General features: G+C 34.9%; 1 protein-coding gene across 1 annotated transcript; it reads right to left on the minus strand.

The window, feature by feature from the left end:
* Window positions 1-49,433: 49,433 nt before the first annotated feature.
* LOC149571062 (NADH dehydrogenase [ubiquinone] 1 beta subcomplex subunit 10-B-like) lies at window positions 49,434-112,934 on the minus strand. Its single transcript, XM_089812633.1, has 2 exons — window positions 112,569-112,934; window positions 49,434-49,680 (listed from the first exon to the last, which is right to left on the minus strand). The coding sequence occupies exon 1, from the start codon at window positions 112,876-112,878 to the stop codon at window positions 112,570-112,572; it is 309 nt and encodes a 102-aa protein (XP_089668759.1). The 5' UTR covers window positions 112,879-112,934; the 3' UTR covers window positions 49,434-49,680; window position 112,569.
* Window positions 112,935-144,179: the final 31,245 nt, after the last annotated feature.

Genomic DNA, 144,179 nt, shown 5'->3' on the forward strand with positions numbered 1-144,179 from the left:
TATTGAATTTCCTTTGTTAACCTTGAAAGCTTGGTAACAACTGTCTGCACAAGGTAAAATTTGAAAATGCTCGATAGACACTGTAAACCTTCTTGCAAACCTTATGAGCTTGGTAGACTCTGACTAATAACTGATATGACATTTGTGTAACATCAAAGATAACACATAATTGAACAATTGTATCCAACAATCTCCCTCTTTGGCATTGATGTCAACACAACATGTCATAGCAGAATAAAATTTGAAAATAAGTCTTTTCTGTCAGAATGCTTCTCCCTTTTACATTTCATTACACAAAATTCCTCAAATACAGTAATTTCTATCTTTCATAGTAGTCTCTCCCTCTTGCATACACTCTCTTTTTCTTGCAAATTTTAAAAAGATATGACAGTAAAATCTCCCTCTTTGACAACACATGCCAAAGATAATACAACTCAAAATGAATTTCATTGTACCTTAAGTATTGATTCATATGCAATGTCTTCATTACTTTGTTGCATCAACCGATAGATCTTCAATTTTGTTCTTGTTGACGCATCACTAAAACTATATTTTAGAGAGCTTCTGATAGGGGAATGATCCCTAACTTACCTCTTAGATACAAGAATGCATCCTTAGGTAAAGGCTTTGTGAATATGTCAGCAATTTGTTCCTTTGTATGGACATATTACAATCTGGTCTCCTTATCTTGCACCAATTCTCTGACAAAGTGATACTTTAGAGCAATATGCTTGGTTTTTGAATGCATCATTAGATTCTTGGATATGTTAATTGCACTTGTATTATAACAAAGCATAACAACAGGTTATTTGATTTCTTCCTTCATACCTTCCAATAACTGTTTGAACCAAACAATGTTTGAATAGTTTACTGCTACTACAACATATTTAGCCTCTATTGTGGACTGTGATGTACAATTTTACTTTTTACGTATCCAAGAAACCAACCTTTTTCCAAGAAAGAAAGCTCCTCCACTTGTACTCTTTTTGTCATCAATGTTTCATGCCCAATCTACATCAGTAAACACTTTTAAATCCAGATTTCCTCCAAGTTTATACCATAATCCATAATCTTTAGTTCCTTTCAAATATCTCATGATCCTTTTGATTTCCATCATGTGATTTTTCTTGGTTTTGCTAAGAATACTACTACAATATCTACTGCAAGGGTAATATCTAGTCTTATATGTACTAAATACTGCAACTTTCCAATCATAGACTATACAATGTCCGATCCACTTCCTTTGATTCATCATCCTTGGTAAGTTTTAATCTAGTACACATAGGAGTCCCAACTAGTTTGCAGTCTTCCATAACAAACTTTTTCAGTATCTCCTTGATGTATTTAGATTGAGTGATGTAGATGCCATTCTTATTCTGCTGAATTTGAAGACCAACAGAGAATTTGATCTCACCAAACATTGACATTTCAAATTCCTTGTTCATTTGTTCTAAAAATTATTTGCAAAGATCATCATTTCCTATGAACAAAGTATCATCTACAAATATTTCTACCAAAACAATCTTATGATATGATCCTTCCTTGATATACAAGCTACTATTATCATTAGTTCTTTGAAAACCAATCTAAATAAGATAGTTGTGCAGTCTTTCATACCATACTCTAGGTGAGTTCTTCAAACCATACAATTCTTTGTGTAATTTGCAAACCATGTCCTTTTTGTCTGAATCAACAAAACCTTTAGGTTGTTCAATGTAAACCTCTTCATCCAGTATACCATTGAGAAATGTTGACTTGACATCCATCTGATAAAATTTGAATCCTTTGTAGGTAGCATATGCAAGTAAGGTTCTAACACCTTCCAATCTTGCAACAGGAGCAAAAGTCTATTGATAGTCTACACCTTCTTCTTTAGAGTATCCTTTGCATACTAGTCTAGCTTTGTTCCTTGACACCTTCCCATCTTCATTTAACTTGTTTCTGAATACTCACTTAGTTCTAATCACATTTTTTTCTTTAGGCCTATATACAAGAGTCCATGCTTTGTTTTTCTCTATATGCTCTATCTCTTCATTCATAGCTTCAATCCAACTTTCATTTTCTAATGTGTCTTTGACATTTCTAGGTTCAAAATCAGCAAACAAACAAGTTCCTTTCAACTTACTTCTTGTCATAGTTCCTTCAAATTTATCTCCAATGATCTGATCTGGTGCATGATGCCTCCTGACATACTTGGCTAGCATAGGCTTCTTGCCTTTTGAATGACTTGCATTGTTATCTTCTTGTGTTTTAATTTCTTGTTCTAGTTGCTTCTGTTTGCAACCTGGGTCCTTGCAGCTTGCTAGGTATTAGCTTGGTTTGAACTTCCTACAACTTGGTTACTAAAGACTCTAGAGTAGAAGATTGTTGATTGATAGATGTATATGGCACTGTATCAGGTTCAATGAAAATAAATCTCTTGTAGTCTTTTGGTTCCCTTTTGTTTTCTTCTTTAGTTCTTTTTGCAAACTCATCAACTTTCAATGTGCACTTTCTATGACTTTATGAGTAGACAAATTTAAACATCTATATGCTTTACTCTTGTAGGAATATCCCAAAAATATTCCTTCGTCACACTTCACATCAAATTTACATTTTCTAGATTCTTTCAAAATGTAACATTTTCTTCAAAATATTTTTAGGTAACTTACATTGGGTTTGTAGCCATACCATAACTCATAGGGGGTTTTGAATGAGTCCTTCTTTAGTTGTAGTCAGTTTAAGGTATGAACTATAGTGCTGATAGCTTCCTTCTAGTATTTGATAGCAATGCTCTTTTCAATCATTAAGTTTCTTGCACAGTCCATGATAGATCTATTCCTTCTTTCATCTATTCCATTTTGTTTAGGAAATTCACGTGTTGAAACCTACCTTTTGATTCCCCTTTCAATGCAAAAGTTATTGAACTCATTTGAAATGAATTCACCACCTATGTTTGACCTCAAGCATTTTAGACTTTTGCATGTTTCCTTCTCTACTCTAGCCAAATACCATTTGAACTTCTCAAATGCTTGTGATTTTTTTCTTAAGTACATGACAGTCATCATTCTTGAGTAATCATCAACAAAAATAATGAGAAATTTTCACCAGTATAACTTTCAATTCCAATAGGTCCACACAAATTAGTATGCACAATTTTTAAAAGTTCTTCAAACTGATAGTTTTTACTTTTAAAGCTAGTCTTTCCCATCTTGCCAATTTGACAATTCTTGCATAAACCAACCTCAAGTTTCTTGATGTTAGGAATGCCTCTTACTTTCCTAAATTTACTTATTTTCACCAAGTTATCAAAGTTCACATGACACAACCTCCTATGCCATAACCAACTTTCTTCAACTTGGGCAATAAAGCATGAACATTCACCAAGTTCAAGATAAAACAAGTTACCTTTTGTTTGAGTACTTGATCCAATTAGCTTTCTTTTTCCATCTAGTAGTCTTTCTTTTCCATGCATGAATGCCACTTTGAATCCATTATTGAGTAGTTGTGCCACACTTAAGAGTTTTTATTTTAGTCCTTCTACCCAATATGCATTATTACATACAAGTTCTTTGGTTAGTGAGGTTATTCCTTTTCCTTTTATGCAACAAGGTTCATTATTACTAAACCTCACATTGCCACCATCATAGTCTTCAAAATGTTCAAACTTAGTTTATCACCAGTCATGTGATGAGAAAAACCACTATCTATAATCCATGTATCATTTTTGCTCACATAAGAAATAAGTGTCATTTCCTCATCATTATCAGACTCATCCTTTACAACAATGTAAACAATTTCATCTTATTCTTCTTCATCAAAATCATTAGAATCCTTAGGCATAAAACATGTTTTCTTACCTTTGTCCTTGAATGATTTGAAGTCTTTCTTGCCATTGCACTTGTGACCTTTCTTCTCATCCTTGTTCTACTTATTTGGGCACCTAGTAGAAATATGTCCAATTTCTTAACAAGAAAAATAGATTAGAGGAACCTTACCTTTTTATTTCCCTTTTCCTCTTGAATATTTCCTTGCTAGCAGAGCTTCAACCACCTCAAGATCACTATTTGAACTTTGTTCTAATTCTTCATCACTATCTAACTGAGAATCCTTTATCTTCTTGTCTTTTTCCTTGAGTGAAAACTTGGCTTCAAATGTTGATTCAATGTTCTTGGCAGCTAGAACATAATTATCATAGTTGTCTAGCTTGAATGCAGTCAATCTCCCAACTATGGCCTCTAAATTTATCTTATGATTTGCTTCACATCTTCTTTTTTGAATTACAAAAACTCTGATTGCATAAATGGGAAGTAGTGTTCTAAGAACTTTACTTATAATTATTTCCTCCTTGATATCTCCTCCAAATGCTTTGATTGCACTAGCACTTGCTTTAACTCTTTCAACATATTTTGCAATGTTTTCATCTTCTCTCATCCTCATTTGATCAAACTAACCTCTCAAACTTTCTACTTTGGTTGTTCTCACATTATCATCACCTCCATAGATCTCTTTCAGCTTGTTCCACATTTCAAAGGTAGTTTTGCAATCCTTGATGTCATCAAATTCTTCATAACTTAGGCTAGATGCAATATCTATCATCATGTTGTTGTGAGTCTTCTTTCAACAATATCATTAACAGATAATGTGTCAGTAGGTTCTACATATTTTTTATCAAGGTACTTCAGCCCTGTATCACCAATAGAAGCAAGATGAAGTCTCATCAATCCCTTCCATGCTTAGAAGTTGTCCCTGTTAAGTCTTGGAATTTTCCTCTTGTAAGACATCATGATCTTTAGCTTAGATCCTTCAAATCTTTCCCTGCAAGCACCAAAAGCTCTGATACCAATTTTTGGAATTATAGATGAAGTAACTAAGAGGCTGGGTGAATTAGTTGCTACAAAAACAAATACAGATCCCTTAGATGTCTTAAATAACTAGTTGCAGGTGATACTCGGTAAACACTTCACAAAAATGTTGTAACTTGGTAGATTAACTTGTTACTAATCTTTAAGCATTCATAATTATTAACATGCATGCATAAGTAAATAACATGAACATAAGAGACACCAGATTCAATGTGGAAACCCAATATGGAAAAAACTACCAAGTAACTAGCTACCAATTTTCACTCTTCTGAAGTGAGCCATGTTAGGAGCCAACCCTATTAAATGTTACAAAACACACTATTAGGTGTGACCCTGTTAGAGGATTTAATTACCCTATTAAGAGTGGCCTTGCTAGAGGTCTTTAGAATAATTTAACTGAACTATCACCTTGTTAGAGGATTTACAAAATGGCTATTAAACCAACTCTATTAACATATTTTGAAATCACTGCTACAGTGGTTAGAAAGTAACAATAAATTGACTTGAATAAGATGCAACTGAATTTGCTAAGTACAGATCTCTATTCTACACCATTAGATCCTCCTTGATTAAATATAGCTTTGTTGCTCCTCAATGATCTCTGGTCATCCTTCAAAATTCACTCTTACAATAATTAGTCCTCCTTCACATTCATATCACATCAAATCCATCACATACTTAGAATTCACAACTTGACCTTTTATATATACCATTCATATTACCAAGTCAGTTCATTCACAAGTTACATTTACCAATAAACTATACATCAATCAGCTACAAGTATTACATTAAACAAATAAACTTTATTTCCCAAAATAATGAAATCCTTCATTGGTCGACCCAGCTCGGTAAACATTTCTCTAGAAATAATTTCCTGAGTTAACCATCTCAATTCAGTTAACACTACAAATTCTGTGAAATCCTTTGGCTACCAAGTTAACCCAGTAAGAACTGAATCTCCTTTGTTGGCCATGAGAGCTCGGTAAGAACTATTCTTTGCCATATTTCCTTTGATGACCGAGCAAGCTTGGTAGATACTAAATTTCCTTTGTTAACTTTGAAAGCTCGGTAAGAACTATTCTCTACCATATTTTCTTTGATGACCAAGTAAGCTCGGTAGACACTAAATTTCCTTTGTTAACCTTGAAAGCTTGGTAACAACTATCTGCACAAGGTAAAATCAAAGAACACTCGGTAGACATTGTAAACCTTCTTGCAAACCTTCTGAGCTCGGTAGACTCTGACTGATAACTGATATGACATTTTTGTAACATCAAAGACAACACACAATTGAACAATTGTATCCAACAATAGATCCCTACATTGTGTGTTTAACGATCAAGCTAAAGAGGCAAAACATGGAGTCATCTAGAAAACTCTTTATGGAAATCTTTATATATTGATGATATTAAACTAGATCATATACATGCTAGGAGAGAAGGAGATGAAAGAGTTCATGTGGGAAAAGGATTGAGATCAGATAAGAAGTCATTGAAGGGTTCTATTATCATCTAACAAACTTAGTGACCTAGTTATTGCAATGAAGTGAAAGGGAAAGACAAGCATATTAGATTAGAGGAGAGGATCAATTAGCAAGGAGGAGACTCAAAATTAACTCATAGAGAAAACTAAGAGTTCGGTACTAAATCAATTTTAACATACTTGAATCAAGGTAAATCTCTTAATAGAGTGGTCTTAATAGATCTTTTTAAATCTCCTAATAGAGTCCTTACTTTTTTGTAAGTGTTAAATCCTCTAACAAGGTGAGACCTAGCAGTCTCTTAAGTTTTTAATAGTGTAGATCCCTCATAGGGTAGATCATATTTTATGGTCAAACATTGTAACCTAGGGTATTTTTAAGTGGTGAATATTCATAATTTTGTGAACTTTAGAATTTTTTTGCTAGTATATTTGGCTAATAATTTAAGATTTAATGCAACCTAAATCACCATATCTTTATTAAATTTAGTTCTAAAATATTGAAAACCTCTTAGTAATTTATTTTATTAAAAGATTTAAACTCAAAGATTTTCCACAATATTCGATACATGATTAGATTTGATTCATCTAATTATTATATATTATCAAAAAAATTAAAATTAATTCACCAATAATTATCATAATTATTAGTTACTTTAGGGATATATTGCCAATATTTAGTTTTCACTATTGATTTAAAATATAATGTAATTATCCTCATAATTTCCATGAGATAAAACATGTTCAATTTTGATTTGTAATATTCCAAGATGATTAGCAAACTTCCTATTATTATTGAGATTCGTCAATATTTTCTACTCAAAAATTATGATTCCAAAATAATCACCATTGTAAATAATATTTAAAATTAAAAAGTTGAGACATTCACCAGTAAAAAAAAATTGGTTTTTCAACATAATGAAAGATTTACCAATAATGTATATCTTTTCTAGAGGGGGGTTTCTTAAAGTTTACCCTATTATAACCTTAACTAGATAACTTTGTTACTGTAGTAGTGAATATTTGTGGGTGTCATCCCCACCCCATTCTTACCTTCACCTTAGAGGGTTTTTGGGTAAAAAATATTGTGTTATGTGTTTTACTTTAATGCATGTGATTATCAAACTTATAAGCTACAACAGATTTGTATTACAAGACAAGATCTAAAGGATTCCCTAAAAAGGAGAAACGAAATCACCATTTGGATAAAGAAATACTCTTACAAAGAAGTTGAAACTAAAGGACTATTTGAACCAATCAATTGAAATGACAAAGCATCTACAAATCCACTTGAGAGGAAAAAACTCTCGAATAAAGAAATAAGAGGACTGAAAAGAGAACATGAAATCCAATCAGTAAGACTATGTGAAGTGAATGAAGAGAAGAATAAAGTTGAAGAAGACAAGAATATCACTGAAGAAGACAAAAGGGTAAAGGCTACCAGACTTAAAGAAAGGATATCATATGTACAAAAGCTCACAGGCACTCAATAAGACATGAGGAATAAACTCATGGTTGCAAATTAGGAATTGAATCACAAGTATGTGGAAATTGAAAATCTGAAATCACAAAATGACACACTGAAGAATGAATTGAGAAATGAGAAAGAATCCATGGAGAGATTCAATGAACCAAACCAAGAAATAAAGTACTTTGAAGAACTAATGAGGTCATCAAGATATTCTAATGGGTCAAGATATTCTTGCATTGAGAAAGAAGAATCATCCAAGAATGGAGAAATGAGAAATGCAAAAACAAAGGTTAAGCCAACATGCTATCACTATAGAAAATTTGGAAATACTACAAATATTTTTAGAAAAAAACATGGTGTGCAAAATTATAATGTAAGTGTACTAGTTACTCTTGTTATTGCAAGAAACAAGGGCATCAGATACAAGAGTGTAGGTCAAGACCGAGGAATACACCTACTACACCTAGATTTGAAGGTTACTACTATAACTATTAGAAATAATGGCATAGAGTATATGTATTCATATTAGACACAAAATCCTACTAGCTAAATTAGAGGAAGAAAAATTATGCACCTATCAATACATGTAACAAGTTTCAAAAGTTTGGACATCAAAGAAAGAATTATAGGAATCAAGTACATTCAAAAAATCAGACAAAGAATAAAGGCAAAGGCAAAGTGGACATTTAGCAAGTGAGGAATGAAATGAACAAGAAATAGAAAAAGAAAATAGAAGATGAAAATAGTGGAGCTAATGGAGTTGAGATCACCCAATCCAATAGAGAAGGTGATCATGTCATCTCAAACTAAGAAAAAGAGGTATACATGTAATTGTATACTTATTTGATATATCCTACATCAGTTCTTTACATAAAAATGTGCCAAAAGTTCATATTTTCATATGCAATATGTTGAAATCTGATTGAAAAGATCATTATTGAAGAAGGGAGATTGTTACAAAGAAGGAGATTGTTGATAAAGAATGTTGTCAATCATTGTTTTGTCACTGATGTCAAACCTATTATTTACTAGAATGATAATTGCTTATAAGATCCGAGCACTATCACTTAGATTGATTGATGAAGAGGATTTAATCAATAAGATATAACAAAATCACCTAAAGGAAAGGTTGAGTTATGGTTTTGTAATGAAGTATAAGGATCAATTAAGACAATGGTAAAATTATGTATTGATAATACACTTGAAGATACAGAGGTTGGCTAAACTTAGAAACTCTAGAAGAATAAGTTGTAAGAAAGTTGTCTGCAAAGCTTGACTAAATTCATTAGTAGGTGTCGAACAAGTTAGTTCATGCCGAGCAGATTATTAGTAAGTGTCGAGAAAATGAAAAATCTAGTGTCTATCGAGTGAAACTAATTGAGCCGAGAAAGTTCAAGTGTCGAGCAAGTAATAGGTGTCAAGAATCAAAAAAACTTACTTGATGCCAAGTGAATCCATAGTAGGTGTCGAGCATTAGTAAAACACAATAGGTGTTGAGTAACACAATATGTTTTGAGCATCAAAAATTCAATAGTGTCGAGCTGCTACATTATTTAAAAAGTCAAAGATTCACCAGATCTAAGCCAACAAAGTTTGTTACCTTGACTTTTGTGAACCAGATGGAAGATAAGGATGATGAGCTAGTGACATAGAATTTTAGGTTAACCTTTTTTGGGTGAATACAGGATGATTCTTCTCAATGTTTCTAGAAGAAACAAGATAAGGGGAAGATTCATTGAATCTTACCTAATCCATTCAAACTAAAAAGAGAGTGGGAAGACCAAGATTGAAAAAAGTATTCCAAACTTCTATTTAAGGAGTTACAAGTCAAGAAGTAAGAGTTGTTGAGAGGTTGGTTGGATGTCAAGGCATCAAGAGGGAAGAAAAAAGTAAAGAGACTCTACTTCAATAGGTGACCAAAGAGGTGATTGCACTAGCACAACGAGCATGGAGACTCAAGCATACGAAGCTTGAAAGGAGGACAAGCTATCAGAATTGTAGAGACTAAAAACCAAGAAAATTTGTGAGCTGAATTGAGATCTAAAATCTACAAGTTATGTTGTGAGTTGTATCAGATCAAAAGCCCTTATTGTTACTCTCTAGCAATTGTATCTATTAGGGTAAATTTCTATGGACTTAGGTTGGTTTAATAGCCATTTGTAAATCCTTTAACAAGGTGGCATTCCAAGTGAATGTTCTAAAGTCTTTTAACTAGGCCCACTTCTAATAGGGTGGTTGAAATCCTTTAACCAGGTCACATTTAATAGTTTGTTGCAGCCTTTAACAAGGCAAGCCTTTCACAGGGCATCACTTCAGAAGAGTGAGAATTGAGTAGCATGTTACTGGTGGTTTACCCAAATTGGTTTTGAATGTAAGTCATTGTGTTATGTGTTGATCTTTTATGTCTTATTCCTACATGTTTATTTATCAGTAACTTGCTAAGAAATATGTTTAGTTTGGATGCATGGTTAGTTTAAATGGCTCACTACATTTTGACCTTGAATAACTAATTCACCCCCCCCTCTCAGTTATTCTAAAGTATTTCTAACAATTGGTATCAAAGCCATCTACTGATTTGGTTTAAAGGTACCAGAAGCCAGAATATCAAGATGTCCAAGAGAGAAGTTCCCAAGATCAATAGAGATAACTTTGCTGCATGGAAAAGTTTAATGAAGTTTCACCTTGGATCAATAAGTGATCATGCATAAACCTCAATTAAAGAGGAACATGTTGATCTAGTTGTTCCCACTACAGAAGATATGAAGAAAAAGAAGGAGCACAATCAAGCAATGTTGGAGATTGCCTCTGCCCTCAACTATGCTAAATTTTATGACATCAAGGGATGTGACTCTACATTCAAGATGTGGAAAGCCTTAACAAATATTTATGGAGGAGGCCATAATGTCCAAAGAGAAAAAAGAGAAAGTCTCAGAGGATAGTTTGATGACATGAGAATGGGGGAAGGTGAGAATATTGCTCAATATGCCTCTAGAATACAAGAAGTAGTAAGTGCAATAAGAAGTTTGGGTGGTCATTTAGATGATGAAACTATTAATAGAAAATTCTTAAGAACCTTTCTTCCCATCTATGCTATTAGATTTTCAGCCATCCAAGAGTTAAGATGTGTACCAGGAAACAAGTTAACTTTTGAAGGTATAGTTAGAAGACTCACTACATTTGAGTTATCCAACTTTGATAACTACAGACTTGAGAATCTTGAATCTACTTCCAAGGCCAAGCTGATGTTGAAAGACACCAAAGAGGTGAAACCAAAGAAGAAGAAGAAAAAGATAAAATATGCATCTAGTGACAATAGCATAGATGAAGATGTGAAACAATTGGAAGCATTGTTGGCTAGAAGATTTAATAGAGGAAAAAGTAAATTTAAAGGTAAGCTTCCTATCATTTGTTTTAATTGCAATGAAGTAGGACATATTGTTGCAAGATGCACATAGAAAAAGAGCTAAAGAGAAGGTAATAAGAACAAGAATAGAAGAGAAGATGATAGCAGAGATTACAAAGACAAAGGAAAAAGTGTTACATTGTAGAAGAAGAGGATTCTGATGAAAATGATTATGAGGTAGTCTATGTAGCCATAAAGGATGATTCAGATGAAGAAGAGGCAACAACACTAATAACCTGATGAATAAAAATGATAGATTGATCATAGACAGTGGATGTTCACATCACATGACAAGAGACAAAAGTAAGTTTGTTACCTTTACTCAGTATGATGGAAATAGTGTTAGATATGGAAATGATGCTCCGTGTCTAATCAAAGGAAAATTTTCTATTAAACTTACAGAGAAATTTTTATGTGATAATGCATACTATGTTGAAGGATTAAATTACAATCTGTTGAGTGTGTCATAGTTAGGCAATGTAGGATGCAAAGTAGAATTTGGAAATAAAACTACCAAAATCTATGATACTAATGGAAATCTAATAGGAAAAGGAGAAAAAACTAGGAGTAATATTTTTTACCTAGATATAGAAGATGCATCCCATTTTTTTGTTAGATTTGATGATGTGTGGCTATGGCATAAAAGGCTATGTCATGTCAACTTTGATAATCTGATTAACATCAGCAAAATGAAGAAAGTTAGAGGTTTGCCTAAACTGAAGAAGCCTGACAATACAATGTGCAAATAGTGTGAACTAGGAAAGATGACCAAGTCAAGTTTCAAAAGAAAAAACTACACTTCCAAAGAAGTACTAGAGTTAGTCCATACAGATTTATGTGGCCCAATTGAAGTGAAAAGCTACAAAGGAGATAGATATATAATGTTGTTTGTTAATGACTATTCTAGGATGATGACTGTCATGTTCTTAAAGAAAAAATTTGATGCATTTCAAATATTTAAGTGGTATTTGGCCAAGGTTGAGAAAGAAACCAGAAAGAGTTTGAAGTGCCTAAGATCAGATAGAGGAGGAGAGTTCACATCAAAAGAGTTTCAGACATTTTGCAATGACAAAGGAATCAAGAGACAAACATCAACACCAAGAACTCCCCCATAGAATGGCATTGCAAAGAGAAGGAATAGATCGGTGATAGACTGCCCCAGAACATTAATGATGGAGAAAAATGTTTCTCTAAAGTACTGGAGAGAAGCTATAAGTACAGTTGTCTACACCTTGAATCAAGTACAAGTCAACAAAGGTACAAATGCAACACCTTTTCAATTATGGTATGGTCACTCACCGAATATAAAACATTTTAAAGTGTTTGGTTGTAAATGCTATATTCCTAAAAATTCTAGAAATGGAAAGTTTGATGCAAAGAGTAATGAAGGCATATTCCTTGGATACTCCACTGGAAGCAAAGCATATAAGTGTTTGAATACTAACACTAACAAGATTATGAAGAGTTAAAATGTAAATTTTGATGAGCATGCAGAAGTTCAAGCTGAAAAAACTAAGAAACTAGAAGAATATAGATCCTTTGTATACTTCTATGAAGGAATGCCTACTAAAGAAGAAGTTGCTAATCAAGTTGGGAATCAGTAACAAGTTTAAGTATCAGCCCAATCACAACCAATGAATGCCAAGTTTCATTCCAAAGGTGAGTTGTAGAATGAAGATAATGCACATTCTGATTTTGAAATCAGCACACATGGAAGAGATGATGAAATACCAGAAAGAGATGTGCATAGTGACTCTGAAGTTGAAAGACCAAACTTGGAAATGAGGAAAGAACCAAGATTATCCAAGTATGTGAGAAGACATCACCCTATAGAAAAAATCATTAGTGACAAGGAAACTAGACCAATGACAAGGAACATACTAAGGAATGAATCATGTCTGTTGAGCAAGATTGAACTCAAAATAGTGAAAGATGCACTACAAGATGATAATTGGCATAAAGCAATGGAAGAAGAGATAGATCAATTAGAGAAGAACAAAACCTAGACCTTAGTTCCAAGACCAGCTGATAAAAATGTGATTGGTACCAAATGGGTATTTAGGAACAAGCTAGATGAGAATGGTGAGATCATAAGAAATAAGGCTAGACTAGTTTGCAAAGGTTATGCACAAGAAGAAAGATTGGACTATAGGGAAACATTTTCCCCTATTGCAAGAATGGAAGGAGTAAGAACACTAATTTCATATGTTGCCTACAAAATTTTTAAAGTCTACCAAAGGGATGTAAATTCTACTTTTATAAATCATATACTGGAATAGGAAGTCTACATAGAACAACCAGAGGGATTTGTTGATGACAACAACAAAGATATAGTTTGCAAACTACACAAAGCATTCTATGGTTTAAAATAAGTGCCTAGAGCATGGTATGAGAAACCACAAATATCTTGTGAAGATAGGATTTGAAACAATAGATGACAACAGAAACCTATATATCAAGGCAGAAAAAGGTAAAGACATTTTGATATCTGAAATATTTGTTGATGATATAATATTTGGAGGAAAAGATGCACTGTGAAAAGATTTTGCTAATCAAATGAAACATGAGTTTGAGATGTGAATGTTTGGAGACATCAAATTCTTTCTTGGATTACAAGTACATCAACTAAAACATGGAATATTTGTGACCTAATCAAAATATATCAAGGAGATACTCAAGACATTTGGCCTAGAAAATTCAAAACCAAACAGTACACCAATGGTAATAGGACATAAGTTATCCAAGAATGATGAGTCAGCTGGGGTAAATTAGACAATGTACAAATCAATGATTAGAAATTTATAGTATGTTTTGCATAGTAGGCTAGACATTGCATTAATTGTTGGAATAGTGGCAAGATTTTCTGCAAATCCAAGAGAAAATCATCTTATGGTGGTAAAAATAATATTGAGGTACCTAAAAGGAACTGATGATTATGGATTATACTACAAGTGGACTGAAAAGTTTGAATTGAAAGCCTACACTGATGCAGATTAGGGAGGCAATATTGATGATAGAAAAAGCACCAATAGAGGAGCACTTTTCTTAGGTAAAAGATTAGTCACTTGGACTAGGAAAAATCAACGTTGTACCTCACCATCCACTACAAAAGCTGAGTATGTTGCTACTGCTATCAACTCCACCAATATTGTATAGATCAAGCACTTGTTGAAAGGTATGTAAGAAGAGGTAACTAAACCTTTGACACTCTATTGTGATAACACAAGTGCCATCAACATATCAAAAAATCATGTGATGCATGCCAAAACAAAGCACATTGTAATTAAATATCACTATGTAAGAGAATTGGTGGAAGACAAGCAAGTGAAGATGGAATATGTCAACTCAAAGGAACAAATTGTTGACATCTTCACAAAAGCATTACCTAAAGATGCATTTCAATATCTTAGAGGTAAGTTAGGGGTGATACCCCTATTCAAGGTTGTTTAAGCAACAACAGGACTACCCTGCATCAAATGAGTTGATTGTTGAAATGTTATAAATTGATGTAGAGGATACTTACTTCAGGTTTTTGCCTAAAGTAATCAAAGTATTGAAATTCCAAATAAGTCACAAACAAGGTGACAGAGGGAGAAATTGGAGTTCCTGCAAATACTACACTAGCATGATACAATGTTGAAATAGTATTTTTTGGCATTGTTGTCAAAGAGGAAGGAGTAGCTAAACTGATCAAAAGAAAGAGATGATACCAAAATAGCAGAAATTGATCAATGCATGTAGAAGGAGAAGAAAAAAATAGAGGGAGAAGTAGCAAATTTAAAAGATCTAAATGTAAGAGGGAGAAATAGTAGAAAGATCAGAGATGTAGAGGAAGAAATGGTAGAGAATTAGCAGAAGAAAAAAAAAGGGAAACAGTAGCTCAAAAGGAGAAAATAGTGCAAATAAGAATCAATCAAAGAGAGAGTAGAAAAAAATGGAGAAGATAGTGTATCAACAAAAGAGATGTCCCTAATACTTTGAAAGAGGGAGTTATAGAATTTAGAGGGAGCTATAAGAAATTCAAATTTTGCTGATAGAATGAATAGTTTTGTATAAAGTTTTCTTTTTGGCATCTGATTTATTGTTTTAACCTAGTTAGCATTTTGATAACTTGGTTGATCAGTTTGGTTTTCCATCAATGCCAAAGAGGGAGATTGTTGGAATCTGATTGAAAAGATCACTATTGAAGAAGAGAGATTGTTGATAAGGAATGTTTTCAATCATTGTTTTGTCACTGATGTCAAACCTACTATTTGCTAGAATGATATTTTCTTATAAGATACAAGTACTATCACTTAGTTGATTGATGAAGAGGATTTAATCAATAAGATGTAACAAAAGTACCTAAGTGAAAGGTTGAGTTATGGTTTTGTAATGAAGTGCAAGGATCAATTAAGACAATGATAAAATGATGTATTGATAATATACTTGAAGATATAGAGGTTGGCTACACTTAGAAACTCTAGAAGAAAAATTTGTAACAAAGTTGTCTACAAAGCTTGACTAAGTTCATTAGTGGATGTCAAGCAAGCTAGTTCATGCTGAGTAGATTATCAGTAAGTGTCGAGCAAATGAAAAATCTAGTGGGAGCCAAGTGAAATAGAAGGAGCTGAGAAAGCTTAGCACATAATAGATGTTGAGCATCAGTAAAAACTTAATTGATGTGGAGTGAATCCACAGTAGGTGTTGAGCGTCAATAAAACATAGTTGGTGTTGAGTAACACAGTATGTGTTGAGCATCAAAAGTTTAATAGTGTCGAGCTACTGCATTATTTGAAAATTCAAAGATTTGCCAGATCTGAGCTGACAAGTTTGTTACCTTGAATTTTGTGAACCAGATGGAGGATAAGGATGATGAGCTAGTGGCACAAAATTTTAGATAAACTATTTTTGGGTGAATATAGGAGGATTCTTCATGATGTTTCTAGAAGAAACAAGATATGGGGTAGATTCATTGAATCTTACCTAATCCATTTGTACTAAAATTAAAAGTGGGAAGATTAAGAGTGGAAAAAGTATTTTTGACATCTATTGAAGGAGTTACAAGTCAAGAAGCAAGAGTTTTTGAGTTTCCAAGTTGTTGGAGTGGTTGGTAGGATGTCAAGGTGAAGGCATTGAGAGAGAGGAAAAATAGAGTATAGAGACTCTGCTTTGATAGGTGACCACAAAGGAGATTACACTAGTACATTGAGCATGGAGAATCAAGGAGATGAAGCTTGAAAGGAGGAAAAGCTATCAAAGCTATAGAGACTAAAAGCTAGGCAAAATTGTGAAGCTGAATCGAGATCTAAAATCTGCAAGTTATGTTGTCAGTTGTATCAGATTGAAAGCCCTTATTGTTACTCTCTAACAATTGTATTAGCTAGGGTAAAATCCTATGGACTTAGGTTGGTTTAATAGCCATTTGTAAATCTTTTAATAGGGTGGCATTCCAAGTGAATGTTCTAAAGTCCTCTAACTAAGCTCACTTCTAACTAGGTGGTTGAAATTCTTTAACCAAGTCACATTTGATAGTGTGTTGCAGCCTTTAACAGGGTAGGCCCTTCACAGGGCATCACTTTAGAAGAGTGAGAATTAGGTAGCATGTTACTGGTGGTTTTTCCCAAATTGAGTTTCCATGTAAATCCCTATGTTATGTGTTGATTCGTCATGTGTTATTCTTGCATGCTGATTTTACAGTAACTTGCTAAGTAGGAAAGTTTAAGCTTGGATGCAAGAATAGTTTAATGGGCTCACTTTACTTGGTGAAAAAGGTTTTATTAGGACATTTGGACCTTGAATAACTGATTCACCCCCTCTTAGTTATTCTAAAGCATTTCTAACAAGTAAAACATCACATAATAATCACACACAACACAATGAGTTTGGTATCTTAGAAACCCTTGTTAGAGGGTGAAAAGCATAGTGGGGAAGATCGCCACAAGATCACTACTACAATAAATTAAAAAAGTCCCTATTAGGAGCATAAAATTACCCTTTTGAGGTTTTTCCCTATTAGGAGTGATTTGTACCTTGTTAGAAGTACAAATAGATCTTATATACAAATAATTCTTCTATGATCTACTTAAAGGATTTCAATTACTCTTTTAAGAGATTTCCCAATTAAGAGATTTACAATTAGAAACTCTTAGGGTTCACCTGATTCAGGGATATTTCTGTTGTAACTATTAGGAACAACTAAATCTCTAATTTGGATATGGAATTCCTTTCTTGTTAGATCCAATTAGTTATATTCTCTTCCAAAATTTCTCTCTACTCAATATTTTGATTGCACTATTCATACACTTTGCAATCTTTTATTTTCTCTATCATTCCTTTCATTATTGCAAAATCTATTTTAAGAATTATTTGATTAGGCATAACTTTTTCCTCTTAATCCTAATCATTAATTAAAATCTTAGGTTTTTCACTCATCTCCTTAAGAATTTCATATATCTCAATATGACTTATTCTAATCGTGTCAACCTTCAACTAGATTTTCATGTTGATTGTTAAATTAGCCAAAATGTATTACATTTCCCAATGCACCACTTTAATATTGCCTTATGCTAATCCAATAACCTAATTCATGTCATCATCTCATTTCCTTCCTCTTTATCATCATGCCATCTAATAACATTGCACATACTGTACCTCTCAATGACCTTGAATCTTCTAATTGTCTTCAAGTGTCTTGCCTTCACTTGACATCTAGAATAATTAAAACTATTTACACTAGTAGACCAATTAGGTTGTGGTCATAAATATGCATTGAGATAATCACTAAAATTCTATACACATGATGGCATCTCTTGATTCCTCTTCTGCCTCAATCATTGTAAAGGTTCTATATATACTTTCAGCTTCTCTATTGTAGTTACCTATAATAGGCTTATTCATCAAACATTATACCTTCACCAATCACGTTCATTCCTTCACCAATCAAGTGTATGTCCTAACATTTCTACCATAGTTGTCATCACAGTTGATCATAGTTTCCATCAATGATAACCATACATCTTCATTGTGCTTTACCCATGTCTTCCATCATAATGCCAACAAATACAAAAACCCAAACCCTAATACAAATTTTAAAGTTAAAAAGTGAGAAAATCAAATTTGGCTTCAGATAAATCTTTGTGTGCCTCATAAATTTATTGATGATAATAAATTTAGATCTAAAGAGAGAACTCAAACACCTTTCCAACACCTATTCATTTTCAAAAAATGAAGCTAGGACATGGAAGTTATGCCTCCCATAGTGTACATTTTGTTTCTATCTTTATTTGTGTAGAAGGGCCTACAAATAGTAAAACATAGAAATGAGACTAGTGCTATCAGGATGAACTCAAAAATAGATTTTTTAGGATATCTAGTTTCCCCAATATTGGTATTATATGAGAAAATTATGATCCAAAAACTACAAGCCAAAATTTATAATAAAAATTTTGAATTAGTTGAAAGGTTGATGGCCATCAAATTTAGACTTGTGGATGTTGACATTAGTACCTAAACATGGAGTCGTACTTGTTGGAAACTACAATTGGAATAATTGTTATGTTGTCATTGATGTCAAACCCTACTAGTAATACATTTACTAATAGTGTATAGTGTCATATCAGTTTATTGATGAAGAGGATTTGAAAAGAGAGATAGCTAGATGAACTAGTGAAGTTGTTGAGTAAGGAGAAGCAAGTATGTTAGAACTACAATGGGAACTTGATCAGTTAGTATTTGACAAGATAATGTGTTGTTTAACAATTATATGAAGTGAAGAATATATTTGAGTTGATGAATAGAAGAAAAGGTAAGCAATTGAGTAAAACACTAAGCTTAGTCCAGTGATAGTTTTACTAGGCCTATGAAGCAGAAGATTAAGGAACTTAAAGAAAATTGAGTAAATAGTATTAGTCAAGTGATAGGTATGGCCAAGAAAGATGAAGAATAAAAATGTAATAATGACCAAGCGTTGTGAAGACTGAGCAAGTCAGTAAAATCTGAGTAAGATAGAATAGTAGAGATCAAGCTACTTAGTGTTGACTAGGAAAAAGAGCATAGTGATGATTGACTCTCAGAAAATAAAAGATTGTGAAAGAATCAAAGTTTGAGACTAACATAGTTGAATTTTTGGACTATTCAAAATGCATGGATGATAAGGATTGATGAGTTGTCATATTTAATACATGAATTGATTTTTGTATGTGATCAAAGGAAAGGATTTAAAGAGAAGTTTATAGAGGTATCAAGAAAGGAGTAGAAGGAAAAAATTATGGATAGATTCATTGAATATGATTAAACCCTAAGATCTATGATGATGTTTAAGAGGAAAAATATCAAAGCTACCTATTTAAGGAGGCATAAGAGATGTTTTCTAAGTTTGGTTCATTGTTGATTGATAGTTTTATAGAGAACCTATGAAGAAAAGAGTAGCATAAGAAAAATGAAATGTTAGTGAAGTTTGATTGCTTAAAGGGCTGCCAAGAAGATTAGATATGGAGATCATAGTGGAGTTCAGTCAATGAACTAGAAAATGAGTTGAATAGAGATTTGAATTCACAAAGTAAGTTGTATCTCAACATATTAAACCTAGCTATTACTTTCTAACCATTGTAGAAGTAAAAATACTTTAATCAAGGTTGACCTAATAGTCATTTTGTAAATCCTTTAATCAATGTTGACCTAATAGTCATTTTGTAAATCCTTTAATCAAGGTGGCATTCTAATGGAATGATCCAAAGTCCTCTAACTAGACTACTCCTAATAGAGTGATTAAATATTGTAACAAGGTCACACCTAACAATGTGTTTTGTAACCTTTAACAAGGTTGGCTCTTTTAGGAGCTCACTCCAGAAGAGTGAAAAGTGGTAGCTTGTTACTTGGTAGTTTTTCCCAAATTGAGTTCCCATGTTAAACCCTAGTATCAAACATTTGTGAATATTATGTGTGATGCATGCTATTTATTATTGTTTTATTTACTGTTATCCATCATATACTAAATAGAGAGCTAATTGATCAATGAATATATTAAGTTGTTGAGGATATGCTATATGGAATGATTAGTTTTATGAGTTTGTATAAGTTTTTTAAAGTTGGTAAAATTGAATCAGTACATCTAGACCAAAGAATAACATATTCATCTCCCACCTCAATTATTCTAAGTATTCTAAAAATTAGTATCAAAGTATAGGTGCTTGTATGGAAAGTTTGAAGGACTTAAGGTAAAGATCAAGATGTACAAGAGAAAGGTGCCTAAGATGAACAAGGAAAACTTCCCAGCATGGAAATGACTAATGAAATTTTATCTATCTAGAGTTGAATATTATGCATTATACTACCTGGAGAATAAATACATTGAAGTTCCCAAACCCATGATTGTTGAATAAATGAAGGAGAAGGAGGAGTGTAATCAAATAATGATAGATTTGACATCTTCTCTGAGTTATGATGAATTTGATAATGTGAAGGAATACACTACTGCAAAGAAAATTTGGGACAAGTTGGCACAAATCCATGGAGGATAAAAAAATGTGTTGAGGGCTAAAGAAGAAAGCTTGAGAGGAAAGTTTGATGACATTAGAATGAAATAATGAGAAACTATTGTATGGTATTGTGGCTAAATCATGGAGGTTGTTAATACAATTAGAGGTGTTGGAGAACTCATATCTAATGAGATAGTGATAAGTAAAATATTGAGGACTTTACTTCCTATCTATGCAATTAGAGTATCTATAATTCAAGAACAGAGATGTACACCTAGTAATGATCTGACCTTGGATAGTCCAATTGGTAGACTCGCTGCATTTGAATTGTAAAATTTTGATAATTGTACGCCTTCCAATATTGAATGTGCTTTCAAGTCTCAACTAACTCCTAATGGATCTAAAAGGGAAAAGAAAAGTAAGCATGAGGAAAGTGATAGTGAATTAAATAATGATCTTGAGGAGTTAGAAGCATTTCTAGAAAGGATGCTACCAAGAGGGAAAGGAAAATGCAAAGGTAAACTTCCTATTATTTGTTTTACATGTAGCAAAGTTGGTCATATTATTGCAAGAAGTCCTAGCAGAGATGAGAAGGAAGAAAGGGATGATGAAAAATATTGATGAAGGAGAAACAAATGAGACAATTGAGGTAATAAATTTTAATCTCATATTGCTTTTGACATATGAGTGTCTATACACATAAGTCATTTACAAGTTAGAACTTAGTTAATGTCAAACAAGTAATGCATGTCAAGCATAACATGTCAAATAGTACATGTCGAGTGAGATATTTAGTATGTGTCGAGTACTTAGTTAGTGTCAATTCACTCAAGTGTCGAGCAGACATATGATACTGAGTGATTCAGATGTTGAGTGATCAATGGATGTTGACTCATTTAGATGTCAAGTTACAGCATTGAAGTTATAGTTGATGTCGAGCATTAGGGACTTCAATTGTTGAGTAATAAAGTTTTGAAATAGTTGTTTGTGTGTGTGAAAAATGTGGACAAATATGAAAATACACTTCTATGAATCCTTATACTTGAAATCCTTCAAAATAACACCATGAAAGTGCAAGATCTCAAGAATCGACCCATAGCTTCCTATCATCAATGTGCAAAGACCTTGAAAGGTTTGAAGTGGTGGCTCTCATATAAGCATTAGCCTTGGTCTTCACAAGTAAATCCCATGAACGAAAGATTCAAATGATCATGAACATGCAAGATATCTCCAAGTCTCGAGGAAAGCTTCAAAAAATGTCTATCATAACAGTAGCATAAGAAGCTATGATCTTCTCATAAGAATGCTCCAAGTCCTCAAGGATATCACATGAAAGCTCCAAATAATGGTGATAATAAAATTGCCTCTTCCAAAATGAAGGAGGTCTCCTTATATACCAAAGCCAAGAGGCATTGCCAAATTGGAGGGAAAATGAAAATTAAATGAAAAGGTGTGGCCCACATAAGAGAATGTGCAATTAGCATTTAATTAAGAGATGTGGAGTGTAAAACTCCATAAAAATTATAAGATGAGGGGTGTTTTTATTTAATTTAAATGTAAAATAATCCCTTTTCTTATAAAATAAAGTCTATGACATTTATTTAATTATTTCTTTTAAAATAATAATTGTTGCACATAAAATTAAGTGAGGATAGGTTTTATTTAATTAAAAGGGAGAAAAATTCTTTAATTAAATAATACAAAAATCAAAATGATCCAACCATTTATTTAAAATTAATTAAATAAATTAACCCTGATTTAATCAAGGTAATTGATGTAAAATAATAATGATTAATTAAAAAATTCAAATAAATTGAATAATTCAAATAATTTAATTTGATCAAAGGAAATGGTGATGTAAATATCAATTCAAGTTTGAGATAAATTATGAAATTGGGGCACATAGTCAAGGTGACCATTTTAGGGTGCATATAGTTTGTAATGGTACAAACTACTATGTAAACCATTTTGGAGCTGACTTAAGGATTGTTTTGTGAGCTTAGATGACAAGAACTAATCTTAATTATGGATCCCTATGCAATACATGCAACCAATTAAAAAAAGTGAAGGATTAAATAGCAATATGGGTGAATCAAAATTGTTGATTCATACCTAACCCTATGTCACAAAGATCTTCATAAGGAGGGTAAACCCTAATATAGAAAGTAGAAGGAGATGAGAAAAGAGAGAAGTTTGTGCATGCAAACAGAGCATTTCATGGTGGCTAAGGTGTTTTGAATTGAGATACATTACAAAATGAGTTAGAGGAGAACAAAGGAAAGGAGTTAGAGGAAAAAAGAGATACATCTAATCAAAGAAGGATTAAGGATACATGTAAAGAGGTGATTTTTTATCTAGTAGTAGAGTGCTAACCATAGGATCATTGTTGAGATATTCTAATAGGTGAATCAGTTAAATCTCTTAATAGAGTAGTCCTAACAAGCTGTGATAAATCCTTTAATAGGGTGCTTACTTCATTATAAGTTGAAGTCCTTTTACCAAGAACACTTCTAACAGGGTGTTGAAATCCTATAAAGAGATAAGATCTAACAATCTTGTAAGCCTTTAATAAGATAGATCATGTTTCAAGATCAAACATTGTAACCTTCATTGGATACACTTTACAACTACAGTAGTGAAGATTTGTGGGTGTCATTCTCACCCCAATTTTACCTTCTAATTGGAGGGTTTTTGGGTAATCATATCTTGTGTCATATGTGTGAATGTTTATTTGTTTTCATGCTATGGATGTATATGGTTAATTTAGTATTTCAGTTTACATGCAAATTGTGAGATGGGTGTGTGATGAATGAATTTATGGTTAAAGTTTTGAGTTTACTTTACTATATTGTATTTCCAACAATTGGTATCAGAGACTTTTTCTCTAGAAAGTAAAGCTTTGCAACTTTTAGGAAAGATCTTGGAGATGGAAGTTTACAATTTGGGAAAGACTAAGAATCAGAAGATTGAAATATAGCTTTGTTGGCATTATATTGTATTTGTCATTAGTGATAACACTTACTCGATTCTGAATGATTACTGAGTTCATCACTCAATCTATAGTGTGTACCAAGCATTCAGTGGTTACCTTGCAGGTTCATCACTTAAGTAGTTCATACCAAGCATTCCTGAAGCTACTGAGTGAGTGTACAGTCAAGCAATTCATACCAAGCATTCATGAAGCTACCGAGTGGGTGTGCAGCCTAGTAGTATCTATCAAGCATATAGTGTTCACTGAGCTTCATAGTGTTTACTGAGTGATGGAAGTCTAGTGTTTACCAAGTAATGAAAGTGTAGTGCTTATCGAGTGAAAGCAAGGTAAACGAAGGATTCAGTTTTTACCGGGTGATACTATATCTGTCGAGTCTCCAATGGCCAAGCTACATTGTGTGATTAGTATGAACTGAGCCTCTACTTCTACCAAGTGCATGATGATGCCAAGTAATATAGTGGATGCCGAGTATCAGAAGGTTACCAAGTCAACTTGAAGAACTCGAGTTTTCTAATATTTGGCCAACTAAGTAATATTTTGTTCACTTGTGTTTTGGCCAACCTTGCAATTGTAATTATTGGAATGGTATATATGTAATGTATTATATCATTTAAAATGTATGCATGAGAGTATTAAGATAGACATGTAATGTTTTGAGAAGAATGAAAGAAAATCAGCAGCAAAGCAAAGTATTCAGCAAGGTCTACAAGGAGCAATTAAGATTCATCAGTCACAAGAGGTGATCTATACTTCAAGGATCTAATTAGCAATCAAGTTGTAAGTAGATCAACTATCTCATCCTAACAAGTGAATCAGTGTTGTAAATCCTTTAACAGGGTAGACTTAATAGTCTTTGTATAAATCTCCTAACAGAGTGCATACTTCATTGTATGTTTGTAAATCCTCTAACAAGGTGGACCTAGCAGTCCTTTGTGCTCCTAACAGGGCAGATCACCAGAAGTGGTCAATGTAAGCCTTAACAGGCTAACTTCATACTACAGTGATGAAGTTTTGTGGGTATCATCCCCACCCTAGTTTTACTTTCTATTTGGAAGGTTTCTGGGTTACCAAATTGTAGGGCCCATTTATCATTGCACCAAAAGCCATGACTGTTAGTGAACATGGAACACCACATAATTAACCACCTATGGATAGGGGAGTGCTTCGCATCACCCAAAAATCTCCCCCTCGATGTGCATACCAGGTGCTTATGTTGGTTGGGAAGGCACTGGGGAGATTTGAACCCATGACCAGGCCAAAATCAGGCTCTGATACCACTTGTAGGGCCCATTTACCATTGCACCAAAAGCCATGACTGTTAGTGAACATGAAACACCACATAATTAACCACCTGTGGGTAGGGGAGCGCGTCGCATCACCCAATACAAATCACTGTGTACATGTGTTATAAATGTTTGATCTCTCATATATGCAGTAGATTAGATGAATGAATGGTGAATAGTATATATGGTTAAAGTGTTGAATTATTTAAAAGTTTTGAGGTTACTGATTCACCCCTCCCCTCTCAATAACCTGTCATATCTTGAATATTTCCAACAAGCTTGTCCTATATCAGTTGAATGAAGCAAGAGATGAGTTGAAGTGTTCATTGAAGAGAAGGAAAGAGATAGCTATTGAAGTGAATGAGAAACAATACCAAGAGATTAACACTACTAAACTATTTGCAAAAACAAAACTCAAGTGAATTTGATGTTGCAGTTGTAGATATGATGGAAAAGAATGGAACCCTAACTAAAGAGGTCAAAAATCTTAAGATAGAACAAGAAGTCCAATCAATATTGTTGTGTGAGGTGACCAAGTAGAAAAAGAAAGTTGAAGAGAACAAATTCATGATTGAAGATGATAAAAGGATACTAGACAATAGACTGGAAGCAAAGACATTAGAGGTGAATAGGATTTCTCACATGCAACTAGAAACAATGAATCAAGTCATGATTACCAATCATGAATTGAAAGGAAAATATATTGAAATCACAACATTGAAGTTGCAGAATGAACAACTAAGAAATAATCTAAAAATAGAAAAAAGAGTTTGCTAAAAGTTTTAACAAACCAAGTGAAGCCATCAAGTACTTTGAATAAATGATGAGATCCCTTGGATCCAATAAGGATTCTACTAGATTAGGATACACCAGCACTAAAGAAGGAGAATAATCTAAAAGTGGTGAGGAAAGAAGTAACAAAGGTAAGAACTCCAAACCTACTTGTCATAATTGTGAAAAATTGGGACATACTGCTAATGTTTGTAGGAGAAAGACTACAAATCAAAATCCTAAGTAGAAGTTCATGGGTCACTACCACAAGTGCAACAAATAAGGACATCATGCACATGAATGTAGAACCAAGACCATGAGCACACAAAGATTTAAAGGATACTACTATAATTTTTAGAAGTACGGACATGGAGCATATGAGTGTAGACCCAAGCCCAAGTGGTCATCAAATAAGTAGACAAAGGTAAAGCACAATGGAAACTCTTATAATTGGGATTATAATACTAGGAATAGTTGTCACAATTGTCAAGAGTATGGGCATATTCTTAAGAATTGCATAAGAACACATTTCAAAAGTAATTACAGTAGATGGTTAAGTCAGACCACATGTTTTAGTTTCTTAAGGATTGGTCATATAAGAAGACATTGTCCATTGAGAAGTGAGTTCAACAAAGGAAAAGGAAAGGCAAATATTGAAGAAGTCAAAATGAAAATGAACAAAACATGGAAGAAGAAGGAAGATTGCAGTACATCAAGTTCAGATGGGATCACTTCACCCAATGGGTCTAGTGATCACACCACCCCCAATGAAGCAATCAAGAGGTATGTGTGGGACTAATATTCAAATAATATACCATTCATTAGTTCCAAGGATTTAGTTTTAAAAAGATTATATATGCATGAAGCAAGATGTAAAGTTTTTTTAGAACCTGGTAGAAATCTTTAAGTTTTGTCAATTTTCATGTTGTTGCCAAGCATGAAAAGTTTCACTAAAGTTATCGAGTGAAATCTACTTGATGCTAAGATATCATAGGTGATAGTGTTAGCCAAGCTCATAGTGGTTTCTAAATGTGAAGAAAATTAGATGAAATCCAAGTTTGAATTTCTATTGAAGTTGAGCTTATAGTTGTGTAAGCATTAAGCATTAATTGTGAAGTTTTAAGGGCTATATGATCAATTTTTTATTCATTTGACATCATTCAAATTTAGAGAGAGCACAAAGATCTTAAGGTGAATTGGAGAGATTTTTCTAAGCATTTATAGACTAAATTCAACCATTTTTTGACACCATTCATTAGATTTGTGAAGGTATTTATCATGTTTCAAGCTACATTGTTTAAATTTGTGCAAACCCTAGGTATTGAATATTGTGTCTAGCTCTTCTGATACTAAGGTTAAAGAAGGAATTTTTAAATTTTCAATTGATTAGTAATGAGATCAGACAACCAAACTTTAAAGTAATTCCTTACATTGCATACAAACAAGACCCATCTAGTGCATTGTCCATGATACCACCACAAGTCTTAATGATTCAAGATGTAAGATTTTGTTGCACATGTAAGGTGGGTAGCATAGGCGACATGGAGATTAGAGACCTTTAAGGAAAATTATGTGAAAATGGAATATTGAAGGATGAATATAATATTGTAGAAAGAGAAGGGTTAACTCGAGCCCTATATTTCCCCAACATTTTCAAGATAGAGTACATTAAAAAAAAATTCAGTACAATTCATGAAAACTCTATGTGGTCAAAGGATGGACGTCTCAAGATTACTAAGAAGATTATACAGATGGTAGTAGGGTATCCAACCCTAGACAAACCTAAAACCATGAGAAGTGATGCAAGAGAGGTTATTGTGAAAAACATAGGGGTGGTGTACAATAAGAGAGGAATGACAATTAACACCAGCACAAATCCTCTAATTACTTTTGTAGTAAGGATAATTGCACACAAATTATTTCAATTTAGTAGGTTGAATAGCATACCTTGTATTGTTGTTTATGTAGGCTACAAGATAGTAAAGAAGGATCATTCGTATGATCTTGTCGAGTTGCAATTACAACAGTTATCAGAAAACTTGGGAGCCATAAGGAAAACCAAGAGTGCACAGTGTGACTTTGGTTCAATACTTGTATATATTTTTTTCTATGTGAACAACATATTTCTTTCTTTTGGTAAAGTTGCATGGAAGACAAATAGATCTATTGTAGTGCAGATAGTTGAATACATTGAGCAACTTGGAGAAAATTTTGAGTCTATATTAACTAGCTACTTTCAAGACTTTATGAAGTCAATGAAACAAAGACATAGGATTCTAGTGTTACTAGTTGAGAAGCATTTCAATGATGTTTTCTTTATAGTTGATACTGACTTCACATTTGTACAAGTTGTTGTTCCAAGGGTGAGATGGCTAAGGCCTCTAGATTTTAAGATAAATGTATATGAGGCATCCGCATAAATTATAGCTTTGCTTGCAAAAGAAGTATATAAGAAGGCTACTACCTTTGGTAATTATGATTTAGCCAAGTCAAAGATAACTATGGAATTGAAGACAGCCTCTATAATAAGGAAGAAGAACAAAATTGTTAAGAAGCTCCAAGAAAAATTTAGCGATGAGGTAGAGGAAGATGAAGAAGAGGAAGATAATGAAGATAAAGGTGAAGATGTACCTACCCAAGCACCATTGACCATTACTCAAGGTCAAGGAGAAGACCAAGGTGAAGAGGAAGTTGAGCTTGATGAAGGTGTCGAGGGAGAAGAAGCCAATGAAGTCCCTACAACCACAAAGAAGAAGAAGAGAAAATATAAAGCTCCAATAGTAATCAAACCAAAGAAGGTTGTGAAATCTTCACAACCAAAGGCTACAGTTCCTTCTATCAAGATTAGTACAAGAGCTACTACTAAGAAGGTTCAAGAAGTGGAAAATCCAAAAGTAAAGCAAACCAGGATAGCTACACAAGAAGATGAGTCTAAGAAGAGTCAAAGGAGAAAATACATTACTCCAACTGAATCAGATGAGGAAAGGAAAAAATCTAATGAATAGCAAATTCAAAGTGGTAACTTATAGTCCTTCTTCTAATTTGAACATGTTGAGTTTGACAAACTTGGAAAGATTGAGATAAACCAAGTAGAAGAGTCAATATATGCCATGATGAAAACATTCAAGAAGACTCCGATTGAGATTTCCAAATCTATACCTAAAAGTCTATATGACAGAGTTGAGCAAAAATGGCAATATAGTCTCACTATAGAAAGGAAAATTAGAGAAACTACACTTGCTCAAGTTATTCTAGAATTGGATAATTCCACAATATCAAAGGCCATTAAAAAATACAATGAGAGATTTGCTCCAAAATATAGAGCATTTAGTATTTTTCAAAAGGACATCGAGGGTATTATTCAAAAGTCCACTCAGATATGAAAGTTAATATATGGACTAACAACACCTAAGGCAATTGAGAAAACACCTATTGAGGTAAGTGAGGAAAAAGGTGAACAAGAAGTAACTAAGGTTATTAAAGATGAAACTAAGAAAAAATGCATGTGTGGAAGGCACTAAGATAAATGCAGGTACACAGGCAATAGTTGAAGATGAGTAGCAAACATAATAGAGTATGCCAGATATATAAATGTTGAGTGCTAATCTACAACATGTGACAAATTCAAACATAGATACAGTAAAGATCAAGGATGTTATTGATATTGTAGCTTAGAACATCAATCCCCTAAGAAAGGATGACATGAAAAACATATTACTAGACACCACCACCAAGGCACAACTATGTAGTCATCCTATATTGGTGAGTGTAGATGAAATTAAGAAGGAAGAAAAGACATCTACAAAGGAGGAAACACAAGACATATCTAAGACCCCTCAATTTACTATGGTAGAGCCTACAATTCCCATTGTAGTGTACCAAAGGAAAGAGACAACAATGGAAAATATCCACACAATGGTGCAAAATGTGTCAGTACAAAAAGTTGCTATAGAAGCACAAGATGGGACACTAGTTTAAATAGGTTGGTAAGATACTCCTATACCTACTACACAAACTCAAGGTAAAAGTGGCATTGAAAAGCAAGAAAAGGATAGGACTGAAGAGTCAGTATTGACTACCAAGCTTGAGGAGCAACTAGCAATACAAGCACTGGTTACTTTTCCAAAAACTACTACTCCTCCTAGTCAAGCTCTTCATAGGCCAAGTGTAGAAGCTACACTACACTACTACAATTATCAAGGCCAAGTCCTAGTACATCCAAGGTAGATGAAGTTACATCATTTAGTGATGTTAACTTGGATGAGGTGATTGTGTTGCCAACATTTTATCTTGCAACAATCGCTATTGAATAGATGATCATACTTGAGGATGCTCTTGTAAGGAACAAGCACCAAGAACTTCTTAGAAGGGGGCATAGGTAGAAGAAAGCATTTTAAGATATCATGGATATATTTCTTGATGCATTCAACCTACCAGCATCTGAAAAAGGCAAGCCTATTATGGAACGGTTGGTAAACATAATAGAGATGATTAATGATGCAGACTAGACTCAAATGTAAAACTACTTGAATGGTCTAAAAGGAAATTTCAAAGCAAAGTCAATGAAAATATATCAAGTGTCATTGCACTTAGTCAAGTTGATTTAGCAACCAAGATTGAAAGTGTAAAAAAAGTATTAGAGAATATTTTCTCACTTTACACCAAGTTGCGTGATACAACTCTATTCACAAAAAGAAGTGTGTTGGTGTAAATAAGTATTTACTATTTACACTTACTTAAGTTTACTTAGGTTAATACATATTTTTTAATATTTATTTATTAGCCACCTAGGAGTATGCGTACTCTTGTGATTTTTCATGTTGACAACATAGGAGTCTGCACCTCTTTTATGCACATGATGTCTACAACATAGGAGTTAGCACACTAATTAAGCACATGGTGTCTACAACCTTCTCATTCTTATCCACTCATCTAGAATGTTGGATAAGGTGTGTGCTTAGTTGTCAATGCTTATCTTATCTCCTAGTTATCTCTAGAGACATTGTAGGTGCTTCCTGAGAGGTCTTTATATACAAGCACTCTTAGTGTGTACAAATACCACATATTGAACAGACTAATGTATTAAGACATACTCTGATTAATTGATCATATCTATTTTTTGTCTACAATTGTGCTTGTGTTTGAGTTCTTAGTTCCTGGTTGAATTTTTCCCTCAAGAAAATTCTTACATGGTATCAAAGCTCTTGGAGATTTTCTCATCACATAGCCATTCGAGACCATTGTTGCTTCAGCACCTCGATCCAAATCTAGAGTATCACATTAATTGGGAGTGTCTAGAGCTAGATCTGACCTTACCATCATGTTTAGAACACTGATTTGGTGAAGATCGACTATAAACTTAGATACCTTGGCCCAAAGTCAATTGTGAGGGAATTTTTTTGCAAACTGGCACCCGAAGGACCAATTTTCAAAATTGGTATGATCAATTCAGATCTGTACATTCAATTTTTAGATCTGTATTTTTTTCATCTGCATCTCTACTATTTGTTTCAGATCTGCATTATTTTTTGGAAATTTTTTGGCCATTGGGCCATAGGAGAGGTTTTTTTTGTAGGTGAAAATTGAAGCTTGCTAGTGCAAATCTGATATTTGCATCACATTCAAAAGGTCCAAAAACCCCTAGATTAGATTTTGTTTCATCCAAATCGGATATTTGAGGCAAAATCTAGAGCCATTTGATTATTGGAGGCACAGCGGTGATTCAGAAAAAATAACAGCAATGGTGATTTTCAAACAGCAATATCTTCTTCAAATGGACTCCTTTTTGTGAGCAACTTTTTGTTTTGGGATAGAATTTCATGATCTACACATTGATGCAACTAGTTTGATATCTATATTCTTGAATTTTTGTACAACTCCAAAATCTCAATTTTTGCCACTTAAAATGCTTAGTACGGGCTCATCTGGACTCCAAATTAGATTCCATTTTTTTTTGAAAGTGCATTTTTTTTGTCTACTTTCTAGATTTTTAATTAGATTATAGGTTCTGTAGATAGAAATACTACTTTTAGAAATAGGCCCTAAATTGGCAAGTGGCTATCAAGTGCCTAAATCATACATTTAGGGGGGTGGGGAGGGGCAGGGGTTCATTGATTGATCTCATGGAGTGTTGTCAAATTTTTTAGTCTCGTATTAGACCACAGTTGACAACAAGGAACAATCACAAATGGAGTGCTTTGATACTTGACCATCTAAGAGACCATCTAGAATTGCTTCCTTATCTCTATACATTACCACCACATTTTAATTGGACATATGTTGTAAACCTTCGTCGCTTTTTGTCTAACAGTATGAGTAAGGAATATTTTGCTCCTCTTAGATTGGCACATTTTCCTTTTGATATTTGGATGTCTATTTGGTAAGCATATGGAGATCCTTGTGTTCTTCCATATCCAAAGGACATTTTACATCTAGTTACTCCAGCTATGGTTTCTTCAACTTCAGATAAGATCACATCTCCAGTTCTTGTCGCTCCTACTGATCCTATTTCAACCATAGATGCTTACGATTTAGTGCAGTAGGATACTTTATGTCTTCCTACACTACCTTCATGCGAAGACTTCCTTCCTACCATTGCAGGCCTATTCATGGAGTCTCACATTGAAGACGTGGGAGACATTATTGATGAAATTCATCTTCTTTTCAAGATGAATTCTTTTTCCATAGTGACAAATTCATGTACTTCAGTACTGTAGGGTACACATGGTCTTCCAAGTGATGATTTCTTGCCAGACATTTCAGCTCTATTCTTGGAGTCACACATAGCAGATATGGGAGACTTTTATGATGATGTATTGCTTCTCTTTGCTAAGGAAGATTCTTCTACAATTATTGTGAGGGCCCACTCTAACCCTCAAGTCCATTCTCTACATGATCAATTGTTACAGGTTGGCGTAATTGTGGATTCTCATGTACAGCATCTGCAAGAGGTCTCTTTCACATTTGAGAAGACAATTAGTTTCTTGAGACAAGTTCTACCACATTCCTTGTTCAATTTGCACTTCTCTTCAGTAGTTTTGGAGGAATCCATCATCAGCATCAACACAAGGGCATTTAAACAGGTTTCAGTGACATCAGTCATCATAGAGATTCCTTCTCCATCTAGGGGACACATCTCACAGGTACTCTTTCCCTTGTTTGTTCCAAAGGGGAGGAACATCATACAGAGGTCATGGATCAGCTTCTTCATTGGAGCATTTCTCACTGATCGGCACACTACTTTTAAGGGGGGGACTACGTTGTCTCCTTCTTCTCCTTTTTGGGGGGGACTTTTTCCTCTTAAGGGGTTTTGTCCTTCTCACATTTCTTTCTTGTATATACTAGATGTATATCATAATGGGGGGGTCTTGATTACTCCATCCATCCATACATCCTCTTTCATCTCTCTTTCTGAGGGAGGGTTTTTCCCATGAGGTTTTCCCTCTTTCCTTTCTTTATGAGAGCTTTGCATCCTCATTATGTACATGGGTACCTAACATGGCCTAGTAGTTAGGACCCATCCTACATATCATCCTAGTTTTAGTAAGCTTAAGGGCATTCCGCTAAGTTGCACTTAAGGGGGGGTGTTGGTGTAAATAAGTATTTACTATTTACACTTACTTAATTTTACTTAGGTTAATGCATATTTTTTAATATTTATTTATTAGCCACCTAGGAGTATGCATACTCTTGTGAGTTGTCATGTTGACAACATAGGAGTTTGCACCTCTTTTATGCACATGGTGTCTACAACATAGGAGTTAGCACACTAATTAAGCACATGGTGTCTACGACCTTCTCATTCTTATCCACTCATCTAGAATGTTGGATAAGGTATGTGCTTAGTTGTCAATGCTTGTCTTATCTCCTGGTTGTTTCTAGAGACATTCTAGGTTCTTCCTGAGAGGCCTTTATATACAGGCACTCCTAGTGTGTACAAACATCGCATACTGAACAGAGCAATGTATTAGGACATACTCTGATTAATTGATCATATCCATTTTTTGTCTACAGTTGTGCTGTGTTTGAGTTCTTAGTTCCTCGGTGAATTTTTCCCTTAAGAAAATTCTTACAAAGTGCAGTGCCATATTGATAATCTGGTAAGAGATATGAAGAAAACAAGTACTACCCTACCCATTTCTCCAACTCAGAGTCAAAAGCACTTCAGAAATTTGATGAATTTCCAAGGTTAGTTGGCAGCCCTACATGCTCAAGATGCAAATATTTGGGCTACACTGGTAAGAATCCAGTCCATGCTAACCCTACATGTAGACATATTACATAAGGAACTAGCCTTTGTAGAAACATTAATGTAGAAAGATTCCCATATTTCTACACATGAAGCCTTAGTTCACCTTGCTACCAAGTTAGCAATCCAAATCAAATCATTGGAGGTAGCATGTGATAACTGGGACGCAGCTTTGAAGATCATACTTGAGGTCCATAAAAATTTCTTGGACAAACACACTATACATGTATAACCCTTTGACATAAGTGTCAAAAAGGGGGAGAAATAAGAAAGGAGGAGAAACAAAGTTTAGGGGAGAAATAAGTTTTTGAGAAAGACAATGACTCCAAGGAAAGAAGGAATATAGTTTTGGAGGAGACCAAACAAAGGGGGAGTAAAAGATAGAAATAGAGTTCAGCATATGCATATTTACTCAGCCAAGAGTATTGATTCAAATTCATAATAGCACAATCAACTCAGGGGGAGTTATAACATTTTGAGCTATGATTGTTAAGTCAAGTTTTGCAAAATTATAAAATTTTGAAATTTTGTACCTGTGTCAAACAAAAGATAGTGAGTATTTGAGTTACACTTATAAGTTAAGGACATGCATACATGACCAAGTTTTTTTTCCACTCATGTCAAAGGGCGAGATTATTAGTCTCATATTGGTTTTGACATATGAGTGTATATACACTTAAGTCATTTACAAGTTAGAACTTAGTTCATGTCGAACAAGTAATGCATGTTGAGCATAACATGTCAAATAGTACATGTCAAGTGAGATACTTAGTATGTGTCAAGTACTTAGTTAATTCCAAGTCCCTCAAGTGTCAAGCAGACAGATGATACCAAGTGATTCAGATGTTGAGTGATCAATGGATTATGAGTCATTCATATGTCGAGTCATAGTATTGAAGTTGCAATTGATGTTGAGCATCAAGGACTTCAAGTGTTGAGTAATACAGTTATGACATAGTAATTTGTAATGGCACAAACTACTATGTAAACCATTTTGGAGCTGACTTAAGGATTATTTTTTGATCCTAGGTGATAAGGATGAACCTTAATTATGTATCTCTATGCAGTACATGCAACCAATCAGAAAAGGCGAAAGATTAAATGGCAATATAGGTGAATCACAATCATTGATTCATACCTAACTCTAAGCCACAAAGATCTTCATAAGGAGGGTAAACCCTAATACATAAAGTAGAAGGAGGTGAGTAGAGAGAGAAGTTTGCACATGCAAATAGAGCATTTCATGGTGGTTGAGGTTTTGTCAATTGAGATACATTAGAAAATTAGTTAGAGGAGAATAGAGGACAAAAGAGATACATCTGATCAAAGAAGGCTTAAGGATACATGAAAAGAGGTTATTTGTCATCCAGCAACAAAGTGCTAACTGGAGGATCATTACTGAGACATTCTAATAGGTGAATCAGTTAAATCTCTTAATAGGGTAGTCCTAATAGGCTATGATAAATCCTTTAACAAGGGGCTTACTTTATTGTAAGTTGAAGTCCTTTTACTAGGCATACTTCTAATAGGGTGTTGAAATCCTTTAACAGGAAAAGATCTAACAATCTTGTAAGCCTTTAACAGGGAAGATCTTTCATAGGGTAGATCATGTTTCATGATCAAACATTGTAAACTTCATTGGATACACTTTACAACTGCAGTAATGAAGATTTGTGGGTGTTATCCCCACCCTGATTTTACCTTCTCATTGGAGGATTTTTGGGTAATCATATCTTGTGTCATATGTGTGAATGTTCTTTTGTTTTCATGATATGGATGTATATGCTTAATTTGGTATTTTAGTTTACATGAAAATTGTGAGATGGATGTGTGGTGAATAAATTTATGGTTAAAGTTTTGAAGTGTTGATTCACCACCCGCCCTCTTAGAGTTTACTTTTCCATATTGTATCTCCAACAATAAGACTACAATGGAAAAGGTAAGGAACCTTGTGACATTGTTGAAGAACATGGTTCTAATGAAAATGATGAAGTTGTTTATGTTGCAATGAAACATGAATCTGATGAAGATGAGAAAATTGCATTGATTTTACATGTAAATAAAAATTACATATGGATAATTAGTTGTGGTTGTTCACATCATATGACTGGTGATACAAGTAAGTCTAAAAAATTAGAACATTATAATGGAAGTAGTGTTAAGTTTGGAAATGATGCACGATGTTATATGAAAGGTCAAGGATCAATTATATTGAATGATAAGATCAAATGTGACAATGCATATTGGGTTTATGGTTATAAATATAACTTGTTGAGTATAGAACAATTGATCAATTCAAGCTATTAAATTAAATTTCAAAATAGAAAGGCAAAGATCTATGGTGCTACTGGTGAACTAATTGGAATCAATGATCAAACAACAGGTAGCTTGTTCTATCTAGACCTATTTGAAGATACTTGTCTATTTCCACAATTTGAAGATATTTTCTTATGGCATAAGAGGCTATGTCATGTGAACTTTGATAATTTCGTAAACGTTAGTAAGATGAAAAGAGTAAGAGGATTACAAAGATTGAGAAAACCTAATAAGGTGATGTGCAAACAATGTCAAATGGGAAAAATGACACGGTCTAGTCTCAAAAGCAAGACATATTCTTCTGATGATATTTTGGAATTGATTCATAATTATTTATGTGGTCCTATTGGAGTGCAAAGCTATTATGGTGACAAACATTTTATTCTATTTGTTGATAAATTTTCTATAATGATGGTTATGATGTTTCTTAAGGTAAAATCTAATGCATTTCAAATGTTTAATTGGCATTTGTCTAGAGTTGAAAAGCAAACAGGAAGGAGTTTGAAATGTTTGAGATCGGATAGAGGAGGTGAATTCATATCAGATGAGCTCAACATATTCTACAATGACAAAGGAATCAAGAGACAAATGAGTGCACCTAGGAATACACCACAGAATGGAATAGCTGAGATAAGGAATAGATCAATCATAGATTGTCAAGGAAACTAATGATGAAAAAGAATGTTTCACAAAAGTATTGGAGAGAAGTTCTAAGTACTACAGTCTATACTTTGATTGAGTTCAAATAAAGAAAGGTACAAACAAAACCCTTTTTGAGCTTTGATATGGCTATGCACCTAATGTCAATTATTTCAAAGTTTTTGGAAGAAAGTGTTACGTATTGAAAGATTCAAGGAAAGGAAAACTTGATGCAAAGAGTGATGAAAGCATATTCCTAGGATATTCCACTAAAATCAAGGCATATAAGTGTTTGAATTCTAATACTAAAAAAATTGTGAAAACTAAAAATGTTAGAGTTGATGAATATGCAAAAAAGAAAGAAAAGAAATTTAAGAAAGAACCTGAAGATTATAGAAACATTTTCTAAATCTAAGAAGGAGAACCAAGTACCTTACCTAAACTAGAGAAAAATGCTAACAATCATCAGCAACTAGGAACTATCAAGGTTTAGCAGAAAAGCTCTGTCGAGCATCAGGTTGTAGGAGCCAAGTCACAGAATGAAGAAACTGAACATCAAAGCCAGGAAGTTGAACATCAGATAGACAATGTTGGGTTGTAGCCAGAGATACCTGATGAAGATGACTATGCAGAACTGAATGAATTACAACAAGAAGAAAGGAGACATCAACTTATCTTAGCAAAGTATGTATAAAAGAACTATACACCATACCAAATCATTGGAAGAAAATATTTAGGAGTCTTGACAAGAAGTAATTTGAAGAATGATACATGTTCATTATGTGAGGTAGAACCTAAATCTTTTAAGACTCCTTGGAGAATAAAGATTGGATAAAGGAAATGAATTAGGAAATTGATCAAATAGAAAAGAAAATGACATGGAAATTGGTACCGAGGCCAAAAGAAATGAATTTGATTGGAACTAAGTGGGTACTTAGAAACAATTTGAATGAGAAAGGTGAAGTCACAAGGAAAAAAAAAAAGACTAGTTTGTAAGGGATATGCATAAGAGGATGGAATTGACTATGGAGAGACATTTTCCCCAGTTGGAAGGTTGGAAGGAGTGAGAAATTTTCTTGCATATGATGCTTACAAAGGTTTCAAGGTATACCAAATGGATGTCAAATATGCATTTTTGAATGGAATCTTAGAAGAAGTCTACATTGATCAACCTAAAGTATTTGTTGACCCTAGCAAGAGGACTATGGTAGTAAGTTGTAAAAAGCATTATATGGTCTGAAAGAAGCCCCTAGAGGATGGTATAAAAGGTTACACACTTATTTGGTGAATATTGGTTTTGCAAGAACTAGTGACAATAGAAATTTGTATTTGAAAAGTCAATCTAAGAACAAGATATTGCTAGCTAAATTTTTTGTTCATGATATCATATTTGGAGGACAAAATATGTTGTGTAAATCATTTGTTAATGAGATGAAGAAAGAATTCAAGATTTCAATGTTTGGAGAGATTAAGTTCTTTGTTGGTTTGCAAGTTTATCAAATGAACAAAGGTATTTACATTACACAATCAAAGTATATCTAGGAGATATCGAAGACTTTTGGAATGAAAAACTCTAAGACCAATTGGAACACCTATGATTACTAGTCACAAACTTTCAAAAAATGATGATTCTGATGAAGTGAATCAAACATTATATAGATCAATGATTGGAAAATTGTAATATGTTGTACATAGTAGACATGACATTGCATTAGTAGTTGGTATTGTTGCTAGATTTTCTGCTGATCCTAGAGAAAATCACATGATGGCTTTGAAAAGAATATTGAGATATCTTAAAGGAATAGAAGACTGGATTATGGACAAGACTAGTGACAAGATTGAATTCAAGGTTTATACAGATGTTGATTTGGAAGGAAACATTGATGATAGAAAGAGTACACATGGAGGCACTTTCTTTCTAAGAAGGAGACTAATTTCATGGACAAGCAAGAAGCAAAATTGTATTTTTGAATGCACGGGAGAGGCTAAGTATGTTGTTGCAGCAATTAATTGTTCTAATAGTGTCGATCAAGTAATTTTTGAAAGGTATGAAGGAAGAGATTATTGAACCTATTGTAATATATTGCAATAACACAAGTGCTATAAAAATATCCAAGAATCCTATGATACAAACAAAGACCAAACACATTTCTATGAAGTATTATTACTTGAGAGAGTTGGTACATGACAAAGAAGTGAGACTAGAGTATGTGAACACAAAGGAGAATATAGTTGATATACACTAATGAATTACCTAAGGATTATTTTGAGTATCTAAGACGTAGTTTAGGGGTAAATCCCCTATCTAAAGCAGGTTGAGAAGAGATACAGCATTGCATAAATTGTTATGAATAGAATATCTTACACATTGATGCAGGAGGTCACACTTTAAGAGATACCTAAAGATTGTGAAAAGATGGACAGAAGCATGAGCATATGATACTAGAAGGAGACAAGTTAAACATGATAGAGGAATTTTTATTTCAATCAAATAGTAATCAGTCAAACAGTGAAAAGAAGATGATATGTATGATGAAACCAAAGAAAGATGATGGATTATGTCTTTCGCATTGTTTTCAAAGAGGGAAAATATGCGAAGTTACCATTCATATCTAGATGGAGAATATGTGCTAAGATATAAGAGAGAGATATGACAGGTACGATCCATCCAATGAAAGACGAAGAGATGTGAAAGAGGGAGCTAATATAATTGGTGTCAACATTGAAGAGTATGCAGTTGATATCATAGAGGGAGAAGTATAAGAGGCTATATGGATGAGAATCAAAATCAAAATAAGGGTATTAATTAAGATCTATATCAAATCATAAGGATATGATAATGATAAATCCTGAGAATTTCTTTTTCATTTGCATTGTAACTAGAGGTGTTAGCGTCAATGCGAAAGAGAGAGATTGTTGGAAACTACAATTGGAACAATTTTTATCTTGTCATTGATGTCAAACTCTATTGGTAAGATATTTACTAACACTATAGAGTTCCATATCAGTTGATTGATGAAGAGGATTTGAAAAGAGAGGTAACTAGATGAACTAGTGAAGTTGTTGAGTGAAGAGGAGCAATTATGTTGGAATTACAATGGACACTTGAGCAGTTAGTCTTTGACAAGATAAGGTGTTTTTTAACCATTATATGAAGTGAAAGAGATAGTTGAGTTGATGTATAGAAGAGAAGACAAGAAACTGAGTAAAAAACTAAGCTTAATCGAGTGATAGTTTTAGTAGGCTAATGAAGTAGAAGATTAAGGAACTTAAAGATAGTCGAGTAAAGAGTATCAGTCGAGTGATAGTTATGGCTGAGGAAGATGAAGAAGAAAAATGTAATCATGACTAAGTGTAGTGAAGACCGAGAAAGTGAAAGCCAAGCGAGACAGAACAATAGAGACCAAGCTACACAGCGTTGACCAGGTAGAAGAACACGGTGATGACTAAGTGTCAGCAAATAATTGTTTGTAAAACAATCAAGTTTGAGGTTGACATAGTTGAATTTTTGGATTAGTAAAAATGTGTGGATGATATAGATTGATGAGCTGACATATTTAATGCACAAATTGAGTTTGTTATGCGATCAAAGGAAAGGATTTAAAGAGAATTTTCTAGAAGTATCAAGAAAGGAGTAGAAGGACAAAATAATGGATAGATTCATTGAATCTGATCAAACCCTAAGATCTATGGTGATAATTAAGTGGAAAAAGATCAAAGCCACCTATGTAAGGACCCATTAGAAATGTTTTCTAAGGTTTTTCTATTGTTGATTAGCAATTTTGTGGAGAACATGTGAAGAACAAAGTAGCAGAAGAAAAGTGAGAAGATTGGTGAAGTCTGATTGCTTGAAGGGTTGTCGAGTAGATTAGAGATGGAGATCATAATGGAGTCCACTCAATGAACCAACAAATGAGCCGAGTGGAGATCTAAATTTGCAAAGTGAGTTGTATCTTAACAAATCAAACCTAGTTGTTACTTTCTAATCATTATGAAAATAAAAATCCTTTAATCAAGATTGACCTAACCATCATTTTGTAAATCCTTTAATCAAGGTGACATTCTAATGGAATGATCCAAAGTCCTCTAACCAGACCACTCTTAATAGGGTGATTAAATCATTTAATGGGGTCACACCTAACCATATGTTTTGTAACATTTCACAGGATTGGCTCTTAACCGAGCTCACTTCAAAAGGGTGAAAAGTTATAGCATGTAACTATTGGAAACTACAATTGGAACAATTATTATGGTTTCATTGATGTCAAACCTTATTGGTAAGATAGTTTTCTATATGATCCGAGTGCCATATCTAGATTATTGGTGAAGAGGATTTGAGAGGTTGGACAAAACAATAGCACCTAGAGGAAAGGTTGAGTTATACAATAGGCACTTAATTACTTAGACATTGACAGGATAAAGTGATTGTTCAAATCATGCTACAAGTGTAGAAGACAGTTGTATTGAAGCCTTCAAGAAGTGATCAAAGAATGACCAAATACATAGGCTTGACCGAGCAACAAAGTAGAAGATCAAGGAACTTAAACTTTATGCCGAGTGACGCTAGTGTCGATCAAGCGCCAGTATGTGCCAAGAAGAAGTAGTGTCGACTAAGCATCTATATTGATCAAGCGCCACTATGTGTTGAACAAAAATTGATAGTAGTGACTGAGTAACCCAATGATGACCGACAATCATAACATAGTGTTGGTCAAAGGACAACATTTTGACATTTTATGAGCAAATCGTGATTTCCAGTCGACACAATTGATTTCTTGGAATAAAGTGTGTTGAAGATAAGGATGGGTGACCTGGAACATTTAAATCAAGGGAAATCATGTTTGGGTGTTTCTATGCAAGGATTCAAGGAGAAGTTTGGAAGAGTTTCTAGAAGAGAAAAGAGGAGGCAAAATGTTGGAAGGATTCGATAGTCTGACCTAACCCTAAGATCTATGGTGATGTTTAAGAAGAAAAAGATCAGAACTACTTATTTAATGAGGTACAAGGACTAATCTATGGGGTTGTTGAGGTTAGCAATGCCAGTGAAGACCTAGCAAGGTTGGAGCAATTGTTGATGCTATTGATTGGCGAACTTAAGCAGGAGGTTGAGAAGAGTTGAGAAGAAGTGAAGAGTGATTGCTTGAAGGGTTGCCAAGCAAATCTGAGATTGAGATGACAATGAAGGTCGGTAAGTGGATCGGTATGTGAGCCAAACTGTGATCTGTATTTGCAAAGTGAGTTGTATTTGTCAGATCAAAACTTGTTGTTACTTTCTAACCATTGTATTAGTTGAAGTCCTTTAATCAAGGTTGACCTAACAACCATATGCAAATCCTTTAATCAAGGTGGCATTCTAACATAATGTTCTAAAGTCCTCTAACAAGGCCACTCCTAATAGGGTGATTGAATCCCTTAACAAGGTCACATTTAACGATGTGTTTTGTAACCTTTAACACAGCTTGCTCTGAACAAAGCTCACTTCAAAAGAGTGAAAATATTGGTGACATGTTACTAGTGGTTTTTTCCAAATTGGGTTTCCATGTTAAATCCTAGTGTCAAACATGTGTGGATATTATTTGTGATGATTTACTATTGATATTATTAATATTAGGACAATGGACTACTAGTCGATGTTAATAATAATCTACTATAGAGGTCGAGCTAATGGATGTTCAGATCTAAAGTAGTTTAAGTGTTTGTTTGTTCAATTGGTACATATGGACCTTGGATAACTTGTTCACACACCCCCCCAGCCCCAACTCTCTCGATTATTCTAAGCATTCTAACAGTTGGTAGATTTTCCCAAATTGGGTTTCCACCGTAAATCCTAGTATCAAACATGTGTATATTATATGTGTGATGCATGTTATTTACTGCTAGTTAGCATATACTAAACAGAGAGCTAAGTGATGAATGAATATGTTAAGTTGTCAATGATATGCTATATGGACCGAGTATTCTTATGAGTTTGTATAAGTTGTTTGAAGTTACTAAAAGTTGAATTGGTACATCTAGACCTAAGAATAAGTGATCAATCCTTATAAAAGGATATTGAACATGTTTGAATCCCATGCTTGAAGTTGGGATTGGCGAGGAGGGTTTGCAAGGTGTGTGGCCTTGATCTCCTAGTGATGTGTAGTGTCACACTCAAATTTTCAACATGGCTTAACCACCTCTTGTGTTCTATAAGTCTAGTGGTTGTATCATTCATTAACAGATCAATCTTTTAGTGTAACAAAAACCAAAATTTGGTTTCAAAGCCTTGGGTCACAAGTTCAAGTATCCCTTCAATTGGTGTTGAAGGCTTGGTTAGTGTTGAGGGGAGGATTGTTGACTTCATGATTAGTACCTCCTTGAGGACTTGTGACATGGCTTAACCACCTCTCATAAATTGGGTAAATTCTAGCATTTGTATTGAGTGTTAATAATTTGAGCTTTAGGCACAATAGAAAAGGACTCCAACACAACTCTACTAGCATAACGATGTCTAAAATATACTTCAAACTATCATACGAAATACTCTAATGCACTTGTATTTTATGGATATGGCAATTGAATAGTAGCCACACATTATTTCCAAAACCATATATAAAATAGGTGTTGTTAGGTGGTAAGGTAATGCCAAATCAACAAGTTGTCATAAATAAGACATGTTACACATAGTAATTTCCAAAATGAACACTTGCCTTTTCATCAATGGTCAACTTAACACAGGCAAGGTACCTTCTACATAGCAAGTGTTGAACTCAAGAATAGAAGTGTATCATCTTGAATTGTAAGTGCCCATAATTAGATGCTTAATTAGGCCTCATTTTTTTGCTCTTGAGATTTCATGTGTATTACGCTTGATTCAACTACTTACCACCTTCATTCTTGAATTCATGTCCTCCTTCCTAACTTTCAATTTTAATTTGGGCTTCTTCTTGTGGGAAGAAGACACAATCGACATCCTCTACTCATGAAGTGGACGTCTTGGGTGACCTCTTCTCAAGCAGAGGACCTGATGTTTCGACCCAATTTGGACATAGGGTTTGTCTTGTGGTTTTAACAAGATTTATCTATGTTGGCCTCCTCCAAATTTTGATCTCCAAAATATTGTGAGGTGTATAAAAGCGACCTATCTCTCCTCATTTTTGTAACCATAATCATGATTTGAAGACAAGCATTCAAGATCAAGTTTTCAAGCATTTGTCAAACATTCCAAGGCACTCTGAAGTCAGTCTTCTCCATTGTATAGAACCTATCTCATGATAGCCAAGTAGAAGATACCTCAATCAAGCAAGAAGATCAATTGTCCAACTACATGCATTTATTCATCTATTTTTCAAGGAAAGAGTCCATTAAGCATAACAAAATTGAAGATCTTTGAGGAGTATTTATAGACAGATTGCAATTATAATGGGCATTCTTGATTCCAAGGTTCAAAGTCAATATACAACAATATTCAAGTATCTTCATATACATCATAATCTAAATACTAGTTTGTGAAGGTGTATACAATTACAAGGTGGGTCTAATATTTACATTACATTTACATGCTTTTCTTTCATGCAATTTCATCTACATTCCATGGTTGATTCCAAGGTAAACCCCTTTCAACCCAACATTTTTTTCCATTTTTCTATGCAAAAATAGATGGGGAATTTATTGGGACTATATTGAGGAAGTACAAGATCTGACATACATACTACAACTAGGTTTGGTTAAAAGTGTTGGTGACGAGATGCCTTTTTCACCCTCTTCTCAGGAGAAGGATGACCTGGGCAAGCTCTGCCCTAGCAACCAACTTCAAACTGAAATCACAAGTCAATGTTATGTGGTTACCATTTTTTATGCATGTAGGTTTTTGTATATTATCTGTCAATCCGTGTATTCAATTATTTTCCCCATGATTCAAACATTACAAAAAATAACAAAGAATCATTATCAAGTGTTGCACTAGGGAACCATTCAAGAATCCCATGTTTTTTGTTTAACCCAATTCTTTTTCTTATTGTACAAATTGTTTCCCTTTACACATAGTTGCCTGTCAAACAAGAGCTCTTACACATTTCTAACATGAGTTAGAAACCTCCACAATTTACTGCTAAGTCTCTAATATTGTCATAGCAACTTGTCGCAATTTATCATAGTTCTAACATAGCAATTTATGCCAATTGTCACCTAGAATATAGCTCCTCTAAGGTGAGCACCAAATTCATAGAAAATAGAAACATTATCATAGTCATCACACACCATGTAGGATATCACCTCACCAAGAGGTCCAACAAAATGACATTACAAAATAGAAGTAACCTAGGATAGAATGTATATGCATCACATAATTTATAAATCTTCCTTAGGACTCCGAGACACCTTAATCCTAAAATTATCTCACGAATGAAAACCATGACAAGAGTTAACTTATCAAGGTTTTAAGCACATCCAAATTTATTTATGCTTATTAGATTTATCAATTCATACGCAACATTCACCAAAGTATCGACATTCTCTAACTTCATCTTTTCATCTTCTACAATACCATGAAAAAAAAATGAATTGTGAAAGTTCACAACAATATTCATTGCTTTGGTATGGAAAACAAGATTTTATGCTAAACAAATGGCAGTCTAATATACTAATGTCTTCTACTGTGAAGAAGGGAATTCGCCACCTCAAGATTTATATTACTCCAAAGAGGGAATCAACCCTTGTGCCACCTTATGACTAGCACTCTACTGAGTTAGAGATATCAATTAATTAACCAAGATTGAACTTTAACTGGAATGCAAAGTAAATAGAACATAAATAACATATTTCCATGAAATGATAAAAATATTGAAGGTATTGGAAATGGAAGTGTTGTTGATCAAGACTGTCTCGTGAATTATATTAACTCGTTGTCTTGGATGTTTGTATAAGTCTAGAACACGTACCCTATATGGACGAGGTAGAGAAACTGAGACTAGTATGGAACAAGCCCAACAACTAGACCAACAAAACTGATGCAGAAGCATTTAAAGTATAACAACAAACTTGCATTGCCTAAAAACATACTCGTTAGTTGTTAATAAGGGCCATTTTTTGGAGTTACTATTTTGGCAATATAACTATTTGTAACAATTCATTAGTTTCTCACGAGATCTTTCAAAGACGTCCTGAACAATGAAATGGAGCTGATTTGGGGAAGAAAAAAAATTTGTGAACTTTCTTAAATTAAATCTTCAAATGCATTTTTGAGGGCATTTGAAGCCTCCAAATTGAGTAAAAAAGTTGGATCTTATAAATTTGACGAAAGCATGGTGTAGATCTCTTTTCAAACTTTCCAATGATTTCAACAATTGAATATCCTACAATCAGATTAAAAGATATGGTCTCCAGAAGTTGTGCTACTTTAGAAGAATATTAATATAAAAGTGGTCATACTCAAAAAAGGTAATGTTACATTTTCTTAAACATTTTAGGGTGATTAAATATCTCACTACAGAGAAGATAACCGGGGGCTACAAGGGACTGATATGAATGTGCATAGCTCTTGCTTGTAGATTATTGTGATGAAAAGTTCCATGTGGTTGGAACATATTATTTTGAGTATTGCAATGTCATTTTATTGAAGGATTTAGAAAGTAAGTGGTTTTGTTCTTGCAAATTTTTTTGTTTGTTTCTCTATTGGGTTTTTGGTGTTTGGATAAGGAGAGTACCCCTCGTCAAAAACTAAAAAGCCAATGAAATTAAATAAAATGAAGAAAGTGGTAAAATGGAAGTGACCATTCTAAAGCAAAGAAAGAAAGAAACTTACAACATAGAGGTATCAAAATCTCAAACAATCACATAATTCTCTCCTTTGATCATGAACATAGTAAGGGAAAGTGTTGGGTTGTTAGTTATAGAGAAAAGTGTTGTTTTGTTACTTAGAGACTTTTCGAAGTCATGCCCCCATTTTTGTATTTCCACCTTCACAAACAGCCAAGATTGATGAATATGATAGTAGATAAATCAATAAAGAACAAATGATAACAATAAAAATAGAGATGTTCATAAAACTACAATATGCAAATTGAACAAAAATAAATGGATGCAATATCACTCTTGTTTCAAGCCAAGAAGCTGAGGCTTGGTAGATGGAAGGCAAAAACAACTGGATGTGCAATAGAGAGTGCTAGAGCAATGATGAGAAATGGTCAACAAGTTGTTAAAACTATCTGACAATGGTGAAGAGAACTCCAAAGAGTGGTGTGAGTAACCAAGAATGATCAAGAGAATGATTCAAATGGCTAAGAGGGAAAATGAGGCAAAAATGACAATTTAAACAAAGCAGAACAATTCTTGACATCATTAGACTGTACAAAGAGGTGTATACACTCCAAAAAAAACAGTTTTAACATCCCAACAGCCACCTTCAATCTCCAGATTTATGGGACAAGTATGCATTGCACTATCATCTTCACAGAGCATGCATGTCCCAAACTGAACACTCTTTTTACACTGCTTCTTGTTACTAAGTGGTGAATTGACAATTTGAGTTGTTGACGAGATAATCCATGCATGCCATGTTGATTTCAACTTAGGCATGCCTTGTGTATTGTGGCATGAATTCACATCGATAGTTACAAGGAAGTGAAATAGTGGAGGTCAGCACTTGGTATTACAGGAATATAGTTACCTATCAACTACTACAAAACACCTACACATAATGGTTGCAAATTGAGGCCATAAGAAATGTGCCCCCATCCACTTAGCCCCTCATTATGTAATTACACTTGTGTGCATTAAATATGAAGGAAAGTAAAGGATTTCCATAAACGTTTCTAGTATTCTTTGCCAAAAAGATCTCACAGCACGAAAAATTACTATACAAATGGATTTATCTGCATGCAGATCATGTAGGTCCATCATATGTAGCCAAACATACAACTCAAGTGATATTTCTGCTCTATATAAAAACCTTAAATAATCACAAGTTTCAAAGGGTCAAAACAAATCAATACAACATCAAAGTTCTTTTCATATGACCAATATTTGTCAACGTGTGAAATAAATCAGTGTGCATTGATAAGTGAATTGGCATGCAAATCAATAGTTGAAACCTTGGGTAAAAATTATAATTAATAAGTTTTTTCCATATCAATAATTATTCTGAATACTAGTGCCAATTTCCTGGAATGAGAAGTCGAAGGTTGGCATTTTGTGAGTTAACACTAGCGGTCAAACATATACAGATCACCAATAGTGTTATAATTGTGATGATTGTGGCATCATTTGGACATTACTTTGAATTATTTAGGAGTATCTTCTAAACTGAAACCATGAAATCCTGTCATGGAGACATACATGACCAAGCACTAGCTAGACAAAGAGGAGTTTGATAAAATCACTATGACCATCCACACAACCACAATGTTGGTACTTGGCAAGGATCCAATACATTCAATTCATCCTTTGCACATCGAGTCCTTCATGTATCATATGCCAAACATTGTCTATATGTAGCTGAACATACAGAGTATAGGGATGTGCAGATGCCAAGCACCTTACAATGTCTTGGGTACAACATTATGAAGCAAAAAAAAAAGTCAACATCAAACAAACTAGTATCAACTCCAAGACTCAACAATATATAAGAATGAATATTGGATATGCACCAAATGATTCTTGAGATATTCAATTTAGAGATTGTTCATAATTATCGGAGAGTCAAAAGACCAACTTGAAGCTAAGATAGCTGCATAAAAGAAAAAAGAACAAAACAGGTGATAAGAAGAAATATCAGAATTGGATCAATTGACGTCAAGCTATCTATAATTGGAATGGTCAAATTTAGGAATTCCACACCAGAACAAGAGAAGCAGCTGACTTAATATTCGAGTCATAACCACTATTCAACAGAGGTGGTACCTGCAAATATCATTGTTTCAAAAGAAATAGTGCATCCAGTTTTTTGTTTCTAGTGTGTTGGATGTGTGAATCCTTGTCACCCAAACATATTATGATCAGCATTTGCAATCTAAAGAAAGATTGCAAAGAACCAGATGTTTTGGAGGTTTGCAACCATTACAGTAAACTTAGGAAAGAAGGCATATAGCATGAAATCAGAAAATCTCCCTCATTTGATATTTGGTTATAATATCACAATCAATGATGCACTATAATGATATTGACTATTTAATGCCAATGATAGCATTCCTTCTTTTAAAAGAAAACAATATGAGCCATGGGAACCGAAATTCAAAGGTTGGAATATAACAAAGGGACAACAGATGACTTCTTCCCACCCCACAATTCTCAACAGACAATTGAAAAACTAGATACACTTATTGACATGGATCTGCATATAGCTACTAATCATGAGATGAATTAGAATTTTCCTTAAAATTATAAGCCAGGATGAAAAACATTTCAAAGACTAATATTACAAGACTTCTTTAACATTTACAGGGGTATTTTATTTTTCCAAACCACGAAACCAAACCAACATCAAATAATACAGATGATGTCATTCATAGCGCACACACAAATGGCATTACTTATAAGATAATCTTAAAACTGACCATAATACCAAGTAACTGCTATTTTATCCATCCAAGCAAAAGTAACAATGACATCAAGGATGTCAGATGTATCTTCTTATTTTCAACAAATTAAATAACATGGCATGTTGAGAACTGTGAGTTCAATTGTCAAAAACTGCAGGTTCACAGATTTGAAATGTAGATTTCAGGTTTGCCAACAATGTAATATAGCTAATAGCCATGCTTCACTTTCAGTTCTCCCAATACCAGTACATCCTAATGAAATGCCTGCAAGAAACGTGAAAACAAATCATAAGTTAAATGAAAATCCTTCAAAACCTTAATGAGATATGAAAACAAAGAAAGAGAGATAGAATAGGATACTATCAGTTCACCCAACATATGGACATTTCTCTAGCTCAAAGGCATTCAAAGTTTGTGAATAATATAAACTGTCAAAAGACACTATGTTAAAGTCCCTGTTACACCAATTGCCCCATACATGTTAATCCTATTGATTATATATTTATTAATCTAGACAAAATAGTACCTATTCCTTCAAAATAAAGAAAAATTCTACAACCACAACTCAACTGTAAAAAGGTTAATTAAGTGTTGAAAGCACCAAAGACACTTGAACAAACAACTTTCTGTCACAAACACTTATCAACTATCTTTATCTATCAAACCAACAATAAAAGATATTGCAATGTGTACACAAACACATGAACATCAGATATTTCCATAGAAAACCCAATTGTGGGAAAAACCACAGTGAAAATCACTCACTATATGAACAGAATTGAATACAATGTCAAAGTCAAAGAAGCTCACTGCTCCTGATTTGGATTTGCAGGCTAAGCCACACAACATTTGGCACCAGACAAAGGACTCGCAAGACAAAGACACAGGATCCCAGTAGCAAGATACAAGACTGTATATACTGCCAAATGAAAACATTGTCTTCTAGCAGGCACAGAAAATTGATGTACTGAAAAGATGTAGAATCTACTCATCATGCCAAACACTCATGGCCACAAACTCTGTCAACTCTAAAAGATATTATCAATTAACTCTCTTCTGCATTCGCATCATACTGGCATCACATCCAATCCATACTCACATCCAATCCATACTCAATTCAACCATCCACTCACATATGTATCATTGAATTCGGTAGGCCAATGTACACACATTTGGCCACCATGAATGTGTGCACTCAATGTGGTCCATCCCAACAGATAAAGGGGGCCTAAATATATAATAACATGCCTCTCACAATTGGATGAACCAGAGTTACACCGCCCTAGGGAATGGGGGGATGTCGAGACAGGGGGACAGATTTCCGGGAAGGTGGGGCAGATGGGGCTTAATTATGCTATAATTATACATGTGATATACTATATATTATACAAACAACAGTGGGAGTCAAGAGAAGGGGGAGGTGTATATACTATATATATTACATGTGATACTTAAAATACTATGAAAATATGTATAAAAATATAAGACATAAAGACAAAGTTAAAAATACTAATTTACTAAAATTTAAATACTTGAATATTGCATTGAATATTGAACATGAAAGTGGAACATTGAACATTGAACAAAAAATATTAAACTTTTAAATACTTGAATCAGCAAATAATAAGTCATAGATATCAAAACTATGAGTATCTCATTGTAAAGATGATTAAATTGAGCAACATGATATGATATTTAATGTTCATAGATCAAAAAAAATACAGACTACAAAATCAAAATGTCAAGGCCCAAAATGTAGTGAAGGAAGAAGGAAGCCTCTAATCATCGAAATTATCAAACTCTCAAAGGTCAAGAGCTACGAAAAGAATACCAACCAACCCTGCATCTAAAGTATCCTCATCATCGTAGATTTACGATAGCTCCTTTGGCTCTACATCCCATCGTGTTGTGAGGCTCTCCTCATACACACGTGTCCTACGATCAGTGATACACAAAACACTATGTTCAACCACTAGCTTATGTACTCTCTGAGAGGTAAGCATGTTCCTCTTCAGAGAGTGGATGAAGCTATATGTAGACCAGTTACTCTTGGAAGCTGAAAAACTAGATACCTGACATAGCAATCAAATGACTAGTGTGAGAAAAGTTAAAAAGTAAAACTCTCAAGGTCCCTTAAAGTTAAAACATTTCATGAATACATAATAAATAGGTTCTAAAGTTGATTAACTAGATACCTAAGACAACAAATGAATGGCTTGTGTGGTAGTTGTTCATTTCGATCCATGATAAATCCACCACAAAATTGAAACCTCTTCTCTCATAGTTTTTAGGCCCGCTTTTGTCATAGTCCTATAACCCCTAAGAGTAGCAAATTCGGTCCACTCAATGCAAACCTTCCCAGTAGTCTCAAAGTCATGCATCCTATCAATGCACTTGAAGAACCCTTCATTCACCTAAAAAATTAAAATTCAACTTTTCAAATTATTGGCAAGTAGATGATGCTACATATTAAAAGATTCAAGGATCAAGATGTATAAGATATAAAGATAATTAAATAAGTAGCATGAGATGAATCACCTCTTCACCCTAAATCAGTGTACTCTACCAGGCCTAGGCATATACCACTTTGGATTTATTGCATAAGCAACCATGTTTAGGAGAGTGTTTAGGTTGTCCCATCTGCATTGAATGATAGGTCAAGTGTGTTTATTGTAGAACGCTAAACTAGGGCCCCTCTCTCATACAACTGCACTCATTTAGCCAACCATGGAATCAATGCACTCCAACATCTCTCCAAGGCTACGTGCATCCCCATCCCCATCCCCATATTTGATGACCTGGAAAATTGGAGTGATGATAGAGACTGTGTATTTTGCATCATGAAGCTCGTGAAGAATGCATGTAAAGTGTGGTGGTTACAGATATACATCTACACATCTCTAGCATTGTTCACCACTCCCTTAATCCAATCAATACAGATATACATCTACACATCTCTAGCATCGTTCACCATTCCCTTAATCCAATCAATTTTCCCCACTTTCATGAAGTGCATTGTTCATGGCATGCACACAACATGGAGTCCACCAAATATGTCTATATGCTGCCTCAATAAGCCTCCTTGCAGCCTCAACATAGATGCTACAAGTCACCATTCAAAGCACATTTTGTGCCCCAACCTCCTTTGTAGTTGTTTGAAGGATGTCAAATTGAAAATCAGCATCATTTCAACGCCCTAAACAATCAACCGCCCTAAAAAGAATGGGCCATCTGAGCATGTAACTATGATATTGATGAGTGGATGGTTCCTAATGTCCGTCCACACATCCATGAAAATGTTGCATCCTGACTCCTCCCAAACTGCCCTCATGATCTCCATCATTTTACCAATCTCAGCATACTCATTGAAGATTGTGGTCCTCAATTTGTCTTCACCTGGTTGCACAAATGATGGTCCTCCCCCCTCTGCAACCATTTGCATCATCTCCTTATAATAAGGAGATCCAACTACATGAAGTGGCGTGCCATTGGAAAAAAGAAACACTAATGAATTCCTCTATCTCCTATTTCAAGCATGCATTAAATAAATCTGTCATGCAATTACTTTCAGTTCTCACCTTCCATTTCCTCTTGCTTGGTTTTGCTTCAGCTATAGCATTAAAAGTCGAAGGAGGTCTCAAGGATGCCCCTATAATTGTTGTTGCTCTCAACTGCGATCTAGGAGTAGCAATATGCGGCTGCTCCTGTAATTGTTGCTCATGTGACAGCAAAATACACTGAATTTGTTGCCTACCAGATAAGGTAGTAGGCATTTCAATCCCCTAGTCATCTAGAATGCCCCAAAGTTTGTTGAATTCAATAATATAATGCAAAATATTAGTGAGCTGCAAAAACTAACATGCTCCCACACCTTTTCTTGTCCAAAAGAGGGAGTTTGCATTCACTCTAGTGACACAAGGGATGGCGAGGTATTGTGAACCAAGGAACACTCACCAACCACCCTACTAGAATACACACATGGAAGCCAACACAAAATATGGAAGATGACGCAATGCAAGGTAGGAGAATCCCCAAAGGAGATGTCCTAGCACCCAGCAAATAACCACACAGCGGAAACACAACAGCAAGAAACAATAATGCAAGATCTGATACCAAATCACAACTCTTTATTCATAGATATAACTGATTGCATGCAATATGCCCGGCTGTAAGGCCTTTTGGGTTAGGGCCAAATACAAACAACAATTACAAAATCAATATTGCAAGATCCAATGAGATCCAACTTACAAACTCAATCCCAGCTAATCCAAATACACAACTAGATAAGAACACCAAGAAGAATCCACAATTGTACACTCGGGTCCACCAAGCAATCCTCTGGTTTCTAAGCCGCAGCCCTAGCTCTTCTCAAACTTTGCATCTGTACTTCATTCTCTTCCCAAGCTCGAATATCATTCCGTCAATAATGAATGCCTAAAAGACTCCACAAGACCCCCTATTTATAATTGCCAAAATGGCTTACAGAACATTCTAGGACATTACAAAACAGAAAGGTCAACCCTAAGATGGTCTGTACATATCCCAAGACAAGATCTAATCAAAAACGTCGCAATCGAAATAAATCCCGCAAGTTGGCTCGCACCAAAAACGCAAAAAACATGTCCAAAATGCTGACACTCGGCATTAATAAGAAAACTCGGCACATGAAGAATAGCTCAGCACACACTGTGGAACTCGGCACACACTGCAGCATGAGATGGGATGACATGCTAACCCAAGTGTTAACATGACGTGGGATAACTTCAACTAGGCTTAAACTACAAAACTACTGGCACTCGGCAATTGCTGCAACTCGGGAATGACTGTAACTCAACAACTGATAGAATGAACACAAATGAGTAGGATAACACGTCAACCCAAGATGCTCCCGCATCAGAAGAACAACAAATTTTATAGATTCTAATGCAAATAATCTTCGTACAATGTGCCAAGCATAAGGCCTACCTGGTTGCAGCCATATACAATCCAATTCTAATCAACGAGATTAGAAGCTCGGGCTTGTAGAGCCAAACTCATGTTATCTTCCTTCTAATCTTAATGCTACCTAATCACTATCCTAGATCTCAAAGATATAGCCATCGAGACCATAGGTCAGCTTGACATATACAATTATTACAAAATATAGGTCCTGCCCCAAAGGGAAATCAGCAACCACACAATTAAGCAAACTAACATCCGCGGGATCAAAAATAGGTCCACGAGTGATCTTAGAAGAGATCCCCAAGACGGTAAAAAGCTTTGATATCACAAAAACATTGCATAAGCAAATAACTACATGTTACTCGACATGCCAAGAAATGAACACGCTACAAGTAAAGAGAAAGGATAACTCTTTGGTGAGATCAAATGAAGTTTTGCGAACATAAGAGGATGATCCAGGACAGGTCCACATCAAGTAACCAACTACACTGAAAGAAATAACACAAACAACAAGGGTCATTCCTAGAACAACAAACAGGAACAATCAACAGGAAATATTTTTGGTTGATGCAAGATTGCCAAAGAGCCCAAGATGCTCCTGCACCATCTAGTGATGCTACCAAACCATTATGTACCACATATGTTGCATTTCGACTTCCTTGTGCCACCACCAGTTTGTGTTGGGGCATCTATCCTCATTGCAAATTCTCTAAGAGGTGACTTAGGATCCTCGTTGCAAACTGTCTGAGAGGTGATTTAGGATCATATTAACCCCTAGTCCACTCTGTCAAAAGTGCGAAGGGGATGGTGGACCAGGTGGCCACTTCTCTGTGAACTGAAATTCAGTTTGCTCATCCCCCTCATTCGCCTCATCATCATGGTCAAGTTCATATTTTTGGCTACTATGAGAATGAGTTTCCCATTCCATCTCATCATCATTGTGACTTGTTTCATGACTGTGAAGCTCGTTTTGACACTGCATTTCACCAAATGATTAAAAAAAAAAAATACATGGTTTCAGCCTATGCCCTTCTATAAAACAACAAAATTTTAAATCAAAGTTTAAGCAGCAAGAATTTAAAATTTAAAAAACAAAAATCTACTTCAATCTAGAAATGAAATTCAAATGACTATAACAAAATGAAACAAGAAGAAATGCAAAACTAAAACCAATGAACATTCATTTGAAAATAAAAATCTCTTCAACAAAGTGAAGAATCTTCCTCCTCTTCTTCTTGCTCCTTTTCACTCCTCTTTGACTTGCAATCACTCTTTCACTCTTACAAGCACCTTTTTCTCAGCTCTCCACTCTTCTTCTTCTTCTTGCAAATGATAAGAAACCCAAATTGAATGCATATGAAGCCACATAGTGAATGCAAGCAATATAACACAAGTAATGGGCCCCACATGGCCTGGATTTTAAAAAGACCAATATTAGACTATAAGAAAAATGTTTTTTTAAACAAACTTTATTTTTTTCACTAGATAGGAGACACCCAACCATCCCCTAGAAGGGTCAAGGAATGTGTTCTTGTCCTCTTGTTCCCTCAGAGAATGTCGGGACATCCCCCTGTTTCTGCCAAAATAGTGGTGGACAAGTAACACAGCTGGAGATACCAGAATGGTGTCCCCCTGTCCCTAGTGCATCCCTGTCTTAGAGACATGGGGGTATTTTGGGGGAGACGTGTCCTCGTATTACATTGGAATTAACCTAAGTGCATGCAACTTAACATCCTCCATTAATGACTTCAAACATAATATGTAGCAAAATATTAGAACACATTAACCAGTTAGCCCAAATACATTCTCCAATGCACATAACATAATAAAGATCTAACCAAGACACGAAGCATTCCATATCAACCTTTTAGCACTTCCTCCAAAGCATATTTAGAACAAAAAAATATAATTCAATCAACATAATAGACAACAATGTCCAACACAAAACAACATATCTTCGCATGCAAAGAAAACCAACAAAAGATATCTGAAGTAGAACATTGCATGAACCTTATAAACATGTCCACCAAACCACACACCCCAAAACACCATTCCAGAGCATTATTCAAACCAAACTTGACCAGTCCTGACAACCAAACTCATTGTCTACAAACAAAAAATCACAACTCCAACCTCAAAACTAATGGGGACTTGAAAAACATGATACTATGACATTCGTAGACTATACGATGTCCAAAACAAAACAAGATATCTTCACATGCAGAGAAAACCAACAGAGATATCTGAAGTAGAAAATTGCATGAACCTTATAAACATGTCCACTGAACCGCACACCCCAAAACACCATTGTAGAGCATTCTTTAAACCAAACTTGACCAGTCCTAACAACCAACCTAATTGTCTACAAACAAAAAATCAAAACTCCTACGTCAAAACTAATGGGGACTCGAAAAACATAGTAGTCCGACATTCGCAGGCTATGCTCATTAACTACAAAACTGGAAGCCACCAACTTCTTATGCAAAGCATCCTTCCATATGGACTTCAAATACTCTCTCCTACATATTTCAACTTCCTATACTGTCTCCTTCCAAATACACCACATAATAACTTGATATTATCACTGGTCATCTAAACAACATCTGAAACACTTAATATTGAACATCTATCAATATTGACCCACCAAGTAGCACATCACTTCATTGTTGTGACATCAATGCAAACAACAAGTTGACATCAATGACAACACAGGCCAAAATATGATTATTCCTATTGTTCATGCCTTGGGATGATGAAACCCTAGCACAGGCTTTGCAACGAATGAAGAAGGAAAGGGTCAAATGGACTCCTGCCAGGAAGGCAACTTTTAGGGACAAACTTATCTAAGCATGGAATGCCCGACAAACTAATTCCCTTATGATCTTTAATAAAACTTGGATAGTGCGGGATAAGCACAGAATTGAAACTAAACAAAAGACCCCAGAATAGGGCATCAAAATATTCAAATTAGTATTTCATTGTAGTACCCTCAAAAGAGGGGCTTTTTGTAAATAAAATCTATTGCAAATCGAGCTGAGAAATTGATCAAATCAATAAAATGAGCAATTAGCAGAATTTGTCTATTCTTGTATGTTCTTTTTTAAATATGGACATGAAATTGATTTAAGAATTGTATTTAGTTTACAGGCCAATTAAAATAAGAAACATGAATGGCAACGGGAATACTGCTAAAAATGAAGCGACTAATGAAATCAACCAATCAATTCCCTCAGATCTGTTGCTTCAAGTTTTGCAAGACACGCAAACGAAGCTAGAAAATATGGAAAAGAAAATGAATGATCTAGTAGCCTAGATAGGGCGAGGTCAAGAGGAGATGCAATCCTCGCCTCCACCTAAAACTGAACATGAAAATTCTGGCTACCGTGAAAGGAATACTCAAGCCTCACCCACATAAACCGAGAACCAAAAGAAACTCGAAATAGTTAATGATTTATCCTCAAATATTAAAAAGATCAAACCACCTAAAGTTCTTTGGTTCCGAATACGAAGAGGATGCAAATGCTTGGTTAACTGAGATGGAACAATATTTTGAAATTAGGATTTTTTTTGAAACTTCAAAAAGCAGTATGGAGAATATATCATCTTCCAGGTGAAGTAGCTACTTGGTGGGGAAATACCCAAATACAACTCAATATCAAGACAACTAAGATTACATGGGGCAAGTTCGTAACTATCTTTAAAAACCAATGGTTACCCCAAACTTTCAACGACCAAAAGCTATTAGATTTTCAAAACCTCAAGCAAGGGGATATGTCTATACACAAGTACTGGGGAAAATTCACTCGGTTGTTGAAGTATGTACCCCCGTATCAACAAGACAAGAACCTAAAGGTTAGAAAGTTCATTATGGGATTAAACAATAGGATCAAGAGAGCACTAGATGTCCTCACTCCCCGAACCATGGAGGAAGCCCTCAAGAAGGTCGTTCGTCAGGAACACAAAGTGAAAAGGGATGACTCTATTTGAAATAACAAAAGGAAAACTAGCTGGAACACAGACGAAGCAGATTCAGGATCCCACAAAAAGCATTTCAAGAATTTCAAATCCATTAAACAAGAATCTAGAGGAAAAGGTAGTAAAGAATTCAAGGGTAACTTTAACACGATAGAAAACAGTAAAGGAAATGAAAAGAAGGGACCACCATCAAGATGTTATAATTCTGATGGGGATCATTATGCCAACAAGTGCCTTGGCAAGTTAAACACCAACCAGCCACCTCGACCCCCATTACCGCCACAGCGGAACGTTTACCAGTAGAGTATTCACGCAGCATGCAGCACTAGACAATCGGCAGGCAGAACAGCAAATGGGTCCAATAGAAACTCCGAACAAGATTTATAGAAACCCAATTTCTATATTAATAGATACCTGAGCTACAGAATGTTTTATATCCCCAAAGTAGATTTCCTAGGTCTAGTTTTATGGCAAATCCATGGAAGCTAGAGCAGTGTCTGTTTGAGGTTCGGGCTAACTTTCCAAATTTCTCTACGGAATTAAATTTGTATGTAGCACCTCTTGGGTCCTATGACATCATCATAGGTATCAATTGGCTTAGTGAACATAAAGCTAAGGTCGATTGCCTTGCCAAGGCAGTAAAATGTTAAGATTACCAAGGCAATCCTGTGAGCATCAAGGGAATTATGCACAAGATCAAATCACGTCAGATATCTGCCATGCAACTTAAAAGGTGCGGAAGGAAGGGATGTGAAATTTTCGCAATGAAAATTGAAGACTTGAGAGAAACTATAAATGATTTTGAAGATGGAGAAATTTGGGAAAATTTGGGAAAATGATTTGAGGAGAAGTATCCATATCTCATGAAGTTTCAAGATGTGTTTCCAAAAGAACTTCCAAGACTTACCCCATCTAGTGTGTTTAATTTCACCAGACTTGGTACCTAGGGCAGAACCTATATCCAGAGCACCTTATCGAATGACCACCACTGAGCTAACGGAACTACAAGTGCAGTTGCAAGATTTGCTAGATAAGAAACTTATCTGACCCAATGTCTCACCCTGGGGAGCCCCGATGTTGCTTGTTAGGAAAAAAGATGGAACTATGAGACTCTGTATAGATTATAGGATGCTTAACAAGGTTACCATTAAGAACTGGTATCCGCTTCCTAGAATTGATGATTTATTTGATCAGATGAGAGGTGCGACTGTATTTTCTAAGATTGACCTAAGGTCGAGATACCATCAACTCCGCATTAAAGACAAAGACATTCACAAGACTACTTTCATAACTAGATATGGACATTATGAATTTATTGTACTACCCTTCAGGTTAACCAACACTCCAACAGCCTTCATGAACCTTATGAATAGCATTTTCCAAGATTGTTTGGATAAATTTGTGTTGGTCTTTATCGATGATATTCTCATCTACTCTCAAAACGAAAGGAAACATCAAAAGCATTTAGAGATAGTCCTACATAGGCTACAAGAACATAAACTATACAAAAAACTGTCCAAGTGTTCATTTTATCAAAAGGAGATCCAGTACTTAGGGCATATTATATCAGCTCAAGGGGATAGTCGTAGATCCTATAAAAATCAAGGCAATCAGAGAGTGGCCTATACTTAGGAATGTGACAAAGCTCAGGAATTTCATGGGCCTAGTAGGATTCTATAGAAAATTTATTAGAGGATTTTCTAGGATTCCTACCCCATCACCGCACTTCAAAAGAAAGGAAAGAGGTTCATTTGGAATAAAAAATGTCAAGCAACTTTTGAATATCTAAAGGAGAAGTCAACTATAACTCTGTTACTTAGAGTACCTGATCCCCAAGGAAAATTTGTTGTTATAATGGATGCATCTGGGGAAGGGTTAGGAGGTGTATTAAAGTAGGAAGATCAAGTTATTGCATATGAGTCAAAGAAGCTGAAAAATTATGAACAAAATTAAGCTCCGCATGATCTAGAATTAGCCGCCATTGTCCATGCCCTCCAAATGTGAAGACACTATTTAATAGGAAAACCTTTTGAACTCCAATCAGATCACCACAGCCTGAAATATATATTTACTCAGCCCAACTTTAACGCCCGACAAAGGAGATGGCTGGAATTTTTAGCAAATTATGATCTTGAGATCAACTACAATAAGGGCAAGGAAAAAAAGGTAGTAGATGCTTTAAGCCGGCGAAGACATATCTCCGCTATGGCAGTTATAATTATCAAGCTTAGAGATCAAGTGTTATAGCATCTAACACGGAATGATTTCTATACTAAGATCAGCCAAGCACTCCTCAAAGACCCAAGGGATCCCAAGTATAAAGATTATAAGTTAGAAGAGGACAGATTGTTGAGATACAGAGGTAGGATGTAAATAGTCGAAGTTTCGGAAGTCCGGAGAATGATTTTAGAAGAATTTCACACGACTTATTTCGGACACCTTGGAGTGACCAAGATGATGGCAGATATAAAACCTTTGTATTTTTCGAAAGGAATGAAAAGAGAAATAACAGATTATGTACCTGGATGCCTAGAGTGCCAGAGAGTCAAGGCAAAGCACCATTACCCAGCAGGCCTACTACACCCGAACGAGGTTCCCAAATGGAAGTGGCAAATAATTACCATGGATTTCATACAAGGGTTACCCATGACCCAAAACAAACACAATACCATTTTAGTATTAGTAGACAGATTAACTAAAATGGCTCACTTCATACTTGGTAACTCAACAAATGGAGCACCTGAGATTGCTAACAAGTTTGTGCAAGAAATTTTTAGACTCTGTGGAATTTTAGAAAAAAATTATATTTGACAGGGATGCTAAGATAACCTCGAAGTTCTGGCAAACTTTAGTTTCAGCCTTGGGAACTATTGATGTGTGTTTTATGACCCACCAAAACAGTAGAACAAAATACCGAAATATCTTATCCTCTCTTGAATAAAGTCTCGTGTATGCTAAGATTGCAAGAAGATCATATGATGACTTCAAGATTCCTTTAATGCCAAGTCTTGACTGTGGATAAGATCGGTGGTTGATGTGATTTGCTAATGATCACAAGGGGCCTTACGTGTTTATTCAAATTCATTTCAAGCCACACTGGATGTGGGAGCTATCTTAAGGTTTTACAATTAAGTACTTTTGGAGTTTTCACAAAATATGCAGAATTTAAATAGGATAGGGTTCACGAATTCTATTCTAATCCTAAGGGTAGCGATGACAATAAATAGTACTCTATTGGACAAATTCCACAAATTACCGAGCTCCACTTTGCCAAGTTATACTATAACTACACATGAACTAGTGCAATCTTCAAGGGTTATACCAAAGATTTTCATACCACAGCATACGCTATCATAAATAACAAAGTATACGAATGATAGAAGTTAAGCATATGCATGAAAGGGGTTTAGGCTCTTTGCACAACGAGTTAGGATCACTAAAATGTCAAAAGTATGAACCAAAGGAATTTATCAATACACCATCATATTCTTCATTGTAATCACCACATATTAACTAGGCTACACTTAATCTAATTGAAGGAATTTAAGTGAACAAGCAAGCACTAAGACACATTAAGTATTCACCAAGCTCCAATGAAAACTTTATTATCTCAGTAGCTCATAGCAGCAATCTCATAAAAATCCCCCCTTTTACAAATGAGAAGCGAGGCCTTTATATAGGTCCTTGACTACAACACGTGGCTCGAATGATCACAATAACTGATGCCCCAAATTATGCCATATCAGCCCTAATTAGGATTAGGTCAAAGAAAAGGAATCTACATTAATACAACAAGGGATCCACTGCTGTAGTGGGTAATAAATGCCCTATATGCATGCTAGTTTAGGAAGGCAGTGGGGTGTAATAAATGACCACTAAGAACACCCACTACACATTAAATACATCTATCCTTGATTCCCCTACTTGAAGGCGTAAAATCGATCCAACACTGTTTCCAACTCCTCTGTACTAATGCTTGGTGCAGATTCTTTCTTGAATTCTAGAATTGCAATTGCTCTTTCTACTTTTCCCAAGCTTTCATCCCAATCTAATAACAAGTCTTGAGTAGTGTGCATTGTATTCGAGAAGATAGAGAAGTTCTCAAAATCATCTCTTTCATAGACATTTAGTTGAAAGAATTCCTCTAACTTGACTTTCAGATTATCAGTTGTCATTTCTTCTTCCACCAATCTCCTCAATAACAAGGATGCAATTGCGTTGGATATTCCCTACTTGATGTTGTGATGCAGGAGCATCCTGAGGGTAAGAGGAATCTTGCATCACCCAAAAAATATTTTCATTTCAGTCTTTTCTATTTTAATAAGGACTAGTAGACAGGGTGGTTACTATTTATGGAAACTTGCTATTTTTAGTAAGTTTGTCATACGAGCTCAAAATGTTCTCATTTTCTACAAAGTTCATTTTAAAGTTGTAAGCCTACCATAAAAATCTCATTGCTATAGCTTAAGTATCAAAGAAGTTATTGTGGATTTTTGATGGAAAAATTTGCAGAAAAAATCTTAAGGCTCATCGTTGGAGGCCTTAGAGTGCCCGGATGAGGTCTGCAAACTCGATAGAAGGGTGCTTGCACAATTTCGAGCCTGTAGATCAAGAGTTGGCGTTTCTGAAAAGTGGTTATAATAGCCAATCGAAGCAATGGTTCGTGAGTTATGGTCTTTCAAAGTTGGGCTACCCGAAATATCTAAAATAATTGTCAAGGATGTGTTTGGCCAACTCTATATGTATTGTTAGGGTCTATCAGCCCTAACTATTGAGTTTCAACATCTAGAACCTTCTCGGGTGGCATAAAATTGCCTATTTAAGAAAGGCCCAAATATTGTCTAGGACAGCTCGGGGTGATAGTTTGCAGCTTGTCTTGCAGATTATTGAATGAAGGCGCCCATGTCGGTTAGCATATTGTACTTGTGAATTCTGTAATTCTGCATTTGCAGTGCAAATAGAAAGTCCATATTTTGTTCTCACATTTTCTGTTGTTTCTTTGTTTTATGTTATGGTTTATGGTATTAAGGGGAGCACCCTTCATCATGTTGTCAACAATCTTCTTCCATCAAGCAGATTCCTCGGTGAAGCTCTCAAACATTTTCTTAGCTATGATCACTGCACTGTACCATCGAATAAAATCATAGACATCCCCCTCGTTTGCTTAGCTACGATCACTGCATTGTACCATCGAATAAAATCATAGACATCCCCCTCGTTGATAACTTGACCATCAATCAATTCTTGATTTGGGGTCTCCAACAAATTTGAATGTCGGCAATCACCTCATCTTGGTAAATATGCTCATCCACCCATGATTCCTCCATGCACTAGATCCTAAAGAGTGCAGCTAATGCCCTACTATGTACTTGCACTAATTCTTCTACATGTTTGAAGGATTCCTTCTGAATTCCTTCGACCCAAACCTTTGAAGCTTGAGCAGTCCACTTGATTTTGTCAATGTCACCTACCACTTCAATGGAAACACCTATTCGAAGTACAAATGATGGACCTTCTTCTCTTACTGGATGAGGCAAGTCATTGATGTACTAACATAAGGCCCTAATTTCTCTTTTTTGTTTTTTGTACCCTTCTTCCACTTTCTTCAGCCTATCCTTCAAAGCCTATGTAGACTCATCAAATTCTTTTAATATTTGCTCTCGAGAGGCCAACCAAGATTTATTTCCGTAACATGGTATTCATCTAGAGCAATCTGATTTTTGCCTTGTCAACCATGGGAGTCGCAATCTGCAAGATTCTAGACCCCAATTCTTCTCTGATGAATTTAGTATATCTTCTTGCTTTCCCTTGCTCTTCCGATCGGTTTTCTCGGTCCAAAATTTTCTGTAATTCAATTGCTGGATCAACCTCCTTTTGATGACTCAATTGAATTCGTTGCCTCAACCATTCTGGAATGGGTATACTTTGGTTCCCTAGAATCACCAATTGCTCTTTCCTTTGGACTGCTCAAATGTTGATCTCCTCTTCACCTCTTGGACTATCCACCATTACTTCAGGAACTATGGCTTCAACATTTGGAAGATGTATTGCTCCTAGTGGAGCCTCTTCCTCTAGTGGACCATCTCCATCGTTAATCATTTCTCGCTCTAAGATTGTAGCGAGACTTTCCTCTGTAGCGATATCCTGATCTCTCCCTCTTTCTTGCATAGATTTTTCATAGACATTTATACTTAGTCTATCATGAATTGGCCTATCCAAATTTCTTCTCACTCAAATCTCCTTATGCATGTCCCTACATCCTGCCTTTCAAATGTTTCCATCTCTTGAACACTTGAAGTGCGACTCGGAGAAGAGGGAGCATTTCCATGTTTTCGCTTCTTATTTTGAGGTTCTTGGATGACTTCCTCAATCCTGGGATGCTTATCTCAAGATACCTCTTTCCCTTTCTTGGTTCCTACATCCTCAAATGGAGTTCCTCGTTCCTCAACAGTCCTTTCAGATATTTGTTCTGATCTTTAATCCTTAAGTGTTTTGTGGCCAAGCAACCTATATGTGAATCCATTTGCTGGTGCAACTAATTTTTCAAGCTTACGATCAATCCACCACTTTGTAAAATCCAAGACTGGCTTTGAAAGAGCTTCCAGATCTATTACCTCTTTCCTCTTCCAATCATATGGTTGAGCTATCATTTCTAGATTGAATCCCTTTCACATCACATTTGGATCCTCCTCCATTTGATCAGGAACCCAGAATATGTTGCATGTTTTGATAATGTTCAACGGTAATCTTGAATCCGTCTTCCTTCTAATCTCATTCTCATCTACCACATTTGCCCAAAAGTCTTCAAAGTGAACTTTGTGTTGATACTTTGATCCTCCTACCAATGAGATCTTGTTGTAAGGATCAAAATCATTCATTTTCAGATAAAATGGAAGACGGAAGAAGTGGAGCTCATCTAATGATCTCTCTGCAGCCTTTAGACATGGGCATACCTCAATTTTTCCTTCTCCTATGGAAATTGGGAACTGTAATCCCAACTTCTTCTTCCCTTTATGAATCTTGTTATAGGTTGTAAGTTGTCTAGTAAGCTCTAACAAGACCATCTTGTCCGTTGGGTACCTGGGAAGTTTGTATGGCTCCATGGTGAATCCCTAAACTGGGATGTATGAAAAGGTGGGAAACTAAATGAACTAGGTGTCATAATATCCGACCAACTTCATCGCGCCCATTGACAATGTCATATGTAGCCTCTTCTGTAGTGTTCTAACTATGCGCATGGCAAATGTATCATTAACCCTCGTGTAATCATCCTTTGAATATAAATGCAATTGCGGGTAGCATTCATGAACTTTGAGGTGTTGGGTTCCGCTTCCAAACAGTCCTTTGCATTGTAGTCCATCATAATTCATTCTTCGTGCTAGCATGTAGATGACATAAGAGCTCATGTCAAATTTCCTTGTATGCTCTAAATTCATCAGCTGTTCATTTAGATTGTCACTTATGAGCCCAACCCAATCTATTCTGTCGCCTTCCTCCATCACCTACTCAACAAAATACCACATCCAAGATTCAAATCTATAAGAATGAGGCATGCCAAATACGCAACTCAACATCATGATCATGTCACTGTATTGCCTTTGCAAGTCGATCCATACTATTTCCTTAGGAATCTTGGAATGATGTGATCTATTCTTTTTCAACCATCTTTTGTTGATTATTTCTTCACAGAAATGGACTCCAGACGTGTAGATTCTGAGTGTTTGCTCCTGTGTTTTTGTAACCATCCTTGGGTGATAAGGAATCCCAAATGTTTCAGAAATGGATGCCAGAGAAAAATCTGCCAGAATATTTCTTTCAGAATCCCTGATGGTTTTGTCCCTAGCACTGTAGTATTTGGTACATTCCACAATTAACTTTGGATGTTGAAAAGGAGGGAAACCAGCCGTAGCAACAATTCCACTTCTCACAACTCTTGTGGCTAGGTGTGTTGGATGATGGTCATTATATCCAAGCATTCTCCGGTTAAAATCTTTCAAATCAAGGCCGTCAAGGCTTGTATCTCTGATTTTTGCCCACTTTGACATAATTTTGGATTCAGGATAGAATCCTCTCCTTTCATTCTTTATCAATTGTCCATGTGTTTCTCATGTTCCCCTGGGTTCTACCATTCTTCTTTCCTGCAAAATAGAAAATGTCCACACATAGGACTATGCAAAGAAAGCATAAAAAACATATATTCTTCTTTCCTGCAAAATAGAAAATGTCCACACATAGGACTATGCAAAGAAAGCATAAAAAACATATACTTGTTCAAAAGACAAAGATTTTGGATTTTTGCCAAAATTTCCATATTCCTCTCAAGATTCACTTTTCAATATTTCCACAAGAAACATGCAATTTTCCAGTAACTCATTGAAAAGGTTCCTTTCTGATAAAGTTCATAACCCTCTGTCGCGAATTCCTAGAAAACTCCTCAACAATTTCAGAAATTTTCCCAAAAATTTTCTTTCCAAACTCGTTGAATTTCACTCCTATTCTCAATTTGCTCTTCAAATTTTTGTGTGAGAAGGAATGAATGAGAGGGTTTCTTATATAAATCATCCCTCAAAAAAGATGCCTTTAAAGCTATAGGCTAAAATTAGGTAGTTGCTTTACTTAGCCACCAAGGTTACCATCTTTTTGTGCCACTTGTCACTTTTTTTTGTTTGTTTCAAGAAGTTGCCATTATTGATGTTTTTAGCTTCAGGATGAAGCTAAGTCTTCATTTATCCCATTTTGATTTTTTGAATTTTCTATTAATTAAATATCAATTAAAATCAATATTTAATTAATTTTCATGTTTTAAGGAAAAAATCAAATTTCTTTCCAACTTTTCTCCAATATTTATTTTTTGGATTATATTTTAAAACAACCAAATTAAATATCAATAAAATTAATATATAATTTTCCATGTAAATCCAAAAAATCTCCTTGAAAGAAAATCATTTTTATTTTTTTTGAATCCAACTTTTCCATTTATGAAGAATTTTTCATTCTTCTATTTTTTTATTTCAATCGATTTTCTTTTTAATTTTAAAATTTGGGATTTTTCTCAAATTTCCCAAATGTTTTAACTTTTTATGATTTTTCACACTTTTAGGATTTTTCGCGAGATTTTGGATTTTCATCCTCGAGAATTTTTTGAATTTTAAAACTTTTCCCAAACCTTTATCATTTGGATTCCAAATTTCTTTTTTCTTCCCTTTGGAATTTTTAGGACATCTTGGATTTTTCACAATTTCCAAATTTCACAATTTTTTCACCCTTTTCAATTCTTTGAACTTTTCAGAAACTTGGGTGATTTTTGGAAATTTTTTATTTTTCACATAACTCAAAAACAATTTGGATATTTCAGATTTTTTATCATGAAAAATCCATGAAGTGACTTGGTATGCGTGAGGAAAAAAAGGTTTCTTGGAAAGAATGTCCCGGATTCCTATGATTTGGACAAAATCCCTCATAACAAGAAAAATGCACTCTGGAAAATGTTGAGAGCCCAAGTTGAAGTGTGCTGAGGATTTTGTCCACGGCAAGAAAATTCCTCCACTTCTCCAAAAATGTGCTCCAAGAACTTGGGAGAGCAGAGTTTCAAGGGAGTTGCAGACAAAAACAGTTTTGACTATCCTTGCCATGTGTTGAATTGTACTCCGCCTTTATCGGGAATCCATGCTATTTAATGCACGACCACTGCATGCGGGTGGGAAAGGCTCCACGGAGGATTGTTTACAAAAGAAAAGGGGGTCCTAGGCATGGGCGATTGGTGACTTTTGGTCACAACAGGAACCAAACTAAATATTAGTTCTCCTTATTACCCAGAAACCAATGGTCAAGCTAAAAGAGTAAACCAAGTTTTGGAGGATTTTCTAAGAGTGTATTGCATGGATCGACAATATCAATGGGAGATGTACCCACCTTTGGTAGAATTTTCTTATAATAACTCTTATCAATCCGCTATCAAGATGAGACCCTTTTAGGCCATGTATGGTCGTAAATACAAAACTCTCGTAAGTTGGAATTGTATTGAAGACAAAATTATCATTGGGCCAAGAAATGCTAAAAGAGATGGAAGAACAAGTAATTCAAATCTGTTAGAGACTGAAGGAAGCAAATGATAGGTAGAAGAGCTATGAAGATGCTAAAAGAATACCTAGAGAATTCTCCGTAGGAGAAAAGGTTCTATTAAAGGTTAAACCACAAAAAAGTACTATCAAATTTGGAAAGAATGCCAAACTAGCACCAAGATATGTGGGACCCTTTGAGGTGTGAGAGGTTGTAAACCCAATAGCCTACAAGATCGTACTACCTCCAGCCCTTGCATGATGTGAAAAATATTCCATGTGTCATATCTTAAGAAATATATCACTCATCATGAACATGTAATTGATTGGAATCTTTTGCAAGTACGAGACCAAGGGGTGGTGGACATAAAACCACTCAAAATACTAGAGGTGCATAAGCTCCGCTTACAAAATCGAGACATAACTCAGTGCAAGGTCCAATGGGATCAATATACTGAGGAGAACACCACTTGGGAAGACTATGATGAGATATTCCAAAAATTTCCTCATCTTTTCTCTAGGACCGGAGCATAAATATTCTCTTGTTATGATTGTAAAAATAAACATTATGTTTGTTACCTAAGTAGTATTGATTGATTTATATTGTAAAGTTCATCGGGGACAATGAAACACAAGGGGGAGGGTATATTACATCCCAAATTTTGACCTATTTAAAAATAATCTTATAGTCGTTGCAATGGTTAGTTAAAACTTTTGAATGTCATGATCTTGTAAAATGGAAGTTATAGTTAACCGTTTATTTCATGTGAAAAGGACTTGCTAGTTTGATTCATGGAAATATGATTAACTATTATTTCATGTGAACATTATTTGTCAATTGATTCATTATATCTACTTATTTACTTGTTAATGGTAGTTGGTCGTTATTACAATTATCAGTTATTATGTTCTTAATATTTCGATTTAAATGGAGGAACATGTTATTATTGTCGAAATGTTGCAATTGTGGTTGCAAGAGCAGACGAAGGGGAGAAAGCATTGCTAAACGGGATTCAAGGAATGGGGCATTACTTTAGTCCATTGTCAAACCACTAGGTATGGACTCTAACTACCTTGATGAAGGATTTAACAACTAGGCAACAAAGTACACCTTGGACAGTCATGAGCTAGTTGGTCGATCTTTTATAACATTAAACATTTAATAATCATGATATGAACAACTACCCCTCTCTTGTTTTGAGACCTCGGAAGTGATTAACATTATGAATTTTCATATATATATATATATATATGATGTCACCATGATACTTTGATGATATCTATGGATTACATATATATAAATATATGATGTCACCATGATACTCTGATGATATCTATGGATTACACTTTTATATATATATATATATATATATATATATATATATATATATATATATATATATATATATATATATATATATATATATATATATATATATATATATATATATGCACGTGTGTGTATAGAGAGATTAAGATGTTAGAAATAAATCATATTTACTCTCTAAATCGCACACATATAGAGATATATGTATACATATAGGTACAAATATAGATATAACAAAATAGCATGATGATATAATATATAAACCATGGAAATATAATCTTTTTAACTCCACATCAATGAGCAGTGGCCACCTCAATAACGGCACCATCTTTTAAAAACTCTCAAATTTGCGAAGCCATCTTGTAACCACACACGGAAGACAATATAATATCTTGCGGCCGCAGAAGGAGGGGATTCAAATCAAAGCACAATCACCATGTTACGAGCGTAATTCCTGAACCGCTGAATCGATTGGCACCAACCAACCAGTATCATTACAAGTCATGGATCTTCATGATCAAATCTTCTTTCCATTCTTTGTTCTTATCAATACCATAAGCATCTATTCTATTGGGTATGAAGATAGTCATGTTGAAGTTGCATATACCAATGAAAACGCAGCCATATTTCAGTATCGAAACAATTCAAATATGTTTCAAGCTCTATTATTTTAGTTATATCTGAATCTCAGCTCTCTATATGCTGATCGCATAACCATAGGGACGGCTTATAGTTCCCTTAACACATATTCTTGGTTATATTTTGCATAAGTATTCTTGTTTAGAATTTGAATCCAAAGTTATGGCATTCTAACTTACAGACTGGTATTTGTTGTATACCATTTGTGGTAAGAATCAAAAAGGTGCTCAGAGAAACCATATGATGAAGATCTCATTATTAATAGCAGTCTCCCGAGATGCACCCAAGGCGAGTGAAGTTAGTGTGAATGGGTGAAGAGGAGAGGAATCCTGCAAGGGAAAAACAACTATGATCAAAATTCAAATGCATGAACATCTTAAAAAGAAGTTACTAAATCCAAGTCAGCTCATGATTGTCCAGATTATACTTTGTTGTCAAGTTGAGCAGCGGTGATCGGATTGTTCAATTGCCCATCTAAATCCTTGGCCAAGGCAGATTAAGGCATGCTTGCCTAAATAGATCACAAAGAGGTCAGTGGTGTTAGCTGATAGAGAGAAGATTGGTGGAGGTATATCCTCAACCTTGTCTGCTACTGAGCGGACACTCTAACACCGGTATGCTTGAATGGTTGGACCATAGTACCCCAAGCCTAACCTGGGGTAGGAAGGGCCTTTCTCGTAAGAGGTTGTGTGGGGATACGATAAGGTCCATGGTTGGGAAGTAAAGCCGATGTCAATGATTCTCCTATTCTCCGAATGCCAAGGCTTTCACAACACGTCAACAGTTAGTCCAGAAACATGTATGAATTCTTAGTTCTTATTTACTTTTACGATATATGAGGTGTGTACTTGTCAATGTAGATTTCATTACTAGTGCTTATTTAAGTGTATGATAGAAGTTAGTTATGAACATTAATCTATTATCTTTCATATGAATTAGAAATAGTCGTTGTTTTAATTATGAATACTATGAAGGTTGTAGCTTCTGTCGGATTGATTTTAACATGAGATACCTTGTTGATGGTAAATCATCTTTAAGATAAATATCTCATATATAATATAATATTATATATATATATATATATATATATATATATATATATCATACATTATATATTATTATATAATAATATATTACGTATATGGTTAACATATTAATATTACATATATGCTTATGATGAGTTACATATATGGTTATTTGTATTACTATTATATTAATATGTTAAATAGTGATGTTTAACCATAGAGAGATGTCTCTTCATGAGACATGTCTCCTCTCATAGTTATAAGTCTTCATTTGCATTTGGAACACAATCAATACAATGGCAATTGTTAGTGCATTTGCAATGATCCTAAAAATAACATGGTATCAGAGCCTACTGCAGATGTACAAAAGCCAAAAAGGAATAACAAGATTACTCATAGAGGGATCCTATAACAAAAATCAAAGGTAGCAAAGCATTTTATATGGACAAAACTAAAGCAGAGATGAAGACCCTACAATGAGGATCCTATGTCAGGATCAGTCCTATGTCAGTATTAGTCTCGACGGTAAAATACTATCAAAGATACTTTGTTGACAGATAATATACAGTAGAATGAAGATAAATCGAGGGTCTTAGAAGAAATAGATAAGACAAAGAACCCATATCCAGTAGGGGTGATAGTTATTAGAACTTCTCCACAAATGGGAAGAATTATGAGGGAACATACGAAGACATAGGGAAGAAGCAGTTTGACATCAAAAGGGAATATATCTGCAGAAGTTTCCAATTACATACCAGGTTGGCATGCAGATCACCCACACATCTATCTAACGTAGTAGAAAATAATCCCAACTGTGATGACCCCACTAAAATAATATTTAATAATTATTGAGATACAAAAAAATAATAATATATATGAATAATATAATATTATTAATATGAAAATATAAATTATTATAGATCATAATAATATAAATACCACTATATAATTATATATATATATAGTAATTAGATATTAAATATATACTATTGAATATATATATATATATATATATATATATATATATATATCACTAATACTATTAAGAATGATATCTCTATACATATAATATATGTTATGTATAATTGTTAATATTATATATGTTAATATACTTCTATTATTAATATAAATATTATATTATAAAAAGACACAACTCTTACCATTGAAATATATAAAATGGGAATAAAAACGTTGGTAAGGGGGGAATGAAGAACAAAAAAGCATAAAATATATGCACAGTTGTGATTTAAAATATAATGGCCCTAAAATGGGTCATTACAAATGGTATCAGAGCTGTGCATCCTGCCACCCTGTGATGTTTCACAAGAATCAGAAAAAAAAAAGATATTTGCAGTTCTGGAAAATCTTATTTTTAAACACACAGAGAAATAAGAAAAAGTCTTTGAAAGGGCGTAGATCGCACACATGCATCAGATTTCTTGAAATTATTCACCTCGAATCACTTTCTTGATGTCCGTCTTTGATGAATAAAACAAGTGATAGCAAAAGTTATTGAGTTTATAAGAACACATTCCAAACATGTGCATAAATATGAATAAAAAAATAAAATCTCTTCCATCCTTTCGTTTTCCTCTCGCAGTTCTGGATCTGTGTTGTATTATTTTTTGTTAATAAGCTTTGCAATGTGTCCAGCAAGCCAAAGATTGAGTTTGAATGATGGATAGAGTAAAATTCGTTGATGCATCAAAATATTTGTTGCCTAGTTAAGGGGTGTGCATCTGTTCGAAGGAATGCATGAAGTTCCAAAAGTGTAAATGCCACCCAACTATAAGGAGTGCTCACTTGTGAAGTCTAGCATGAAGGAAAAATCTACATCTCGGTAGCAAAGCACATGTCCTATAGAAGAGGAAAGATAACTTTGTCAAAGTAGAAAGACTGCTTCCATAGAACAGTGGAAGCATATGAGAAAGGAAAAATTTGGTAGCATGAAGAGGAGCATATGCTGCATAACAATTGAATATTTTTTTTATGAAGGCGAAAAAAAAATGTAATGCCCATCAAGTGTGCAGCTTTATAAAAGCGAATGAGGTTGTTAAGAGCAGAAATTGCAGCTGTTTAGACAAATGTGTATTGGTAAGGTAAAAACTAGAAATTCAAACTAAAATATTGTCTCAATGAAGAGGTGCATGTCCTAGTGAAGGTGAACCATATTACAGAGTGATGGATTTTCATAAACAATAATTGCAATACTACTCTGAAGAGTGCTTGTATACAGAGCCCAACTGGATTTTAGTTTGAAGTTTATGCATGCTTTTATATTAGTGTGCACTGCACACTCATGAAAAGATAGAGATGTTTTTGAACCAAAAGAATAGATTCTCCACCTGTAATCAGCACATCCAGCATGTATTGTTGATTATTTTAACATAAGCAAGGGGTTTCAACCACCAATTCAGCTTTGGAACAATATGTGGCATTGATAACAAGTATTCCGTCCGCTAGGGCAAAGGGAGAAAACTTAATTTTTTAAAGAGACAACCCCTCAGTGAATGATATTTCCACCACGTGGAAGTGGCAAGGGATAAGGATCAATTTACTGAGAAATGGAAATCATTAAGGGATGATACAAATAAACAATCAAATAGAAAAACATTGCCGCCGAAAGGAAAAGGGTGAAGACCCTTGTGGTATATGCCATGTCTGAAAGTACATGGTGTGAGAGGTCAAACCATCACAACCAATAACACAAAACTTCATTTCCATATGAAGTAGGGACCCACTACAAATACGTCAACCAATTGTTATATAAGGAAGATTTAAAAGAGGTTCATCCAATTGGTTCAAAGAATTGGTTGAAAGATTGACCCCGCCAACTCACATGAAAGAAGTGATATATATAATTGAGTAAAGAGAATCTCAAAGGAAATTGTTTCACATTTATAAAGTATTAAAAGTGGTGGAATAATTATTTTGAGGAAAAGTATACTTCAAACTGAAAGTATCCAATTATGAACTTAAGTCAAAGATAAGTTTATCCTTTAATTTGTTTTAGAATTTTACGATGGATCTTATGAAATTTGGCTATTTTAAATATATTATTTAAGGTAAAGAGATTCTCATCTTAAGGTTTGTTATTATGTGTAGGATCAAATTAAAAGAAGATCCCAATTGAAACAAATACAAAGAAGAGGACGAGAGTTCAAAGAAAATTGAAAATGAAGTTTACAAGTTGTAATCTTAAGAAACAAACTATGATTCAAATTTGGAATTATATAGAAAATTAATTAAGTTCTTAGAAGGGGACATTACTTATCATTTTTTGTTTAAATTTATACTGGATAGGGAGTGTGCATAGGGGGACAAGTAAATCGGTCGCGTTGGGGCATAAGAATCCCAATATGGATTTTAAGATTTTAGGGAACCCCATGCTGAGTGTGTCCAAACTCGAGCGGCAGTAAACCTTCCATCCATAATTAAATTAAACATGTTCCTAGTGGGTAGGGAGTGTGCACAGGGGGAGGAGTAAATTGGTCGCGTTGGGGCAAAATGAATCCCAATATGGACTAAGGTCTGAAGGAGTCCCAAGCTGAGCGTGTCCAAACTCAGATCTGCAATAAATCTACCATCCACTATGGAATTATACACCCTATTACGGTACTAGCTATAGAAAATATGCATCTTCAATCTACCTTTTTATTTCAAGACAGGGGAAAGGAGTACGACATTCACGATCAAAGTGGTAAAACATTTCCTTACCCTTTTCTTATTTCAATTTGTAAGCTAGATTCTAACATGTATACTATGTGTCTACATCGTGTTTTCATGCATCAATATGTTTGCTTTGTGTCTTCATGCATTCGTGTCTACCTCGTGTTTGCATCATGCCTTCATGCATTAATGTGTCTACTTTGTGTCTTCATTCATATGTTCTTGTACATGCTATCATATACTAACGTGTCCACTTTGCAAGTGCCTAACACATATGCAGGAAAGAAAATAAATCAGGACTATGAATTAATGAGGATCAAATCAATTGCTTGAGGAGCAAATTCAAGAGGGGAGGACTGTGATGACCCCACTAAAATTATATTTAATAACTATTATGATACAAAAAAATAAATAATATATATGAATAATATAATATTATTAATATGAAAATATAAATTATTATAGATCATAATAATATAAATACTACTATATAATTATATATATATAGTAATTAGATATTAAATAATATACTATTGAATATATATTTTATATCTATATATATATATATATATATATATATATATATAATGATATAAATAAATAATATTTATATCACTAATACTATTAAGAATGATATCACTATACATATAATATATTTTATGTATAATTGTTAATATAATATATGTTAATATACTTCTATTATTTATATAAATATTATATTATAAAAAGACACAACTCTTACCATTGAAATATATAAAATGGGAATAAAAACGTTGGTAAGGGGGGAATGAAGAAGAAAAAAAGCATAAAATATATGCACAATTATGATTTAAAATCTAATGGCCCTAAAACGAGTCATTACACCAACTCACATCATGAAAGGGAATCCACCAGAGTGTTCTTCCATCTGAGAATGAACAGAGCAATGGAGAATGATGACTAAGCACAACAAAAGTTCATGCAACATTTAGTAAATCGTATATGTGACTCGAAAGAGAGATATGGCCTTGTAGCAAATATTCTATGCCTAACAAATGTAAGCAAAAAAGAATTACAAAACAAGATTATCAAATAACTGAGACAACGAAAGAGATCTGGCCATAGCAAATGACAAAACATTCCAAGGAGAGTGTATGACTTGAAGGCGTCAACTTTATGATCGAACTCAACTCATCATGTCCAAGAAACCAAATACTTTCAAGCTTATCATCGCAAGAGTTGGAAATTAAAATTGGGGAATACAAAAGACTTAAGCAGACAAACAAATCTAGCATAATATCTCGAGCATAAGAATATTGACAGTAGCGGACATGAATATTTACGAAATTCCAAATAGTGTTTCTTTTAAAATGACAGGGAGCAAGCACAAAGAATAAGAACCAGAATCAAATTTGGAAACACATAAAACATGAGCGACTAGAGAGGGACCACAGTGATAGGAGAAGCAAATGTTTGCCAAGGGTTATTGGTAAAAGGCATGTACTCTAACACTCTTGCAGGCCCTTTTTTTTCTTGAATAGGCTCAAGGTATTTAATTGGGAGGCCTTGTTGGACTATGCAATTTGTTATGGATGGGTAATTGAAATTAATTGGGCTTATCTGGTGCTAGCGGCTTTGTTCCTCTCTATGGCAATTGCATTATTGCTTCAACATGACTCATATAGTGTTCCTAAGTGTCACATAAGTGGCCTCAACGTGTATTATATCCATACATCTCGCCCATGTAATGGATATGAAGCAATCAAGATGGAGTATCTCTAACAAAATTTATCCCAATGTAGTCCATTCACATATGTGCAAACTCATACCCTACACCTGTCAATCAAAAAGGAGCAAATGCATATTGAAAGTGATCAAATGTGACTCACTCGATTAGAGTAGTTGACACATGATAAAGGAAAATGAGAGGTAAGTATAAGAGTATATTATTATTTTAAGTCTTCCATACACATCATTTTTATATACATTTATAAGGAGAATATCTTAAGTTAAGAATGATAAATCAGTGTTCAATTAATATATTTTTATATATACTACGTATAAGAGATAAAAAGATATGTTCAATAAGATTACAATTTATTTGTATTAAATGGGAATTATCAATATTATTTAAGAACATTAAGTACATTTAATTGATTATAAATTAAGTATAGAATCTAATTTCTAATATACTTATAATAATATTGAGAATAATTATTATATGCGATTTTTATTTTTTATAAGAGTTATATGCCTTGATCTTTTCTTTACAGAATGTTATCACATTACAGGGAACTTGACATTTCATTTGAGGCAATCTTCTAGAGCAAGGAGAAATTTGGAAGGGGAGCAGTGTGATAGAATGTAGTAAATGAGCCTCGTTGAGTTCCAAGAGAATTGGTTGATGGAGTCATCACACATGCTACAGAATATGGTGAAGGGTCTTCTTCTGAAACACCCACGTATGGAGGAATATAATGACAAAATTAGTTCTATTTTAGTCATTGTGGATGGATTGATTGAATACGTGCTTCTTACCAAAGTTTGCAGGGGACTGTCTTCTAGTGTGTTGGAAAATATCTTATGAAACTAAGGGTATAATGTCTAGAAATTAATGATGCTTAATTTGACTACATTTTTTAGAGGGAGATTGTTGGCTTGCCCTTGCACAATTCCTATTATATAGTCACCATATTGAAGGGGGACAGTAGAAAATATAAAATTAAGTCGAGGCTCCTAATGTTTAATATTCTTTGGGAGAAAGAGAAATTATATGGGCATCACCAAATATGAAGGAAAGACAAGAAATTATTGCATTAGATACTTATTGGAAATAGGAAAAGTTAAATAAGAAGTTAATCATCCTACTAAAGAAATTAATATAATTGATAAAATAAGTACCCTTGAATTAGTGAGTGGCATTATGCAGTGTTAAGAGCACAAAGAAGAATTCTCAAAGTATAGGGATATGGATCATGATGAGGAAAGATTCAAGAAGTTTGCGGAGGAGGGCGCTTTAAGTTTTTCCAAAGTTATTGGGGAAGATTAATATGTTGTATGGTATTCTTATTGTTGACGATGGGTATAGAACCCAAGCAGGAACACAAAGACCATCCCAAGTAAATTGAATAAAAATATAATTATGGATATTCATCTATAAGTAGAAGCAATGTTCTTTTCAAAGCTATTGAACTAGACCATTTGATGGTTCAAATTGATTAAGTATGTGGAAATTTTACATTGTGGGGGGGAATAATAAACATTGCTTCATTCCCACTTGAACCATCTTTAGAAAGGAAATGTTACATTCTCTAATATCTATAGACCCTCATGTGCAGATAACTTTTCTCATCTTTTACATTTATCTACTCATTGTATCTCTCTCTTATTTGAAATTCTATACATACTATAAGAGCTATTTTCTTTGATCTTTTCCATTGTATCTAAAGATGATCTTGCAAGAAAAGAAGAATGGTACATTAGGCATATTGTCTAGACTCAATCTCATAACGATAGCTCTATGGAAGTTGTGATCTAGAATTTATTAGTCATCTAATGATCTAACTAGTTAAAGTGAGGCTCAAGAAGCAAATATCTTCGATGATTGAGATTATGAGTATCCTTTCATATCAAGAGGAAGTTCAATAATTCATCAGAGACAACCTTATACAAGGAGTTTAGACGATTGATACTTAGACGAAGTCTAACATACTTGTGTATGACTACATGATTATGATGAGGCCTACTCATGCGTACATCACGAGGAAGTAATAACTTGTCACCTAAATGTTGAAAGTTTAATATCAGATTCAAAGAGAGTTTGATAGGCATCCTTGGGCGAAGAGAGCCTCTAAGGGAGTAACTACTAGACCTGACTTCCCAGGATCATTGTTCAAAGGGAGAATTTTCTGAGGTGCAATCTTTTGTATCTTCTCTACGAGGATAAGTTCTAAGTGAAACTCCTTGTAATGCATTCTTCTCTGTAAGAGAAAATTAAGGTGAAAACCTTTGTACCACCCTCTGACTAGGTTCATGGTGGTTACTATTTCACATATGTAATGAAACGTGACGATCTTTCATTGACATATATAAACAGAAGGTAATCATTATAAGATGACGATCTTATAAATGGTAGACCTGTTATCCTAATAGACTTCATTAAATTGTTGTCCCAGAGTGCTGAAAATCATGATAACAAACAAATAGAAGGTAACCATTGTAAGGTGGCTATCTTATAATGGTAGACCTGTTATCATGGTTCTTTGGGCCAGATTTTGCTGGACACCGTGATAACCAACTTGTTATGGTTCTTTGGGCCAGATCTTGTTGGACACCATGATATAGTTACTATTATAGACCACACTTAAGGTGGTGTTTAAGCTTATATTAAAGTTAGGGAAATTGCTTCAATTGTGTGTTATGAAAGGTGAGAAATTTAGCCTCATAGTGAATTGAATATCATAATAAGATGATATCTCTTCATATTCTTGAGAGCAAAATGTGGTCTATTAATCCTCCCTAGCTAATAGGGAGTGTTAAGGTTGTAGCTTCTGTCGAATTGATTTTAACATGAGATAACTTCTTGATGGTAAATCATCTTTAAGATAAATATCTTATATATATATATATATATATATATATATATATATATATATAAAATAATGAAATAATATATATTATATATTATTATATAATAATATATTACATATATGATTAACATATTAATATTACATATATGCTTGAGATGAGTTACATATATGGTTAACTAGTGATGTTTAACCGTAGAGACATGTCTTTTCACGAGACATGTCTCCCCCTCTCATATTTATAAGCCTTCATTTGCATTTGGAACACAATCAATACAATGGCAATTGTTAGTACATTCGCAGTGATCCTAAAAATAACAAATACTTGCAAATCTCAATTCTTGCTCATTTCAAAATGTTGTTACTTTATGTCATTTCGTGGTTATAGCCCTAGGGCATGTTAACTATTTTTTGATGGGGAAAAATGATATGTTAGCTAACCCTAGGGCATGTTATCTATTTTCAGCTTAGTAAAATTGGTCTGTTACAAGAAGATTGTTTCAGGATTGACAATTCAAATGTAGCGATCTGATATGAAGATTGTTTCATAAAGATTGTTTTAGTACTGAAAACTCAACTTAATAGGCTGATAAGGAGATCATTAGATCAAATATACATCCATCGTACACACAACAATGTACAACTTTGTGGTAACGTAAACATGTTTGCAAACTAGGGATCAAAACAATTTCAAATACTACGTAAAACAGCCATGTTTACTGAGCAATGCATTCATGATTAATTGCCCCTAATTTGAATGAAATGACAGCAAGTGATGTTGGTGTTATTACCAGCCATATTATTAAATGGTACAATTGTACATAATGCAAACATATTCCAAAAGAAAGTGTGAGAACAAAGAATACTCATCAGTGTAACAACTCAATCTAATAAGAAAATTGGATCACAAAGAAGACTAGAGCCATTGGAATGTGTCCAGAATCTTGTCACTGGCTACTTAATATATGCGAAGTGCAAAAATTCATTTTTATGTTTATTTTTGGTTTCTAAACTCTACTCGGGTTCTTCGACCTACTTGTTCATATACAAGATGAGCCAGCACTGTTTTTGTTACATGTCCTACCAAGTATAATATTAATTATACCAACTAAAGCATCTCCACCCAACTGCTATAGACAAAAGAAAAATGTCGCTTTATTTTATTTTCAGCAATACTCCAAGAATATAAATTAAGAAATTTTACATTAACCAACCCATCTTGGAGACTTCAACAAGCCAAATGAAACTCAAGGACTAGCATTTATGTTTAATTTTTGTTTGTTATTATTGCTTTGGGCAATATACTATCCAATTCTCAGATATGCATGGTTGCACTCAATCCAGCTGGTTAAGGACAAGCATCATGATAGGTATTTGAACAAAAATTGATAGAGTGTTTCCTCTCCTCTGTCAAGGTTAGTCCTCTAAGATTGCTACAGTCCAGCTTAAAGCCCCTAGTTGCATAACCAACATCTACACAAATTATGACAAGGGAGACGATAGTCAACCATTAAGATATGGCACTCCTTTGTCAAACAAGTTCAAGCTACACATAATGGATGCTCGGTATCCACTATTTGTTTAGATGCATGCTACCAATAACACATTATGTATATCACGGATGAATAACCTTAATGTCAGACATGTTCAATTTCAACAAAATCTCAACCTATCAATTCTCTTCCTTCATATCAATAAAGGTCTTTTAGACCAAAAAATATAGTCTTTGGCACTTGTCCATAACAATGAGATCTTTCCTTGCTGGAACCAACATCATCCACTACCACTCTTGGCTAACCAACAGTTGCACTATCATGAGCCTTTGCTTACCATGGCCAAATCTTCTCCTTCTCCCCAAAATGCTTCTCCTCTTCTTTCCTCTCTTTGCAAGTTTTGACCCACCATTAGCCATCTACCTCCACTTCTATTTTTCCCCACTCACCATCTTATATTACAATGATTTGGATAACCCTACCTTTCACTGTCACTATAATGATCTTACAACTGACCAAACTAGAGGCAATTTTGTTGTGTTACACTTGATATGGTTGGTTTAGTCCCCACAACATACATTTAGGGGACTATGTTGCCTCCTAAGGTTATCATCCTAGGTGCATGAGTTTAATTCCCACTATTAGCCATCTACCTCCACTTTTATTTTTGTCCCCTCATCATCTTATATTACAATGATTTGGATAACCATACCTTTCACTATCACTATCGTGATCTTACAACAGAGCAGACAAGAGGCAATTTTGTTGTGTTACACTTGATATGCTTGGTTTAGTTCCCACAACATACATTTAGGGCACTATGTTGCCTCCCGAGGTTATCGTCCAAATTTTCATGCATTTGTGTGTGTATTTCTTTTGATTTATTGTTTAACATTAATCCACTACGCATATAATTCATCGTCATCATGGTTTGTTCAATGTACTATCCTGATGTGTAATGCTTATGCAAAATGTGAGACATTGTTCAAAAACATTGGAATATCTTCATATGTTATAGCATGTAACCTGTGTTCTAATACTTTAAGAGAATATCATATTACATTTTCATTTCTAGCGTCATAAGCCACAATAAAACAGCCTCACATTTACAAACATCTAATAAATCCATCATCCCAACCCATTTCATCCATATCAATCACCCCGCGCATTATAATTTCAAATTTTCAATTTCAATCACCAATCCTATCATGCACCCCCTAGTGCTCATCTTCATCTCATCCTCTCCATCTTTATCAATTTCTCTTCAACATTAATCCTTTTATTTCCTTTGCCATTTTCAAATTCCTCACCTATCATTCAACATCACAATTATTAATTCCCTTAATAATATTACTTTCAGGCAATTCAAGAGCAAACTTGTTCAAACCCACATATCCTCATGCATCCCCTAGTGCTCATCTCCATCTCATTGTTTCCTTTTTTTCCTTTCTTTGTTATTTTGAAATTCCTACCATATCACTCAAAAACAAAACTATTCATTCCTTTAATAATATTACTTTTATCCAATTCGAGAGCATACTAGTGTTGTTCATAGTCAAACCCACTTATCCTCTTGATGAGGACATCCCATCATCCATTTTATGCTCAAATCCATTCAATTCTGAATTAACCAAGCATCATCCTTAGTTTCCAATCTTAATCAATCCCAATCAATTAATCAAATCAATCCTTAGATTACACTAAAGGCATCAGCTATCACTAATGTCATATGACCAAGTGTTTGTATTATTTTCTTTAAAACAAAATTACTTCTTGCAATCACAACATCTCTTATAACCCTCCAAACCACTGTCCCCATTCAACACCTAACAACATAATTATTTATGCACTAAATAATTTATTTTGAATAGTACACTTTGCCAAAACCAAATTGATGTAATAATATATTACTATTTAAATCGTTTCCCAAAAATCCTATGTCCCCCGAGTTTATGGGAAGGGGACAGCGGGACAGGTTTCTAGGATGGCAAAAAAAATTGCCGACTTTGGGTACGGGGCACAGGGTACTGCAAACGGGGATGGCTATATAAATTTATGGAAAATATTAAATATATACGGAAGTTTGCATATATACATTACATTCATATGAAGACATGGATAAACCATGTCATTTAAACAGCATAGAACCTTAACATACAACCTTTCAATAATCAAACTTAATGCTCAATATGCTATAGCCTATAATGCATTCATAAATTGGAATTATTGTCAATGTAAGTAATATTATTAAAGGAATTAATATTATTACTTTAATAATAATATTAAAGAAATTAATTGTTAAGTAACATGGATTTTTCTGTAAATGTAATAATATTTTCGAAGAAAGAAGATCAAGGCAGACAATACTTATAATTCAAAGAGGAATATTAGTAGTTTAACTCATGTCTGTTACTAATAGCAACATAAATATATTTCTCATGATTCACATTATAATTCTCAATTATATTGATATAGATTCATATCCAATAATCTACAATTGTGAGAAAATAATTTCTCATATAGAAAATGAAAATTCATAATGCTCTAATTATATAACATATTAATCTTTATATAATTTCCAATTAATATAGATCAAATAAATATCTAATTTAAATATATACATAGATTGAATATATGTATATTTAATCTATACTTTCATTATATTATTTCTTCATTTTATTATCAAGTATAACCATATCATATTGAACATATAAATAAATCTTTATACAATATTCATTATCAATAAATCATATCTTATGTTCTTTGATATACTATTTCCAAGGTTATTATGTCTCCCCTTATTACATATTAATAATGCAAAGAACTTATTGCAAGAAGAGGAAGATTGAGATTTAGAGAGACCCTGGCATTTCATTTGAGACAAACCTGAAAGAGAAGGAGCAGATAGAAAATATGATTCAGTCAAATTTCAGTGATCTTGGTCTTATTGATTCACATTGTGATGGATTCATCAATGATAAAAATTTGGACTACACAGATTGTAAGATGTGTGTAATATAGGTTTAATCAAAAGATCAAACAAATACCTTTGTATGAACAAAGGAAAATTGAGTTGTTGTGATACGTTAATGAACCTTTTAAGAATTCATTTGACCATCTACAAGTCTCTCTCTGATGAATGAAACTCAACGTATGAGTTGTAGATTCATTCATGTGGCACAATCATACTGAATCAAGATATTGGTATATTGTGGACAAGTTTGAGAAAATATAAGGACATGTTCGATTCCACTGTTAAGCTAAAATGAATGTTTGGGCCTTCAATGATCGAAAAGAGCAAGTTGGAACTTAGAAAGCAATTGTCATATTTCATACAAAATTGTTCAACAATATAAGAATGAGCGAAAATTTTAGATTGTGGGGGGAATAATAGTCAATGTTCCATTCCCACTTGAACCATATTTAGAGAGGAGATGTTCCATTCTCAAATAATCTAAGACAATTTCTGAATCTTCATGTGCAGTTAAGTGTTCTTATCTTTTACATTTACCTACTCTTTGTAGCCTCTCTTATTTGTAATTCTATACATACTATAAGGGTTATTTTCCTTGAATTTTTCCTTTATGGTTGAGGATATTCTTACAGGAAAAGAAGGTTGGTACTAATGGAACCCAAAATTCTAGAATCAATTTGTACACATTGCCTAATTATTTTCTTGGTTGTGAGACAAACTATTCAGATTTGGAGTCTTTTCATTTCAGTAAAATATATGGATGTGATCCTAGAATCGAGTACAAATAACAAATGTCAATATAAGAGATTGATCCCATTGTTGGTTGTTTTATTGAGATTAGGATCAAACAACAAAGGCTTTATTATGCAGGGTTGTGTATTCATATATGTTTTATCCAGATCAGATTGAACTAACAATAGCGATTCCAGATTTTACAAGAAGAGTTCCAACACACAGCATATGCTACAAATGCATATCTAACCCTTGGATCGTTGTCAAAACAATTGCTACAAGGACAAATGGTGATCAATTTTAAAATAGGCTACAGGAATGAGGTTCTAAGCATAAAATAATTATGGTAGAGGTCAATATGGACCATTCAAGATACCAGCAAAACTTTCAGATATGAAGACAGCAAAGGACATTTGACAGTGGCGGGGATTCCATATCACCTTGAAGAAGCGCAGTCTGCTATTAAGGCAAAGATATGGGAGTAAAAACAGTGTGAGCAGAATTGACGCCTATGACAGTTTCAGCGATTATATGATAACATGGTGACAATATTCACAAGTCAACTTCATTTTCGAGAGTTTGCCCAAGCCACCATAATAGGTATCGAGATAAATTGCAGAGTTATTTAATGTCTAGTCAACTATATCAAACCAGAAAGCAATTCAGAATAAGAAAGAGAAAACTATGATTTACCACAAAATACGGACTCAGAGCACGAGAGCAATCTGCAGAAACATATGAACAGTACCGTGCAAGTGAAGGAAGTGAATATATTTGTCTATGACATTTCACGATGGCATGGACCCTGGCCTTAATAAAAGGGTTTACGGATTGCAATTCCTGAGATTCAGCTTTATTTATTTCATCTGTGATTGTGATGGGAGGCTGTATCAATTTGATCTGCAACAATATCATTTTAAACTTTTTTGATGATTCAGCTATCGAGAACAAACGGGAGTTTCATACTGTCATTGATCTGCACAGAGATAATTTTCTTAGGGTTTGATGAAACAATTAAGAGACGAGCAGCTTCAAAAGAAGAAGAGGAAGAATTAAGAGATTTGATTGGGGAAAATGGTTCAGTTAGTTGTCCAAGCAAAGGATATCTGGAAGTCTTTGAAGCGCAGCCAAGGGACAACAGTGAAGATACGACAGAAAGGAAAAGTAAAAAGAAAAAGATGAAAGATCTGAGAGCTGAAAATGGCGTAGATAAGAAACTGGAAGAGGAAAACCGTGATCTAGGATTTAGGGAGGTTTCTGAAATACTGGATAGGCACAGTCAGGAAACCAAGTATGGAAGAATGAAGGAAAATAAATATTTGAAGGCAGAAAATGGGTTTGATAAGGAATTGGAAGGGGCAGGAATAACTAAGAAAAAGAAGAAATATGTGAAGTGTGAGGATTTTAACGAAAATGGATATGAAGAGATTCTGCGGAGGAAGGAGAAGAATGATGCCGAAATTCAGACAGCATTGTCAAAGAAAAGCTGTGAGACAAGAGAAAGCAAGGTTTTTTTTAGATGACAAAATTGACAAGAGACCTTTGAGATATCATGGAGGAAATAAAGATCAGTTTCTTGACAATTCCGTGGAGGAAAACCCGTCAGAATATATTAGCATTGAAAATGATTCATTAAGAAAGAAAAACATCAAAAATAAAGAATCAACATCCAGTAGTGGTAAAAAGGCAGGACCCATAGGCGAGTCTGTTGCAAACCAGTCCATCTAAGGAAGTCAAATTACAAAGGAGAAGGAAAAATAGGAATAAAAATAAAGGGTTAAGCCAATGGATTTCTTTTTTTAAAAACGGAATAGACAGCAAGAAAGGATATGGTCGAATCACCATCTGTGTGCCTGCGAGAATAATTTGAAAACAACAGAACAATACTATATACCTTCACAAATGCAATACACATGCGGTTACGTATGGATGTACTCAGTCGAAGTGGAGTCAAAGACAATTCTCTGAAGCAAGGAGATCTACATCGATGATTTAGGAGTTTTGATTAACGTAATACATGTCTAACGGTGTTCTGTTTTAATTGCAGGTTTGTGTGTTGTGCAATGAAGGAGAACGATTGAAACAAGGAGATTCAAGGCATATTTCGAATCAATATGATTTCTAAAAGGGGAGACACATCATCATTATCTCCATCGTAGTATGGAAGGCTCCGCAATTTTTCTATAGTTTCGGTTGCCTATTGAATTTATTTAATCCTGAAGTGGTTGGGATTATTAGATGAGTAAAATTTGTTATCCTATAAAATTATATGATTAGGTGCCGATTGGGTGTGTCTATTCACTCACGCACCTCTTCATTGTTTATAAATATATGAGGGAAAATCAAACCAGGACAATTGAGGCATTTTAACAAAACACATTTTTCTCTACATTCCTAAGACATAGATTTTTAGAATTCCTTTGCTGGAAGAAATCAAATTTGATCTAAGCTCCAGGACATTGAGATTATTGGGCATATTTTCAATATTGTGTAATGTAAAATCGTGTTGAGTGGAGCATCTATGATTGAGTGTCTTCAACACAGATTTTTCAGCAGTATAATCAGTAAGGCTTTTCATTGATTTTAGAGTTGAATGTTATATAGTTCGTCCTTTATGATTTATTCATTTTCTATTAATAATTTACTATTGGGATAAGTGGATTAAGTTATTTGTTGCTGTTTAGACCTGATAAATATAAATATTGTGGAATATCATGATTGTCTCCTTATTTGTATCCATTTTGTCCTTTTAAAGGTTAAAACATTATAGACTGGTTTTAATATGCGTAAGATGACATAATTTGACGTATCCCAATAATTAAATTGTTCATAGATTTAATTTTATAATATCATAAAGTTGTATGTGAAAACTTATAAATTTGACTCTATCACCCATCTGAATTTCAGCACTAATCTTTAATCGCTCATTTTTCTCTATCTATTTGCTGGCAATATTTTGATCTTTTCATGTTAGGGGTTTAATATCTGTTTGTTTTTAGTAATTCATTATAATTTTATTTCAGCATTCACAACCCTATTAAACAAATCATATTTTGAAGAATAATATTAACCAGTTGAAATCCAGAAGCTTTCCTTAAAATCTTGCCAACTGAGGAAGTTGTCTTTGCATTTTATCTATTCGCTATAAAATATCTTTGATCCAAGTTTTGTCATCCAGGATTAGGTGTATAGGCCTTGGTTTTGCGAAGCCAAAAGCGCAGAGGATCTAGATTGACTTGATCATCCTGTCAAGTTGGCCAAAACTGATTAAATATCCCAGCATTGAGCAAGCAAGGCTCGTAGGTTTCTAATCAATGATTTTGATAACCAACAGGTACTTTACATAATGCTACCTAATATTGTGCGGACTCAACCTAATCATAGTAGCTCCAAAGACCTTGATGATCAAAATGGATAAAATAAGGCTCTTGAAGCAAACATCTTTGATGATCGAAATTATGAGATTCTTCTACATTAAGAGGGAGTATGACACTTCTTCTAAAGCAATGAAGGAGCTTAGAAGATTGATACTCAAAGGGAGTCCAAAAATACATGTATGTGACTGCATCATTTTGATGGGCCTACCCCTATATACATCACGAGGAAATAACAACTTATCATTGAAGGTTGAAAGATTAATATCGATATCAAAGAGAGTACGAGAGGCATCCTTGGGTGAAGAGAGTCTTGAAGGGAGTAACTATAGGACCTGACTTCCCAGGATCATTGTTCAGAGGGAGAAATTTTAAGATGCAATCCTTTGTGGATGATATCTTCTCTATGAGGAGAAGCTCTAAGTGAAATTCTTTGTAATGTGCTCTCCTCTATGAGAGAGAAGTCTGAGGCTAAAACCTGTGTTCCACCCTCTAGTAGCAACTATGGTGGGTCCACCCTATGACTTGGTTCATGGTGGATATCATGTGAGTTAGTACATGATGTTGTTGTGATTATGTCATGAAAGGTGACAATCTTTCATTTATGTATATATTTAGAGGGGAGATATTGAAAGTTGATGATCTTATCAATAGTTGGACCTGTTATCATAACATACTACATTAAGTTGTTGTCCCGCAGTGCCGGAAGGTATGATAGCGAGCAAAAGGTAACTATCGTAAGGTGGCGATCTTATCAATAGATGACCTGTCTCCTAACACCAAAATGTGTTGGAGCAAGTGTTACTTGGTTCTTCGGGCCGAATTTTTCTGGACACCTTAATAACCAACTTATCATGGTTCTTCGGGCCAGATTTTGTTGGACATCTTGATAACCAACTTATCACGGTTCTTCGGGCCAGATTTCACCGGACACCTTGATAATCTACTTATCATGGTTCTTCGGGCCGGATTTTGCAAGACACCATGAAAATCAATTTGTTATGGTCCTTTGGGCCGAATCTTGCCGAACACCATAACTTAAATCTATCATAGACCACACTTAAGGTGGTATTCAAATCTTGTATTATAATTGCTGAAATTCTCTCCTTGCTAAAGAGGGAGTGCTGAGAAATTTAGCCTCATAGTGAATTGAAGCGAATTCCATATGTAATATATGTTAATATATATATTTGTGTTGATGGATTTATGTTGATATCCTTATATATGTCATTCCAAGAATATCATACTAAGACGATATCTCTTCATATACTTGAGAGCACAAGGTGTTCTACAAATCCTCCCTAGCTAAGAGGGAGTGTTAAAGTTGTAGCTTCAGTCAAATAAATTTGATCTGAGATACATTGTTATTATTGGTAAATCATCATTTTCTATATATATGCGTATTCATGTAATAATAATATATATTATAGTATATAATATACATATTATAGTATATATATATATATATATATATAATACAAATATATATATTATACATATACATATATTAATATATATATATATACGTATGTATATACATATATATTATACTAATTATTATTATGAAATATATGTATTAATTAAATGATAATTAAACCTTGGAGATGTGTCTCTTTCAAGAGACATGTCTCCTCCTCTCATATTTATATGAGATCCAAATCTGCATTTGGAACATATCAACCACAATACGCATATTATTTCATTTGCAAAAAAGATCCATGTTACTTAACATTAATAATATTACTATAATAATGCTAAAGGAATTAATAATATTACTAAAGTAATATTACTTTCATGCTATATACAATTATGATCATGATGTAGGTTTGTTACAGTAAGAAAATATTTTGATGCAACTTCCAATATTCACCATATCTTCCACAAAGGAGCCAGATCAACCCAAGGCCAACCAAGCACTGATGTATTGCCAGAAAATGACATAAGGATGCATGTTCTAGGTCTATAATGCACTTTTCAGACTTTTCCAGCGCCTTGCAAACAGTCTGCTCTATAATTCTGAGTGTGTAGCATGACTGTAACAGCAATCTTAATTCCATGATTAACGTAATGTTGTCAAATACTAATCAAAGGGGAGCCCAAATAGCAGGAACTAAGTACCAAACAGTAATAAGCATGTTAGGGTGAACTTGGAAGGAGGGGCCCACTTTCAAATTAAAAAAGAAAATATTTTATAAAAGAAAAATGATTTACAAGTGCTGATGTTGTCTATAAAATCGAAGACGCCCCTCCATCCTAGGGACTTCCAAAGCATCCCCAATCATCCCCGGAATGTACGAACATCCCAAAAAAAAATCTCAAAGCCCCCAAGTTTCTGGGATGTTTCCTGGGAATTTTCAGAAAAGGGGGACGGGGTGGGGACGTCCCCAAAACGTTTTTAGTACGGGGACGCGTCCCTGGGTAACACAACTAAATATCAAACCAATAAGATTGACAAAATCCTAAGGGACTTCCTCTGGTTTGATGACTTGGGGCACAAGAAAAGACATTGTGTAAACTAGGACTGATACTACAGACCAAGAGAGATGGGAAGCCTTGGGCTTAAAGACTTCAAATACCATGGGGTTGCATTATCTTTAAAGCCCTTCAAGGCAATGAACCCTGGAAAGTCATCCTTGCAAGGAATAATCTACACTTGTCAGTCATAAGAAAAAGTAATCAATGGAAGGACATCCCCTTGAGCTATGTCACAAGGTTGGCCGAATCTTTGGCTCCAAGGTTGAAATTAGGCAAACTTAAAATTTGAAAAAAAAAATAGTATAAATTTGGCTGACATTCGTATGACAAAAAAGTATCTTTTGCTTTTCTTAAAATATATTTTATTAATCGTTTTTCAGGGTCTTCTACTAGTTTTCTTTGTAAATAATGATCTTGGATCAATGAAACAAAAGTTTTTAAAGGTATTTGTTTGTTTTGCACAGTTGTTTACTGCCATACCATGATTTCTTCATTGCGACCATGGTTTCTTCACTGCAACAAAGGCTTTCAGTGCATCTTAGAAGTTGCAACCAAATTTGCAGTCAACTATCATTTGTTTTTGTTCTTGCCTTGCTAGGTTGTCTTGTCGTTGTGCCAAGGATGGAATGGAGGGAGGCTATCGAAAGCATTCAATTTTTTGTTCTCTTTTATAGGGTTTGTTTTTATTTTAAATGTTTTAATATTACATTTAAAATTATGTTATCTTTATTTACTTCTTAATATTAAAAAGATTTAAGTTTATTTATTATTTATAAGCTTTATCTATATTAGTTATTTATTTTGTATATAAATTATTTATTATTATGTTAATATGTTAAATACAATAGAATTTAATCTTTTTTCTTTTTATTATGTGTCATTTTGTTTTGTAAAGTTAACATTAAAAATTAATATATTTTCCATTTTATGTTTTAAAAGATATAGTTTAGTGTTTTACTATTTTGTTTTTAAAGTTTAATAGTTTGTAAAATGAAAACTACCATTATTTTTAATATTTTGAGTGAAACGAGAAAAAAATAAAATTACTGATATATTTATATTTTTTTTATATATATATAAAGCAAATTTAATGCCGATATTTTAGTTGCCGAATAGTTATTGAACTCGAACCTTGTGACATAGCCCCTAAGTGATATTGTCTTTGGTAATTTTGACATCAAAATATTTGGATCAAATGTGTTCTCTGTTGAAAGCATGGTGTCTGGTGAGGCATTTGCTCTATTCTAAGAATGTTGTTGGGAGACATGCTACATATGCTGTTGTTGACAGATCTATTGGTGGGGTATTTGTCTTAATGTAAAAACACTTGCTTTAACTCAATGTTGCTCAGCCAAAATATGGAATGCTAAAGGTATCTCTCTCATTAAGATATTTTGATTGACAACCAATTGGGTTCCTGGGAACAAATTAGAGGTAAATTTAATATCCCATCCTCTCAAAAGAAAACATACACTCTAATTTCTAAAGCTACAGGGAGATGCTTTCCGGGTAAGATTATGAACAGTGACCAGGTTGTGGAGCAGCTAAAATGGTCTGATGGTAAGTTGCTATATAATACATCCACCAAACAGATTTACAAGATGTTGAAAGATGACAATGGCATATTTAGTAGAATTAATCAACTCTTGGGCTGTAGCGGGTCGATCTCTAGATGGCACATTGTTTTTTATTTGTTTTAGCACCTCTCTCTTGAGCCCAAAAAATCTTGTTTTCAATGGATCTTATTGTTAAAAAACTTGTTTTGGGCTCTATCCTCTCTCCTTTTGGTATTGAACCAGTAACCTGCTCCATTTGTAATTGTCCTGAAACCTTTGAACATCTTTTTTTTAGTGCAAATTTGGCTTTAATATTTGGTCTTTATTTCTTGGTCATCCTATTAGATGGAATTCCAGGCCGGGCCTTTCATGGCATGAAATTCTTGCTGGATTTGTGGAAGTATTTGATTTCGAATGAACAGGTTTGGGTTTATTGATATGTTATCATATTCTCTCCAGCAACCCTCAAAGTCTAGTTCGATTCTGTAGAAAGTCTGGTCCTTGTCAAATTCTCCATAAATTCTCTGGTCGACCTACAAATTTGCTGCAAATTCAGTCAAAAGAACCCGGGCAGAATTTGCAGCAAATTTTGAAGAATTTTCTGCCCAGCGGCTAAACCTGGGCTGAATTTGGTCTGAAAACATTTTTTTAGACTTTTTTGTAGTGTTTTGCTGCCTAATTTGATCTATTTGATCCTCCCAACCCTAAAGTACCAACTAAAAAGACTAAAGAAGATGATCTATATGTCATTTATGCATTTGTGAATGAAAATGAACACTTACTTATAGAGGAAATCCAAATTGACAATAGGGGACATCCAAATTGACAATTATAGAGTAATTTCTTTTAAAAACATATGATACCTTTGAATCCAGGGCTTAAAATTTGAATCTCAACTTCTGTCTAGCCTAGTTAGAAATCCTCTAACCAATACAAAATAAAAATTCAGATAACTGCACTTACCTTTCGACAATTCCTTTCATTCTAAAATCATCCCCTTGATATGGAAATATGTTCCATGTATGTGACCAAGCAAGTGTATCATGTTGTATGTATGGCTATGGTGGCGTATTTTGCTATGTTGCTTTACTATTAGCATAGTGATGTATGGACTTGTTTGTTGCTGCATATATATAAACACATGCATATTTTTTAAAAACATATGTTTTGTACGGATGAGGCCGAAACAAATCCGAACCCAACCCCAAACATATTTTTTTTTTAAATTTGGATGAATCTTGAACATACATCTGTACCAGAACCCGAACCGGCAACTTAGGTTTATTGTAACTGCTGAAATTTTGCGGTTCATTTCAATGCAGAGAAACAAAGAGGTTTTCCAAAACAGGAAACGGGATCTTACCAAGTTTAATCTTAAACTCGCACATTTCTATATCATGACACAGGTTTTGGTTGTGCTTGAGGTACCAAAAGACAGATTCATGATTCTGGTAAGGGAAGGGTCATTTACAATGACATTCAATCAGCAAACTACTTTGATACCTACTCGGACATACTGAACCAAGAGGGGCTGGAAAACCTTAAGAAATTCACCAAGGACAAACAGATTGATATTGTGAAGGAAAACACAAAGATCAGAGAACAAAGAGAAGAAAGAGGGCCTTCTTGGAAAAATACAGCTAATATTAAACTTGCAGTGGATCTACCTATTGGAGCATATGAATGTGGCAAAGCAAAATGCAGCAATAATATCATTTGTGCATGGAACTAGCTGTATCAGAGAGTTTATACATTTTGTTTATCTTACTTATTTTTCGACAAATTTTATGCGATGTAATAGAAGATACTATGGAAAAGTAATGTTCATCTCCACCAGTGTAATATGTATATAGGCATAGGTGCAGTCTCTGGTGAGACATAAACTGGATCGGTATCAACATATTTTGGACTTCTGACATGCTTTAAAAATTTAGACCAATCAGAGTCCAACATGTATGCATTTTCCAACATAGAGTTACATATCACAGTAGCACATCATCGAAAGGAAACTTGGGCCCCAACCCTCTGAAACCATAGGGTTGCACATTACAACTCTCATTCCTCATCTGACAGGTGGGACCAATCACCACCACTCATTGGAGCAAAGCTGAGTAAGCAATGCCAATTCTGATGCCACAGGGTCACGCTCCAATTAAAAGTGAGATTTATGCTCAAGCTAGTTAACCAGGTCCCGGTCTAAATCAAGCATTCTATGCAACATCATAGACCTCACAAGTCTGACACATCTGGGGCCTGCAAACTCATACTGGTTGTTGAATCAACTAAACCAAAAAGTAGACCCGAGAAAAACAAATGTGAACTTGGAAAAAAAAAAATTGTCTGGACATTCGAATACTAGGATGTAGGGTTTGCTAGACGAACAACTTCAAACTCTTCAAGTCATGACTTAAAAGACCAATTATCATGGCTCCCAGGTCAACTTAAAATTATAATGGCCAAGGGTTTAAGTCTTTAGGCTAGGCTTTTAGACAACAAGGTTTTTAGGACTTCTAAATTATTTAACCTTGTTTAGTCAACCTATAGGATTTAGAAGGTCTAGGAACAAGACTTTTTGCGTGTTCCACCAGATTCCAAAGTGATAGCTTTACTATTCATATGCAGTGGAATGTTTTTAAAGAAAAGTATGTTTACTTTGGAAATTTTGGAAATTTTTTTGCATTTTTGTTCTACACTTTTTTGTTTTGAAATTTCAAATTTTCATTTTGCACATGCTTAAATTTATTAAATGGTTAGGTTCTATGTAAAAAAATTGTATTCCTTTGTTTCAAACAGATTCTTTATCCAACTTGTTGCCATAAAGATTACAATGGTAACTGAAAACTACAAAAATACTGAGACGGGGAGGGGGTGAATCAGTATTTTAAATCATTAAATCAGAAGACAACTGAAAACGAAAAAAAGAAGACAAGAACACACAAGTTTTATCTCATGGAAACCTTTTTGGGTAAAAACCACAGCACTAATTACCAACAAACTATGCTACAACACACTTACAATCATGAGAGCTTCAACTCTTTCCAAAAGACTAATATAACTCAGGCTACAACCTGATCCTATAGAGGCTACAACCTCAACCGCACATTCTCTAAATACGACCAATTTGAATATTGCAACAGTGACCAAACTTAGCTCAATGTCTTTACTTGAAAAAATAAAGACTCATATCAGATGCTGTGCCACAGTTCTCCAAGAATTAATAGCACTGACACTCACAAAGATTTGAAGAGCTGCAAGTACTTTGACAATGAATTTAACTGCTCTTCTTATCACCCTACCACTCAGTTTTTTACCAAACTAATGGACAGTCCTAGCTTGCCAGTGCCTTCTTGATCAGTTGTTTTTTTCACGCACTACCATTTCCCCATTTGGTAGTTATCAGCAAAATTTGTATATCTACCATGCACCTTTCACATAGTCTCTGTATCACCCTAGCAAGCTCCACTTTTCTATTTTTTTTAAAACGACATGTACCTGAACATAAAAAACACACCATTCCATCTGCATACGAAGCTCCAAATTATAACACACACCCTGCTCAACTATATGCACAACCTACCGAGAATATTTAACTCGCTTACTTGAATTTGGCATTTCCAGAGATTAACAACTGACTTGCCAAAGGCATCTTCAGAAATTTCCTGTCCTGAAAAAAATGTCTCCACTCAAAAGACTTCTAGCGCAAATTCAGATACTGCACACACTCAAAAAACAGCAAGCTAAAAAACGGCTCCATACCATTTGTCTGAATCCATACAGTTCATTATGTCAAGAACAGCTCATACAGCCTGACCAAAAAGTTGCTCTGATTATATTCTTTACACATCATGCTCTCCATGTAACAATATTCAAAACTCATCTTTTTCTCCATGCTGTGTAACACCCTCTGACAGATGCCAAAAAGTTACTGCCAATAAATAAAACTGAGGTTCAGTTCAAACATTCTCAATCTGCTCAACCACGAAAATTAACCGTCGATGGCAGATTTGAGCAAGTGTCGTTTTAATTTTAAAATGCTTCTTCAGCATTTTACAAAACATGTTATAGGCTGGGAATCCTCAGACTGCAAGTAATTTGCAATTAACTCTGGCAGTGGTTGTACCGTTTCAGACCAGAGGTAAACATATCCTTTCTATAATTAGCCTGGCATCACTCCAGATGCTGAATAGACATTCCATTTAAAAAACAAACCACATCCAAGATTGGACACATAGTAGATGTAGTCTGGCAACTACACAAAACAACAGAGACAGAGATTGGTTTAGTCATTACAAGACAGTGATGAATGTGCAGCAACTTCAGTAACAATAAGGTATAGTGCCAGCATACACATGTCAACATTAGATGAAGGTGCCACCGAAAACAAAATAGCCATAAAATATCAATGAAAAATACCAAAACTGACCAATTCTACCACTATGGGCCAACCCTACTTCAAAACAAATCCAAATTCTTCCCTTTGAAAATATGTTTATATGGTCCAAGAAATTTTCAGTGGTAAGTGTTATCTTTGGATTTGTAATGGGTCTGCTATGAAACATTCAACCTCATACAATCAAGCAAATATCCAATTTTGTTGCATCCTTAAATAGGGCATCAAACTCACCCAAAAAAAAGTAATGTACCCATACCATCAAAGAAAGTCATAACATATATTAATGAGTAGGAAAACGCAAATCAAATAATTTGTTGAGGGTCTGAGGCCCATTTTGCCTCTAGCACAATCGTTTTGAGACAACTTCTAAAGGTTAGAGAGGGACATTAATAATATGGCCATCAACCAAAGCATGGTCAACATTTATGAACCTTATGAATGTGATACAAGCATACCCCCCATGCCCTCAACCAAGATATGCCAAACTAAGAAGGGGTTGAACATTTCTAATCAATCAATGTTCACCAACAATGGGACCCAATAATCCACTCTAAGTGCAAAAGACATGTGACTAAACTCTCAATCTATTTATTTTGACCATCATTATCCTTACTAGATTTAAGGGCCATCATTCTTCACAGCTCAAAATAGGGATAAGACAGTACAGATCAAATCATACCTGCATTTTATTATATCATTTGCCTATTGTCTAGCAATAAGAGTTTGATTCAAGCACAACATCGAAAGCTTGAACTCTTCTAATTTTGAAGCATCTTTTGGCCATTTGTAGATTAACATCACTCAATTGACTCTTCCTGAGGCAACATCACTAAAGTTGGCGATATCCAAATCAATTGAACATTGGGTCAGCACTATCTACATTGACTAATTATGTAGTACCACTAAGGCCCAAAGATGGAGATGTGTGACGCTGTCAAGGAAGGAGAAATCCCCAAAGGAGATATCCAACCTTGCAGCCAGAAACACAACGGAAATGACAAAACAAAGCAATAAACAACACCAGCAATAAGGATATATTATCTTCAATTATCATCAAGTTGGCCTGCAAATGCAGATTGCAGATCATTCAATAGACATGCCTCATTAATAAGGACATAAGCCTTATTCCCAATCTTTAGTATCAGATTTCTTGGCTCTTCTTACAACAACCAAGCCACCACCTCCTCCTCAAATAAAAACTACTACCCTACTTATATACAAGATGTATAGCCACAAGCCGGCTTATCCAATCAACAATCTCCAGGTTGAAGAAATGTATCACAACATATAGGTCAGGACCCAAATCCATAAGAACACTCCCAATTGGATGCATCTTCATGTGCGGACATACAAGGAGGTTGACAACATGTCTAACAACATAGTACAATGTGCCATTAGACTTCACGTGACATGGATCTCTATCACAAGCCAAATCTTGCCACCCTGGTCATTAGAACAGGAAACTGAATATAGGACCAAACCAATCTTAAGATAACTTCATCTGGAAATGTCAAATCGAGCTGCGCAGCTAGACAGGAACTCTATGATGCCTAGATCACACCATAAGGATCGCATAAGACAACAAGCCAACAAGAACGATCGCTACCCAAAACACAAGAAATTGTCCAACTGGAACAGAATACAAAGAAACAAAAAGTAAATAATTTTGGGTCATGCAAGCTTGCCAAGTACCCCTGGATGCTCATGCATCAGTGTGTACCATCAATATCACCTCAATAAGCAAGTCCAACTAATCCCAAATTAGACAAGATGACTAATTGATCTTTGTAGACTCAATATAAATGGTCTTGATTGTGACAAAAATTCCTCGTAATTCTAAATGTATTTGTATTCAATCTTTATATAAGGATCACCCATCTAAAGAGGGAATATATATAGGCAAATTGGCTAGGAATCACATCAATAGATCCCATTTCTTTTCCAAGTGTGCATATTGGCTAACAGTCTTGTTCATCATCCCTCTTCAAATTTGTCATTCCCGTTCTTGTGTTTTGTGTACCTATACCTACAATTCATGTTCATAGCAAAATAGGTAGCCATTAATATTTTGTTGTCTTCATCAATGTGTACCATACTTGAGTTTTGGTTACATATAATGATAAAATTAGGCTATTAAACTGTTTTACTGTGTCCCCCAGGGCATCATTCTTGGCTCACCCAAAGTGGCCATGGTTTTTGGGGCTTAATTTCTGGAATTATTATATCTCTACTATCCATTTAGAGCACATTGAAAACAAACTAAGAGTTAGGTAAAGGAGTTTAAAAACACATAAAAAACTAGGCATGCCATAATAGTCATGAGAGATCTCCTGGATAAACTTATGGCAATATGTCAACCCACTCAAACCTTAGGTGTTGCCAGCACAAATAACATTGTTTTGGAGTCCCTGATTGAAATCCACAAAACATGTTAAGAATTGAAAATGGAAAACAATACAGCAATCCCTAATGTGCTGCTTCAATACACACATATCATGTGAAGTATTTAAATTGGACAAAATACAGAATTTAAAGTTGTGGAGTTCAAACTTCGCCATAAGGCATATCAAGTATTAAAATTTGAGAAGATTGCTCGATTAAAAACTAGGCCGTGGATGCACTTTAATGATGATATCTTGTTGGTAAACAGATTTGTCACTTGAAAGATACGTGATTTGACCCAATGGAATGTGTCAAATCAATCTCTCCAACAGTTGGATAGGCCCTTGATAGGCAGTCTTCCTCTACATTTAGAGGGGCAGCTCCCTTTTAGGATGTATAATTTGGGTATTTAAAAGGTGAGGGATAAAAATAAGTATAAAGATTTACAACACTCCATTCTGGCTCAAAGAATATACAAACTCCTAACAAGAACTTATATTGTTAAACTTTCTATATCATAGGTACAGCTTCAAGATACCAAGAAAAAGTACTCAATCGCATAGAATGAATTATTTAACTGACTATTTGTCCTTGCCAAAGAGAGAGCGTAAAACGCTATGTTCTAATACGATGAACATGACTGATAAAAGTTGAAAAGCCAAAGGCATTGAAAATACTTTCAAATTAACTTGGTCTTCAATAGATAAAGCAATAGTACTTTTGCAATAATGTTGTCCTCTCAATTCTTCAAGTTTCGAAAAGTCCATATTACAAAGTAAAAAGGTCCCTTATATAGATCTTGAGGTTAAGAACTACCCCTCTATGGTTAATCACTACCTCCCTTTTACGTATTTCTCGTGAGGTTAATTAACCTCATCAAAATTAACCCTAAATGACAGACATCGTGATTTACAGCATGTGACTCGGAAGTTGTCTTCAGAAAGTTGAATCATTGATTTTGGTAATCCATTTGAGCCCGAATCTTCTTGTGATCTCCACCATAGTTTAAAATCTTGAATTTTGACAAGTAGAAATAGTCACTCACTAGAAATCTCTTCTTGTAAAACTGTGTACACCATGAGATTGACATGTCTTTGGAAGGTCTTGACAAACCAATCTTGAGCTTTCTATGCTTCCACATTGAAACTCATCACTCTCATTAGGCCCACTTTAATGTTTCTATATGTCGCGTATAATGAGGCCACATTATTTTGAGCCTTCTATTATGAGCTACTCGAATGAGGAGTTAATGCTTCTATGTATTGCATGCAGATTTATGGGGGGGCCCTATATTACGAAGTAATTGGTAAAATACTTGCTTATTATTAATAGAGACTGAGAGGTCTATATATACAAAAGAATAAAACGATGTTTCCTTGGGAAATGATTGTAAAGTATAGAAACATTCTATTCTAACTAAAAGAAAGCTAAAAAAGCTAACAGATAACTACAGCTAACTAAATATCAAAAACATTCTAATATTTAAAATAGATTACAAATAGATTACCATTAACTAATAATAGACGTTTATCTATTATTGTAATACCCTCCCTTAATGGTTAATCTATCCACAACACCAGGTTGTCCTCTGAATTTGACAAACTTATCAGGACCAAGAGGCTTGGTGAGAATCTCTGCAATCTAATCTATGGTAGGAACATACTACAAATCTATTGTCATGTCTTCAACCAGCTGTCGTATGTAGTGAAAGTGAACATCCACATGCTTGGTTCATTCATGGAAGACTGGATTTCAGGTTAACTTGATAATGCCTTTGTTATCAACAAACAAAGTAGTCAGTCCTACTGGTGACATTTGCATATCCCCAAGCATCCGACAAAGCCAAACAACTTCACATCCTACCTTAACAGTCCCTTTATAGAAGAGAGAGAAATTGCTTGTTGCTTCTTATTGGTCCATGTGATGACATCAAATCCCAAACTAAACACACATCCAAAAGTTGACTTTTTATCGTCAACAAAGCCTGCCCAATCTAAATCTGTAAACCCAAGGAGTCTAGGATGAGAACTTCGAGAGTACAGAAGTCCATACTCTAAAGTGCCCTTCATATAACGAAGCACACGCTTTGCTGCCGTCCATTGATCAGCCTTAGGAGCTATCATAAAGCGTAAGATGTAGTTGATTGCAAAGCGTGAGATGTAGCTAACTGCAAAGCTGATGTCAAGCCTAGTAGCAGAGAGGTAGATGAGGTTGCCTACTAGTTGTCTGTATGTAGTATCATCAACGAGAAGAGAATCAGCCTTAGCTAATAACTTGGGACCTTTCTCCATGGGTGTAGATGCAGGCTTGCAATCCTACATACAAAATTTGTCTAACAAAGCCCTGGCATATTTGGACTGAGAGATGAATATACCAAAAGACTGTTGCCAAACCTCAACACCTAGGCAATAATGCATGAGCCCAAGGTCATTCATATCAAAAGACTGGCATAAATTCTGTTTGATTAGCTAAATTAAAGATGTCGAACTGAAAATGATGATCAAATCATCTACATAAATAACCAGAAGGATGATGTCATTGTCAGTAGTTTTGATGTACAAATTTGAGTCTGAAGAACTCCTCTTGAAGACTTAATCACTAAGGTACTTATCAATTTTTATCTACCATGCTCGAGGGACCTGCTTTAACCCATAGAAAGCTTTTACCAATCTAAGAACCTGATGGTAATTGCTAGCAACCTTGAAACCAAGAGCTTGCATCAAGTAGACCTCTTCATGAAGATCACCATTCAAGAAAGCACTCTTGACGTTATCTGATAGATCTTCCAACCAAACTATCCTGCAATGGCTAGGACTAATCTGATTGTGCTCATCTTTGCATTAGGAGCAAAGGTCTCATCATGATTAATGACCTGACGCTAAGAAAAGCCCTTCACAACTAAACGAGCTTGTACTTATCCAAAGTACCCTCAGATTTGTATTTGATTTTGTAAACCCATTTGCAGCTAGTGGGTTTCTTCCCTGGTGGAAGATCAGCAAGGACCCGCGTGTTATTTTTCAGCAAGCTCTGATGTTCAGATATCATGGCTTGATCCCACTCTGGAATTCCTTTAGCCTCGGAATATGTTTGAGGTTCAAACACACTTTGAAGGTTGGCCATCAGGGAAAAGTTAACAAACTCTGTAGGTTTGCTCTTTTTCCAAGCAGTTCTCCCATCAATGAGCTCATCATCACGAAGATCAGTAGACCTCTTCATGAAGATGTAATGATCCCGGCTAAGGTTATCAAATTTTTAATAGGAAAAACTACGAATATGCCCTAGTATGGACTCTATACGGATTAGAACATTGTCTGGAGTGGTCATACGGATAGAATACAATGAAATGAGGGGGTAACCAATGGCCGTATGGTATTAGGCGTATGGCGTACGGTGATAAATGATTAGTCATACGGTGGTATATGGAATAGCTGTACGTTGTTTATATTAGGTCGTATGGTATCTATAAAGGTCATACAGTGATAATTGTGTGCTCGTATGGTGATTAATATGGGTCGTACGGCAATTCCAACCGGTAGTACGGATATGCAAATAGAGGATTCAAGTCATACGGAGGTGAAGAGCAATGAGGAATGAACCATACGAATAATACACAGTATGGAAACACAATATTACATACAAACCACAGAATGTTAATGGCAAACACTGTAGATTTCGAACACCAAATAATGCCCATGCAAGTATGGAAGAACATTCACCAGTTGATAAGTATTTGCAAATAATGAGAGCACTCCAATCTGCCAGATACAGACCGAGCTGAACACCGACGGAATAGGGTGAGGGTTGAATCACACCGAAACCGCACGAGCCAAATAGGGAAGGTCTTTCACTTCCGAAATGGCGAAAAATGCCGAACTCCAACAGGAATCCGTAGTACAGAGAAATATAATCCCAAGCATGCCTACAGACTACCTACAAGCCATGCTTAAATACTCGTCGGGAAACTTTCCGAGGGTGTACAAAGATAGCCAATGACGACGCAAACTACGAAAAACAAAAATAAAAATGAGTCCGAGATAAATTAAATCAATCGGCCTGTTACAAAGCTTAATTTATTATTTATTTTATAATAGGAACATTACAATCCTCCCATCCCAAAAATTGCTTGTCCTCAAGCAAATGCAAACCCGGTTCTAAACCTTCCGTAATTAGCTCCTTCAATTCCGAGTCAAGTACTAAGTAGATCTTCCCATCGAAGTAAATGATGTCATCAATAACTTTGTATCTTTCATCGCATACGTAACCATCCATCAACTCACATGCAAAAGTGTTCTTGGAATACTCGGTCAATAGATGGGACCGCCAATTATCCAAGGAATGCCGAGCGGTGTTGACTATCTTGTTTTTACTTGCAGCATTTGGGGCCAAATCCTATTTAAAAATTGCCTCCATCTTCTTGATTGTGACTTCCCTCGATCCTTTATTTGACATTCCTCTTAGCAACACCTTCTTGCCATCCATCTCAAATGAAAAGTCCATCCTTTTGAAACTTTGAGTGTAGTGGTCAAGAGTTTCCAGCCACTGGATGTCCAAAATGATATCAATATCAACCAAATCTATGACAAAGAAATCATCTACCAGGGTATAGTTTCCCATGGAAATCTGTAGCCGTGGGATCACATGATTGCAAGGTAACAAGGTTCCTCCTGCAACCTTAACCTCAATTCCTCCATGCTCAACTGCATGCAGCCCTTTACTAGTGACCAAAGATGAATTGATGAAATTGAGTGTGGCGCCACTATCAATCATGATTGGGATTCGTTTTCCGTGAAGTGTGCCGCAAACTCTGAAGATACCCATCGGTGTAGTAAGGGTAGCAATGGAACCCCACATTGATTCTCTCCTGCTGGGTAATTTCTTTGTCAGTGGTTGCAAGTATTTGTTCTTCATCGTCATCAGGCATCACCTCAATGTAATGAATCTTTCCCTTCCCGAGGTAGCGATGACCAGGACCCCATGGTTCTTTGCACATGAAACAGAGCCTTCTTCTTCGGAGTTCTTTCCGAGAATCTTCATCAAACTGAGGTTTTTTCTGAATTAGCTCCTTGTCTTTGTCTTCTTGTGGGGATGGTGGTGGTGTAGTTGCGTGAGTTTTGGAGGAAGATGCGGCCATGTCATGCACTTTCTTAATAGCTTCGTTGAGTGTACCCGGGTTGAACCCTTTGATCTAGCCTCTCAAAGGCTCTCTCAGCCCATCCATGAATAACACAATTCGACATCTTTCAGAGATGTCTACGACTAATACGGACAGCCTTTGGAACTCAGTGACATAGTTGTCTACCGTACCCGTTTGCTTTAGCTGAGCTAGATCTTTGAAGTTTAGCTCAGGATCCTTCCCATCAAAACAATCAATGAGTCTCTCAGTAAACTCAACATAAGAGGTCACTTGGTCATGACCAAGAGTGACCAGTCCATGATGCCACCACTCATGTGCCACTCCTTCCAGATGAAGTGTTGTGAACTTGATTGCTTCCTCTTCGAGCATTGGATTGAGTTGGAAATAGGTATCTCCCTTTAGGACCCACGATTGGGCGGTAATGACTCCAGATCCATCAAATGGCGATAAGTTTACCTTTCCGATCTTTCTCTTGAGATCATCATTAAAATAACCGTGATTTCCTCCGCCAGAATATCTCATTCTTAGATCAACATAGTCTTTGTAAGATATATCACCTTCCATATTTGCGTTCCGCCAATCTTCCCGAAGTTTTTCTTGCATTTCCTCAAAAGTGGGCTCTCTTCCTTTGTGTGGTGCCTCTATCCTTGGAAGGAAGATGGGTATTGAGGGTCGAGAGCAAGAGGGTTGAAAGTTTGTCCTTCCCGAAACAGAATCGTCGTTATGCCCATTTTGTTCTCCTGTTGTCTTTCCCTTGGCCAATTTTGTAGAGTTTCCTGCATGAGCCTTTGGGTTTCGTTGATTTGCCTTTGATTTATGTTCAGCTCTCTTAAAAGATCCATGAGTTCTGTCATCGGATCCTGATGATCTGCCATTCTATCAATAGGGTTATTTCGTCTTCTCCTCCGAGTATAAACTTGCATTCACTTCCACGAGCAGGCAAGATCAAAGGCTCTGATACCACTGTAATGATCTTGGCTAAGGTTATCAGATTTTTAACAGGAAAAACTACGAATATGCCCTAGTATGGACTCCGAATGGATTAGAACATTGTTTGGAGTGGTCGTACGAGTGGAAAACAGTGAAATGAGGGGGTAACCAATGGTTGTACGGTGGCCTGAAGCAGTCCATATAGTATTAGGAGTGTGGCGTATGGTGATAAATGAGTAGCCGTACGGTGGTATATGGAATAGTCGTACGTTGTTTATAACAGGTCATACAGTATCTATAAAGGTTGTACGGTGATTAATATGGGTCATACGGCAATTCCAGCCAGCAGTACAGATATGCAAATGGAGGATTCAAGTCGTACGGAGGTGAAGAGCAATGACGAATAAACCGTACAGATAATACACAATATGGAAACACAATATTTCATACAAACCACAGAATGTTAATGGCAAACACTGTAGATTTTGAACACCAAATAATGCCCGTGCAAGTATGGAAGAACATTCACCAGTTGATAAGTATTTGCAAATAATGAAAGCACTCCAATTTGCCAGATACACACTGAGTTGAACACCGACAAAATAGGGTGAGGGTTGAATCCCACCGAAACCGCACGAACCAAATAGGGAAGGTCTTTCACTTCCGAAATGGCGAACAATGCCGAACTCCAACAGGAATCCGCAGTACAGAGAAATATAATCCCAAGCATGCCTACAGACTACCTAAAAGCCATGCTTAAATATCCGTCGGGAAACTTTCCGAGGGTGTACAAAGATAGCCAATAGCGACGCAAACTACGAAAACAAAAATAAAAATGGGTCCAAGATAAATTAAATCAATCGGCCCGTTCCAAAGCTTAATTTATTATTTATTTTATAACAGGAACATTACAGAAGATCACCATTCAGGAAAGCACTCTTGACGTCCATCTGATGGATCTTCCAATCAAACTGTCCTGCCATGGCTAGGACTAATCTAATTGTGCTCATCTTTGCATTAGGAGCAAAGGTCTCCTCATAATTAATCCCTGACACTGAGAAAAGCCCTTCAAAACTAAACGAGCTTGTACTTTTCCAAAGTACCATCAAATTTGTATTTGATTTTGTAAACCCATTTGAAGCCAATGAGTTTCTTCCCTCATGGAAGATCAGCAAGGACCCAGGTGTTATTCTTCAGCAAGCTCTGGCATTCAGATATCATGTCTTGATCCCACTCTAGAATTCCTTTAGCCTCGGAATATGTTTGAGGTTCAAACACACTTTGAAGGTTGGCCATGAGGGAAAAGTTAACAAACTCTGTAGGTTTGCTCTTTTTCCAAGCAGTTCTCCCATCAATGAGGTCATCATCACGAAGATCAGCAAGTGTCTTAGCCCACTACTTAGGTTGGGGAGTAGAACAACCAACACTAGTATCAGGAGATGCTTGGTGATCAGGTTTCTCACCAAAAGAATCTGGATCAAACTCAAGTGAAGCATCTACAAATCGAGGTGATCCTGAAGGAGAAGTTGGAGGTGTTTGTGCAGGGATCACTGGTATAACTAGAGCTGCAAGAGCTACTAGAGCCCTCCCATCAGGTGGACCTAATGGAAGCCTAACTCCCAAATCATCAGCCTTCATAGGCTGGTTTGTTGGATTAGGAACAAGAGAAACAAGCATGAATGGTCCTCACTGCTCATCAAAGACTACATCACAATTGTACAGGAAACAAGATGTCTCAATGTCGATCAAGCAGTAGGCCTTGTGAAGACTATTGTATCTAGCAAGCATGAGTTTGTTATTCTTGGCATCCAACTTGGTGCATGACACATCAAGGATCCAAACAAAAGCAAGGGAACCAAAAACCTTCAAGTGACATATTCTAGGCTTGCGACCTGACCAAGCTTCTTCCGAAGTTTTACCTTTGACCGCCACTATAGGTGACTTGCTCAAAAGATAAACTGCAGTATTAACTACTTCTGCACAGAACTTCTTCGAAACATCTCTGTGTTTGAGCATGGATAGAGCCATCTCGATGATTGTTCAATTCCATCTTTCAACAACACTGTTTTGTTGTGGTGTGTGGGGTGTGGTTAACTGGCATTTGATGTCATGAGTATCCAAGAAGCTAGAGAAATCATTAGAACAAAATTCCCCCCCCCCCCCTCCCCAATTGTTTGATTTAAGAGTAATAATAAATTTCCCAAACTCTTTTTCAACTAAAGGTTTAAACTTCAGAAATACAAGAAATGCATCAAATTTCTTTTTATGAAGATACACTCACATTTTTCTACTGAAATCATCAACAAACGACAAAAAATACCTAGACCCAAGAACAGGAGTGGCCATAGGACTGCAAATATCGGGATGAACAAGTTGAAGTACCTGAGAAGCTCGCCATGAATTGCCACTGGTGAAAGATGTGCGTTGTTGCTTCCCAACCTGGCATGCATCACAAACTCCAAGTTGCTGAGTCTGAATCTCTGGAAATCCAAGAACAAGCTCATCCCGAGCAAGCTGAGAGATAATGCACATTTAAGTGCCCATATCACTAATTCAAAAGTGTGCTAACAAAAGACCATCAAGCAGCCATAGCTAAGTCTCCAAAATCAATAAGTCAAGAAAGATCGTGATCCTCAAGACCCACTGCAACAATAGATTGAGTCGCCTGATCAATGATGGTACACTGATGTGAACTAAAGGTGACATCCACGTGTGGAGAATGTCGCAGTAACTAACTAACTTAGAGTAGATTTAGTTCCATCCCTAGAACATAGTACACATCAAGGAAAATGAGATTCCTCCCAGCAGACTAAATCTGAATGTTGCCTTTACCAACAATGGTGTACTCTTCTCTGCCACCAAAAATAACAGAATTTGAATAAGGCTGGTAGTCAGTAAACCAATGTCTATGGTGGGTGAAATGATGAGAGGCACCTGAATCAATGTACCACGCAAACAACTTCACATGATCTGCAGGTCTTTTAGCCATAAAGGCGTAAAAGGCAAATTCCATCTGCTCAGTATTCTCTACACTATTCACTTTGGGTTGTGAACCTAATTGCTTAGATAGTGCAGCTAAGCGTTTCTGACATTCAACCTTTATGTGCCCAAACTTGTGGCAACAACTGCATTAAATGTTCTTCCTCTGGGAGCCATCAAAAGTTGAAGCAGAAGACTTATGCTGAGACGACTGTTGAAACTTGCCTTTATCATTCTGAAAGGATTTAGCAGCAAAGGCTTGCTCTTTGGAGGTAGAGTTGGAGCTGGAGCTAGAGCTGCTACCGAACTGTTGTTTCCACCAATCTTTCTAAAGCAGAAGTGTGCAAAGATCAGTGAACTTCAACTCAACACCAGTAGACGTGATGTGACGTGATGTTGAGCATCTCAATAAAATGCTCATAGGACTTTGGTAAACTCCGAAGAGCGATAACCATAATGTCCTCCTAATCCATCTTGCGACTGATAGCAAGCAACTAATGAGAGATTTCCTGAATCCTATTTAGGTGAGCCTGGAGCAAGGTTCGCTCATCCATGATAATAGAAAACAAAGTGTTCTTTAAAAAGAAAGCTCTGCTTTTGTCAGAAGTCTCATGAAGACCTTTGAGATGTGTCCATATCTTGGCAGCTGTCTTCCCAGATGGAATTCGAGAGAGTTGATCATCAGCCACAGATAATTTGAGAAGCATCACCGCCTCTCGATTATTCAGATCCCATGTATCCTGATCAATAAGGAGCAGTCAAATGCTTCGTAACACCCAAAACAATTTAATCAGTATTTGATATCAAAAATTGCTATGATCTGCTACTCCCAAGTGTCATAATTTTGACTATTGAATTTGGAGTTGTGCTCGAGCAGAATATTTGTCAAACATGCCATGGCACGTTTTTCAATGAAATGGATGACCCAAAAAATTTGAAGGATGACCCAAAAGAGAGCTCGAAAAAACCCAAAAAGAATATGTTGTTGATTTTTGGATCTGCTAGATCAAAAATTGTGGCACAAACATCAAGGTACCCAGAAAAATCTAACAACCCAGTTGAGCTCTCAAAAAACCACCAAGAATTTGAAATCAGAAAAATTGTCCAAGCTCAAAATTTAGGATCTTGAGCAAAACCCTACCTGTCTGTAAAACAAGCTCCAATAATGACAGATTGGGGCAACAAATTGTTTGCAAAAAACGGCCAATAATCAGGCAAACTAAGAGATGACAACACCGTGTGGAGGTTGTGGCAGGCAGGCAGATTTCGTTCAAACATTTATTGCATCAAGAAAAACCAAAGAACGTTGGTCGCAAGTAGAGTTTGGTGTTAAAAAAATGGCGATACTAAGATTGTGCGACATGATTTTTCAATCAAACGAAGCCTCTTTAGCGATTTTTAATGGACGCCCCTGGTTTGCAGAGAAAGAAAGCACGAACTTGAAGTCGCAATTGTCCTAGTGACAATGAAATCACGAGTTGCAAACAATTTTTTTAGTCAGGAGCCAAAAAAACAGCCATGATTTTGCAGATATCCTCAACAAACCCTAGCCGAAACTAGGTATGATGGAGCGAGTTTGTATGGACAATTTTCTAAAATATGAAAACCCTAGACAAGCTATTCAGAAAAACCTTGGAAAATATTTCAAAAAATTTGAGCAAATAATTTCGAAAGAAATTATAAATTTTTCAAAAAATTTGAAGTATTGGCTCTAATACCATAATAAGAAGTAATTAGTAAAATACTTGTTTGTTATTAACAAAAACCGAGAGGTCTATATATACAAAAGAATAAAACGATGTGTCCTTAGGGAACGATTGTAAAGAATAGAAACATTCTATTCTAGCTAAAAGAATGCTAAAAAAGCTAACTAATAACTACAGCTAACTAAATATTAGAAGCATTCTAATATTTACAATAGATTACCATTAAATAATAATAGATGTTTATCTATTATCATAATACCCTATCCTGGCTGAATTGGGATCTAATCATCATTTGAACTTGACGAACTTGGGTGAATCCGACTAACGATGAAGTCCATGCCAACTTGTTACTTATTTCCTTCCATCAATTCTTGGTACCCTTCTATATATATCCACTTCACTCATATCTGTAATCATCTGACCAGCTCATAGTAAAGTTTGCATTCAGACACTAGGTTTGAATTTATGTATATCAATTTGGTTGGTTTATCACCCAAATTTTCCAATAGTAACATGTATTCCATCAATTTCAAATGTAATGTTGATCTTTTATCCTCTGAATTCAATCTTTCTAGCAACACATTTTTTTTACTATGAGCATCTTCGTGACATAAATGTAGTAGGAACTACTCTGAATTCTTTGTGTCTCGATATCATTAGTCAAAACTTGCCACAAGACAGATTCTCTATCTACATATATGCATTTAACAAGTTCTCCATGCTTCATGTAGTTTCTAGAAGCCAAAGGATGATAGTGGATCTTGTTTGTTAATTAAATATTTGGGCCAATCCATACCACGTCTGGTGCTTTCATGAACAACTCTCTCTTGTATCTTACTATTGCCATACCATGTAATTATCTTGTAAGACGTGCTTCCCATCATTGATAGTGATGATGCCTGGAAACCTCATGGTCCTTCAACTAGGTACAAACAATTTCAAAGACTTAGAGATGCAGTTGATCAAGCTCCTCATTTCGTGTATATGCTACAACATTTACTTGAAGCAATCTATCAAATAGTTTACATCTCTCTTATCTTCACCCGCCTCTTACCCTTATGATAATGATCATATACACTGTGTTGATGCCAAAAGAGATGACATTCCATTGACCAATTTGAACACAATGACTTTGGCTGCCTACGAATAGTGACAACGGGCCCTTCCTTGTGGCTCGAATCGATTCCCATACTACCGGCATATGTTGGAATACTCTTCATCGAAGATTGGCATCACTAGTCTTTAATTTGGGTTATCGAATTACTCTGATGAATTTGGGCTTACACTTGAGCTTGCAAGAGGTATTGCTCAATTGTTTTCCCACTTGATCAGAACCACGGGAGCACATATTGCAAGGCAGCGCATAACATAACTTCTCTACAATGACTTTAGGCATGTTAGGGATTCAGTCAAACAACTTGTATGCCTTGTCTAAGATGCCACATCTTATACTTTATTTGCAACTAATTCTTTTTTTGTACTTGGACTAGTTCTCATGTCCCCGCCACATGCTCTAATCACTTTGGTGCATTCGAATTTGGGCCGCCAAGCTTCCTGTTTTGAATATGATGGTATATCATTATATTTAACACCTCCACGATCTTTTCAAACAATTGCTAACTTTCATTTGAGCTTATCATTACGCTTTAAGGGATGTCCACAACACAAAACTTTATATTTTGAACTGTGATATCCAACAGAATATTTCCATTACTTGATTGATGCTCAGTCTTCATACTTGCATAGATGTTCCCTTCTAGATGTCGAATGGTTCACCTGCTAGAGACGTCTACATTTGGCTCATGCAGCAGATAAGGAATGTGTGTTTTGTCTTTGTCTCCTGCTATGTTCATGACTTCAATGGCATTCTCTAAAACAATTTTCTTCTCACAGATTTGTTGTAGTGTCTACATTAACAATGTCTTTCATTATGTTCTTTTGCATTGAAGAATGCTTGCATATTTCTCACCTTGGACTTGGATAAATAGCCAACTTTATTGAAGTTCATTAACTGCGTGGTTATTAATCTTTCTCAAAAAGGAGTTGATAACCGTCTCTAAAACATGTGATTTGATCCTCAATCTTAACCTTTTTTAGATGAGAGGTTAAGGTTAATGGTTGAGAACACGTGTTTTGGAAATTTATCTCAACCCTTTTTAGATGAAGAGGTTAAGATTTCGAATTGAAACACGTGTTTTGGACCCCGAACCTTTAAACTCTTTAAACATTAATGGTTAATGATTGAGTGGAAAACACGTATTTCAATGCCTTTCATTAACCTGAGATAACTTGAGATCGGGAACTGGGATTCGGAAATTCAAAAGGCAGAACGTAGCTGGGAACGAGCCAAAGAAATTTTAAAGACAAAATTGCCTAGAAAGTTGAGAAGAAGCGACCATTTTAATGCTTAAAGTGAGGTGTGCTCCGGGAATAACCATATTTTAAAATGGCGAGGATTTTAAAAATTTGGAGCAATTTTGATATCCGGGCAACATATCTAAAGCATGAAGATTTACCAAATGATTAAAGGGCGATATGATTGGCCAAAATCCATGATATGAATATACATCAATAAGCGGAATACATCGATACGAACAAATGCAAACAAACTGCGGCGACTTTTAGCTACTGAAAAAATGGCATATAGATAATCAAAAACAGGATTACATTGTTACAACCAAATGTAAATAAAATGCACTAAAATTTACAACAAACGAAATAAAGAGTAATTCAAAATCGAAAACAGATTACATGTAGAAATACCCAGAAGTGGAAAACGACGTTTACAAAAATGTAAATTAACCCAATTAAAGAAAGAGAAATACCTCAGGGTTTAGCAGTATCAGTGCCGTGGGCATAAGGAGGGCGAGCGTCTTTCCCCCAGCCAACGCCCTTGGTGGATTCAAGATATTGGCGAACAATCTCTCTGCAATTCTGGAGGTGATTAACGCCTTCCTTCCTATAACACCATTTCACTTTTTCCCTCAGAATCTTGGCTGTCTCAATGCCTATCCATTTCTCTCGGACGAGGTATTCTCTGTACTCCAGAAATGCTACTGGATCTGCGTATGGATTTTTTGGATCGAAATTATCAGGTGGACCTTCGTCAAATTCAACTTCGCCCTTGAAAACCATCTTCTTACCGGATCCTGAAGAAACCCGCTTCGCTTATTTAACTGCACATCAACGACATTTTTCACACAGAACCCACTTTGAAATCATATAAGCATTGTGGGGAGAGCCGAGAGGTCTTTTAATTAGAGATAATATAATTTTATAATTTTAAGGATTTCAAGAATAAAATAATTAAATAAAACAAGGAGAAATGAAAGTAGTCAATTAAGTTAAATGAACGTATATAAATAAAATCAATATTAAATTTTGAATAATAATATAAGTTTATAGATTAATGTGACTATGGGTCATATTAGTATAGTAGTATTATAAAAGTATTACATTACTAATTCTTACATGAATAAAAATATAGTAAGTTCAAATATATCGACAAGTCAAACGAAAAAAAAAAGTTCAACATGTTTGTCTTCTACTATTTTACTCACTATGTCTATCTATGTTTGACTATCAAAGTAATATACTTGTATTTACAGACATTAAATATTGTACATGTGTCCACCCAAACATCATTTTTCAAAAGCCAACATGATCCCTCTTCGGCCTCCACATAGTCATCACCCTCATCTTTCACCAACACAAATACCCACTTTCTATCACGAGCCACAACTAATTCGATGCAACCTTTAAGAAAGTCAATATGTTGCAAAGCATAGCTCCATGTTTCTATCAAATTCATGCCAAATTCCAAGACTATGAACATTTACAAAGGGTCATTATCTTCCTCGTCAAGTTTTGATTGCACCATGTTGATTGATAGTAATACACACCCTAAAATAGTTCATTATATATAGTTCTTCCAACCTCCATATCCCCTTGAACAAACAAGTTAAATGCCTCCACCAATATATGTCTCCCTTGCACACAAGAAAGAAAGTTATCCAATAGCAAAAAACAACATAGTAGAGTATGTATACTATGTATACCATAGCATCATGGTGTGGTGCGACAAGCCAAGCAAGCTTTAATTGGTAGAAAGACAAACAAACAAAATTGGGTGTCCAAATGTTAGATAGTAGATATGTAGATGGGATTGGACAATGGGATATGTTGCATAGCCTAGCTCCATGTTTCTATCACATTCATGTCAACTTCCAAGACTATGAACACCTAAAAAGGGTCATTATCTTCCTCGTCAAGTTTTGATTGCATCATGTTGATCATGATTAATCCACACCCTAAAATACTTTGTTATAGATAGCTCTTCCAACCTCCATAACCCCTTGAACAAACAAGTTAAATGTTTGCATTGATCTATGTCTCCCTTGCACACAACAAAGAAAGTTATCCAATAGCAAAAAATGACATGGTAGAGTATGTATAACATAGCATCATGGCGCAATGCGATGAGCTAGGCAAGCTTTAACTGGCAAAAAGACAGCCAAACAAAATTGGATGTCCAAATATTAGATGGTAAATAGGTGGATAGGATTGGACAATGGGAATGTAGACAATTGCAATGAAAGAAATTTTTTAACAAATTTTTTTTGAAAGGTGGTGCTAATAAAAAAATTTAAAATTGTTGCAAATAAATAATATAAATGAAACCACATGAGAACTATCCATTCATACCATACTTTTGAGGGATGTCGGGTGAAACCACATGACTAGTTTTGAGAACAAAAAGTGACTAACTGCAAACTTTACTGATGAGGTGTGTAAATTTTACAATTTCATTGAAAATGATGAGGAATGTTGGGATTGTGTTGAAAGAGAAAAAAGCATATATATTATTTTGCACTGGCCCCTTTCTAAGTGAACTATTTTTCTCAAGGGGAGCTTAGAAGGACAATGACAACCAGTTTTGGTGGTTGGTTGTTTAGCAAACAGGGGATGAAGCAAAATAGGTAATCTATATGCACTTAATAATGTTTATTAGATTATCATTATGTTAAAAATATTAATTAGAGGATATTAGAAAAGGGTTTTGAGTGAAGGGGTTTCTAGGAGTTGGTTGAGTTTTATTTTGAGGGTTTCACACTCTAATACTTTGGCTACCTTAAAAAATATATCTAGGGTTTCAAAGGCTAACATTTCACTCTGGATAAAATGTCATATTGTTGTTTATTGTCATGTTTTCCTTCTTGCTCCCATTTTCGGCTTTTTTATTAGATGTTGTGTTTTCTCCACATCTATTTGTTACATTGCATTTTCCCAACCTACAAAAAAAATGGCTTCCCAAAATCTAAAAATTATCAGGGTTTTGATGTTACGTAATATCAAATGTCAGTTGTGTGGTTGTACTCATTGATGACCCATTTTGATCAACTTATACAAGTATTTTCTATTTTTTTGTAGATGTATTAGTCTTGTGTTAATATTATATTGTTCTCTTGGTTCTCTCCTCTACAGTAATTTTTTCAATTTTCTGGTTGTAGTAATTGGTGGTAATTTTTTGTAGATCATCCCTCCAATGCTTTTGAATGTCATGGATTATGATTGTAAAATTTAAAGGATAAAGTAGTTCTCTTATCTCTTCAATATTTAATCCCATGAAGTCCATTCAAAAGATAAAATGCATTTAAAAGAGTTACTCCCAATTGAATTCAACAAGATCACAATACTTCACATGGTCTAAGATATCACTTTCAAGATTTATTGGTGCTCATCCTTCCCTCTTTTTCTACAATGCCCATTTTTTACTTATACTCATTATCGATATATTTTGTCCTATTTACTCTAGCATTATTTAATTTTTGTAGATTTATCACTCCTATGTTAATATTCTAGGTAGCTACTCCTTCAATCATTGTAGGTAATTGTTAGAAATATTAATCTTTCCTTGGATGTATTTTACTTGGGATATTCCAAGTATCCCTACATGTAGTTTGTCCTTTTGTACGAATGTGGAGGACATGTCATTTACTTGTCCTCTAGTCCACATTTGAGAACAACTCATTTTGTAATTTCTTTTATAAAGGAAATTAGTTTATCCTCCCTAAGAGGATCTTGACACTTTGCACACACTTATTATGAATGTGGCATTCATAAAATTTCGAGTTACAAATGTGACTTCTTTCTCATCTCTATAAGGAGATGTTTCTTTCTCATTCTTTTGTACATGTCAGATTGATGTTATTGTAATGAGCTATTTTGCTCCAACTCTCTCTCTCTCTCTCTCTCTCTCTCTCTCTCTCTCTCTCTCTCTCTCTCTCTCTCTCTCTCTCTCTCTCTCTCTCTCTCTCTCTCTCTCGCTTTTTCCTTCATTCATAATACTCACAAGGGGTTTTCTTTGCTTTCCCCTTTCAAATCCTTTGTCTCCTTTGTTGCTCTGCTTTGGTGTATGCTCTTGGCTATTGGTTATTTCATGGTAACATTATTTCTTACTTAACTCACTTAAATTGATTTCATTTCCTTGCTCTAGTTTATCTTTTCTTACATGGTATTTAATCTTGGTTACTAATCCTTGTTTTGAGTTTTAGTGTTGAAGGTTGTCATTCACTGGAGCTCACCATATTTGAAGACATTTGTTTTATAGAGAAGAAGTTTTACTTGTGGCTTTAGCTCATTCTAACTCTTTGTGTGCACAAATTTTATTGTTTTATCTATGATTTTATAGTAACCCCCTTTGGAAGGCATGCCACTAGAGGGCTATTCGTTTCTTGCAATTTGTTCTTTCTCTCTTGTTTTGGAAGGTGTGTCGCCAAAAGAATAGGAACTAAGTACTAATAGTTTATTGTAGGATTCAATCAATTTGTGTTTAAACTTAAAAAGAAACCTTTGTTCAATTACTCACTTTAAACCTACAATGAATTTTAAAACTTGTTCTATTTAAATTTGTTCTTACCAATCATCATTCTTCAAGATTAAGATCTTGTTCACTAACCCTGCCATTTATGGTTGATTCTTCACTCATATCATGTTCTTAGCTTTTAATTCATATATATGATTTTCCTCTTAATATTTAATTGTATTGTATTAATGTTTAAATAGTTTTATTTCATTTCATAATGATCATTCATTTAATTTGGTGGGTTTTGTGTTCTTCTTAATCTATTAGTGTAAAGTTAGTAAGTGTTTAATTCACTTATGTAGGAATTTTGTTTGGCTTTCTCTCTTCTAATCACCCTCACTTTTCTCGCCCTCCACTTCCCCTTCATTCCCTCTTTATTTTTTTCAGCCATCCTCCCTCAAACTTTTATGTTGAGTCTTCTTAGCCTGAGTCATTATCTTTAGCTTTTCTCTTTCCTTGCCCAAATCTCCTTTAGTGTCATTCTATTCTTCTTAGTCCTCACAATTCCTTCCTTTGCACTTTTTTTTCTGTCTTTTTCTTGTGTTCCCCGCACTATCTTGGAACTATCCTTCCTTGTCCTCCTTTAGTCTAAAGTGCGTGCCTTTAAGATTGAGACTTGGGACTCTCCTTTATCCTTATTTGTGGTGGATGTTCTCTGATTGGGCTGGTCTGCATTAACTAAGTCTTGGGACTCCTATTTTAACTTTTCTTCGTACTTGTTGGGAGTTGAACACGAAACCTTCGTACCTTTGATCTATGCTTGTGCTCATCCTCCTTCCTATTTTAGACTTGGTTGTCTCTTCTTTATTTCCTTTCTCGCATCTTCCTTGCATGTGCTCCCCTCTCCTCTTTCTCCTGTGTCCTCCTTGCAGTCTTGTCTACTGTCTTCAGTCAGCGACATTTTTTTTTCTCTCCCTATCTTTTTCACTATTTATTCTTTTCCACTACTGCACCACAATATCATATCAGTTTTTCATTCATTAGAAGAATTGATCTGGTTAACATTCTAATTCAATTAGCTAATAATCATACTTGTAAAGCTGAAGGTTTAGGTGATGTAAGTGTTTCTAATGGTAAATTACATGATGTTCTTTATGTTCTTGATTTGAAAACTAATCTTCTTTCCATTGCAAATATATGTTGAGACTATAAAGTTGAATTCTATAAGGATATGTGTTATGTGATTGATCCTCACACTAATCAAGTTGTTGCTAATGCTACATTGGATCACGATAATTTATTTAAATTTCATGAATTTTCTAGTTCAAGAAATTATTTACATACCTCTATTGATTTCAATATATGGCATGAAAGGCTTGGTCATTTAAATTTTGATTATATTACTTTGATGTAAAAAGCAAATATGTTTGATGGATTGCCTCAAATTATTCCTTCCAAAATTGTTTGCACTAGTTGCATGAGTGGTAAGATGCATAGAGAGCCCTTTCCAAGTGGTAAATCATGGAGGGCAAATCATAAGTTGTTCCTAGTCCATAGCGACCTTTTGGGCCCAATGGAGAATAACTTTATCCAAGGTTCATGATGTTGGGACTCAAAATTGAAGCCTCAATTTTGAGTACCACTGAGAAACCAAGCCCTTTAAACATTTTTTGATGCATGTGTACCTGGCTACCTATTTGATGCATACAAGGTGTTTAATGATTCTAACACCTTTCATTCAGTGCATCTATGTGTTCCATGGTGATAACTTGTCATTCCAAACCATTCTATGAAGTCTTGCTTTGAGCAATTTAGAATTCTACATTTTCACCTAAGTGTCAAACAAAGACATGAGCTTGTGTTTGCAACTGAATATCTCGCACCCAGTAGTGTTTCACGACTCACCGCTTTGAGAGTATTTCATGTCCATACCAAAGAGCCTATGTTTCAAATTTTGAGTCATTTTGAATCTGTTTGACTAGGTTTTGAATCCCTCAAAGTTGGTTGTTTATTGTTGTCATGCTGATGTGAATTGTTCATAATTATGGGAAGCCCTATTTGACTTGTTATAACTTTGACCCAGTTCATCAAAATGATGAAATTCCTATTACATTGCATTCTAGAGGTCAGAGACATGTTATGTTTCAACTTTGAGCTTATGACGAATCCATTTGATCAGTTTTCAAATGCGATTCCAAATGCAATTTCTAACTTTTTACTGGTGTCAAGAAGTGCAGATTTGTCGGAACCCCTATTTGTGATGTCATATCTCAAAATTTGTGATAAGTGAGATCAAATGGATTGTACCATTGCATTGTAATCTAAAAATACTTTAAGTGTGCCAATTTTCAAATCTTGACGAATCCGTCTGCACACTTTCCCAGGTCAATTCCATTTACAAAAAATGCTTTTCTACCATTGTTTCCAGTCATCAAATTCTGAGTAGCCTACTTTGACCATTTGCCAAATGTGGCCTATTATTCGTCATGAGCCCAAATTGCATATTTATACTCTCCTCATGATAGTGAACCAATGTCCCACTTTTTATGCACCCAAGTGTCAATTTACCCAGTTTTTGAAGTCGAATTTGAAAGCATTTTATGGTTTTCTAACATGTTTTCTTGCAGACAATTCTGAGAGGTCAACTTTGATAGTCAATATCTTTTGATTGAGAATTCATCATGAGACAAGATTTGACGAGGTAAAAGTGTGCAGAACAAAGATTCAGTGTTATTGATTTCAGAGCCCAGTTATTTGTTAGGGTCAGCTTTAAAGCCAGCCGACAGGCCCTGTTAGCAGAAAATCACAGTTTGCGGGTAAGAAGTGAAATGAGTTGTAAGGATCAGTTAGTGCTCAAATTTCATTCCAGTGAGTATCAGATGGTAAATAGATCGATTTTTTGGTTCAATTGTTTGAAAATGAAATTATTTTTTAGCCAGACCCACTCTGGGGTTCGGCTAATTTTATCAGATCGACAAAACTCCTGAGAAGTGAAAATATTTTAAAGAGGGTAATTGCACAAGTTATGGTCATTTCATATAAGAGCTTAATAATATTGATGCTGGAAACCCTTTTCAGGAGGCAAATTTGGTGATTATATTAAAAGCCCTCTTTCAAGCAATGTTATCTATTGATGAGCATCACCATGGTATTCTTCTTAGTTGTGTCTTTGGCATGAGCTTTTGGATTTATAGTTTGAATGAAGCACTACATAATAAAGTTGTGATTACCAAGATGGAAGATTTTTGCGTGAGGTTTGTAGCTCAATGAGGAATCACATCTTCTAATGAAAAGCCTACAATGTTTATCTCATGCCAAAGGTTTCAAAGGGTATTTTTAAAGGCACATCCATATTAGGAATGGATTTTGAGTTTTCATCTAAATTAATGGTGATTATAAGCTATACAAAAAAAACATAATTATAAGTCATTTATCCAAAACATGATGTATTTTTATTCCTCAATGACTCAAGTAAATACATGATGCACAAATACGACATGGTAATCTCCTCACAACAAAATATTACTTAACGAACTCAATCCTTTTTTTTTTATTATGATGATAATAAAAAATTGTATCTCAATGTTGAATGCATGATTTGGAGGAGAAGAAAATGGAGATTGTCGTAGCAAACATCAGGAAAAGTAGCTTTCCCTATTGATCTTGATCTCAATCTAAACAATGGCTTATTTGATGATCCTGCTTGGCTAGATTCTATGTTTAATGAATTAGTTAACATCACAACAGGGGATTTAACAGTAATACAAAGAGAAAGGGGCAACATTCCTGCAACAAAGACATGTGAAGGAGAATAAGGAGTGCTAGTTGTGAGCACGTGTTCTTGTAGCAAGAGCTTGATGTTTTTTTAAAAGGGAGTTTGAAGCCCATAGCCCATGGAATGAATCCATGCCAAAGGCAGGGTGAGGTGTAAAGGAAAGGACACCCAAGTGGCAATCAACACCAAAAAATAGGGGAGCCACATTGGGAGCCCCACGTGAAGGGCATTTGCAAAATCAAAACAGAGAGCTCAATGAGTGGCAAGGGAAGGCATGATGTTCATAAAAAGGAGAAGTTGCATGTTGAAAGGAGGCAAAGTTTTATACAATAGTTCCCACTCAAATTGGAGCAGCCCACGCATAGACTTGGAAGAAGTCTCATGCCAAAATGGAAAGAAATCCAAGTTGGGTTTCATAGTATAATTGTCTCCTCAGGTGTCTACGTCTATTGTGGAACCATCCAAAAGTGTGCTTTCAACTCATTCATTGTTAGAGCATGTTGATGTAGTTGTTCTGTTGGATAATGAAACCATTTATGACATTTTTCATCATTCCCTTGACATTGAGTGTCATTCCAGACTAATCTAGTTCCTTACCCTCGCATTTATTTCATGCTTTCATCCTATGCCCCTATGATCTCTACAAAGAAGGACTACCATGAACAACTTTTTGTTGTTGAGATCACTAACAGTGCTTTTGAGCCCTCTTCTATGATGGAAAAATGTGACCCCTGTCATGGAAAGTACATGGCCTATTGCCTGATGTACAGAGGAGATATTTCAAGTCAGTCACAGGAAAGTGAGGAAAACAAAATTAGACCATTTGCAGAGAGAGATTAGAGAGAGTCTTTTCACTGCTAGGAGAGGTTTTTCAGGTGAACACATGTCATCTTCATAATAGATCCAGGAATTCCTTCCTCCTATATCATTCTCTTTCTCATTCTTTGTAGGGGTTCCAATCTTGAGTTTTCTCAGATCTGTGATACCATTGTTGGTTGGAAATTTCCAATCCTTCTAGGAGACCACTTTTTTGGATCCATAACTGTGATTCCACCTTCATTCTTTCATCAATTTCTCTTGTATGAACAGCAATAGGAAAGATAATATAGAAAGTTCAAATCTATTAGGTGTTTTTCATGTTTTGATTTCATGCATATGAATGTATAATTTCAAGGAAATGAATACAATTGAGCAAAAATCTCTTTAGTTTCATTCTGATTCTCGTTTGCTTCCTTTGTTATCTGCAATGTTTTTTGTTTAAGAACAAAGAGCTTAGACTCATTTGCAATCCCTTAAGGTTGTATGTCTAGATAAATTTTCTATTGGAATGAAGAGCCAAGTAAATGCTTATTTACCTTAACAGGGTTATAGGTTTCATTAGGAGGATATTTAATAAGTAATGAGATCTTTATGAACATAGATGTCTATTCACAGGGTGAATGGATAAATCAGATATCTGAATATATGAGTATGTCTCAAGTATCCATATGTATGTGTCTGATTCATGGATTTTCCCAATAGATAAGGCACTGATCAGCTACAGGATCAATTTGTTCATACTGCTGCATATTTGGGGTTTTTGGTTAATTCAACATCATTAATCAAACGTTTTTCCCTTTCATGTTGAAGAGTTGAAAAGGATGCCCTCACTTAGCTTGTGAATATCATAGAATTGCAATTTGCTACTATAAATCTGTGTTATTGCATAAGTATTAGGAGATATAAGGGTTAAATCTACTTAATAGAATCAGGAGTATGTTTTTGCACTGGTACCATATTGATTGAATCTAAGGTTCACCCGCCTAGGTTTTGCAAAGCCAGAAGTAGAAGAAGGGTCAAGCCTTATAATTGGCCTGGTGTCTGAAAAGATGTGTTAAGGATGGGAGTTAGTTGCCCCTAGATGTGTCTTGTTCTCATCGGGGTAATTTGAAACTTGTAACGTTTCAAAACACCAACAAATGATATGCACTTACTTTTGTTGATGATTTTTCAAGGAGAACTTGGATCTATTTTTTGCATATCAAGGATCAAGTTCTTGATACTTTTATTGAATTTTATTTATATGTTGAAATACTGTAGAAGTTGGTGAAAGCCAACTTCACAGTGTGCCAAGATCACCTGCATGCAAATAACCTACTGAAGAGAAACCAAAGGAGGAAGGGAGGGCTTGGAGAAACTCAACGGACTAAGAGAAAAATTATATTGCAACAATGAAAAATGAAATTGTTGTACAATATGAGATGAAAAAGACATGAAATTACAATAGGAGAGCCTATTTATAAAGGCCTCTAGGAAGCTTGTAGAGCAAGCTAGAAGGTGCTAGGAGATAAGAATGACAACTAAGCATACGTCCACAATAGGTGGATTATCCTCGAACAAGATGAGAAGATAAGTATGACTTAGATAGAAACAAACTCCAGTGTTGTCAACAACTCCTAGATAACAACTAATAAATAATGCTTTTATCCTAAGTAAACTTAAATTTAAAAGTGTAAATACTAATTATTTACTCTAACACCCCCCCTTAAGTGCAACTTAGGGGAATGCACTTAAGCTTACAAAAGCTATGATGAAATGCATAATGGGTCCCGACAACTAGGCCATGTTAGGTACCCATGTACAAATGCAAAGAAATGCAATGCAGTCTCTGTAAACCAGAGAAAAAGGAGAAAACCCAATGGGAAAAACCCCTCTCCAAAAAGAGATAACTGAAAACCTAGTGAGAGACCAAAGAAGCCTCCAACTAGAGGAATGTCCTAGAAAACAAGAACAAAGAGAAGATCATGAAGAGCATCACTGAAGCATGAAGTAGTTACAAACTCTATTAAAAAGAAACTGTTGATCTAAAGAACCTCCATGGAAATAGAAGGCACGAACTGAGAGTGTCTATATGGTAGATGATCCATCTCATCGAAATGCATAGGTAGCCAGCCACTACAATTGCCTAGTATATAGGATCAAATACTAAATGCATAGCTCACTCCATTGAACCATCAAACCAAGGAAGCGTTAGAAACAATAGAATAACCCCCCCTTAATGTAGACAGGGTGAGGTGATAGGCAATTGAGAAAGTGGGCCAAAATCCTCTGTAGAAAGAACCAAGAACATCGAGAGAGAGAAAGAAGTACAAACACATATAAAGGCATGTATCACTAAAACATCATGGGGCTAATTTCATGGAAGGGACACTCACTTGATAAAGGAAGAGGGCACAAAAATGGAAACAACTAATCCCCCATGGCACTTTATAAAATAGTGCGAGTACAACTGTCTCAAAACAACGTTCAGGATCCTGAAATGCAAGAGTGGCACTTTATCTCAATGTGTTTGCATAAAGATGCTTACAAATGATATCAACAACAATCAAAAAGGGAAAAAGTTGATACAAAAGATAGTACAACCCAAAATAAAAGATCTCATGCCATGAAAATGATCCTCAGACCTGGAACACCCAAGATATTCACCATAGAGCAAAAATGCCAAAAATATGATAGAAAGTGCATGGGGCAGAATCTAAAGGAAATTATAGCATTTTTGAAAAGTAGACAAAAGCATCTTTCCAAAAATATAATGTTTTCAAAAAACAGGGATGGGATGCACAAGATAAGCTCACCAAAGTGAAAAATAGAACATCTAACTTTAATTGCAAAAATAGGCAACAAAACTACACCAAAACCACAAAACACCTAAACCAATGTCTTCATCGCTTCTTTTGGATCGAAAAAATATCTTTGTATGCTCAAGTTATGGACAAAAAATTGTGAGTAGGTCAAAAAGGGACTTGAAGAGGTTGCAGGAAGGCTGACACAGTGCTGATGTCAGTATTTTATTGGCTTAAAATTGATGGGCAGGGGGTCATCACGACAAAAAAAGACTACCATGTGGCAGTACAGTCCGCTGATGTAGCAGCCACATGGCAAGTGCCAACATGTCATACATTGATTACTCTACATGTTAGCAGTTGCAAGTAGGCCACTGGTGGCCGTAGGGGTAGCTGCCACTGCCGAAGGTGGCTACAAGGGCAACTTCCATTGGTGGAGGTAGTGGTGGGGTCAGGGGTTGGTGGGCATAGGGCAGCTTGGCGGCGACGACCAAGAGTTGACAACGCCACAACGACATGGCTGGTTGCGACAAAGCTCAGGCTGAGCACAGGCAACACGGTAGTGCGGTAGTGGTACCATTGTGGCACAGTGGTGGCTATTGGGTGCTACTACCAAAAATATTTTTTTTATTTTTTTTATTTTTTTAAAAATTGTCTGTACAGTCTGTATGACCTCCCAGGGGGCAAAAAAATTGCCAGAAGCTACAATCACCAAAAATGAAAAGTTTTATATGGATCCTAATTGTATAGGGCCTTTTGAACTCAATGGTAGCATTTGCTTAAGCCCACAGTGCCCCAAAAAAATGCTCTTCCTCCTGATTAAAGAAAAAATCACAAATAAACTAGGGTTTGTGTCTCTGAATTACAGCTTCAAAAATCCTTCAAACCAAGAAGCAACAAGTAGGCTCTGATACCATGTAAAATTTGATGAAAGCCAACTTCATAGTGTGCCAAGATCACTTGCATGCAAATAACTTGCTGAAGAAAAACTAAAGGAGGAAGGGAGGGCTTGGAGAAACTCAACGGACTAAGAGAAAAATTATATTGCAAGAGTGAAAAATGAAATTGTTGTACGATATGAGATGAAAAAGATATGAAATTACAATAGGAGAGCTTGTTTGTAAAGGCCTCTAGGAAGCTTGTAGAACAAGCTAGAAAGTGCTAGGACATAAGAATGACAACTAAGCATACATCCACAAAAGGTGGATTATCCTTGAACAAGGTGAGAAGATAAGTATGACTTAGATAGAAACAAACCCCCGTGTTGTTAACAACTAATAAATAATGCATTTATCCTAAGTAAACTTAAGTAAAAGCATAAATAATAATAATTTACTCTAGCAAATACAATCCAATTTTAAACTTAAGATTCTTAGAACTGATAATGGGAAGGAATGTGCGAATAATTCTTTTCATTCTTATTTAAAATCATGTAAAATTAAACATGAGCTTATTATTCCTTATGTATCACAACAAAATGGTGTGGCAGAAAAAAAGCATAGGACCATTGTAGAAATGGCTAGATGTACGTTACATGCTAAGAATATGCATTAAAAGTTTTGGGTTGAAGCTATGTATTGGGCCACTTATCTTATTAATAGGACTCCTACCAAAGCTCTTAAGGATATCACTCTCAAAGAAGCTTGGTCTGGTAGGAAGCCCAATTTACATCACTTGAAGATTTTGGATCTATTGTGTATGTTCATACTCCTAAACAAAAAAGGCATAAATTAGATGCTAAGTATTCTCCTTATATTTTTGTTGGGTATGATGAACATACTAAGGGTTATAGAGTTTATGACTCTACTACTAACAAAGTACAAGTTGCAACGGATGTTTGTATTGTAGAAAAAGTTCATGATTGATCTAATGCACAAGATTCAAAATTTAGTGGCACTAAAATAGTGCTAGTGGAGGACCAACCTCCTTCTCTAAACCCTACTCCTACTCTTGACCCTTCTCTTGAAGCACCTATTGTTATTCCTCCTTCTTCTCATGCTAGTAATGATAATCATATTGCTACTAATGATGCATTATAGATAATGACTCTTCTTCTAGTGATGATTCTATTACTACTAAGAGAAAAACTAAATAGGCTCAAGATGGCTTAATGAAGGTGATGATTATATTACTAGATTTGGTGGACTTAAATCGAGGAGGATTAATTATTGCAATTATGCTTTGATGACTTCTATTATGAATTATAATGATCCTAAGTCTTTTGATCAAGCTAACTCTCAACCTCATTAGCAAAGGTCATGCAAGAGGAATATGATTCTTTAATTGCTAATCAAACTTGGGATTTAGTTTCTTTACCTCATGGTAAGACTTTAGTTTCATGCAAATGGTTATATAAAACCAAGTTAAATGCCAATAATGAAATTAGTAAGTTTGAAGCTAGACTAGTTGCTAGAGGCTTTTCTCAAATTGAAGGATTAAATTACAATGAAATTTTTTCCCCTGTTGCTAAAATGCCTACTATCAAACTTATTCTTGCTTTAGATTCTAAAATGAATTGGCCTATTCATCAAATGGATGCTAAAAGTGCTTTCTTAAATGGTGATTTACATGAAGATATCTATATGGCTCAATCCTCCAATTTTGTTAATAAAGATAGTGAAAATTTGGTTTGGAAATTGAAAAAATCTATTCATGGTCTCAAACAATCACCTAGGGAATGGTATTCTAGGATAAGTTCCTTCTTTATTTCTCAAGGATTTTCTAGAAGTAAAAATGACACTAACTTATACATCAAGCATACTCAAGATGATATTATCATTGTTATTCTCTATGTGGATGATTTGATTCTTACTTCTAGTTCAAATTCTTTAATTTATGATATTAAGTTTCAAATTAAACAAAAATTTCAAATGACTGATTTAAGTATTATACATTACTTCTTAGGAATGCAAATTTGGAAACCTCCTTTCTTTCTCAAAGCAAGTATGCTCATGATATTTTGAAAAAATTTAAGATGAATGATTCTAACCATGTTTCAATTCCATGTGAATTAGGAACTAAGTTAATGGCTGATATGAATACTCATTTTGTTGATGAAACTTTGTATAGGCAACTAGTAGAAAGTTTAAATTATTTAACTCTTACTAGACCCAATATTGTTTATAGTGTTGGTTTAGTTTCAAGATTTATGTCTAAACCTCAACAAAATCATTTTAAAGTAGCTAAAAGAATATTAAGTTATATCAAAGGAACCATTAATATGGGATTATTTTATGATAAAAATTCTAATTTTACTCTACAAGGCTATACTAATTCTGATCTAGGTAGAGATCTCAATGATGGGAAATCTACTTATGGGCATTGTTTCTTTGTTGGTTTAGGTGCAATTTCTTAGAAAAGTAAAAAAGAAAATTCTATTTCTCTTTGCTTAATTGAAGCTGAATACAAAGGTTGTACTAATGCATCTAAGGAGGCTTTGTGACTTAGAAGGATTCTTGAAGATTTGGATCTACCTCAAAAAACACCTACTCCATTATATTGTGACAATAAAAGTGTCATTCCCTTAGCCAAAAATCCAATTTTTCATGCAAGGACAAAACATATTTCTCTCCAACATCACTTCATTAGAGAACAAGTTGAAGATAAGAAAGTTACACTTGTTTATTGCAAGGGTGAAGATCAAGTGGCTGATATTTTGACAAAGCCAATCTGTAAAGAGAGATTTCAATTTCATTGTAAAAATATGGTTTACAACCCCTTGATGTAAGCTCCACAAGTAAAGATTAAGGGGGGGTGTTAGACATATTAATCTTTCCTTGGATGTATTTTATTTGGGATATTCCAAGGATCCCTACATGTAGTTTTTCCTCTTATACACATGTGGAGGACATGTCATTTATTTCTCCTCTAGTCCACATGTGAGGAAAACTCATTGTGTTATTCCTTTTATAGAGAAAATTAATTTATCCTCCCTAAGAGGATCTTGACACTCTGCATACACTTATTATGAATCTGGAATTCATAGAAGTTGGAGTTACTATTGTGACTTCTTTCTCATCTTTATAAAATAGATGCTTCTAATGGAAATGGAGTGACAAGCAAGTGACTGAGAGGGGGGGTGAATCAAGAACCAATAAAACTTATTTTACTTAGATTATTGCCTTATATTATCTATTCTACTTCCATGCATGAACATAAACTAGTAAATAAATCAACACCATAACACTTTGACACAAGATATGGTAACCTAGAAACCCTCCAAGTAGAAGGTAAAACTGGGGTGGGGATGACACTCACAAGCTTCACTACTGCAGGAATAAAGTTGGCATGTTAAGGCTTACAATTGATCACTTTTGATGATCTACTATGTTAGGAATATGAAGGACTACTTGGTCCACCTTGCAAAAGGATTTTACAATACAATGAAGTATTTGCTCCATTAAGATACTTAGCATAAGACTGTTAATTCTACCTAGTTAAAGGATTTGATCGATGCACCTATTAGGATGAATCAACAAGATGATATCTATAATGTAACTTTATTTTTTGAATAAGATCCTTTTAATAATCTGATCACCTGACTGTGATGGATGAGTCTCTATTTTCCTCTTTATACTGCCTTGTAGCCTGATTACATATTCAGCTCCATATAACTTCTTCTCACACAATTATTCTTCTTTTTTGCACTTAGATAAATGGATTAGTCTTTATTATATATCCTCCAAGCAATAAATTTAGATTAAGTTAGCTTCCACAAAATATATCTTCATAAAAACCAAATATGCCTATAGGTCAACTTAAGTACTGATGCTCGGGCAGTACAATGCATTTGATCTTCTATTGTCACTTGGGCAATACAGAGAGCTCGGGTGATGTTGAACATTGGTTAGCATTGGATACTCAGCTAACATTGTGGAGCTCCAGTGATATAACACATAGAGAGCTTGGTTAACTCTGTGAACTTAGTTCACATACGAAGTTTGTTTCCCACTGATAATATTGAATAACTCAGTTTATACTGTGAGCTTGGTTAGCATAGTAAACCTTCATATGCTTGGGATACACTATAATATGTTCTTTAATGGAAAGCCTAGTTGTAGTATTAACCAACATTATGGGATAGCTTAAGTGATTTGTTACTAATTGACAATACGTCTTGCCATAGGATCAACAATTTCCCCCTTTGGCATTAGTCACAAAAACACTTATCATGAGTAGTTCTATCTCAAATCAAAAACATTTCTTACTCAAAATTTTCTTCTCAAACTCCCCCTTTGCATGTGCATGGTTTTGTAACTCGGTTTCTAGAATGTTGTTGCTCGGTTGCAACTTCTTTGAATTTGGATTTTTCAAAATTATTTTTGTTTAATTTGAACATTTGATCTGAATCATTCCTTTATATACTTATAAATTAATACCAAAATGTGTAAGAATATCATTACGCACTTTCAAAATTAAAGACATGGTTTTATCCCAATTCTCCTGTAGTACTTTTAAGGTGTGCAATTTAATTTGGAGTTCAGCTGATAACTCCATCATGAGGTTTGCAACTAAGAAGTTGGTATCATGTACTAGTGTCATTTCATGTGCTAAATACTTTTGCATACATCCATATGAGGAAGTATCATACTCTAGATGCCTATAATTTTTTCCCTTATCCTAACTTCCTCCCTCATTAACTCAGCCTACAAATATATCAAAAATATGACCTTTACAAAATGATTTGAGCTGGTACTCGGATCAAGTGCTAACTGACTAGCACTGCTCTTCAAATCTTCATCAATTTTTGTTAGTTCTTCTTTTATTTCATTTGTTAAAATTGATGTATCACATAATTTTTTGAACAATAAAAAAATATTCTTTACAACTTCTTCAAGTGTTCCAACCAGAGTGGAAAGTTCCACTTGATCTATACCAATCTTCTTTGCTACATTTTTAAGAACTTTGTTTTCAAAGTTTCTCTCTTCTCTCTATAGAAGTTTCTCCTTCCCAGCTGTATCTTTATTGAATTTATGTATAGTATCTACTAATTTTTCTATAACATGGGCCTCATTATTTACCTTTATTTGTAATACATCCAAAAATATGTCCTTGATGTCTTCAAGAACTTTTCCTCTATTTCTTTATACTCTCAAATTCCTCTTTTGTGCCCTCTTTCTCCATAGATCACTAAGGATCTCCAAATGTTTAGAAGTAAGATTTTATTGATCCCAATTTGGAATTTCAATCTATCTCATCATCAATTTTTACCTTTTCTTTACATTTTTCTCTAGGAGAGACAATGATTGTCTTTCCTTTCTCTTCATTTTTCTTCTCCTCCCCAATTCACTGTCTCAAAGGTGCTTCTTCGCTTTCTTTGTCAACTTTATCTTCATCCTTAGGTTTCTACTTAGTAAAATCTATTCCAAAGGTAGATGGAGTCTGCAACTCAGATCCTACTTGGGTGGATGGAAGACTTTGCTCCTTCTTCTCTGATTGGTCTACACTGGGTGTAGTAATGTCTTGGCTCAAAGCGGAGGGTAGAGATGCAATCACTATTACTACCATCATCTCTGTATCAGATTCTTCAACACTCTAGACTTCAAGAACTTCATCTTTCTTCAAATTTTCCTCTTCTTCAAAAATTGTTTTCCACAACTTTGTTGTAGATTGCACATCATCCTCAATATTGTTTGACAAAATTTGAAAGGCTTTGAACCTTGGAGTCTATCTGCTTTCATGTCTTGTCATGGCCTCCTTGATTTCTACATTGAGGAGGTTAGGCAAGACATTTTTTAGAGTTTTCTCTCTGATGTCTTTTTTGATTTTGATAGCATTAGTCCACCTCTGTGAGACTACCTTCAATGGGACATCAGGAGCTTGCCCTTTTAGCTCATTAGGATCATACTTCTAGTTTTCCATTTTCTCTATTAGAGCATCTTTAGTTTTTTGTTTCTCTTCTCTGCTTCTAGTTTCATTTTTGATATATCTAAAATCTGTCATTCCACTTCCCTCTCTTAGTCAAATTACTTTTTGTTCAAAGAACAGTGGAGGCTTTTTCAACTAAATGATGGGAGTGTTCTCCTCTTCATCATCTTCATCCTATTTATCCTAAAGCTTCAACTTCCTCTTGGATTTCCTAGTAGTAGTGAATATAGGGTTACCTGCCTTCATGGGTGTAGCCTTCTTAGGTATAGACTTCTTGAGTACCCTTGTAAATATTATTCCCTTTTTCTTAGGAGGTTCTTGTTCCTCTTCCTCCTCTTTGTGTTCTTCCTCTTCTTCCTCTTCTTTTTCTTCCTCTTCTTCTTCCTCTTCTTCTCCACCTTTTCCCTCAATAAGCATGAGAAGGTCACCCTTCAATTTCTTCTTCAATGTCTCCATCCTCTTCTTCCCTCTTTTCAAGACTTGAGGAATCTATATTTCTAGAGATATCCTAGTCTTTTCTTTATCATAGGTGCCATAGTATGTTGGCTTAAGGTCAACATACTCATTGAGAAGAGCTTTTATGATATCCATTGTGTCATCAATGTTGACCTCCTATCCCAGGGGTTTCACCCATGCAGTCCTAGGAATGACTACTTGAATGTGAGTGTTATCACAGTAAACCAATAAATAAATGTCTTGATCATACTGCTCAACCAACTGTTGAGGTATCCTATACCTACTTTGCATCTTCTCCTTGAAATTCTCAAAATAGGATTCCATTATGCAATCAATTTTTTCTCCCAATTTGAATAAAATCATTGATTTGGTAAATCACAGGTTTGTCCTTACTTTAAACCGCACTACCTTTTGATAGAATGAACTTTTGAACATAAATATAAACACAAAAGTAGGGATCCAAACTTACATATGTTTTTCTTTGAAGCTTGGATTCTTTTCATGTTCTTTTTGAGATACAAATTGGCAAGGTCAAATGATAACTTGTTCTTCACCACCTTGTAGGCCAAGTCAAAAGCTTCACATTGGAAATTGTTCGGTCTACTCAAGCTATAGATCTTATGTGCAATGACATGGATTTTGAATTTGATTTCCATGTTAGTGACATTATTGAGCTCCATTCCTCTACTATCCCATTCTTCTAGGGTCTTTTGTGATAATTCAGCTCGAGCTAGGGTTTTCATTGTTTTGAGTCTATCTAGCGTAGGATAACCCATTGCTCGATGAATCATTTTGTTCATAATCTTCACATGTTTCTCGAGCCATAAGGACATGTCATGAACTCTTCTTAGAATGAACTTGATCCACTTGTTTTTGAAATCCTTCAGTATGTATAAGGCATGAGTTAAACCATTGATCTCCAAGTGTCTATGTTTGGGTTTGAGTACATCATTGTCACATAGGGTATTGTATGCTTCATTCATCTCAAACATGTCTAATTATTGAATGGTGTAATGATAGAATGACCTGATATCATTGATTAACAATACCTTTGGTGGTATGGTCGAATGCGCTCCCATTGGATCATTTTTCTCAACAAATGATGTATGTGGTTTGAAATTTTGTGCCTTGCAAGATGCATTCTTTACTAACATTTTTGAACCCTTCTTCACCTTCATGCAGGAGATGGATGCCATGATTACTCAGTGATTGATGAAATTCACAATGACTAAAATTTACTACAACTTTTCTCTCCAACATTGATTCACTTGAAGATTGCTTTGGTTCTCGAAATTGCTTTGAAAACTAAATGTAAAGTGACAATAAAACCCTAGATTTCACCTTTTATCAAAAAAATTCAAAATATAGAGCCTCTTAAATGTATTGTACAGTGGTATGTGAAAATGCTCAATTAAGTCATTCAAGCTCAGCATGAACTATTCCTTTTATAACTTAGTTAGAACTAGGTTTTAACTTGACTTTCTCAGTGACAACAAGTAACTCGGTTACAACTGAGTTGTAACTCAGTTAAAACATAACTCTACTACTTTTCCTTGTGCATCCTTTTATGTTGATTTGAATTGTTTCCTTTTTATGTATCTAGAACTGATGTAAGAAGTTCTTGATTTCCCAATTCTAGTCATCTCCATGAATGCCTAGTTGGAAATGGATACTTCACCTAACTCATTATATTGAATGATGATAGCTTCTTGTCTTGGGATTTCCTCTATTTTCCTTACCCATTTTTTATTTTTCTAATTTCTAATTTCTTCAAATTTTGACTTTCCTTTGTTTCTTTCATCATTAATTGTTGTATCTCTATTCATGCAGTTTCTTTCCAAGTGACCTATCTTCTTGCATGTTGTTAGTGAATAGATTGTCCTTTAAGGAAATGCATGTAAATATGACCCTGAATGCCCAAGTGAAAGGACCAATCAACCCCAACAGTTGGATAGGTTATCATGGAATTAATAACTTTCCTCTAAATTTTATTGAGTACAGCTCCTCGTGTGAGATAGTCAATGAATCAAATGTGAATGCTTTTAACTAGAAAGCACAAAAGAATATCAACCATCTATCCATGAGTACAACGTAGATGCGTAAACCTAAACTACTGCATGAAAGGAAGTGGTAAATGATACAAAGCCCATTCACCTTGACATGTTGCAAAGGATGAAGTTAAGAAACACATTATCCATCTTGTTGAGAAAGTGTAGAAATAAAGATATGGAGATATAATAGCATATTTTCGAGAAAACTAAAGTGACACAAAGATCATGATTAGTGGAAAGTAAATTGCTCAAACTCTAAGTTTTGACATACAATTAACTTTCAAGTCTCCCTCCTCTAAAAGTATAAAGATGCATTTTCTATTACAATCACCATTAATGAAACCCAAAGTTTTTCTCTGCATTTCAAACAAACACAACTCTCTTATTTTCTAACATGCATAGTTTAGAAAGAAAGAAAGGAAAAACCCTGGCTCTACTCCTCATGACCTTCACAAGAAAATGGGCTAATGCTAGAAATAATATAGGAAAGTTTCCCTCTTTGCTGTAGCACCAAGTCTGTAGTCCTAGAGAGAAAAAGATGTAACCCCCCTCTATGTTGCTGCTACTTTATTTATTTTCTCTTATTGTCGGTTCTTGTTCTGTTTGGGTAACTGATTCTTGAAAGAAGACTCTTCTTTTTATCTTCCGAGGGCATTGGATTAGTTATCTTTCTTATGACTCGGCATCATCTTTAAACTTTTGCTAGCTTTATTATTTCAGTGGCCTCTCAACTTTATAATACCCTACTATGTTAAACAACATTTCTAGATTTCCCTTTGGTTGCATTTAATTATTTAATTGAACACTTTGTGAGCACATCTATGGTATATGCATGGACAGGTGGCATCTTTCTTTATGCAACATCTTCAGGCTCAAATAATAACCTCCATATGTTGTTATTTTCCAACAACACACCTCCTCTGATAGACGTCAAAGATAGACATAAAAGCTTGTGATGTTAAATATTGTCTATTTCTCTTAACTTACACCTGTCGAATGACTCTTCAGATCTTGATTAATAAATCCCATTGAATAGCCTCTGTAACTAGTGAATTTACACCTCAAGATCTATAATTAGGAAACATAACACTCTTTGAGTTCTTATGCATGAGCTGTCAAGGTGGCATTTGCTAGTAATGAGGCTCTGTCATAATTTTGTGACTATGATTGACAGTTTTGACAGTGATCTACTCAGTCAACTTTAACTCATAAACCAAGACAATTTCAAAGATCACTCTAGTCAAATCATGCATAACTTGCCTCTAAACAACATATCCAAAGTTAAGCCAAATCCAACAGTTCAATTGGAAGTTATGTCCCCCGCACTGAGACCCAATTTGGTTGTCTTCATTCTGTAATTGTTATTGTTGAGCTGATAGAAGTGCAAACAGTGATGTATATCTCATGATTCCAGACACATATTAGAAATCGCTCCAGTCGTAAATTAGATAACTAGGATTGCAAACACATATCCAAAATTGAGCTTGATCCAACGGTGGAATTGTGAGATATGACCCCAAAAATGTGACTATTTTTTTGTCATCAGAGAATTTAAGATTTCTTCTGCTTGTATATGTTTATTCCACTTTAAGATGGATGAATTCTAATGTAAACTCATTGTATGTCACTTGAGATTGGTTTGGCCTTCTAAATACTCTAGTTTCTCAATTCCCAATTCCCATAATCCATTATAATTCTATGCTTTGCCTCGAAAGGGTCTTCCTCAGTCTCTAGCTTGAATTTCCTAAATAAGTTATCCTATGAACCTTGGATTTGAAACTTTTGATGATATGTATATGATTCATTGAAAATGTTATTCATAGAACTCATAGCTTGAGTTTTACTCACAACTTTAGTAACCCCATGATCAAGATGTGTGCTTGCAACTTTGTCAATCCACCTTCGAATGAGTTCTGTTCCAAATTAAACCATCATCACTGATCGCACCATTAATGAATTGACATTCCTTGTGGTATTGAATCTGTACATAAGACTTGAACTTTGAATTTCTGACCTCCGAACCACTGGGACTGATCTTCATCTTGACCTATACCTTTGCCCTTTCTTGAAAATGTTGAGCTGACTGAATTATGAACAGAGAATGGATTCAGATATTAAGCTGAACACAAATTTTGAATAATTCTGAATTAACAAATCTGCATTTTCAAACCCATTTGAACCAACGAACCACTTTGAACTACTTTGAACCTCTTTGAACCTTAGTTTGAAGTGCTTCAAGACACTGCACTTTCCAAATCTGATTTGAACCTGCACTTGAACTTCAAACTGTTGAACCCTTCAAACTACCAAACTGATGAAAACTGATCATGAATTGTGAACCTTTCTAAGTCAACCATACTACACTCTAAACCATGAGTCTAAACTTTGATTCTAAATCTGCATGTCAAACCATTTTGAACCTTTGAACCACTTTGAACCACTTTGAACCTCAGTTTGAAGCACTTCAAAGAGGTTCAACACCTGGAACTGAAAGTTTAAAATTGTGACCATATTGGGTACTAACACATGCATAGCATCTTATATTGGTATTTCTTTTTTATATATGATTTTCTATGCAATTTATACCAATGTGCCAATATTCTCCACAATAATTACATCTTCCCCATGTATTGTAGTCCCAACCAATAAACATTCTTTGTCTAGTTCCATTGTGCTAAGTGTTTGGATTTGATTTCCACTCAGAAGATTTTGATAAGTAAAACAATTCCCTTCAAATTTTTATTTGGTTCTACATTCATTTTCCTTGTGACCATATTTGTTACAATTGTAGCACTGACCTTTGAACTTAGGTTGCATGGTATTGTTCCAACAAATATTTGAAGTATGGCCTAGTTTTCCACAAGTCTTCATGTGGGCCTTCTATTCTTCTGTCCTTCTTGTTTAGATGACTCTCCTTGATTGGTATACCCCAAACTAGTAGTGCCTTTGGGTCTATTCAAAGATTGCTCATATAATTTATTCACACTTTGTGATTTCAATCTTCTCTCATTTAGTTCTTTTTCAGCTCTTAGCTCATTATGGAGTCTCTCATTTTTTGTGCTTAGATTGGTGATTCCTTGGTTTGCATCATCTAGTTGATCAGTCATATTTGATTGATTTAGAGATAATCATTGAACTTCATTAGAGTTTTCTTCTAGCCTTGTACCAAGTAGCCTTCTATCTTCATCTGCCATTTCTTTATCACTTATAGCTTTGTTCTTTTGCTCTGTGACTTCACATAATCTGACTAAGTGATTTTCTTATTCTCATTTTAGTTTTCTCTCTTCTTCTTGTAAAGTAGCATTTCTCACTAGTAGATCTTCTATAGTTGCATATGCTTCTTTGGAGCTTCCTTCTTTGTATAGGTCTTCTATAGTTTCTTTTGTGTAGAGGTTGTCATTTCATTTATATAGCCAATTCCTTTCTTCTTTTTAGAGAGTGAGTGAGTTGTTCCTTAAGTTTCTTGACTTTCTCCATAGCCAGGTGTAGAACTAGTTTGTCATTCTCAATACCTTTCTCTAATTTCTATTCTTTCATCTCCTTAGATATTTTTACTCTCTAGTTGTTAAGCCTTTGATAGGAGAACCTTGCTATGATACCAATTATTGGAAATCGAGTGTCAAGCAAGTGACTGAGAGGGGTGGGGTGTGAATCAGGAACCAATAAAACTTTTTTTACTTAGATTATCTATTCTACTTCCATGCATGAACATAAAGTAATTAAGAAATCAACACCATAACATTTTGACACAAGATATGATAACCCAAAAACCCTCCAACTAGAAGGTAAAACCAGGGTGGGGATGACACCCACAAGATTCACTATTGCAGTAGTAAAGTTGGCCTGTTAAGGCTTATAATTGATCACTTCTAGTGATCTACTTTGTTAAGAGTATGAAGGACTACTAGGTCCACCTTGCAAAAGGATTTTACAATACAATGAAGTATTTTCTCCGTTAAGAGACTTAGCATAAGATTGTTAAGTCCACTTGGTTAAAGGATTTGACTGATACACCTATTAGGATGAATCAACAAGATGATCTCTACAATGCAACTTGATTTACTAAATAAGATCCTTTTAATAATCTGACCACCTGACTATGATAGATGAGTTTCTACATTCTTCTTTATACTACCTTGTAACCTGATTACATATTCTACTCCATATAACTTCTTACACACAATTATTCTTCTTTTTTGCACTTAGACAAATGAATTTGTCTTTCTTATATATCCTCCAAGCAATTACTTTAGATTAAGTCATCTTCCACAGTATATATCTTCATAAAAACCAAATATGCCTTTAGGTTGGCTTAAGTACCGATGCTTGGGCAATACAATGCATTTAATATTTTGTTGTGACTTGGGCAATATAGAGAGCTTGGGTGATGCTGAACCTTGATTAGCATTGGATGCTTGGGTAACATTGTGGAGCTCAGGTGATATAGTTGGCTCAGTTAACACATAGAGCTTGGTTAACTTTGTGAACTTAGTTTACTCACAAAGTTTGTTTCCCACTGATATTATTGAACAACTAAGTTTATACTGTGAGCTCAGTTAGAATAGTAAACCTTCATCTACTTGGGCTACACTGCAATCTATTCCTTGATAGAAAGAGTTGGGTTGCAACATTAACCAACCTTCCTAGATAGCTTAAGTTATTTGTTACTAATTGACAATATGTCTTGCCATATGGTCAATAACTTCTTTCTCATTCTTCTTTAAACATCACATTGATATTATTGTAATGATATCTCTCTCTCTCTCTCTCTCTCTCTCTCTCTCTTTCTCTCTCTCTCTCTCTCTCTCTCTCTCTCTCTCTCTCTCTCTCTCTCTCTCTCTCTCTCTCTCTCTCCCTCTCCCTCTCCCTAGGCTTTTGCCTTCATTCATAATACTCACAAGGGGTTTTCTTTCAAATACTTTGTTGTTCTACTTTGGTGTACATGCTCTTGGATCTTGGTTATGTCATGCTAACATTATTTCTCACTTAAGTCACTTGAATTGATTTCATTTCCTTTCTCTAGTTTATCTTTTCTTACAATAATTATCGATAGATGAATCACTTGTATCTCAATATTTTTGTTCCATTATTTAGGTCTTAGTTTTTAATGCATCAGTGGTTGTAATCTATACTGGTCAATTTTGCAATATTTTTTGAAGCCTTTTCTAGTTGTTTTGTTGCTAGTTTGTACTATGTTTCTACATTTGCTAGTTATTACTTGAAAGGATTGTGTTTCATTGTTGGTTGTTATGTATCATTTTTTAACCCTCTTAGAGACATATAGAAATAGTAACATGGAGGTTCTAGCATACACATAATAAAATTCTTGCTTCTCTAGTCATGATTATCTAGAAAAAGTTGTGGCATTCACTAAATTGGCTAATTTTTTTGGATCCATAGAATTGATGCCTAGAAACTACTACAACAAAATCCCTATTAGACAAGGGGAAGAACCCATATAATTCTTTTCACATCAATTTTTTTCCTTAGATTGGTTTAAAAACACTGATTTCCCAATGCTTCAAGATGTGATCATTGAAGTCACTAGGGTGGACCTTCTATATATGGAGATGTGATGCATATGTCTACTGCAACTTTTATCTACTTTTTTGTCACAATGCATTGACTTATTATAATCCAATCTTGACCTAAGATGAAATGTAGAGGCTTATGTTGACAAATGCTTCTTTCTAATGAATGCCTTACATATGACCTATATAATAGTGAGGCCTATATTATAGAAATTTGTCCCTTAATCAATGTTGAATAAAAAAGAAAGAGATGAGAATAATATTTTTATATTTAAATTGTTTACAAATCTTGTGCTTATTCAAGCAACAACATGAGAATTACAAACTTATTCAAGCTCCTTCTAAGCAACCACACTAGAAACAACATTTGGAAGACCAAGAGTCACAACTCAGAATCCACCTTTTACAACGAGACAAATACAACTAATAGAAGACCAAGAGTCACAACTTAGAATTCTACAAACATGTCTCTCTTGGAATTTCAGCCAACGTCTCTAGAATAGGAACTTGTTGCTTCAACCAACTAAGATGAAGCCATTGGACAAATGAGAATAATATTAAGAACTTTGATGGAGGATATATGAGATCATGATGAGGAGAGTATGGGATTTTCCTTCAATATGTATGAATTGAGAGTATTGTTGCATATGCATGTTTATTTACATAAGATTTCATGTGCAATTGTGTTGTTGTTGTGGCATTCAAGTCATCCTTTCCCCATACTTGTAAAATGCACAACTACCCAATACATGGATGTGTTGGAAATATATGATAGGCTAAGTCACTAAAAGGGGAGGGGTGAATCAGTAACTAAGAAAACTTTATTTACCAATTAATCCTTTATTTGTATTATGATCTAATTACATGCATGAAAAACTGAAAGCATTAAAACATTCATAACACTTTCACACACAATATGGTAACCCAAAAACCTTCCAAATAGAAAGTAAAATTGGGGTGGGGATGATACCCACAAGCTTTAGTACTGTAGTATAAAGCTGGCCTGTTAAGGCTTACAATGATCACTTCTGATGATCCACCCTCTTAGGAGCAATAAGGATTGCTAGGTTCACCTTGCAAAAGGATTTACAAACATACAGTGAAGTATGAATTCGATAAAGAGATTTACAAAAGTTTGTTAAGTCTACCTTGTGAAAGGATTTAACTATTCTACTTATTAGGATGAACCAGTGGATGATATCTGATTTGCAACTTGATTTGCTGAATGAGATTCCTTTGAGTGTAGTAATCATCTTTCTATGATAGATAAATCTTTGTTTCTCCTTATATTGTTGTAGCCTTTTACTTCACACTTCTGGTCTTAGTGTTTCGCATCTAATAATATTATTTCTTACCTTTGGATGTGATATAATACATTACATATATACCAATCAAATTTACAATTCAACAAAGTAGACTACAATACAAGTTTCACCAAAATACACAAAGTCAGCCCAATTGCAAGTACTCAGGCTCTAAAGACAAGCTCAGTGAGGTTCTGATATTCGACAACACATTGTCAATGCTTCATATTGTCATGCACTCAGTAGACTTAGAAGCTCAACTCATACTAATCACTTCCAAGTAGTGTAAACTCGGTCTACATTGGTGACTCGATGAATATTGTGAAACTCAAATTATAAACTGAATCACTTGGTTTACACTACATAGCTCGGTCAGCACTATCACTACGAGCTCGATATAAATTGAATCACTTGGTTGATACTACATAACTTAGTCAATGCTAGATTCACATCACTAAAGCTACAAACTTGGTAAGAACTATAGAACTCAATTTGCACTGAGAAACTCGATAAACATTATGATGCTTGGTTTACACTAATAATCACCAACTTGGTAGAAACTGATCAACACAAACTAAATGATATTCTTGAAACTCGATAGCAACTATAGAACTTGGTATAGCCTAAATTACTTGGTTAACACTGTTAACTGTACAATAAGCTTGGTAACTACTAACCATCTAAATGTGTGTGTGTGTGTGTGTGTGTGTGTGTGTGTGTGTTACTAATAAACAAACTTGATTGTAATGCCAACATTCTCCCCCTTTGGCATTAGTGACAAAAACACTTATCAATTAGAATTGAATTCTCAAAAAGTTCCAAACAATTTTTAGTTTTCATCTTGTGTCTTCAACTCAGTAACATACTTTGTTTTTGAGATTTTTCAAAATGGCTTTTGTAAGAGATGTTTATCTAAATATCTATACATGTATCTAATATTATGATGCTCCCCCCTACATTATTATTCAATATACTTTACACATTATATACATCTTCTCATCTTCTCCCCTTTATTGTATCTTTTCATATTACATCTTCTCCCCCTTTACATGTTATATACATCTTCTCCTACTTTCTGACATAAATGCCAAAGGTGTATGCTACATGGTTATTCGAAAATGTGACAAGAAATCATAATGTACCTTTAGAATTAGTGACATTATCTTGTCCCAGTTTTCTTGCAACACCTTGCTTGTATGTAAGGCAATTTGTACTTCTGCTGATAATTCCATCATGTGATCAACAATGGAGAAATTGTTAACATGGATGAGATTTTTTGCATGTGCAATATGTTTCTACAATGCATCCATGTTAAGAAGAATCATGCCTTGTATATCTACAAGTGTAGCCCTTATCCTAGCTTCTTCCCTTAGAAATTCTGCTTGCATATCAGTCAAAAATCTAATCTTTAAGTAATGAGTAGAACTATAGCTCGGATCAAGTGACAACTGGTCTTCAGCTCTTCATCTATTTTGGAGAGTTTCTCTTTTATTTCCTATGTGAAGATGGATGTGTCATTGAGTTTACTGAATAGGGAAGTGACATTGTTGGCAGAGGTTTCCAATGAGCTTAGAATAGTAGACAAGTCTACTTGGTATATGGAAATCTTTTGTGCAACTAGCTTCAATACTTTGTTTTCAAATTTTGTCTTTGCTCTTTGCAACAATTTCTCTCGTCCATTCAAATCTTCATTGAATTTTTGGACCACTTATGCTAATTGAACCAAAATAGGTTGAGAATTGTCAATCTTATTGCTAAGTGCCTCTACAAGAATGTTCTTTGCATCTTCAAGCACTTGACGTTCTTTGTTCCTTTCTTCTTTAAGCTTTTGTTGCTTAGCTTTCTTCCATAGAAGTTGTCCTACTATATGCATTTGATCAGGATTTAGAGTAGAGATATCCCAATTTGGGATAACTATATCCTCATCAAGATCAATGTCTTCTTCCTTTTCTTTGCCTTTGCTAGAAATTTTTGTACTTAGTTGAGGCTTGCTGTCAACTATCTTTGTACTTATTATTTGCATGCTTTGAATAGTAAAAATAGTAGTAATGGAAGGACTGGAAGGTAAAAGTAGATATTACATTTATTGAAGAAATACCTTGTTGTTGAGTGACCAAAACAAATGGAGGAGGAAGCACTAATTGCTCGGTAGATGAATTGATGGTTACTTCAGTTAATGAAGTACTGAGCTGAACAAGTGCAAAGATTGGTTGAGTGCTTGGATTTGCAGTGTTTGGCACAACCAACTCGATAGTAGCTTTCTCTGAGCTAGATGGCTTTGAAGCTTTTCTCAGAGAGTGAGGAAGTAAGGCTATAATTGCTACTATAATCTTTTTAGGGTTAGTCTCCTCAATGTTCTAAATCTCAGGGAGATTCTGCTCGATGGCTTCCTATTCTTATTCTCATCAAATGTTTCTTCTTCATCATCTTTGTCCTCTTCTTCCTTGGCATCATCATCCTTGTCACTGACATGAACAAAAAAATCACTTTGCTTATGAAGATTGTAGATGTTCTTCCATGTGTTAGTGACATTCCTTACCACATGTTCAATGCCATTGATCAATATCATACAAGTGTTGAATTTTAACATAAGTTTTTCTTCATTATGCTTGATGGATTCTTTCACTTTTTTGTCACTTAGACTTGACATGAGTTTTCAAAGTCTGCTCATATTTTTCCAATTTTTTTGGCATGTCCCATCTTGGCTTAATTTTTGCCATTAATTCGTTAGGAATCTACTATGCAAGTTGGTCTAGAAGATATTTCCATTTACCTATTTTAGACATAACCATGTCTTCAACTTGCTTTTTCTCTTCTATAGTTTTGGTTTCATACCTCAATAATTTAAAGTTTTCCATGGTGGCTCTAGAATCAATTTCTTTTAGTTTCTCTTGAAATGTGGGTGCAGGCCATTTGAAAATCACATATCCTGCTTCTTCACCCAATTTCAGTTTCTTTCTAGATGATCTTCTTGTAAACATTGCAATAGATGACTTGGCAGGTTTGGTTACGATAACCTTACCTTTCTTCTTTACTGGATCTTCTTCTTTAGATTTTGTGTCATCTTCAACATCATCTTCTTCTATGTCATCTCCTTTACCTTTTGTCAATAGGAGAGTAGAGCTAGTTTGTTTCAATTTAGCTATCCTCTTTTTACCTTTGCTAATAGCCTAAGGAAGTTTTATTTCTAATTCAATTCTGACTTTAGCTTCATCAAATGTTCCAAAATATGTAGTCTTTGGATCAAGAGGTTCATTCAACAATGCTTCAGTAATATCCCTGATATCATCAATATTGACCTCATAACCTAGAGGTTTGACCCATATAATTCTCAGTTTTACTGCTTGTATATACACTTTGTCACAATCTACAAATATCATCCTTGTAGTCTTCTACAAGTTTCTTTGGCATTCTGAATATGTTATTCATCTTATCCTTGAATGCATGAAAATAGTTGTCCATGATACTAACATAATTTTCACCCATTTATGCTATATACTCATTGATTTGATAAAGAATAGACACATCTTTTCTCCATACAACTATACCTTTTGAGGGGAATAACTTTTGTACAAAGAAAAATAAGTAGGTTAAAAGTAAACTGAACTTACAAGGGTTATTCTTTGAAGTTCTTATGCTTTTCATGTTTTTGTTGAATTGGCTCAACATCAACTCGGCAAGGTCGAAGGACATATTATTTTTGACCACTTTGAAAGCAAGATCCATAGCTTCACATGATACACTATTGAGTCGACTGGAGCTATATATCTTGTGTACAATTATATGAATTCCAAATTTTAGCTCCATATCAATAACACAACTGATCTTCATACCCCTTCCATCCCATTCAGCAAGAGTTTTCTTCTCCAATTCCACCCGAATTAGGGTTTTGGTGGTTTTTGCCTTTGTCAACATTGGAAGTCCTATGATCTGATTAATCATTTTCTTTGCTATGGGAATAGGCTACTCCAACCATAACTACCCTTTGTGCACTTGGTTAAGGATAAACCTTATCCATCTTATCTGAAAGTCTCAGGGCATGTGT

This window comes from Cupressus sempervirens, chromosome 2 (assembly GCF_028749045.1).
Source record: "Cupressus sempervirens isolate cs-2001-9-10 chromosome 2, ASM2874904v1, whole genome shotgun sequence".
NCBI lineage: Eukaryota > Viridiplantae > Streptophyta > Pinopsida > Cupressales > Cupressaceae > Cupressus > Cupressus sempervirens.

Coding starts and splice junctions, on each gene's coding strand:
- LOC149571062 (XM_089812633.1), bottom strand. CDS start 112,878: ATGGTTTTCAAGGGCGAAGTTGAATTTGACGAAGGTCCACCTGATAAT.